General features: G+C 38.3%; 3 protein-coding genes and 1 long non-coding RNA gene across 4 annotated transcripts; all 4 read right to left on the bottom strand.

Moving 5' to 3' along the window:
• Nucleotides 1-18,340: 18,340 nt before the first annotated feature.
• LOC114701458 lies at nucleotides 18,341-24,728 on the bottom strand. The gene is made up of 3 exons (XR_005091167.1): nucleotides 24,213-24,728; nucleotides 20,239-20,453; nucleotides 18,341-19,294 (listed from the first exon to the last, which is right to left on the bottom strand). It is a non-coding gene; the product is annotated as an uncharacterized LOC114701458 (long non-coding RNA).
• Nucleotides 24,729-32,457: 7,729 nt separating this feature from the next.
• LOC114701457 lies at nucleotides 32,458-94,282 on the bottom strand. Its single transcript, XM_037204323.1, has 14 exons — nucleotides 93,908-94,282; nucleotides 93,486-93,587; nucleotides 92,052-92,102; nucleotides 91,387-91,556; nucleotides 89,464-89,564; nucleotides 89,050-89,165; nucleotides 64,903-65,004; nucleotides 46,593-46,769; nucleotides 46,157-46,258; nucleotides 44,451-44,501; nucleotides 43,807-43,958; nucleotides 41,889-41,989; nucleotides 41,459-41,598; nucleotides 32,458-34,149 (listed from the first exon to the last, which is right to left on the bottom strand). The coding sequence occupies exons 1-13, from the start codon at nucleotides 94,092-94,094 to the stop codon at nucleotides 41,484-41,486; spliced, it is 1,527 nt and encodes a 508-aa protein (XP_037060218.1). The 5' UTR covers nucleotides 94,095-94,282; the 3' UTR covers nucleotides 32,458-34,149; nucleotides 41,459-41,483.
• Nucleotides 58,134-66,483, bottom strand: LOC119087657 (NKG2-A/NKG2-B type II integral membrane protein-like). Its single transcript, XM_037204076.1, has 7 exons — nucleotides 66,068-66,483; nucleotides 65,342-65,559; nucleotides 64,903-65,004; nucleotides 62,595-62,746; nucleotides 60,679-60,779; nucleotides 60,237-60,379; nucleotides 58,134-58,236 (listed from the first exon to the last, which is right to left on the bottom strand). Exons 2-6 carry the CDS (start codon nucleotides 65,514-65,516, stop codon nucleotides 60,262-60,264), a joined length of 648 nt encoding a protein of 215 aa, XP_037059971.1. The 5' UTR covers nucleotides 65,517-65,559; nucleotides 66,068-66,483; the 3' UTR covers nucleotides 58,134-58,236; nucleotides 60,237-60,261.
• A 25,640-nt stretch (nucleotides 94,283-119,922) lies between the features above and the next one.
• Nucleotides 119,923-143,282, bottom strand: LOC114701456 (killer cell lectin-like receptor subfamily I member 2). The gene is made up of 6 exons (XM_037203462.1): nucleotides 143,273-143,282; nucleotides 142,183-142,403; nucleotides 137,788-137,880; nucleotides 137,578-137,646; nucleotides 120,656-120,807; nucleotides 119,923-120,107 (listed from the first exon to the last, which is right to left on the bottom strand). Exons 2-6 carry the CDS (start codon nucleotides 142,394-142,396, stop codon nucleotides 120,027-120,029), a joined length of 609 nt encoding a protein of 202 aa, XP_037059357.1. The 5' UTR covers nucleotides 142,397-142,403; nucleotides 143,273-143,282; the 3' UTR covers nucleotides 119,923-120,026.
• Between the last annotated feature and the right edge of the window lie 897 nt (nucleotides 143,283-144,179).

Genomic DNA, 144,179 nt, shown 5'->3' with positions numbered 1-144,179 from the left:
TTTGATAATTTAAGAAAATCTGGCTAGGAATAATTCAAGCTAAGACTGGATATTCCCTAAGTCATAATAAGCCTCTATGTGTTTATTTAGAAGCTGGATGGCAGGTCCTCAAACAGTAAAGAGTAACTCCTCTTTGCCCCCCCCCCAAATACAGCAGTCTGTGGTGGCACACCATGACATTTTGCTCTTCCATGTCAGCATTGTTTGTAAATGTTGTACTTGTTCAGGTCCTGTGTAGGCAGCCGCATTCCTGAGATGTCATGATTACATCTGTCATTTCCAGGAGATACAATCTCATAGCAGCTTTGCTGAGTCTTTGGCCCTAACAATCTTCCTGCCCCCTCTGACTCAATGTTCCTTGAACCTATGAATGACCAGGATGGCAAGATATCCCTAGGGGTGCAACAATGGCACTCATCTTGGCAGTAAATAACAGCTGTATCATTGAGCATCAAGACTACTCAAGAGGAGGTAAGTCATGCCTGGTACTGGAAGCTTAGCCAGCTACCCAAGGCTACTGAGTTCATGGTTCTTAGAGGAGATCTTACTATTGCCACTTCCCCTACCAGCATAATTCCTCACTTCATTCTAAACACCTATCCCTACACCCACAGGTGAGTGGAGCTCTCACCTCTCATCAAAGAACCTTCTCTTTCTAACAATAAAGCTATCTTATACAAGAGAAATGGATATGAGAGCAGAGATTGGCCCGATAAAAGAGGAAAGTATAAAGACAAGAGGAAGTTTTATGAGTAGATGAAAAATAGGAGGTGATTTTGCACACAAAGTGAGAAATGAGAGAAAGTTGCTTCAACAAGGGCAGTAGGATCAGATCTGCCATTTTGGTGGATGTCAGTGTTCAGCGTTATTGGGTGCCAAGTCCTCATTCTCATTGCTTGGAACTAGCAGAAACTCCCACAGGAGGCAAGCCCTGAAACCATGTCTGCTAATTTAAAAAACCTTTCCTTTAGTATTCTGTTTCTTCAGACCATCCATCAGGTGGTTCTAACCCCTTGTTTCTCTAGGACTTCAGACAAGAACAGGATTTATCTACAGCAGGGATTATTGCTGGGCTGTAGACAGTAACAGCCTGAGTTTTATGAGTTTGACTAGACAGTTTGCTGTGTACAGGCTCCAAATCCAGGGCCACACCATGAGATTCTAAACAGAACTCTGGCAGTTCTGAATCTTGCTGTCTCATCAAGCACCCTGTTCAGAAGAGCTCACTCCATGTGACACAATCAAATCTAGATGCATCGCATATCAGCTGGTGTTCCTAACTAAAGTGTTTTTGTGCCTATGCTTAGGTAAAACTAGATGTGCCCTATGGCTTGCCCTAGTGATTCTGATGGCTGTGCTGCTTTTGTTCCTGTGGCTGTTGGTTTCCCAGAGTACCACTCTAAGGAGTATCAGCTGGCTTTCATCTTCAGGTCTGAAGGTAGTTTCAGCACACGTCTTTTTGAGAACCATGTGTTTACTTCAAACAGTAATGTACAGCCTGGGAAGTCAGTAAAATAAACTTACTTATAAATAGAAATTCTTCGAAATGAATACCTTGGTGAAGCTGATCACAGAGCTGATGGTGTTATATTATACACATCCTAAACACAACTACGGAAAAGAATTTTTTCAACATTTTTTTTTAGAGATGTTATTTACATGTGTAAGGATTGAGTATATACACAGGTTTGCAAATGTGTGCAGAGGGTAAAAGTGGTCATTAGATTCCTTAAAGTTGGAGTATATTTTCCAGGACACTGAAATTGTAAATGTAGATACTAGTATTTGAACTCCAATCCTCAGATCCAATACGCAGGGAGTGGTTAACTACTGAGCCAGCTCTTCAGCCCTGGAAAGGAATCTTAAAGAGGAGCACAAAGAGATGAGTATGGTGGTAGGTTAAAAATATTAGTTAAAGAAACATGTTAAAGGAAATTCCCATTTGATTTTCAGTACTTACTACCAGGTCTACTACAGTCTATAATCATCATGTGGGAACCACCACTGAACATTATTCTTGGTTTGTAGAATTGCAAAAGTATGTAGCATAGCCTTCTGGAGACATCCTTTCATATGAATTGAAAAACCAAAAAGAATTCATGCATAAGTAGTAACTTTACTGTCTAAGTTCATGAAGGGGCATTGTATGGACATAATTATCTGATCAACATGCTGTGCTTTGTGAAAGCCTGGGTACAAGTCACTTGAGAAAACCACCAACACAACAAACTATAAAGCTCTCCTATTAGTTGAGAGTGACCACCAAGATGTAAATAATGGTTTCCTTGATCACTAACCTCCTGGCAACCAAGTTCTTCCTGTGAACACCACTGAAGCTAATGTGCCCTTTAGGGTGAGAAAGAGAGAGGGCGGGCAGGATGCTCACCTCAAACTGTGAATCTAAAACTGACTTATCAGATGTAGTCACTGGACACTTGCTCAGAAATGAAACTAACAGATATGTGGTTATGGCTAAGTGGAAATTCTCAACCGTTCCAGAAATATGTTTGAATTGATGAAAGACAAGAAAAATTGACAGACTGAAAAATACTTGAGCAAATGAAGTACATAAAAAATGAACGGGAAAATCAGAGCCAAATCTTTGGATATGTGTGGCATATCGCACTAGAAGTAAAATAGCTCATGACAGTTAAAAGAGAAAGATTTCAAAAAGTATGTAGTAATTTGTCTCTCTCTGGCTAAGACTCTAAGCTCTATGATGAATAACACTTGAAAGAACAATATTGTCTCACTCCAAATTTTTGATGTATTGCTTTTGGGTTTTCGTCATTTATCATAATGTTGGCTTTAGCTCTCTTCAGGGCTATTATCATTAAGGAATGTTGAACTATTGTGCATCTATTGAGACAGTCATGAGATTTCTGTTTTTAAGCCCCTTTTCATACTCGGTCACATTTATTGGTCTGTACATACTTAATCATCCTTGCATCACTGAAATGAAACAACATGATCATGTTGTATAATTCTTTTAATGTGTCATTGAATTCAGTTTGCAAATGTTTTGTTGAGATTTTTCATTATGTTTATTAGAAAATTTGGTGTATAGTTTTATTTATCTATCTATCTATCATCTATTTATTTATTTATTTATTTATTTATTTATTTATTTATTTTTGTGGGTGTCCTTATCTGGTTTTGGTATCAGGGTTCTGGTTTCATTCATGAAATTTTTGGTAGGTTTAATTTTGGTGGTTTTTTTCTTATTTTTAGCATTTTAATTTTTGAGAGTTTTCTGTAAGAATACTTTATTTACACCATTTCCACCTAACATTTTCCCTATTCCTTCTTCTCCCTGCTCCCCAACTCTCTCTTAATTCATGAACACTAATTATTATTGTTACACATCTATATAAATGCACATATTCATATGTTTTTACAAATATATCCTAGTGAATCCAGTTAGTGTTGCTCACATGAGTATGTGTTTAGGGAAGACCACTTGTGAATAGATTAGATTAGATTAGATTAGATTAGGGGACTCATCCTGTAAGACTGATTCTCTCTCCTTTAGCAACCATTAGTTACCTGTAGCTCTTCATCTAAAAGTGAGGCCTTCTGAGATTTCTCACATATACTTTAGGAACAATATTGTTGAGAATTCATAGGTGTAACTCTAAGTTATATACAGATGACACTATCTCACAACAGATGTTCTGGTCCTGTAGTTTATGCAATCTATAAGACGCTAACATGTTATTATCTTAATTTCTTTTCTTGTTATTATACTAATATAACCTGACAAAAGAAAACCAGGGGTAAGAGGTTATTCTGGCTCACAGGTCAGAGGGAAGTCAAGACAGCAGGAACTTGAAGCAGATGGTCACACTGCATCCACAGTCAGGAAGCAGATATCAATGAATGTATATTGCTATTCAGTTCCCTTTCTCCATACATATAGTCCAGGATCCCTGTATGGGGTCACCCATAGTCATTCAATTTCAATTAATGCAATCAAAGTAAGAAGTATGCCCAGAGGCTGACCTCTTGGGTTATTCTAGATTCTGTAAAATTAACAATTAACAATTAACACTCACCATAACAACCCTACCTACCTTCACTTACAAATGATATACTTCACTTACAAATGATACCCAATGTGCCAGACTTGCAGTCTCCTGTCTCTCTATTTAAGTTGTTCAAAGTGTAACCTAGGTCCGGGACCTAAAGAGATTTGAGAATGTCAACCTTAGTTCTATAAAGGCAGGTAATTTTTTTTTTTTTGTTCAAGGCAGGTTCCCTTTTGTGCATTAGTCAGAAGCAGTCCTGCACTGCTATTAAATAATGTAGATGCAACTAACCGTCTTATTAAATAAGAGACACAGAAACAATGTAAAAGAGAAAGCCAAGAGGTCAGAGCTCAGAGCTAAAATCTCACCCTTCCGCCTGCGGTGTCCCAGCTTCCCGAAAGAGAGCTACTTCCTGTCTGTACGCCTTTTTTATAGTATTATTGTTCTGCCTTCTCATTGGTTGTAAACCCAAACACGTGACTGCCTCGTCACTGTCTGAAGGTACAGCCCCATAGATCCTAAAGGCATATGTCTCCAATGCTGGCTGTATCCCTGAACACACAGAGATCTATGGGATTAAAGGCGTGTGCCACCACCGCCACACTCTTGCTATGGCTCTAATAGCTCTGACCCCTGGGCAACTTTATTTATTAACATACAATCAAAATCACATTTCAGTACATTTAGATTACCACCACATTTCCCCTTTTCTATTTTAATAAAAAGAAAAAAAAGCAAAAGGTTATAACTAACAAAAGAAAAACTATATACAAAAGTACAATAACTATATACAATATATACAAGTAATAAATACCTAACCAGGTATTTGACAAATCAGAGAAAATAATTCCATTATCTATCCTATTTTGGTAAATCCAAGATGTATCTAATGCACTTTCTATCCTAATTAATTTTCAACTATAACTAACTAATCTTCAACCATAACTAACTAATCTTCAACTCCTCAGAGACCCAAGAAGGGAATAATATTAGCTAACAAAAATAAAAACAGGAAGTGCATGCAAGCAACTTCCAAAAAATTTGTGAGTTGACAGAAACAGCCAGCTGCCTGGGCAGTCACCTGAGGTTTCTCCGCAGTGTTGGGGCATCATCTTCAGCCTATAGGCTTAGTGTATCTGACAGACTCATTTGTGATGTAGGATGTACACAAGGTCAACAGTTCAACCTCACATTGGGTGAGAGCAGTCCACGTACCAGACACACCTGAATTCCACTAGTGTCCTGTCATGATTCAGGATTTTAAATTCTGGAAATTGTTGACAGTTTTTTAATTCAGCTGTTCATTCTTCTTGGCTGTGTATATATGGCTTCATCTCAGCATCCCCTTCTTCTCCACATCCCTCTATTAAATGCCAGTCTACTATCGAGAGGTGTGAGCTTTCAGCTGCTGTTCCATTGCACAACAGAAGCCATCGGCCCTCTTCCTGTCAAGCTGCCTTCGAAGAAAAGGGCACTGTACCTTTTCCGGATTGTGAAAGCCACTTCAGGGATGGGGCCATATTGTCCTGGCCTCAGAAGATGCCTTTTGATAAAGCCATAACCACACTTGTTTTGGCAAGAATCAGTAGTCCTTTGTTTCGTGTCCTGTCTGTCCATTTTGTCCTGTTGATTCGAGGATAATTTGTTGTCCAGTGGCTAACTTTTGCCACAATGAAAGTTGACTCCATATGCAGTTTCTTCAATGCCAATATTTTCTCTGAAGTAGATTGGTACTGCCAGGAGTCGACATGTCTCAAAAAAGAAAAATTTTCTAAGTTATTAAAACATTTTAAATGCCATATTCTGTAGATCTCTGAAGGGTTTGAAGATGACCTGTCTAAAACATCTCTGCTCAATTTTTAAAACATATTTAATATGACTACAAGTTCTATTGTAATGTCTAACTACTAACTTTCATTTCTTTATATCCTAATAGTTGATAATAATAACATTCAAGGATCAGAAATTTGCATTACATTGTTAAATGAATGGTATAAATACAATTAGAAATACACATATAGCATTTTCTAACAATATCAGTTTCAAATTTGTATACAATATGAAACAATTCAATCCAATGTAAAGTATTAGTAATTGTCTTTCTTTCTTTCTTTCTTTTTTTTAAACAAGAACCTTAAATCTAATCTCCTTTGCTTAGCCTTTTTCCTAACCCTTGACAATAACTTGTAACCAACCCCCCTAAATACTGAAAATTATCCCAGACCCCAAACCCATTAAAAAGACCAAAAAACCACCCGCCCCACACCACCTCTTTGGGAATGTGGGCGTCGCAGTCTTAAAATTGCTTCCTGCTGGGTATGGGCAAAGTTTTCTTTATCCTGAAAGAAAAATTTTAGGTTAATTGTCAAATTCTAGGAGAGTTAACTATATCCTTCATTATCCAGTCTGTGTATAATGCCAAAGTTCAGGGTTTATCTCAAGTCCTTATTCAAGTAGTCTTTGAGACTGGATCATCTCAGCTAGTCATCTCAAAATTGCTCTGAGCACCTTGTAGTTCAAAGCTGATCTGTGGATGATGTTTGTCAGCTTAATGATATTATTATTGTCCATGTGGAATTGTTGTTGTTGTGGGGCCCCATCTTCTTTCTGGAGACTTCAGTTGATGTTAGGCCTGGCCGTGATTTCCTGCAGAAAACTGATAAGAGACTCGAACACAAAAACATATATATGCAGCTAGCCTTTTTTCTAGAATTAGTTAGTACTCTATATGACCATTCATATCTTAACAAAGTTTAAAATGTATATATATCTATATATGTTAATCTTGTAAATTTTGATATAAGATTCATACTTTAAGAAAAGTTTAAAGAATCAGAATAGAATCAAAGAGTTGAGATTAGTAATAGAATAGTCCCTTAATTAATTTTGCTTTTGTCCTGTACCATAGCAGAAGATGGCTCTTTTATTCTGGCATGATACAGGGAGTTTGCATTTTCCTTTTAACAATATGCTTGATTTTAAAGAAGGAGAGAGCCATTCTCCAACTCCAAAGTCAGCTTTAAATTTTAATTGAACTGGGACTATTAGAAGACCAATAGTGTTAAATCTTTAGAGAAAAGCAGAAACAAACATTTAGGAAGACATAAAATTTTTTAGATAATATATACCCATACACCGTTTCATTCTGTTTCTTGGGATAGATGATTTGTCCCTTTTCTTCAGTTGTCTCATTTGTCCAGTGTTCTTCAGATTGCTTAACCTTCATTCTCCTAAAAGACAAAAACAAAAACCTTTCCCAAGACTAATTTTGGGGATGTACCTTTTTGGCAAGTTATTATCTGATTAAATGAAAAGGCATGTGTTACTGGTACAAGTTAGTTTAAATTGGATGTTCATGCTGGTTGATGAACTATCACCTCCTCAATTAAGAGGTCTCTCTTGTTCAAATCGAACCTTTATCAATTTTGATGGTACCCACAGCTTATCTTCTCCTGTAGAAACAAAAGCAAAACCTCGTCCCCAATGTAATACATACCCTGGTTTCCATTCTGAGGTCAGCACATCCTTAAAGTATATAGGCTGATTTAATTCTGTAGTTTTTTCTATTATCCAATGTCTCTCTGCAGCTGTTGTTCCTTTCTCATTGGCATTCAGAAAATTCAAAGTTAGAAGAGCATTATGCAGTCTATTTCTGGGGGTTTTTGTTACCCATTTCTGTTTATTTAGCATATCCTTTAGAGTTCTGCTTGATCTTTCTATAACTGCTTGACCTGTAGGATTATGTGGTATGCCTGTAATATGCTTTATATTGTAATAAGCAAAAAACTGTTTCATTTTAACAGAGACATATGATGGAGCATTATCAGTTTTGATTTGTGCAGGTATATCCATGATGACCATAACTTCTAGCAAATGACTGATTACAGAATCAGCTTTTTCAGAACTCAAAGCAGTTGCCCATTGAAATCCTGAATAAGTATCGATAGTGTGGTGTACATATTTCAATTTTCCAAATTCTGCAAAGTGAAACACGTCCATCTGCCAGATTTCATTTCTCTGAGTACCCTTTGGGTTACATCCTGCTGGTAATGGCATTTGATTGTAGAAGGAACAAGCAGGACATTTCTTTACTATTTCTTTGGCTTGTTGCCAGGTTATGGAAAAATCCTTTTTTAAACCTTTACTATTGACGTGATGTTTTTTATGAAATTCTGAGGCTTCCAGCACATTTCCTATCAATAATTTATCAATCTCATCATTACCTTGTGCTAGAGGCCTGGCAGACCAGTATGGGATCGAATGTGAGTTATATATAAAGGATGATTCCTTTTCCTGATTGTATCTTGTAATTGAATAAATAGTGAAGTTAATTCTGAAGCATCAGGGATAAATTCTGCAGTCTCAATATGTAACACCACTCTTTCAGCATACTGAGAGTCAGTTACTATGTTGAGAGGTTCTGAAAAATCCATTAATACCAACAGAATAGCATACAATTCTGATTTTTGAACTGAATTATATGGACTTTGAACCACTTTACTTAAATTTTCTGATTTGTAACCTGCCTTTCCTTCTTTGTTGGCATCTGTATAAAATGTACAAACTCCAGATATGGGTTTTTGCCGTACAATTCGAGGCAAGATCCAATCAGCTCTCTTTATATGATCAATTCTATTGCTTTTGAGATATTTGCTGTTAATTTCTCCCAAAAAATTACTGCAAGCTCTTTGCCAAGGTTCACTTTCTGTCCATAATTTTTCAATGTCCTCCTTAGTTAATGGTACAACAATTTCTGCTGGGTCTATGCCTGCTAATTGACGAAGTCTCAATTTTCCTTTCCAAATCAAGTCAGAGATTTTTTCCACATAAGTTTTTAATTTTTTATTTGGTTTATTTGGTAAAAATATCCTTTCCAATATAATATCTTCCCTCTGCATTAATATTCCAGTAGGAGAATGCCTAGAAGGTAAAATAACCAAAATGCAATCCAGCTTTGGATCAATACGATCCAAGTGTCCTTCATGCACTTTCTTTTCTACCAAGGCCAATTCTTTCTCAGCTTCAGGTGATAATTCTCTTGGACTATTTAAGTCCTTGTCACCTTCTAAGGTTTTGAAAAAATTAGTCAGTTCATCATTTTTTACCCCAACAATAGTTCGTAGATGAGAAATATCTCCAAATAATCTTTGAAAGTCATTAAGTGTCTGTAGTCTATCTCTCCGAATTTGCACCTTTTGGGGTCTAATTTTTTGTAGCTCTATTTTATATCCTAAATAATTAATAGAATCTCCTCTTTGTATCTTTTCAGGAGCAATTTGTAATCCCCAGCAAGGCAAAATTTTCTTTACTTCTTCAAACATTATTTCTAAAGTATCTGCATTTGAGTCAGCTAGTAAAATAAAAAAAAATGATAAATTATAGATTTAGGAAATTTTTTACGTATCACTTCCAATGGCTGTTGTACAAAATATTGGCACAGAGTTGGGCTATTCAACATTCCCTGAGGGAGGACCCTCCATTGAAATCTTTTAACCGGTTGAGAATTATTATAAGTAGGCACTGTAAAAGCAAATCTTTCTCTGTCTTTTTCTTGTAAGGGTATTGAAAAGAAACAGTCTTTTAAATCAATAACTATTAGAGGCCATCCTTTTGGTAACAGAGTAGGCAAAGGCATCCCAGATTGTAGAGAGCCCATTGGCTGAATTACTTTGTTAATTGCTCTAAGGTCTGTTACCATTCTCCATTTACCAGATTTCTTTTTAATAACAAATACAGGAGAATTCCAAGGGCTGGTTGATTCTTAATATGCTGAGCATTTAACTGTTCTTCTACCAGCTCTTCTAAAGCCTGGAGTTTCTCTGTTGTTAAAGGCCATTGTTGGACCCATACAGGCTTGTCTGTTAACCATTTTAAAGGTAGAGCTGTTGGTGTCTTTGGAAGATCATCAGTTTATTGTGCCCTGTTCTTGTATAATATGGATGGCTGGTGACCACTCATTAGAACAATATCTTCTAATATTTCTCTCAGTAACATGTGTTAGTTTATGATTTGTTTCTGAGATTGGAGGGATGTTAATCTGAATATTCCATTGTTGCAACAAGTCTCGACCCCACAGGTTCATAGTTATGTTAGCCACATATGGTTTTAATTTTCCTCTCTGTCCTTCTGGACCTATACATTCGAGCCATCTTGCACTCTGTTTCACCTGAGATAATGTCCCAATTCCTAACAGTTGAACGTTTACCTCCTGAAGAGGCCAAGTTGGATGCCAAAATTCTGGTGCAATTATGGTAACGTCCGCACCTGTGTCTACCAGACCAGACAACAAAACACCATTTATTTTTATCATTAATTTTGGTCTTTGTTCATTAATAGAAGTTTGCCAAAAAATTTTCTTTATGTTTTCTCCTGAATTTGCTATTCTCTCTGTTTCATCATCCTGACCAGCATGATTTATTCCAATAGGCATTTGGTTATTTAATCGCTCAGAGCAGGGATTTCCTCTATGGCTGCAGGAAAGGTTTGAATTGGATTTGCAACCGGGGCCTGCGTGAGGCCCCTCTGGGAGTTTCCCAAAGACTGAGGCAAAGGATTACCCTGTCTGTCCTTTGTTGATCTACATTCGTTGGTCAAGTGTTTTCCCTTACCACACCTTCTGCATACTCCAGAAGGAAGGGGCGTTCTGTTGCCATTGTTCCTTGAAGAAACATTTTTTCTAGGAATGACCTGTCTACAGTCCCTTTTCAAATGTCCTTGCTTTCCACATCCAAAACATCTAACACTCCTCAAACCTTTTGAAATTACTTCTCCTACCCACGTATCATCATGCTCATCAACCTCAACATAATTGTTTCTCTAATCCAATCTTCCATAGGTGCAGATCTTGCCCTTAATGGCTTGATTATTCTTTTGCATGCTGCATTTGCATTCTCAAAGGCCAAAGATTCAATTATTGCCTTACCAGCTTCTGAATCCGAGACCATTCTCTTTACTGCTGAAGCCAGTCTTTGTAAAAAATCTGTAAAAGACTCTTTTGGGCCTTGCATCACCTTTGTAAATGACTCAGATTTTTTTCCTGGTTCCTCAACTCTGTCCCATGCATTCAAGGCTGCCATTCGACATAAAATTAGGGTTTGGACATCATATAAACATTGTGTTTGTACTGAAGCATATTGGCCTTCTCCAATAAGCTGATCCTGGCAAACTTGTATTCCTTTATCCCTCCATTGTTTTTCTATGTTTTTAGCCTCCTCCTTAAACCAGGTCAGAAATTGAAGTCTCTGGCTGGGTTCCAGAACACCTTGTGCAAGGTCCTGCCAGTCCTGTGGTACTATCCTATTATATATTGACCAAGAGTTTAACATTTGCTTTACATATGGGGAATGCATGCCATAAGATACTATTGCCTCCTTAAACCTTTTTAAATCCAACATTTCAATTGGAGCCCAAGTATTTTGTGTAGCCATTTGATCAGGCATCTGCTGTACGGTTACAGGATAAATTAAGGGTGACTGTGTGAAAACAGGCTTTCTTTCTGTAACCTTATGATCCAGACTTGAAACAACTTCACTGTTAGTTTCTTCTGTCTGAATTTTTGCAGGTTTAACAAGTTCTTCTAAAGCTGTTATCCTGGCACTTAAATTGACTATCTTTTTAAATATTAAAATGAGGATTAGCATAGTGATAAGGTGCATAATTCCACCAATACTAATATTATATAGTTGTTTCATTGTCAGACTGCCTAAAATTTCGAACAAAAACCAATTTTCTTCCAATGTACACATAAAACCCATTTTTTTTTAATGTGGAAAAAAATTCTCTTTTAGATAGTTTCCTTTAAAATATCTGATATGTTATGACTTACCAGATCTGCGTAGAACATTAGAAATCCGAGGGGATTTTGAAAACACCCACCTAGTGTCCCAGGTGTAAATCCAAAGAGAAAGAGAGAGAGAGAGAGAGAGAGAGAGAGAGAGAGAGAGAGAGAACAAGAAAGTGTAGCTGGCTAAAGTTTAAATGCAGCCACATGTTCCCTCTTGTGCTGAGTCAAGGCTTGGGTCTGGCTTCCTTAAGCTCTGACCACATGCGTTGGCTTTACAGGCAGGGCCCTGTTCGGCAGGGCAGGTCTGAGTTGTTTGTAGCACCGGCTTTAAGCAAGCAGGATTTAAGCAAGCAGCTCACCGATAGTCCAGCCTGAGGTCAAGCAGACCTAGACCCAGGCTAAGAAGCCGAGCGCTGCCTGCCGCCCCCTGCCCCGCCGGCCGCCGGCCGCCCTTGCGGGGAAAGCGGACCTGCCGCCAAGCCAAGTGGTTTTTAATGGATTCTTGTCACGTTGGGCACCAGATGTAGATGCAACTAACCGTCTTATTAAATAAGAGACACAGAAACAATGTAAAAGAGAAAGCCGAGAGGTCAGAGCTCATAGCTAAAATCTCACCCTTCTGCCTGCGGTGTCCCAGCTTCCTGAAAGAGAGCTACTTCCTGTCTGTATGCCTTTTTTATAGTATTATTGTTCTGCCTTCTCATTGGTTGTAAACCCAAACACGTGACTGCCTCATCACTGTCTGAAGGTACAGCCCCATAGGTCTTAAAGGCATATGTCTCCAATGCTGGCTGTATCCCTGAACACACAGAGATCTATGGGATTAAAGGCGTGTGCCACCACCGCCACACTCTTGCTATGGCTCTAATAGCTCTGACCCCCGGGCAACTTTATTTATTAACATACAATCAAAATCACATTTCGGTACAATTAGATTACCACCACAAAATAACTTTTCCTTTTATGATCTCTGAGAGGTTTGGGGAGCCAGACCAGAGCCATGACAGGTTTCTAAAAGCCCTGCCAGCGACCAGGTCTTAATTTTGGTTTAGGTTCACTAGGACTGGCTGAAGGTGAGCAAGCAGTTCTTGGGAAGACCACAACTCAGGGGCAACCAACCAGCCAGTGCTCCTCAGTCTTCTACTGGCTCAGCAGGAGCCCCTAAGGCTACAGCTAGCTAAAGATAGCTCCCCCAACCTGCAGCTGGAAGGTCCCTAACCACTAGAGCCTCCCACCAGTCAGCCCCCGGACTAATCTTTCCTTCACCAATCGGCACCACATTTAACAAGGACTATGTGGGGTCTAGCCCCTCTATAATTTCCTTCCAGGGTCCAGGAAGAATCTACAACATTCTGATAATTTAATATTTGACAATAAGAAATGAATTTGTACACAAAACTCTTCAGTCCATACACTTTATTCTTTTGAGCCAGTTCTCTCTCTACACAGCTTCCCTTCTGCTCTCATGTGTAGCTCCTTTCTTGCCCAGTTTCTCTCTACATTCATCTGCTGACCCCTCTGTGTCCTGTCTTAGTTCCTTCATCTTACTTCTGCCCCATTTAGTTCTTTCCCATCTTAGCTCTTCTCCCATCTCCTTCTTCCTCATCTTGTTCTTCCTCATCTGGCTCTTCCTCATTTTCCATCTCATTCCTCTAGCTCTCTCTTCTAGCCCTTCAATCTAGTTCCCCCCCATTTCAGTTTGTTCCTCTCCAGTTCTTAACCATCTAGTTCTTCCACTCTTTTCTTTTCTCCGTCTAGTAGTCCTTCTTCGAAAATAAAACTGCCTTTTTATTCCTTTGACCCTTATCTCTCAAAGCTATCTCTGCTTTTGTCATTTCTGGCAAGTGTGCTTGGTTGCTAGGCAACTTGACTAGGCAACTTCTGCCACAGCTAGATGTACCTGTAAGTTGGAACCCTTTAGTTAATTGTTAAGGGTGGATCTAAAACTATAGATAAGACTTTGGAAAGGAGAGTATCGCTATTATTAATGAGGCAATTCCTCATAGTTTATCTGGTAATCAAGAGAGGTTTATTTCTGGGGTAACTTACAGCCAATAAAGGGTCTGTTACAGGATCTGGGAGAGATGAAGTGCAGTCCAGCCTCCAGGACCACGAGGGATCAAGAGAGAGACAAGCACGTATGCACCTCAGGTCTTAAGGGGTCTCCTCTTGGCCACGCCCTAGGGGCAGGTCATAGGCAGGTATGGTAGTTACTTGCTGCTACACTAGGGGTAGTGTTTCAAAGTCAAGGCTGGAACAGCTGCTCACTACAGGAGAAAGTTAAAGCTTAATTAGCACATCCACCAGGCATTCTCAAACAGTCTGGATGTTTAAGTCTGATCTTAGAGAGTACAGAGGTATCTCTGATAAGATACTTTTGTCCATCCGGGGATGGTCCTGGCCGGATGCTGCTAATGACAATAATTACAGAAAGGCCTGAAATTAAGGGTCCCAGCTATGTTACTGCACAGAAGGTTATCTAAACATTCATTTAGTAGAGGGGAAATGGTGCCCAAATGAATGATGGAAAAGCACATGAGAAATTCACAGTAGGAAATAGTTAATAATCAAAAGCCAATATCACCAAGACTCCTTGAGTCTCAGCTTGACCTCTGGAAGTCCCTTGGCTTCTTCCAGGTATTATCTTGCCATAGTCAGCTGAAATCATACTTCATATATTTTTGTGGCTTGCAGCACAGATTAATCCCTCCTCCCTAGAATTCCCCTAACTCCACTTAAAGGGAGATTTTGACCTCCTTTTAGGGTTGCTATTTGCCACCCCAACATGTTGGAAATAATAAATGCTCATGTTGATATCATACATGACTGATGTCTTTCTTGGGGGCTTGTCTTAAACCCTTACATATGGTGCATTAGGTACTGTCTGATAGGCAACAGTGTTGCCCCAGGTTTCAGCTGTGTGCTGCTAGCCCAGATCCTCCAGTTTCTGCCCAGGCCTGGGGAATTTCTTGGAGCCAATTCTGAAATTGGTCTCTATTGTCTTCTTGCTTGGGGACACACAAACAATTTATATTCATCCATGAGCAACATGATGAACATGTATAATGCCTCTCCCTTCTGATCAGTCATTGGTATCTCAGTCTGGTCAATATGGATGTGGACCCCCATCTTAGTTAGTAAGTCTCTTCCCAATAGTGGGTATGGGAATTCAGGGATGACCATAAAAGAGTGGGTTACCTGGCTCCTTCCTATGTCTACTTGTCTACTGATCTTTGAGTAGTCCATGAGTACCAGTTCATTCCTGTAGCCCCTTGTGCCCAGGGTGTTTTTTGAGACATTTTTGCCTAGGGGTTGTTTTAGAATGGAGTGTTGTGCTCCTGTATCCTCTAGAAAATCTATGGGTTTCCCCTCTACCCAAGGGTTACACAAGGCTCAGGGAGGGGCTCCAAGCCCTATCCCCTTCAATCATTAATTTCTTCCAGTTCTAAACCTTCACTTTTGAGCCTTGTCATCCAGGGCATTCATTCTTCCATTGACCCAACTACTTACAGTAGGCACATTGGTCTTTCTGAAAATGAGGCCTATTGCACATTCACTGCTTCAGGCCTTTCTTTCTACATAGTGAGCCTCCAGTGGCCAATGCCTGTCTTCTAACCTCTGGGCCTCTTGATGCAGATAGAAGGGCTTTGGTGAGGCCCTGCATCTGTCTTTCTAAAGCCTTTGTGAGCCCCTTAGTCTGTCTGCCTTTTGAGGTCTCTCTATTATTGAATACTTTCTCAGCAATCACAATGAATTCAGCCAACCTCTTACTTTCAAAACCTTCTAGTCTTGCAACCTGTGGTGGGTATCTAGCTCTGACTGGTTGACAAAAGCCAGACTGATTTCAGACCAATTCTCCAGTGCGTCTGGATCCAAGGGTATATAGGTCTTATAAGCTTCTGTCAGCCTCCCTAGGAATGCTCCTGGTGTCTCTTCAGACCCCTGATATACTTGACTAACTTTGGACAAATTTGTGGGCCACCTCACAGCAGCCCAGAGACGACCTCCCCCATTAGAGTCTGGTGGTAGATTTTCAGCTTTTCCTTACCTTCCTCCTTGTTGAAATCTCAGTGGGGTTATGACATAGGAAGACCAACATTTATGAGGTCTGCATTGGTGGTTTAATCTTCCATCTGGGCCCAGAACCAATTTATGGGCCTCCACTATGATCTGCTCCCTCTCCTCAATAGTAAAGAGGTCCTAGAGCAGTTAGAAACAAACCATGTGAAAAGGACAGAATCCAACAGGTCAATGAGTCTTGCAGGCTTCTCAGAAAACTTAGGATTTTGTAATTGCCAATTATAAAGGTCGCTCTTGGCAAAGGGCTAATGGACCAGATGCTTCCTGATCTCAGCATCAGGTGGGCCCACAGCATGCAACTGAAGGACCATGGTGTCAGTCCCTGCTGGTGGCTCCTGCCTCTGAGAACAAGTGTGCGTGCATGTGGTGTGTGTGTGTGTGTGTGTGTGTGTGTGTGTGTGTGTGTGTGTAGGGGGTGGTCTCGTCCATCCCTTCCCCAGTACCTTCCCAGCTCTTTCATTCTAGGGTGCCTGGGGGTAAGGTGGTGGGGGAGAAAAGAACTCATCCTCCAAATCACCTGGAGAAGGAAGGACAGGGCACAGGATGTGGCCTGCCCTCCTCCTTTAGTTTTCCCAAGAGCACAACCCCATTTCCAATACAAACTTTTTTTTTAAGTGAAGGATCATCAGCTTTTTTTTAAATGAAGAAAACTAACCAGAATTAACATAGCATGGCCAAATCTTATACCCCCTCTGACTTTCTACAACTTACTATACACCCTCAGGTTCCTATCTCTGCTCGTCTGGTTCAGCCAGACATTCTTACTTTAGACAACTTCTGCTTTCCTTTTTATTTTCTTCATTTTCCAGTTTCCTGCCTTCTCTCTTATTTCCCAGACAATGTGAAAACTTTTATCAAAGTCCTTCTTATGGTTTCCTTCAGTAGTCTATAATATTGTATGGCTATAATTTAAACAAGAGCAGATACATACATATACCATAACAAAAATAACTCTAACTTTACATCAACACATAGAATCCTGTACCAACATGAAATATATAAGACTAGCAGTAGTTTTTTTTGTTACCCTAACCAATGATAATTTGTAACCAACCTCTCTAACTGATAACAAATATTTATAATTCACTGGATCCAAATGAACAAAAACGATATATTTTTCTGTGTAGACAAAAGCACAATTTTTCTTAGGCAGTGTCAGGACAGAAAGAGGTTAAGGGGAAGTAACCAACACAAAGAGCTTTGGTCCACAGTGAAGAATTTCATTCAGGAAGGAAGGGAGGGGGGACTGCAGCAGCTACATGGACAGCCTGTGGGCACAGAGTGCCTACTTGGCAGTCAGTATCCTGCAAAAACGATCGCCAGCTTCCCCAGCTGCTGCAACAATCAACCCCAGTTTCTTTATCCGATGTCTGAAGTCCTGCCCCAGTATGCTGCTGCTTGCCAGCTGTCATGACATACATGGCCACTGCAGCTTAGCAAACACAGGAAGTGACTCAAGTGCTATATAGTAAGCAGTCAAAAAACATAAGGAGGCAACGGAGACCACAATACCACAATCTACCGGTACAGTGCACCAAACAAAAAAAAAAAAAAAGAAAAAAGAAAGAAAGAAAGAAAGAAAGAAAGAAAGAAAGAAAGAAAGAAAGGAAGAAAGAAAAGAAACCAGAAATGGGCATGTCTCCCTGGGGAGTTCCATTTTGTAATAGAAGCAACCTGTGTTCTAGTTCAACCAAAGGGACCCTCTGTCCCTGTTCAAAGGCACCCAGTCGTCCCTCTCAAGTGAGTCCAGGAGGTCTCCCAGCCCACATGGCAGAGGTGCCTCTAGGGCGACCACCAGGCAAACTTCAGCCTCCAGACTCAGTTACCTCAAGCTTCCTAGAGAAAGAAACACAGAACAAGGAACAGAAACACAGAACAGTCAGACAATCAGAACAATGACAGACCAAGACAAAAAGTACTCACATTTACACTTACCAGCTGGCCAGGTTTTCAACACTCAAGGTGTCAGGGATCTTGGAGGGGGTTCCTGGCCAATGCACCATATGTTAGGGTCTGAGAGAAGCCACCAAGAATAAGCATCAGTCACATATGCAATCAGCAAGAACATTTATTATTTCCAACATGTTGGGGTGGCAAATAGTGACCCCGAAGGGAGGTCGAAATGACCTTAAAGAATCAAGTGGCAGCAGGAAGGCCAGGGTTCTCTGATAACAATGCAGCAAATAGTCCTGAACTGTCACTTCTGGCAGATGAAGTAATCACCGTGTTCAGTGTTGTTGTTGAAATGGATTCAGACTGGCTAATGTGGAAGAGAGGAATCAGAAAGGCAAGGTGCCAACTACCTACTTAGAACTTCTCAATGAAATAAGGAGACTATGAAAGATTGGCTATCATGCCACCATATTTATAGACAGTAACTCTAAAGCATGTTTAAATATCTAATGTCATAAGGGACTGAAAAAAAATTGCAAGCCATCAGAAACTGGCGATGCAGACAATAACATTTTTTGGTTAATACTTCATTACAGAATTTCTGTTAGAGATTTCATGACAAGAATGTTTTCTTACACAATTCTCTTTCTACTGAGGGTTCACTAACAAGCAACTTCTATTTTTGAGCCCTAATTTATAAACAAAAGGATTTTTTTCTACTGAATTTTTCATTTATGGCAAGCTTTTTCTTTTATGCAAAATAAATTTACTGTGCATGAAAAAATATGTTAGCATCCAAGAGAAGCCCCCAAGAAAGACCATCAGTCATGTACACAATCAGCAAGAACATTTAGTATATCCAACATGATGGGGTGGCAAATAGTGACCCCAAAGGAAGGTTGAAAGCTCTTTTTAAGCAGAGGTAGGGGGATTCCAGGGAGGAGGGATTAATCTGGTGCTGATTGGTGGAGGAAAGATTAGTCAGGGGACTGATTGGTTGGAGGCTGTAGTGGTTAGGAACCTTCCAGCTGCAGGGTAGGGAAAGCTATCTTTAGCTAGCAGAAGGCTGGGGCGCGGGGATTCCTGCTGAGCCGGCAGAAGGCTGTGGAACACTGGCTGGTTGGTTGCCCCTGAGTTGTGGTCTTCCCAGGAACTGCTTGCTCAGCTTCAGCCAGTTCCAGTAAACCTAAACCAAAATTAAGTCCTGGTCCTTGGCAGGGCTTTTAGAAACCTGTTAGGGCTCTGGTCTGGCTCCCCAGTCCTCTCAGTCTCTATGTGTGCAGAGTGATTTCTTACTGGGAAGGCACTTTAATTCTACAACACTGCTGCCTTTCTCATGGAAGTGGGTTCTCACTGCTTCTTTGGGGAGCACATGCTTTGCTCTTCTCTTTGTCATGACCAGCGCAGTTTGATACTCTCATCCAAAGTTGATGCCATTGCCTTGTCTCTGGGCTCTCATAATACAGAATCGTGAATGAATATTATCCTCTTCTCTTATAGATTACCCAGTCTAAGGGGAGAGAGAGAGAGAGAGAGAGAGAGAGAGAGAGAGAGAGAGAGAGAGAGAGAGAGAGACAGAGACAGACAGAGACAGAGACAGAGAGACAGAGAGAATGAGTTAGAAACTTTGGAAGGAAAAGTCTTTCAGTCTTTTCATCTTCCACAAGAATGGACATTTTTTTTGTGGCCCCAAATCAGAAGGGGCTAAAAATTATACTGCTATAACATGGCCTTTGCAATCCAATTTTCTTTAATTCCATATATGATTGCTTTTATGTATGTGTGCATGAAAGAATACATGAGGGGGGATATTGAAGGTTTTGAGTGCTAAAAATAAAAATTTTAATGTTAATCTTACAAATAGAATTCAGTAGCTAAAACATTTACTGTCCATGTATGAAAGATACTAAATTTTAAAAGTTACTTCTTCAGAATTCTCATTTATTTGATATAGGATGAATTATTGATGTCTGAATTTTTTGAAATAATAAATATCTGACAGGTTAAAAGGAGAAACTGTTTTTTAGGACTTGAGTCTTCTTAGAAATTAAATTGGTTGAATATTTGGTGAGTCTTATGCAAAGATCACAAATAGAAAAAGTTCCATGGTGATGTGTTAAGTACTGAAGATTTAGTGAATATGCATGGGCCAATACATGTCTCCATTGCTCACTCTTCTGTCTTAGTTCCTTCTCCTGCTACTGTGATAAAACATTCTGACAAAATCAACTTAATGGAGAAAAGGTTTATTTTTAACACATATTTCAGGTATAGTTCATTCTGTGGGGAAGTCAAGACAGCAGTAGTGTGAGGCAGTTGGTCATATAACACCCACTATCAAGGAGCAGAGAGTGACAAATGCAAGAAGGTCTTCCCCGCCCTCATTCTACTTACACAGTCCAAGATCTCAAACAGGAAATAGATATCACTCACCCAGTGGCTGAGTCTACCTACCTCAATTAACCTTTACATTCTCCAAGCGTATGTTGCTTAACAACCCTGGTAAACATGTAGTAGGGCTTTTGAAATACATGGTAGGTGACCCACTCAAAAATACTTTTATCTCTGAGATAAAGATTATGTGCCAGGTTCTGAAGATAGATATACATATGATTTCAGCTGAATTTGTAGACTGGAGCCAAATGCATTCAAGATCAAGCTTGATTCGTCTGAAATCAAAGAGGCCACAAAGATTGAATGAGAAATAAATCTTTATATTTTAAAGGTTACTACAATCTTGTGATTTTTATTATAGAACTTAATGATTGGGTTTAGACATAATTTATATAATTTGTGAAATTAATTTTGAATATATAGTTCCTATTTGGATGTCAAAATAAAAAGAGACATTTTAAGATATTTCATTTAAAAGAATATGAAACCTTAAATTATCCATATTTTAAATAAACTATAATCCCTTAATCATCATTAAATTACTAAAACACATGCCCATCTTCTGAATAACAAGATGCTTGACCCAGGCAAATCATTTTTATCATTCATTTAAATTCTTATTTATTATTTAAAATATTTTTCCAATCAAACTATTTTTCTAAGCACTATAGTCATAACAGAAAGGAAGAGACATAGAGTTCATTTAAACAATTCAACTTTTAAAGTATTCTAAATACACTGGTGGTAAGCACGGAATTGTAAAATAGACCTAACCACATTAATTATTAATGAAAATATCTGAGGCTTAAGAGATGGCTCAGTGCTTAAGAACACTTTTTTCTTTTTTTGCAAAGGACCTAGGTTCAGTTTTCAGTACCCATGTCAGGCTCCTAGCAATAAGTAGCCTATAACTCTAATTCCAGGGTATCTAACATCCTCATCTGGCTTCTTTGAGATGTTTCTTTGGTCTCTTCATGTGAACTCTGAAATTAATAGACACATATATGTGTCTCTGGAAGAAAATTAATGCAACAAATTGGTGCCCAAACAGAGACCCAACAGAACCTGAATGAGTGGTAGAATACCCCACTGTGTGGATAATAAAACAAAGCTGAGGTTGAACTGTCCAAGAGTAGGGTGTCTGTGAAGACAATTCCAAAATGGTCATCTTTCCCTTTGAGGAATGGAATGATATGATTCCTTGCTGTAGTGGCCGTTAGACAGGGAAAAGGATCTGCAGGAGACACCTCCATATTTGCTTCTGATTTGGCAAGGAAAATGGATGAGAAGATGAGGGTCACAGTGGATATGAGAGAAAAGAATATTTCCGGATCACTTAAAAGCTGATGTAACAAGGTTTTGGTTGAGCTTGAGTTCCTATGGATAAACTCAACAGAAAGCCAAATGTTATTTATGCTTGTGGGCCTAACAGACTTCAAAGCCTGAACAACTATTTCTTAAAGGACAATGAGTGCATATAGCCCCCACTACAGCTATTGCTGTGAAGGAAGATTTTGTTGGCTGGGAAGCATCTTAGCCATTTCTTTAATGGCATGCCCAAGGTTGCCTACAGGTAAGGACTGTGTAGATACCCACAGGTCCAGTTTTGACTTTATTGGTCTTCTATAATGATCAGATCATTGTTTCAGGGTGGATACCAGGTCCAGGTGTGCCTTGGATTCTTATGTCAGTAGAATTAGAGACAATGGACAGCAGTGTATAACTATGGTATAGAGTGGTTCAGATGGAAAGGTAGTTGTTCCCTGCACTCCCAGTACACTTTATTCCTTTTTCTCAAGCAGGAAAATATGTTGGGGATGAAGATGTTGTCAAGAAGCATCCTGCATATCACTTTTGGTAAATTTTACCTGAGTGTGAAAAATGAAGCCAGATGACTCAAGGACAATGACACTGCATTACTGAGAACTAAATGCCATAACACTTCCACCCATGTTGCTATACCCAACATTACTCCATTTTTAAATGCAAAATTGCTCTAAGAGGTAGTATATTTTCATGCTAAGTTTGAATTTTAGAAAGTTCTGTTTTGTCTTTGTTTCTCCATCAATTCTGGATCCCAAGCCCATTTGGTTCTGCTTTGGAATGGAGATCAGTGGTTGAGTATTTTAAAGATTTAGAAAAACGTCTTTATGAAACTATCCACACATGTAGAGGATCAAGGACAGAAAATTAATCTTTACAAGAACAAGGCCCAGACAGTAGAAATTCTTGGGAGTCTCATGGTTGGGTCAAATTCAAATGATGCTTGACAAGACAGTTGAGAAAAATACTACAACAACCTATACCTATGAAAATAAAAACATCAGTTAATAAGTTTAAACTGGAGAGATGGTGCACAGGGCTGCTTAGAAACATAGGGTTCTGGAATGGCAATTCCAGTGAAGCAGAATTACCTCCCTTAGCATTATTGGCCAGGGATCCCTGTGAGGATTGATACATTATATAGGTTATTGTGACAGAAATTGGCTACATATAAGAACTAGATGATAATCTCATATTTCTGCAGACCCCACATGCTTTAGTGGTGGGGCAAATTAAAAACAAGATGGTATGCCCTTTGATTCAATAGTGGCATGTGTGATATAGATGTTACAAACTGTGTTTAAAATTGGTTTTAAGGCACTCCTCAGGAGACAATCCATGTTGTGTACTGGAAGAAAGTATAAAAATGATGGCTGGGGAATAATTAATCCCAATGAAGTAGCTGTAACATAAATCCTAAGAGGTCTTGTTAATAAAAAACAAACCCAGGAGCCAGGTATTGGGGTGAACACAGAAAGATCAGAGAAGCAGAACAAGCCAGAGCTAATCTCACCTCTCACCAACTTCTCAGCTGATCCTGTTTCCTCAAACTGGAAGCCTGAGAGTCCTCATCTGAATGGATCTCAGCTGAACCGCTGCTAAAAAGCCTAAAAGCTTAAAAGCCTCTAGTTCCTGGTCCTCATGCCTTATATACCCTTCTGCTTCCTGCCATCACTTCCTGGGATTAAAGGCGTGTGTCTTTCCCAAGCAAGACATGAGATCTCAAGTGCTGGGATTAAAGGTGTGTGTCACCACGCCTGTTTCCAATGTGGCCTTGAACTCACAGAGATCCGGATGGATCTCTGTCTCCAGAATCCTAGGATTAAGGGTATGTGCCATCACTGTCTGGCCTCTATGTCTAATCTAGTGGCTGCTCTGTTCTGGACCTCAGATAAGTTTTATTAGGCTACACATTATATTGGGGGACACAATATATCATACCATAGGTAGCTACTTGTATGGTTTGCCAAATGGGTGTGGTTTGCTTATAAAACTGTTTTTAAATACTTTTGCTTATGACCATTGATTACTTCTTTGGCTACAGTGATAGGAAAATTATCTGTATAGTTATCGACAGAGACTCAACTAGTTACACTGCTGGGAATAAGTATCCATTGTTGTCATATATATTGTGGCTGAACTACAGTGGCAGAGGATCCAAAAAGTAATCAAAATTCCATATTGTCCTCCAGGCAAAACAGATGCCACCTTTGTGAGATTAGCTGTGTCTACTTTCAGGTGTCTAAGAACCTGACACAACTGGGCTTATGATAATATTTCCTCATGGAAAGGGATGGGTTGGAGAGGGTTATTGTTCCTCACCTGAGTTTCCTGTCATTTGTATGCAATTATGTCCTAATTACCTATGGCCTTCAGTTTCAGAAGGTGATACAATATGTAGGCTGTGGAAAGTGAGTTGTGGGGTGCTGTATCCATGTAGTTGTGGAGAAGCCATCACCCACCATGGCTGAAGACTTTGCAATGTGACTGCTTGGGAGTTGCTCACACTCTAACTCCTCACCCTTGCATTATAAGTAAGTCTAAAAAACTCATGGGTTTCCCAGGGAGGAACTGAGGTAGAACTGCAATTATTTTGTGTATACTATACTTTGGTAATTGCTTCTGAAAGGAATTAATAACTACAACAGATAATTCACTTTAAGATGTACACAACCATAAATCTACTTCCAGGTTATTAAATGCTACATTACCTGGCAGACTCCAAGTGTAGGTGTTTTAGTTGGTGAGTTTACCCTTACAAAGGTATGTATGTAAAGCTGTGCAGTCATCTGTTGTGAGGCCAGAAACTGACAGCATGACACAGTTATGTTCAACATGCTCTGTTATCCTGCAATGGTGGAAACACAAAATTCAGATATGCTCTATGTGAATAATCTACTAAATGAACGAATCCCATAAGTAAGTGCAAAAGAAGGATCCCATGCAAGGTGGCACTGGCATTTTCACTAGCAGTGTGGTAAGCACTGATTATTATGAAAGCCAAGTAGCCCTTTCTTCAGTATCACATGAGCAGGTCACAAAGGTCAGCATCATTCTGCCTGTTCATAATTCAACTTCATTTACTAATAACACTCTTCTGAGAGCTTGTTTGTATGTTTTTTCTTGTTTATTACATCATTCATGAAAACTTACTTTGGTTTGAAAGTTGAGTCTTTTTTCCAAACCCAGAGTTGAACTCTGCTCTTCCTAAATACTCTAGTCCATGAGACCAGTGAGAGCAATTGCAGAAAGACTTACCAGAGAAACACAGAATTTTCATCAGTATGAAGACTCTCATGATTTTTTAAATATGTTGGTGTATTATGTCATGGTACATTTGTTGTCTAATACAAATCACAGTATTAAAGTTGAGAATACTTCTTACATTGCCAAAACATTCACATATGTGTTTAATTTTGATCTAGAGTTAACTTTGGAATGTTTATAGTTAGAAGTTTCATTCTTCCCTTAATGGGGGAATTTGACAATTGATTTATGTAATTTAATAGTCATTCATTCTAACAACATAAAAGATACTTACTATGCAAGAAATCTCTGGATGCTGTGCCTAAATTAATCTATTTTTCTACCATTCCTTAGAATTTGGTTATAGAAGAAAATTAATGGGTTGTGATTGAAGAAATGTTACAAAGCACATAAACATTTTGTTTTCTGGTATTGCATTATTCTTTAGCTAAGTCCATGCTGTTGTCTGTCAGCATTCTGATGAGTTACAATGAGATAGTATTAATGTTTCTCTTGGTTACTGTGGTAAACAAGGATAAACTTGGAAAATAATAATGGAAGGCACAGCAATAAATAGTGAAGGCTAGAAAGAAAAAGTTGAAAGAGTTTGGACCTGAAGATGAGGGATGATAGAGAGGCAGGGCATTCCCTGTCCCTCATATGACAGAAGAAAATGACCTTACATGCTTTTTCTGAGCACCCAGTCTACAATAGATGCATACCTCCTTTGTGTGGAAGGGAGTCTCAACAGCAACAATGGGCAAGACTAAAAGTGCTAGACTATGCTATCTGTTATCACAGGCGAGTGACTTCTTAGAAGAACTGGTAAGCATGGTTAGCCACAGGGAGTGGGATTTTTCTCAATAAAGGACACCAGGGCAGGGCTTTGCATTGGAGTCTCATGAGTACATATAAATGTTCTGTGTAGGAAAACTCTGTACCTGAGAGCATGAATGTCACTGCTTCCACCCAGGGACACAGTTTTCACAATGCATTCACGTAATAATGCAGTGATAGAAAGCTGCAGATATCAGTGCAGTAACATGGGCTCAAATACTACTATAGAAGCAAAGGTAGCAACCTAAAAGTGCATGCAGGCTGATTCCACTCATATGTTGCTCATTGGCAAAAATAATTTATGAAAGCAAAAGTCAGGAAAATTGATTTGGGCAGGAAGACCTGATGAGAGTGTGCAGAGGGGAGGGAAATTGAAGAAATGAAAACATCTTCCTAGTGATCTAACTATAAAGACCTCCTCCTAGTCACTTTCTGATCAATCTGAACCATTAGTAAATGTATGCATTTGTTTGTTTACAGTAATTCTAACTGGCAAAGTTTATTTCAGACTAAAAGCACTTGTATTTGAATGATTTTCAAAACAAAAAATGCAAAAATAACCAGAAATAATTACTTACTACACATATACAATGCAAATAAAATATTGTAAAATAAAACAACAAAATATTATGCAGCTATAATAAAACAAAACATGAGAATACAAGTATGTAAGTATATTCTTATATAAGATTATAAATAAAAGAAGAGGATGGAGCAGGTGGCCATGCCTTTAATCTCAGTACTCAGGAGTCAGAGGAAGGCTAATCTCTATGAGTTTGAGGCCAGCCTGGTCTATAGATGAATTCTAGGGCAGCCAAAGCTGCACAGAGAAACCCTGTCTCCAAAATCAGAAAACAAGCAATTGAAACAAGAATATAAATGATGTCTACAAATATCACGTTGACACAAAGAAAGGTCAAGCAATGATTGACACATGTTTGTTCTTACCTATTCCTCTTCACTATCTATGTAAAGTAGAGTAGAGTTTTTGGAAGTGCAAAACACTAGACTGTCATTCCAAGTTTTTTCTCTACACTAGTGTAATAACAATTGTGGCAATATGATATCTACTCCTTTTGACAATGACCACAAGGGTGTGCTGAAGAAAGATTATTATCTGAAAGCAGTATAAAAATTAATTTACATGTTTGCATAGTTTTGAACATCCATGTATAAAATATAGCTATGCACCCCAGATGCTAGTCTATAGAAAACAAAATACATGCTCAAACCCACTCAAGCACAGTATCTACCTCTGACCCACAGTTTGTGTCCACATAAAGCACATGAACCAAAATCAAATTCTCTCCCCACAAATTTCTTCAAAAACACTGAACATAACCTTTATTCTAGAAGACAAAATTCATTTCTGATGCATCATAGTTTGCCAACAAGAAACAAGCCAATTATCAAAACTGTTGAATAATTATTTTACATGATTATTTCTTAATTCATGACAAAAGGGATTATCATCCTTTAATGTATATTTATGAGAATTTAGTGTTCATGTGTCTCGATTATTCTGTCCTAGAAATATATTACTATCTTTACATGGCTTAGTTAGGCACAAAATATAATGCGTACAAGCATCAGAACTTTGACAAGCGAGGTATACCTTTCAGACTTGTAATCAGGAAGGAGTGGACCTGCTCCTTTGCTTCAATATTTGGAGAGTTAAAGTGATTCTTAATAAACTTGACATCTAAAATAATCATAACAATTTTAGTCCCTTGGTTTAAAATTTATGTACTATTTAAATTAGAATAATACAGAATGTAATTGCAATTTCTTCTTTTTTTTCTCTTTATTTATTTATTTATTTTTTATTTTTTTATTTTACAACACCATTCAGTTCAACATAATAGGCACAGATTCCCCTGTTCTCCCCCTCTCGCCCCCCTCCCCCTCCCCCAGCCCACCCCCCATTCCCACCTCCTCCAGATCAAGGTCTCCCCCGAGGACCGGGATCGACCTGGTAGACTCAGTCCAGGCAGGTCCATTCCCCCCTCCCAGACCGAGCCAAGTGTCCCTGCATAAGTCCCAGGATTCAAACAGCCAACTCATGCAACGAGCCCAGGACCCGGCACCAACGCACAGCTGCCTCCCAAACAGATCAAGCCAAATGACTGTCTCACTCATTCAGGGATCCACCAGACACCCTGATAGTTGTGCCATAAACCCCATCCAAGGACTGAGGAATCTGGATGCAGACATCCACGGCTGGGCCCCTGGTGGAGCACTGGGAGTCTAATTAGTGAGAAAGAAGAGGGTTTATATGAGCGAGAATTGTTGAAGCCAAGGTTGGATAAAGCACAGGGACAAATAACCAAATGAATGGAAGCACAGGATCTATGAACCAAAGGCTGAGGGGCCCCCAACTGGAGCAATTGCAATTTCTATATTATGAAAATATGGTGAAAACTTTGGAGAAAATTAATTCAACAAAATCCTAAAGTTCAGCATCTTCACAGTACAACCCACTGGGGGGGGGACTTTCAAAACTTAATTTGTTTTTCTCAGTAAAGTATTCTAAAGTGCGCTGTTGAAACATAAAGCCACAATCAGTATACTTAAAAGCAAACATATTATAATACCCTGTTATTTAAAACTTTGACAAAATTAGAACAACCATTCCACATTTAATCCACATATGTACTTGAAAGTAAAAGCTATTTTCTTTACTAGGAAGGAGCATTGAAAGATGCTTTGTTATTAAAGAGGAAAGCTCCCTTATAATCTCTCAAAATCATGCTTACATGGAGAGACAACTCTGGTTGTTATCACCAAGGCGACCAATAAGGCAAAACAGGTGATGTCCAGGATCCCAGAGATGAGCTTCTCTGGAGGTGATGAAAAATTTACAGAGATAAATGGAAGTGATGAGAGAGAAAATGGACACAGATGTTCACAGGGCTTACACAGAAGGGAACTCAGAGAATCAGAAGAACACAGCCCCCAGGCCCTCCTCTATGCTGTAATTGGTCTGTAGACAATATCATTGCATTTTCAGTGAACACAATGGTCATACATTCTTACAACAATATCTGAATGAAAACTGTGCTCACATCTTAAATTATAACACCATGGGCCAAGTTAAGGTTTCCTTTCCTCCCAGGAAGAAGCCCATTCCCGACTGCATGCCAGCCGGCACCCCAGAGCAGTTACACTGAAAGGTCCATCCAGTGCCTTACTTTTGCAGTGGCAGTGCCTGCTGATCTCGACATGCTTCTGGGAAGCATTTTGAAGGCTGAACTCCATCAGCTGATTTCCTGATGGGTTACTGAAATGGAGCTGTGAGTGGCCTTGGGTTTCCCTTGCTGCTTCCCTGGGTCCTGAGGCATTTTCAGTTCTGAGCAGATGACTCACAACTCTCTCTGCAGCCCAGTGACATGTGCTATAGTGATTCAACTTAAGAAGCTACACATCCTGATGCAGTCATGAAAGGAGGAGCCTGGAGAACTGGAGCTTTTGCACAGTTGAAATATCTGATTTTACCTTGGACTTTGAGCTCATGTGTTATAGTTAAAAAAAAATAAAATAAAATCTAGAATTCATTCTGGCTTTGAGCCTTGTAACACATGACTGTTAAATAGTTATTAGTATTAGGAATCTAATAGCTTTGGTGATTCTTCTAAAACCTAAGTTCAGGTATATATAATATAAAGCATGTAAGGCAGTTAACACCCAGCATGGCATGTCAAGCTCTCAATTTGTGCTCTCTGGGATCAATCAATATGTTGTTATCTAAAGATACACAGAGCACAAATTGGAACACTTAGAATCCCCACATCATCATCAGGTCTCTGGAGGCTGTAGGTTTAATTATATTGATAAAGAAATACAAACACAAGTGGGTGACTGACTCTCCACAGACACCAAGGACAGAACCTTGAGACAATCCTCCAGTGTGTCCCACGCACTTGGATTTATCCAAGGTGTTTAGAGGATCCACATCCCAGTTTGATTCCCTGCAGCAGAGCTGTGCCTCAGTTGTTCCACATGAGCATGTGCAGGGTCCCCTCGACTGACTGGGCTGGTGGAGACAAGGGAGCAGTGACAAGCTCCCTCTGCTGCCAGAAAGCCAGGTCTCCTGCATGAGGGTGGAGTTCACAGGAGGCCTGTGGGAGCTGAGCACCAAAAGGTGAAAGTCAGTCACAGAAATCCAGGACAAGGATGACAGTGAACTGAGCAGGCTGCGCAGTGAGGCTCAGAGTGAGTCAGGAGTGGAAAAGGAGATTTCTCACTAAGGTGTCGCTGACGGTTGAACAGGAAATTCTCATACTTGAATGATTTTGAAATCAGTTTTTCTCATCACACCTTAACAATGTAGGTCACTTTGGGTTCTTGTTGAAAGGACATAGTGGTCAACTAAGTGTGTTGTGTGGTGTGTCATTTTCTGAGTATCTCACAAGAATGCTATGTGTTCTAGAAAGGTGAGAAAATTAATCACCAAGCTTCCACTTACAGGAGTTTCTTAGAGGGTTTTTCTTTTCTACTGAAAGAGACTTTTTCATATAATATATTCTGATTACAGCTTCCCCTCCCTCTACACCTTCCAATTCCTCCACATCTCCCCTCCCATCTGAATACAAGTGGCATAGCATGTGCCCAGTATGTGGGAGAATTTCTAGCAAAACAACAAACAAAACAAACCAACAGCAATGAAGATATTCCCATCAATGATGAATCATGTATAACTTTCATCCCACTGATGACACTACAGATGATACATTTTGCCTATTTTCTCTAATCTGTTTACACAAACATGAGAACGTGCAATGACACATTCCTAAGAATGTCATTGTTATTCATTGAGTAACTAATTGTGGAGTTCTCTGCAATCACCACAGCCAGCAGGTTAATGGTCTGAGGGAAACAAGAAGGAAATTCAGCTCAACATGGCTCAACATGACTCAGTAGCCAATGTTGGTTCAAACTTCTAGAGTTTGATCTTGAGTAGTTTTAGGCATATTCAATAGCAACACAACTTTGAAAAAAATACTTCCTGATGGTAATTAACTCAATCCCAAGTGCACAGCAAATCTTAAGACATCTTCCCACTGGGTTGTCTTGTCAAACCTCGATATGAGAGCTTTTGCTTTTTATTATATATTGTTTTGTCCTGTTTGTCTGTTGTCTCTTGGATGCCTGCTCTTTTCTGAAGAGAAAATAGATGGGTAGCGGATCTGTGGGAGAGAGGAGGTTGGGGCCAGAGCTAAGAGAAGTGGAGGGAAGGGAAACTGTGGTTAGGATGTACTATATAAGAGAAGAATCCATTTTCAATTAAAAAAAAAAGAGAGACATGACTATATCTAAATTCTTTGTAAAGTACAAGTGACATCTTTCAATAAAAATAGGTTCTATAGATTAATTTAGAAAAGAGGTTCAAGATAAAAATCAAGGAGGATCCAGTGTAGCTTTGGCCACACAGACACTGAGAAAGTCTATTAGCCACCTCTGATCCCAGCCTTCTGGATGGAAAACAGTTTATCACTTTGAAGAAAATACTTTGTGAGTTTAAAGTTCCTGGTTCTCCTAGTGCTTATCTGTGATCACAAGGATCTACATGCTTCCTACAATAAATCTATCTAAATTTCTATTAATTATACTTTATTTTTATAAATGGAATCTTATTTTAAGTGTTCCATATGCGTACTCTATATATGTTTAATTAATTTCTCTTACATATTAGTACACTTAAGATTTAAAGCTGTCAAATAATGTAAACCATGACATATTCATTAATGTTCCTTTTCCTTGTTTGATATAGTTATATCTATTACCAGTATAGACATTGACTTGAAGTTTTAAATCATATAATCATATATATATATATTATATATATATTATAGAGATTGCATTTTTATTATATACCATAATATGAGTTTTCACTTTTCTGGCATGTAGCTCTATGAAATCTATGTTCAGACAATGATATAACAAAAATATAAAAACCAAGCAAATGATTTAGTATAGCAAGAATAGTTAGATTTTATCTTTTTAAATATATAGAAAATTATTTTTTAAATTGTATTAAAATGATAGTTGCATTTTTTTCAAATTGTCCATCTTTCAGGATAGTCCTGTTAAAATAACTCTCCTTTGGCTCTTATTAGGGGGATGCTGACACTTAAAGATGAATAATTTAGAAGTAACAAAGACTTAAATGCATGTTTCACTATGATGGCAAAATTAGTTCATTTTTCAGGAACTAGCAAAAATACAGTCCCCACTTGACTACGACTAATGGAAACATTTGAAATTCTTCTAAAGATAAATGCTTCTTCCTGTGAGTGACAGTCTTTGAAATACAAAAAGGAAGAGTAGAAGAGATTATTGAGTATCCTTAAATAGACAGTAAAGGGGTGCAATATTGATTGCAAAATATTGAATTTAAAGGCTTGTTAGCATCAGGTGTTATATCATAGTATTTCAGAAAGAAAATGTAGAATAAACAGTAAAAGTAGAAGGTTGTTGGAACTTTTGATTGTTTGAAAAAGAGCAAATTATTGGATTTTAATGAGTAAAGAATTATACTGTAAAAAGTGAGACATAAATTAAAGAATATTTAAAGTTAAATTAACAAATTTGAGCAAAATTAGCAAATTCATGTAATGGCAAATGATCAATGAAAATATTGTGAAAAGACAATGAAACAGAAAAAGTAGAATTCATGAGATGGGAGTGTTCAAAACTGAATGAAAACTAGAATTAATTATATATACAAGCAAATGATAAATATCATAGTAATCTAATAACACATTAAATATAAGCTAAATGATATTCAAGTTAAATTAATATGGGTTTATATTTCAACTTTCTTATATTAATAAACTCTCATCATAAGCAAAAGAAAAGATGAAAGTAAAAAAATGAAAAATGAACCAATAGTGTACTATCATAAGATGACAATAACCATTATTGGAGATGAAGAAGAGTATTTTATAATGACAAAATTGCCATGCCAGCCATTAATAATATTTCATCAGATATTGTGCAAATAAAAATAAGTGAATAAATAATAAAACATAGACCCGGAAGACAGAAGTTTAATACAGAATAGAATAGGACCTAGATCCTTCTGCACCATACCTCAGCAACCATATTAATCTGTGAGATTATGGAAATACTTAATCTGGATAGTAAACCCAGGAATTTATTTACATATTCACCTTGTGAACCTAGATGGTTTAGGTTCTTAGATCCATGTGGAAAATTTCCTCAGATCTATACTAATATTTCCAAGTGTATAATTAGAAAGTATTTACAGCTGAGCTCTCTACACAGTAGCCATTGTAGGCACCACCCATGCTTGAATAAGACATTCAAACTGAAGCTATTTCAGTTAAAATTAATTTAAAAATAAATATAACATAAAGTAAGTTCTTCAGTCATACTAGTCGTATTCACTGTCATGTGACAACATCATTGAAAATTCCTTTCATTTTATTGAAAAAAATCAGTAAATGATCAAAATTTTGAAGTAGGTAGTTTCTACATCTGAAGGATAGTTCTAAATAATGATGGGACAAATAGGTTAATATTGGATTTTCACAATTATAAATTATAAAAAATATAGCAAAATTTCTCTTACAAAAAACTGATTTATTCAAAGGCAATATTACAAAAGAGAGATTTTAATATGAACATGAATCCATAAAAAAATCACAATCAGAAAAGCAAAACAAGATGAAATTCTTAGCAAATGAAACAGAAAGTAGACAACAATAAACAGTATAAAATCATGACCAAGAATAAAATTGCAACAAAAACTGCCAATAAGGACCAAACTTATTTTCATTGAAGAGACAGAAGGCCAAGCTTGGTGACACACACCTGTAAGATCTGCTCTCAAGAGACAGAATGATTGGTGACAGTTTGATGTAAGTCTGTGCTACACAGGGAGACACTGTGTCCAAAACAAAACAAAGGGTTGTGAGATGGTTCAGCAGTTAAACGTGTTTGCCACCAAATATTTTGACCTGAGTTTGAACCCTGACTCCTACATGGCAGCGAGAGAACCAACTCCTCTACACTCTCCGTCCGCTGACTTCCGTACATGTGCAATGGCATGGGCATGTGTGTGAACATGTGTGTGTGCACACTTACACAGGCATACACACACATACAACATAAATAAATGTGGAAGAGAATTTAAAAACAAAAGGAAGAAACAAAAGACACATGAAACTGATTAAAGTCCCCTGAAAAAGTATTAAGAAAGTGTAAATATTTTATGTCTGTATTTAAATTTTTTTCATTATATGTTTTACAGACCTAAGATATTGAAATTATATTAAGAAATCATTTCAGGAACATTACCAAATTCATTTCGTGCGACAACAGTCACCCTGCTACCCAAAGCACTAAAGACTCAAGAAAGAAAGAGAATTACAAACCAATTTCCCTCATGTACATGGAAGCAATAACGTATTCAATAAAATACTTGCAAACTGAATCCAAGAACACATAAAAAGATCATCCACCAGGACCAAGTAGGCTTCTTCCAAGAGATGAAGGAATGTTCAACACACCAAAAATCTGTCAATCCACCATATAAACAAACTGAAAGAAAAAAAAAAAGCACGTGATCATGTCATTAGACGCAAAAAAAAAATCTTTGACAAAATCAACACTTCTTCATGACAAAAGTCTAGAGAGATCAGGGATACACAGAATATAGGTAAATATAATAAAGGCAATTTTCAGCAAGCTTGTATCCAATAACAAACTGGAGAGAAACTCAAATTCTAGCAAAATCAGGAAAAAAACAAGGCTGCCCACTCTCTCCATATCTATTCAATAGAGTACTTGAAGTTCTAGCTAAAGCAGTTAGAAAACAAAAGGAGATCAAAGGGATACAAATTGGAAGGGAAGAAGTCAAGCTTTAGCTATTTGCGGATGATATGATCATATACATCAGTGACCCCAAAAATTATACAAGGGAACTCCTACAGCTGATAAACACCTTCAGTGAAGTGGCTGGATACAAGATTAACTATAAAAAATCAGTAGCCCTCCTAGATACAAATGATAGATGGGCTGCAAGAGAAATCAGGGAACAACAGCCATCACAATAGCTTTAGGTAATATGAAATACCTTGGGGAACTCTAACGAAGCAATTGAAAGATCTGTTTAACAAGAATTTCAAGTCTTTCAAGAAGATACCAGGAGACAGAAAGTTCTCCCATGCTCTTTTTTTTATTTTTTTAAATATATATAATTTTATATATATAATAATTAATATATAATATATATAATTTTACAATACCATTCAGTTCTACATATCAGCCATGGGTTCCCCTATTCTCCCCCCTCCCACCCCCTCCCCTTACCCCAGCCCACCCTCCATTCCCACCTCCTCCAGGACAAGTCCTCCCCCGAGGACTGCGATCAACCTGGTAGACTCAGTCCAGGGAGGTCCAGTCCCTTCCTCCCAGACTGAGCCAAGTGTCCCTGCATAAGTTCCAGGTTTCAAACAGCCAACTCATGCAATGAGTACAGGACTTGGTCCCACTGCCTAGTTGCCTCCCAAACTGATCAAGCCAATCAACTGTCTCACCTATTCAGAGGACCTGATCCAGCTGGGGGCCCCTCAGCCTTTGGTTCATAGTTCATGTGTTTCCATTCATTTGGTTATTTTTTTTCAATAATTGAGTAAAACTGAAATTTATTATATGCCACAGTCGTCCTAGGGACCTCCATGCTATATATATAGCCTCTTTGGTTCTATGGGTTGTGGTCTGATTGTTCTTTATTTTATATCTAGAATCCACCTATGAGTGAGTACATACCATAACTGTCTTTCTGGGTTTGGGTTACCTCACTCAGGATGATTTTTTCTAGTTCCACCCATTTGCCTGCAAATTTCATGCTTTCATTGTTTTTCTCTGCTGAGTAGTACTCCATTGTGTATATGTACCACATTTTTTTCATCCATTCTTCCATTGATGGGCATCTAGGTTGTTTCCAGGTTCTGGCTATTACAAATAGTGCTGCTATGAACATAGCTGAGCATGTATCTTTATGGTATGAATCAGCATTCCTTGGGTATATGCCCAAGAGTGGGATGGCTGGGTCTTGAGGTAGTTCGATTCCTAATTTTCTGAGAAACCGCCATACTGATTTCCACAGTGGTTGTACAAGTTTACATTCCCACCAACAGTGGAGGAGTATTCCCTTTGCTCCACATCCTCTCCAACATTGGTTGTCATTGGTGTTTTTGATCGTAGCCATTCTAACAGGTGTAAGGTGGTATCTCAGAGTCGTTTTGATTTGCATTTCTCTGATGATTAAGGATGTTGAGCATTTCTTTAAATATCTTTCAGCCATTTGTAGTTCTTGTTTTGTGAATTCTCTGTTTAGCTCTTTAGCCCATTTTTTATTGGACTGTTCAGTACTTTGATGTCTAGTTTCTTGAGTTCTTTATATATTGTGGAGATCAATCCTCTGTCAGATGTGGGGTTGGTGAAGATCTTTTCCCAATCTGTTGACTGTCTTTTTGTCTTATTGACTGTGTCTTTTGCCCTGCAAAAGCTTCTCAGTTTCGAGAGGTCCCATTTATTAATTGTTGTGCTCAGGGTCTGTGCTGTTGGTGTTTTATTTAGGAAATGGTCTCTGGTGCCAATGCATTCAAGAGTGCTTCCTATTTTCTTTTCTATTAAGTTTAGTGTAACTGGATTTATGTTCAGGTCTTTGATCCACTTGGACTTGAGTTTTGTGCATGGTGACAGATATGGATCTATTTGTAATCTTTTACATATTGACATTCAGTTATGCCAGCACCATTTGTTGAAGATATTTTCTTTGTTCCATTGTATAGTTTTGGCTCCTTTGTCAAAAACCAGGTGTTCATATGTGCACGGATTAATGTCAGGGTCTTCAATTCGATTCCATTGGTCCGTATGTCAGTTTTTATACCAGTACCAAGCTGTTTTTATTACTATAGCTCTATAGTAGAGTTTGAGGTCAGGGATGGTGATGCCTCCAAGGGTTGCTTTATCGTATAGGATTCTTTTAACTATCCTGGGTCTTTTGTTTTTCCATATAAAGTTGAGTATTTTTCTTTCCAAGTCTGTGAAGAATTGTGTTGGGATTTTGATGGGGATTGCATTGAATCTGTAGATTGCTTTTGGTAAGATTCTCCCATGCTCTTTTATCAGTAAGATTAACATAGTAAAAAACGACCATCTTATCAAAAGCAATCTACAGATTCAATGCAATCCCCATCAAAATTCCAACACAATTTATTCCAGAACTTGAAAGAACTATACTCAACTTCATATGAAACAAGAACAACAAAAAATCCAGGAAAACTAAAATATAACCAAACATGACTGGCAAAAAAGTCAATGAAATGATTCTTAATACTATTCTGCTATACTAATAGACAGGAGCCTGACGTAATCATCATCAGAGAACCTTCATCACAGCCAAACATTAGTCTGAACTCAGTGAATAATTCTGGAGTAGGAGCCAGAAGGGTCAAGGACTGGTGCCAAAATTTTTCTCCAGTCCTGTGGAATCTCTCCCACTCGCATCTCATATCCTCTTGGTCCCAAATAAACCCACACAGACTTATATTATTTTTAAACTATGGCCATGGCAGGCTTCTTGCTAGCTAGCTCTTATATCTTAAATTAACCCATTTCTATAAATCTATACTTTGCCATGTGGCTTGTGGTTTCCCAATAACTTTATATCTTGCTTCTCCTGGTGGTGGCTAGCAGCATTTGCCTTGCCTCTCCATTCTCTTCTGGTCTATCTGTTTGGATTTCCTGCCTGCCTCTAAGCTGCCTTGCCATAGGCCAAACAGCTTTATTTATCAACCAATCAGAGCAACACATATTCACAGCATACAGAAAGACATCCATAGCACTTCCTCTGTTCTTTTCTTTTTTTTTCAAAAAGGAGAGTCTTAACTTTAACATAATAAAATTACATATAACAGAACAGTTATCAAGCAAGAATCACAGTTATAGTATCCAGTCCAATTACATTTGGCAAATTCAAAGAAAATATTTTATTTATCCTATATTGGAAAATATTTATCCAAGGTTTCATAACTAACTTATCTCTTATCATAACCAGGGAAAATCATAATTATAATTATCTAGTCTTCAACTACATCAAAGACCGCAGAAGGATGCAATATTACCTAAGTAAACAGGAAGAGCATTGTAAGCAACTTCCAAAATCTAGAATGACAGAGATATCTGTCTGCCTAGACAGTCATCCAAAATTTCACTGTAACCTTGGGGCATCCATATTCAGCTCACAGGTCTAGAGACTCTCAGTCACTTTTCTCTGTGTCCTGTAGAATGTCTGGCAGTTTCTTCTGTGAAGCAGGAACCTGAATGTCCATTTTGCCTTGCAAAGTTCAGTGGCTGTCTTCCTATAAGTCCTGCATATCCAATTGATACAACATTTTGTCAAGCAGTTCAGGCAAGAACAGTTTCTTGCCCAAAAGGCTATTTTTGCTAAGAAGAAGATAAACTCCATATGGAGTGTCTTCAATGCCCATCTTCTTCTTTGAAGTAAATTGGTGCTGCCAGGATCAAACATGTATCACTGTCCAGAAAGTCTTAAGTTTTTTTTTTTTTTTTCCGAGACAGTGTTTCTCTGCGTAGCTTTGCGCCTTTCCTGGAGCTCACTTGGTAGCCCAGGCTGGCCTCGAACTCACAGAAATCCGCCTGGCTCTGCCTCCCGAGTGCTGGGATTAAAGGCGTGTGCCACCACCGCCCGGCTAAGAAAGTCTTAAGTTTTAAAAACATTTTAAATGTCATATTCCATAGGTCTTTGGAGTGTTTGAAGATTACCTATCTAACTGAAATACATCTATGTATACCTAGAAAACTTAACTAGCATTACTATGTTTGACTGTCATGGAAGACTAATTAATTAATCTGTATGTCTTAATTATCCATTACAACTTAAATGAGTTACATAAACATAATACTTTAAACAAGAATATATATACATATATATGTATATTATAACAAAATCAGCTCTAAATTTGTATCAACAAACTAAAATTCATAGCAATGTAAAACATTTTAAGCAAGTTGTTGTTCTATAAAAGTAGGTTCATTAATTCACTCTTTCATCCTATCATATCTATGTCATATCTCCCTTTTTTCTTTAGAAAAATATTGACTATGACCAAAAACAATTTGTAACCAACAACCTAAAGAATGACAAACATTAATAATCTATTTTTGGGGAATGTGGGCTTAGTGTTCTAAGCTACTTCCTGTTGATAGGGGGCACTGGTATTCTTATGGGGACCCTGAGAAAAATCAAGATAATGGTCAAGTCCTGGGAAGAGCAGCTATAACCTTTTTTGATAGGTACCATCTGTTAAGGTTCCGGAGGTCTCAATTGATCAAATCTGATCCATCTTAACCTCAAACAAATCCATAGCCTCCTGCTTCCTGTGGAAACAAAAGCAGAGCCTCCTTTCCAAAGCAATATATGCTTAGATCCAAATTTTGAAGTCAGAATACCTTTAAAATATGCATATTGGTTTAACTGAGCAGTCTTTATAATTAAATGTTTTTCTGCAATTAAAAAATCCAACCCTGTCTTGAAAACAAAAAACAAACAAACAAACAAACAAAAATCCAAAGGTAACATAACCCAGACTGCATGATTTCCATCTTTACATGGCTCTTTTTTATATTACTATCACTTTCTCTATAAAGACATGATTGCTTAAAAGCTTTTTATTTCTTTATATAACTGTCTTATTCCTTTTCCCCTCCCTTACATGCCTACATACATTTTTACATACATTGTAAACTGTTTAGGGTTTATTCCATCTGAATCTGTCTTATTATGAATCTATTGCTTTAAACTGCAGTATTACTAGGATTGAAATGACAGTTTTGGCTGCTGACTCTGCCCACCTCAGCTTTCCAATATGGCAGAACTAAGTTTATAGCAAGCTCATTGCTTACTCTGTGAAGCAGTGGGTCTATGCTTTCATCCAGCAGAGTGTAGCCTGAAAACCTTTTCTTTCTTTCCTTTTTTTGTCTGTGCTAGCAATGGATAAACTCACCACACACCACATTGTGTAGTTTTGAGATGCCTCTGTGTACTGTAGCAGGAATCTTCAGGATACCACTTAGTTTATGACGGCTGGCAGCCAGCTCCACCTCACAGGCAGCTATCAGGAGATGAGTTTGCTCTGCTGCTGGCACAAGACTGTGAGACTAGGAAGTCCACTGTGCCTCTATTTCTGTGCATTCAGAATATTTAAGCTTTCTTAGATATATATGGCTCAATGCCCTATGGTGAGCGCCAAATGTAGCTGGAACTTTTCCAGTGTCACTGCCGGCCAGCTGTTGGGACAAAACTCTCCCACTGGGTCCCCCAAGTCAACACACAGAGGCTTATATTAATTATAAATGCTTGGCTATTAGCTCAGGCTCATTACTGACTAGCTCTTACAGTTAAATTAACCCATAATTTTTATCTATGTTTAGCATTGTGGCTGGTATCTTTTCTCAGTTCTGCCTTGTCATCTTGCTTTCTCTGTGTCTGGCTGGTGACTCCTCACTCAGTCCTTCCTCTTCCCAGAATTCTCCTCATCTCTTGCCCCTGTCTGGCTACTGGCCAATCAGCATTTTATTAAGTCAGTGTACAGGGGCATTATCTCAAAGCAAAGGACACCACAAGACAAACCATAGAATCAACTAACTTGTACTCAAGGGATCACTGAGACTGAACCAACAATCAGGAAGCCTGCATGGGACTGACCTAGGTCCTTTGCATATATGTTACAGGGGTGTAGCTTGGTCTTCTTATGGGACTCTGACACTTTTGCCTACTTTTGGGACCGTTTTCTTATAATAGTTGCCTCATTCGTCCTTAATATGAGGGAAGGTGCCTAGTTTTATTTCAACTTGATATACCATGATTGGTTGATATCCCAGCAAGACCTGCCTTTTCTGAACAGAAAGAGGAGGAGTGAATGGGGGCGGTGCTGAGAAGGGAGGAAGAAGGCTATGTACACATATATGGAAATGTAGTTGTGGTGATATTTTATTTGTGCTCTAACAAAGTTTATCTGAGGATCAGAGGGAAAAGCCAGCCTGACATAGAGGTCAGGCAATGGTAGCACACAACTTTAATCCTAGCATTCAGGAGGCAGAGAGTCATCCAGATCTCTCTGAGTTCAAGGCCACACTGGGAACAGAGCCAGGCATGGTGGCACATGCCTTAAATTCCAACACTAGTTAACCATAAAGGTCTGGAGGTCTGTACAGACAGATAGGAAGTGACAGAGCTGGTCAGAAAGAGGAAGTGATGTAACTGGGCAGAGACAGAAAATGAGATGGAAGAACAGAAAGGCATATAGGCGTTGGTATATAGGAAGTAGGTTCCTTTGGATGCTGAGGTGTTAGTGAGTTAAGGCTGGCTGTGGCTTGTCCTTTTCTTCTGATCTCTCAGTTTTTTACCCCAATATCTGGCTCCAGGTTTTTTGTTAATAAAACCATTTAGCAATTTGTCTTACATGTAGTGAATAAATGAGTAACCTAATTGTACCACGAAACTCAATGAGTAATCTGCAGCTTCCATCAAAGCAGTTCAACAAAGTCCTATGACAGCACATGGAATGGTAAATTCGATGTGTAACAGTGCTTCTGCACGAACTCTCCTAGGATATGTGTAATATGTTATAAAATTTAATATTATAAAGAGTATTTTGAGCAAAAAGATTCAGATACCAAAGCAATATTTGTACTTTTGTGTGTTTTTTATGCTTCAATAATTGTTTCTGAAAAATCCATTATTAGAGCAGATAATAAAATTCACTTTAAGATGTACACAACCATAAATTTATTTTCAAGTTATGAAATGTAACAATACCTGGCAGACTCCATGTGCGGGTGTTTTAGTTGTTGAAATTGCTCTCACAAAGATATGTATGTAAAGCTGTGCAATCATCTGTTGTAAGGCCAAAAGCTGACAGCATGACACAGTTATTATGTTCAATATGCTCTATTATCCTGCAATGGCGGAAACAAAAAATTCAGATATACTTTATGTGAATAATCTACTATATGAGTTCATCTCATAAGCAATTGCAAAAGAAGGATCTCATGCAAGTTGTCAAAGTGCGGTAAGGACTGATTATTACAAAAGCCAAGTAACCCATTCTTCAGATTCATATGAGCAGTTCACAAAGGTCAGCATCATTCTGCCTGCTCATAATTCAACTCAATTTACTGACACCATTCTTCTGAGGTCTGTTTATATGTTTTTTTTCTTGTCTATTGCATCAATCATGAAAACTTACTCTGGTTTGAAAGTTGAGTCTTTTTTCCAAACCCAGAGTTGATCTCTGCTCTTCCTAAAGACTCCAGTCCATGAGACCAGTGAGAGAAACTGCAGAAAAACCTACCAGAGAAACAAGGAATTTCTATCAGTATGAAGGTTATTATTTTTTTAAACAAAGTGTATTCTGTTGTAGTATAGTTATTGTCCAATACAAATCAACTTATTAAAGTTGAAAACACTTCTTACAATACCAAAATACTCACATATGTGTTTAATTTTGATCTAAAAATTTTAATTAACTTTTAAGTGTTTATAGTTAGAAGTTTTATTCTTCCATTAGTGGGAAATTTGGCAATTGATTTATGTAACTTAACAGATACTCATTGTAACAACACAAACATAACAGTGATTTAAACAAATTTCCAGAAACTGTGCATAAAATTCTCTAGGTGCTGTGCTCAAATCAATTCTTCTACTGTTTCTCCCTGTTCAGTTTTAGAAGGAAGGTTATGGTTTGCTATTGAAGAAATGACTGATGTAGTGGACAAAATTTCTGTATTCTGGGTTCCATATTATCATTAAGTAGCTGAGGCTCTACTTTTGTCTATCACCATAGGGGTAGATTACTGAAAAGGTTGCATTGATGCTTCTCTTGGATGCTGTTATAAATACAAGGGGAAACTTGGAGGGTAATATTAAAAGACACAAGCAAAGAATTCTGAAGACCTGAAACAAAAAGCTGAAAGAGCTTGACACCTGAAGATGAGGGACTGCAGAATGGCAGGACATCCTGTCTTCCTTGTCCAATGGAAGGAAATGACCTTACTTGTTCTCTCCCAGAACCCAAGCAACAGCAGGTGGATTATGTGAGCTTACTCCTTCCTGTGTAAGAGAGACTGGTCAACAGCATTGGGAAAGGCTGAAAGAACCTAATGGGGTGATTGTTCATAGGAAGTGCTTCTCCTACTTGCTGAAGGACACCAGAGTGGAGCTGGTATAGGGGGTCCTGTGAGTACAGATGGCCATGTAAATGCCTCTGTCTTTAAGGGTGTGACACTCACTTCTTCCCTCCAGGAACACCAGATAGAGTGGGCCTTAGAATGTTATGCTTATATAACAGGGCAGTGAAACTGAGCAAACTGCAGATCAATGCAGTAAAATGGATCAATGATTTGCTCTGAGACCACAAAAGAGTAATAGTGGTGGTTCTTAACCTTCCAAATGCTGCAACACTTTAATATAGTCCCTCATGTTGTAGTGACCTAAAAACATACAATTATTTCTGTGTTGACTTCATAACTGTAATGTTACTATTATGAATCATAATGTAAATATCTGATATTTCCTATGGTCCTAAGTGACCCCTGTTGAGAGGGTCATTCCACTGTCAACGGAATGCAACCCATGGTTTGAGAACCACTGAGTTACAGAATGTCTTTGTAACAGTGCATATATATGTCTGATCCCTGTCTTATAAAATTCAAAGGCATGTGTGGCCAACTATAGCAAAAGTCAGAAAAATTTTTTTGTACAGGAAGTCCTGATAAGAATAATCATAGGGAAGGGACATAAAGGAAATGGAAATGCATTCTTAGTTATCTGACTATAATCACCTCTACCTAGTCACTTTCTGATCACTATTAACTATCATACATGTATAGATTTTTAGTGTGTGTATGGTAAAAATAAATGGCAAAGTAAATTTCAGACTAAATGCACTTGTACAAGAATGGCTTTCATAAAATAAACAAATAAATCTTGAAATAAATGTTCACCACCAGTACACAAATATAAATAAAACATTGTAAAATAAAACAATGAAATATTATACAGAGTTATAAATACATGAAATATGTATTGGAATGTGAATGAGGTCTACACACATCCCATTGACAGAAAGAAAGGTCAAGCAATGATTGACACATGACCACTCTTACCTGCTCCTCTTCACTATCTATGTAAAGCAGAGTAGAGTTTTTAGAAGTGCAGGACACTAAACTGTCATTCCAAGTTTTTTTCTCCATACCAATGTAATAGCAGTTGTGGGAATATGATATCCACTCCTTTGAACAATGACCACAAGAGTGTACTGAAGAAAGATGAATTTAATAGTGAAAATTAATGTTTTCCTAGTTTTGAACATTCATGTAAAATATGTATCTACACAGCCTAGAGGCTGATAAATATATATAAAATGTACACTCAAACACACAAAGAAAAGATTATGCCCTATGGTCCTGTGTTTATTTGTTTATCTAAACTAAATAAACAAGTCCTTACCCTACACATTTTTCAGAGTCACTGAACATAAGCTCTATTCTAGAACAGTGAGTTCATTTCTGTCTTATCATAGTCCACCAGTAGGAACATTAAGCCAATTATTAAAAATTTTTCTGGTCATTTTATTTGAATATTTCTTATTGGACAAAAAAGGTATCATCATTAATATTTACTGATGAACATGTAGTGCTCACGTTTCTAGATTTTTTTCCCCTAGAAATCTATTATCACCTTTGCATAGCTTTAGTCAGACACAGAATATAATGAGACAAGCATCAGAACTTTGACAAGAGAGGTGTACCTTTCTGGTTTCTAGTCAGGGAGGAGTTGATCTGGTCCTTTGCTTCAGGATCTGGAGAGTTAAAATAATTCTTATGAAAATAAATATTTAAAATATTGTAACAATTTTGGTTTCTTAGTTTGAAGCTGATGTACTATTTTAATTGGGGTACAGTGGAATACAATTGAAATTGTCAAAAAAAAATATGGTGAAAACTACTTTAATGAAAGACCAAATTTCAACATTTTTTATCATATAACCTATGTAAAAATCACTTTCAAAACAGTATCTAAGGAAATAGTTTCCAAGGTTCTAAACTATGTTGAGTTATGAAATCATTGATAAAGTCAAAATTAAACATTTCATATAATTGCTCTGATATTCATGATATTGACAAAAACATAATAACCATTCCACATTTAATCCAAATATAAACTTTAAAATTTAAATTAAAAGCTGCTGTTCTTTCTGCTTGTTCTTTTTTTCTGCTAAACATTTTTTAATTTATTTACAAAAGTTTTTTTTTTTCATTTTACATAGCTATCCTAGTTCCCCCTCCCTTTCCATTCCCAACCCTTCTCCAGCCCATCCCCATTCACTCCTCAGAGAGGTTATGGCCTCCCTTGGAGAGTCAACAATGTCTGGCATACTAAGTTGAGGCAGGACCAAGACCCTCCCCCTCATAGAAGCAATATGAACTTAATAATGAAAATCAGTTTACATGTTTGCATAGGTTTGAACATCCATGTATAAAATACAGCTATGCACCCCAGAATCTGGTTCGTAAAACACAAAATGCACATTCAAATACACTCAAGCAGTTCATCAAGCTCAGGTCCATAGTTTATATGTGCATATAAAGAATATAAACCCAAACCAAATTCTCTCTCCAAATTTTTCTTCAAAATCACTGAATACAACCTCTATTCTAAAAGACAGAATTCATTTCTGAGGCATCATAGTTTGTCAATAGAAAACTTAAGCCAATTATCAAAACTGTTGCATAGTTATCTTACATGATTATTTATTTCATGACAAAAGGGATTATCATCCATTAATGTTTATTATGAGAATTTACTGTTCATGTCTCTAGATTATTCTCTTCCCAGAACTATATTACTGTCATCACATGGCTTAAGTTAGGCACAGCATATAATGTGTACAAGCATCAGAACTTGTACAATCGAGGTGTTCCTTTTTGACTTGTAATCAGGAAGAAGTGTATCTTCTCCTTTTCTTCAATAGCTGGAGAGTTAAAGTAATTCTTAGTAAATTTGACATCTAAATAATCATAACAATTTAATCTCTTAGTTTGAAATTTATGTACTATTTGAATTAGAGTAATATAGAATAAAATTGCAATTACTGTATTATGAATAATATAGTGAAAACTTTGGAGAAAATTAGTTCAATGAAAACCTAAAGTTCAGCATTTTCACAGTACAACCAATTGGAAGGGAACACTTTCAAAGCTTAATTTGTTTTTCATAGTAAAGTATTCTAAATTGTGTTGTTGAATTATAAAGTCATAACCGCTATACTTAAAAGCAAACATATTATAATACCCTGTTATTTATAACTTTGAAAAAATTAGAACAACCATCCCACATTTATCCACATATGTACTTGAAAGTAAAAGAAATTTTTTCTTACTAGGAAGGAGCATTGAAAGATGCTTTGTTATTAAAGAGGAAAGCTCCTTTATAATCTCTCAAAATCATGCTTACATGGAAAGACAACTCTGGTTGTTATCACCAAGGCGACTAATAAGGCAAACCAGATGATGCCCAGGATCCCAGAGATGAGCTTCTCTGGAGGTGATAAAAAATCTGCAAAGAGAAGTGGAAGTGATGAGAGAGAAAACAGACACAGATATTCTCAGGGTTTACACAGAAGAGAACTCAGAGAATCAGAAGAAACACAGCCCCCAGGCCCTCCTCTATGTTGTAATTGGTCTGTAGACAATATCATTGCATTTTCAGTGAACACAATGGTCATACATTCTTACAACAATATCTGAATGAAAACTGTGCTCACATCTTAAATTATAACACCATGGGCCAAGTTAAGGTTTCCTTTCCTCCCAGGAAGAAGCCCATTCCCGACTGCATGCCAGCCGGCACCCCAGAGCAGTTACACTGAAAGGTCCATCCAGTGCCTTACTTTTGCAGTGGCAGTGCCTGCTGATCTCGACATGCTTCTGGGAAGCATTTTGAAGGCTGAACTCCATCAGCTGATTTCCTGATGGGTTACTGAAATGGAGCTGTGAGTGGCCTTGGGTTTCCCTTGCTGCTTCCCTGGATCCTGAGGCATTTTCAGTTCTGAGCAAATGACTCATGACTGACAGTACAGCCCAGTGACATGTGCTATGGTGATTCTACTTAAGAAGCTACACATCCTGATGCAATCACGAAAGGAGGAGCCTGGAGAACTGGAGCTTTTGTACAGTTGAAATACCTAATTTTACCTTGGGCATTGAACTCATGTGTTATTGTTAAAAAAATAAATCTAGAATTAATTCTGGCTTTGAGCCTTATAACATGTGACTATTAAAATGTTATTATTGTTTGGAATCTAATACCTCTATTTATTCTTCTAAAATCTAAGTTCAAGTATATATAACATAAAGCATGTAAAGCAGTTAATATGCAGATTGGCATTCCAAGCTCTCAATCTGTGCCCTCTGGGATAAATCAATACAGTTTTCACCAAAGATACACAGAGCACAATTGGAACACTTAGAATCCCCACATCATCATCAGTTCTCTGGTGGCTGTAGGTTTAATTATATTGATAAAGAAATACAAACACAAGTGGGTGACTGACTCTCCACAGACACCAAGGACAGAACCTTGAGACAGTCCTCCAGTGTGTCCCACGCACTTGGATTTATCCAAGGTGTTTAGAGGATCCACATCCCAGTTTGATTCCCTGCAGCAGAGCTGTGCCTCAGTTGTTCCACATGAGCATGTGCAGGGTCCCCTCGACTGACTGGGCTGGTGGAGACAAGGGAGCAGTGACAAGCTCCCTCTGCTGCCAGAAAGCCAGGTCTCCTGCATGAGTGTGGAGTTCACAGGAGGCCTGTAGTAGCTGAGCACCAAAAGGTAAAAGTCAGTCACAGAAATCCAGGACAACAGTGACAGTGAACTGAGCAGGCTGCGCAGTGAGGCTCAGAGTGAGTCAGGAGTGGAAAAGGAGATTTCTCACTAAGGTGTCGCTGACGGTTGAACAGGAAATTCTCATACTTGAATGATTTTGAAATCAGTTTTTCTCATCACACCTTAACAATGTAGGTCACTTTGGGTTCTTGTTGAAAGGACATAGTGGTCAACTAAGTGTGTTGTGTGGTGTGTCATTTTCTGAGTATCTCACAAGAATGCTATGTGTTCTAGAAAGGTGAGAAAATTAATCACCAAGCTTCCACTTACAGGAGTTTCTTAGAGGGTTTTTCTTTTCTACTGAAAGAGACTTTTTCATATAATATATTCTGATTACAGCTTCCCCTCCCTCTACACCTTCCAATTCTTCCACATCTACCCTCCCCTCTGAATCCACAGTCTAGTTGTCTCTCCTTAGAAAACAAACAGGCATCTAAGGGGTAATTAATATAATATGATATGATATGATATGATATGATATATAATGTAATATAATATAGTATAATGTAATGTAATATAATATAATGTAATAATATAATACAATATAATATAAATCAAAATCAAATTAATCACTAGAGAAATAAAAGACCAAAGAAGAAAAAGAGCCAAAGAAAATGCACAATAAGTGCATATAGACGCAGAGATACACACATTATTGCACACAGGAATTCCATAAAAACCCCAAACTGTAAACCATAATATATATGCAAAAGGACCTATAAATTAAAAAAAAAAAACAAGAAAACGAAACCTGACTTAATATTATGAGACAAATACCCTCCAAAGTGCTGTGGAGTTTGTTTTATGTTAGCCCTCAACAGCTAGGCATGGGCCCTACTTAAGAGTGGTTTGTTTCCTCAGTGTGACTCCCTGGGAGAAAATTAAATTTTCATTTGCAAGGTAATTTCTAATCACCAATTAGAGGTAGCCTTCGGGTTGGGGAGGGGGTCATGTGTCCACTTCTCCGTTCAGTTCTAGGATTCTATCTGGTGTAGCCCCATGCAGGCCCTGCGCATACTGCCACACAGTCTCTGTGAGTGCATATGTGAGCAAGCCCTGTTGAGTCCAGAAGGCCTTGATTCTTTGTTGTCCTCCATCTACTCTGGCTCTTACACTCTTTTTGTCTTCTCTTTTGTAGAATTCCCTGAGGCCTGACTGGAGAGATCTGATGGAAATATCCAGTTTAGGACTGAGTGTTCCAAGGTCTCTCACACTCTGCACATTGTCCAGATGTGGGTCTCTGTATTTGTTCTCATCTGATACAAAGAGATTACCTCATGATGGCTGAGCAAAACGCTCATCTATGAGTATAGCAGAATGTCATTTATGAGTCATTTTACTGTTCTGTCTTTTAGCACAACACTAGTGTTTGGTTTCCCCCTAGGTCTCTGGCCTAGCTAGTCTCATGTTCTTGGTCATCAAGCAGCATTGTGTATGAGTTCCATCTCATGGAGTGAACCTTAATCAGATATTGGTTGGTTATTTGCACAGCTTTGTGTCACTATTTGCACCAGAATATCTTGCAAACAGGTCACCTTTTTTGCTGGGTTGTTGTTTACTTTTCTTCTGTAGTAGCAAGCAGTATCTTCTAGTATCATAAACAGTAGTTAGTAGACATGAAGTCTCTACATAGGAACCAGCCCAACTTCTTCACATTCAGTGAGTGTGTATGTGTTGTTTTCAGCAATAAAGCCTCACTGTCCATGTGTAGAAAGCCATCAGTAGCTTTAGCAATAGCTAGAGTTGTTTGGGTGTTTCCTTGGGCATATTTTTAAATCTCTCTCTCTCTTTCTCTGCTGGAGGCTGCTACACCCAGTATAAATTATATCATATATATTTTCCTCCTCATAGCCATATTGTATCACACATATCATGGAAAAGTCATGAAAACATTTTAAAACTCATAGTAACATTATCAACTGAGATTAAGTTGACGTTAGTGTAATCAATACATTTTTCAAGTTCTAATGACTTATGCAAAACCCACAAAAATGTCATGTAACATTTTTTTTAAAAGTCTTGAAGTGGCTACATTTTGTTTCATTTTTAAAAACAAACTTTTGTTTAGAATTCCTTTAATGACAATAATTATGTTTAGTGGGTAAAATACTATTGAATATTATCAATGTTGCACTGTGTCAGTATGACAGAATATTAGATAAGTACTTATATTATTCAACCATTTACTCTTAATGTAACTGTCTATATTTTAAAAGGAAAATTTAGTTTTTTTTTTTAATTAGGAGATTTTCTATTCATTTTACATATCAACCATGGATTCCCCTGTCCTCCCTCCTCCAACCCCCCAGCCTTCCACCCCCACCCCCCATTCCCACCTCCAAGGCAAGTTCTCCCCTGGGAAGTCAACAGAGCCTGGTACCTTCAGTTGGGGCAGGTCCAATCCCCTCCTCCCTGCACCAAGGCTGAGCAAAGTGTCCCTGCATAGGCCCCAGGTTCCAAAAAAGCTGGCTCATGCACTAAGGACAGGTTCAGGTCTCACTGCCTGGGGGCCCCCCAAACTGTTCAAGCTCATCAACTGTCTCACTTATCCAGAGGGCCTAGTCCAGTTCCATGGTATTGGTTCTCAGTTCATGTGTTTCCATTAGTTTGGCTACTTGTCTCTGAACTTTTTCCAATCATGGTCTCTATATCTCTTGCTCATATGATCCCTCCTCTCTCTCTTGTTGACTGGAGTCCTGGAACTCTGCCTGGGGCTTGGCCATGGATTTTTACATCTGCTACCATCAGTCACTGGATGAGAGTTGTATCATGACTGTTAGGGTGTTCAGTCATCTGATCACCAGAGTAGGTCAGCTCAGGCTTCCTCTTGACCATTGCCAGTAGTCTATAGTGGAGTCATCTTTGTAGATTCCTGGGGACCTCTCCAGCACTCTGATTCTTCCTATACCCATGGTATCTTCATTTATAGTGGTATCTCCTTCTCTGTTTTCCCAATCTGTTCCTGATGCAGCTGGGACCTCCTGCTCCCCTAAGCTCTCTTCTCCCTGATCCTTGCCCTCTATTACCCCCCTCACCTCCAGTTTGCTTATGTAGATCTCATCCATTTCTCTGTTTTGGGGTGATCCCTGTGTCTTTCCTAGGGTCCTCTTTACTTGCTAGCCTCCCTGGAGCTGTGAGTTGCAGTCGGGTTATCCTTTGCTTTACATCTAGTATCCAGTTATGAGTGAGTACATACCATGTTTGTCTTTCTGAGTCTGGATTACCTCACTCAGGATGATATTTTCTAGTTCCATGCATTTGCCTACAAACCTCATGATGCCATTATTTTTCTCTGCTGAGTAGTACAGCATTGTGTATATGTACCACATTTTCTTTATCCATTCTTCAGTTGAAGGGCATCTATGTTGTTTCCAGGTACTGGCTATTACAAATAATGCTGCTATGAACATAGTTAAGCATGTGTCCTTGTGGTATGATTGAGCATTCCTTTGGTATATACCCAAAAATGTTATAGCTGGGTCTTGAGGGAGATTGATTCCCAATTTTCTGAGAAAGCACCATACTGATTTCCAAAGTGGCTGTACAAGTTTGCATTCCCACCAACAGTGGAGGAGTGTTCCCCTTGTTCCACATCCTCTCCAACTGTCTCCAAGCTGTCTTCAGGGTTTTTGATTTTAGCCATTTTGACAGGTGTAAGATGGTATCTCGGAGTCATTTTAATTTGCATTTCCCTGATGACTAAGGATGTTGAGCAATTTCTTAAATGTCTTTCAGCCATCTTAGCTTCTTATGTTGAGAATTCTCTGTTTATCTCTATAGCCCATTTTTTAATGGGACTGTTTGGTATTTTGATGTCTAGTTTCTTAGGTTCTTTGTATATTCTGGGTATCAGCCCTCTGTTAGTCGTGGGGTTGGCGAAGATCTTTTCCCATTCTGTAGGCTGTCATTTTGTCTTATTGACAGTGTCCTTTGTCCTGCAAAAGCTTCTCAGTTTCAAAAGGTCCCATTTATTAATTGTTGCTCTCAGTGTCTGTGCTACTGGTGTTTTATTTAGGAAGTGATCTCTGGTGTCAATGCATTCAAAACTACTTCCTATTTTCTCTTCTATCAGGTTCAGAGTAACTGGATTTATGTTGAGATCTTTGATCCACTTGGATTTAAGTTTTGTGCCCAGTGACAGATATGGATCTATTTGCAATCGTCTACATGTTGATATGCAGCTATGCCAGCCCAATTTGTTGAAGATGTTTTCTTTTTTCCGTAGTCCAGTTTGGGCTTCTTTTTCAAAAATTAGGTGTTTATACATATGTGGATTAATGTAAGGGTCATCAGTTCGGTCCCATTGGTCTACATGTCAGTTTTTATGCTAGTACCAAGCTGTTTTTATTACTGTAGCTCTATAGTAGAGCTTGAAGTCAGGGATGGTGGTGCCTCCAGAGGTTGTTTCATTTTACAGGATTCTTTTGGCTATCATGGGTTTTTTGTTTTTTTCATATAAATTTAAGTATTGTTCTTTGCAGGTCTGTGAAGAATTGTGTTGGGATTTTGATGGGGATTGCATTGAACCTGTAGATTTCTTTTGGTAAGATTGCCATTTTTACTATGTTAATCCTACCTATCCATGAACATGGGAGATCTTTCCATTTTCTGATATCTTCTTCAATTTTTTTCTTCAGGGACTTAAAGTTCTTGTCATACAGGTCCTTTGCTTGCTTAGTTAGAGTTACTCCAAGTTATTTTATATTATTTGTGGCTATTATAAAGGGTGATGTTTCTTTGATTTCTTTCTGAGCCCGCTTGTCTTTGGATATAGGAGGGCTACTGATTTTTTTTTTTAGTTAATCTTGCATTCTGACACATTACTGAAGGTGTTTATCAGCTGTAAGAATTCGTTGGTCAAATTTTTACAGTCACTTATGTATACTATCATGTCATCTGCAAATAGTGAAAATTTGACTTCTTCCTATCCAATTTGTATCCCCTTTATCTCCTTTTGTTGTCTTATTGCTCTAGCTAGAACTTCAAGTACTGTATTGAGTAAATATGGGAAGAGCAGACAGCCTTGTCTTGTTCCTGATTTTAGTGGAATCACTTTGGGTTTCTATTTACTTTGATGTTGGCTATAGACTTGCTATAAATTGCCTTTATTATGTTTAGGTATGTTCCCTGTATTCCTGATCTCTCAAAGACCTTTATCATGAAGGGGTGTTAGTATTTATCAAAGGCTTTTTCAGCATCCAATGAGATGATTATGTGTTTTTTCCTTTCAGTTTGTTTATATGGTATATTACATTGATGAACTTTTGTATGTTGAACCAACTATAGTTAGAGTTTTCCTGCCTGGCCCACAATCAGGATAAATCTCTGTCACCCGCCAGTCCCACAGCCGCTCAGACCCAACCAAGTACACTGAGACTTATATTGCTTACAAACTGTATGGTCGTGGCAGTCTTCTTGCTAACTGTTCTTATACCTTCAATTAATCCATTTCTGTATATCTATACCTTGCCATGTCCTCGTGACTTACCGGCATCTTCACATGCTGCTTGTCATGGCAGTGGCTGGCAGTGTCTCCCTCACCCAGCCTTCCACTTCCCAGAATTCTCCTCTCTCCTTGTCCCGCCTATACTTTTTGCCTGGCCACTGGCCACTGGCCAATCAGACTTTTATTTATACAGAACTATATCCACAACTTTGCATCTCTGGGATGAAGCCTACTTGATCATGGTGGATAATTGTTTTGATGTGTTCTTGGAGTCTGTTTGTCAATATTTTATTGAGTATTTTTGCATCAATGTTCATGAGGGAGATTGGTCTGTAAGAAGATTCTCTTTCTTTGTTGCATCTTTGGCTTGGGAAGCAAAGTAACTGTAGTCTCATAGAAGGAGTTTGGTATTGTTCCTTCTGTTTCTATTGTGTGGAACAATTTAAAGAGTATTGGTATAAACTCTTCTTTGAAGATCTGGTAGAATTCTGAATTGAAACCATCTGGTCCTGGGCTTTTTTTGGTTGGGAGACTTTTAATGGCTGTTTCTATTTCCTTAGGGGTTATTGGTCTATTTTAATAGTTCATATAGTCTTCATTTAACTTAGGTATGTGGTACCTATCCAGAAAATTATCCACTTTTTTTGACTTTTCCACTTTTGTGAAGTACAGATTTCTGAAGTATGACCTGATGATTCTCTGAATTTCCTCATTGTCAGTTGTTATGTCTCCCTTTTCATTTCTGATATTGCTAATTTGGATGCTCTCTTTCTACCTTTTTGTTAGTCTGGATAAGTCTGGATTGTCTATCTTGTTGATTTTCTCAAAGAAGCAACTCTTTGTTTCATTGATTCTTTGTATTGTTCTCTTTGTTTCTATTTTATTGATTTCATCTCTCAATTTGATCATTTCCTGATGTCTATTCCTCCTGGGAGACTTTGCTTCTTTTTGTTCTAGAGCTTTCAGGTATGCTGTTAAGTCACTAGTGTGAGATTTCTCCAACTTCTTTATGTGGGCATTTAGTGCTATGAATTTTCCTCTTTGCATTGCTTTCATAGTGTCCCATAAGTTTGGGTATGTATTATATTCATTTTCATTGATCTCTAGGAAGTCTTTAATTTCTTTCTTTATTTCTTCCATGACCCATTGGTTATTCAGCTAAGCTATTTAATTTCCATGGAATTGTAGGCTTTCTGTATTTTTTGTTGTTGAAATATAACTTTAAACCATGGTGGTCTGATAGAATATAGGAGGCTATTCCCATTTTTTTTGTATCTTTTGAGGTTTGCTTTGTGACTGAGTATGTCATCAATTTTAAAGAAGGTTCCATGGGGTGCTGAGAAGAAGGTATATTCTTTTTTGTTAGGATGGAATGTCCTGTAGATATCTATTAAGTCCATTTGAGTCATAACATCAGTTAAGCCCCCTATTTCTCTGTTAAGTTTCAATTTGGTAGATCTGTCCAGTGGTGAGAGTGGAGTGTTGAAGTCTTCCACTATTAATGTGTGGGGTTTTATGTGTGATTAAAGCTTTCATAATCTTTCTTTTATATATGTGGGTGCCCTTGTGTTTGGGGCATAAACATTCAGAATTGAAATTTCATCTTGGTGGATCTTTCCTGTGATGAGTATGTAATGTTCTTCTTGATCTCTTTTGATTGACTTTAGTTTGAAGTCTATTTTGTTGGATATTAGGATAGCTACACCAGCTTGCTTTTTAAGACCATTTGATTGGTAAGAGTTTTCTCAGCCTTTTATTCTGAAATAGTGTCTGTCTTGAAACTGAGGTGTGTTTCTTGTATGCAGCAGAAAGATGGGTCCTGTATTTGCATCCATTCTGTCAGCCTGTGAATTAAGTCTATTGATATTAAGGGATATTAATGACCAGTGATTGTTAGTTCCTGTTATCTTTTGGTGGTAGTGTGTGTGTATTTCTCTCCTTTGGGATTTACTGCTATGGGGTTGTTTATTGCCTGTGTTTTTCTGGGTATATCTGACTTTCTTAGGTTGGAATTTTCCTTCTAGTGCTTTCTACTGGGCTGGATTTGTGGATAGGTATTGTTTAAATCTGGTTTTGTCTTGGAATGTCTTGTTCACTCCATCTATGGTGATTGAAAGTTTTGCTGGCTATATTAGTCTAGGCTGACATCCATGGTCTCTTAGTGTTTGCACTATATCTATCCAAGTCCTTTTGGCTTTTAAAGTCTCCATTGAGAAATCAGGTATTATTCTGATGGGTCTGCCTTTTTAAGTCACTTGGCCTTTTTCCTTTGCTGCTCTTAATATTCTTTCTTTATTCTGGATGTTTATTTGTTTAATTTTTATGTGGCCAGGGGAATTTTTGGGGAGATCTAGTCTGTTTGGTGTTCTATAGGCTTCTTGTAGCTTCATAGGTATTTCCTTCTTTAAGTTGGGAAGTTTTCTTTTATGATCTTGTTGAATATATTTTCTGTGCCTTTGAGTTGGTATTCTTCTCCTTTTTCTTTCTTTCTTTCTTTTTCTTTCTTTTTTTTTTTTTTTTTGGTTTTTTGGAGACAGGGTTTCTCTGTGTAGTTTTGCGCCTTTTCTGGATCTCGCTCTGTAAAAAACAGGCTGGCCTTGAACTCACAAATATCAGCCTGCCTCTGCCTCCCAAGTGCTGGGATTAAAGGTGTGTGCCACCACCGCCCAGGTTCTTCTCCTTTTTTTATCCCTATTATTCTTAGATTTGGCCTTTTCATGGTGTCGCAGATTTCCTGGATGTTTTGTGTTATGACTTTTTTGGCTTTGGTATTTTCTTTGATTGATGAATCTATTTCCTCTATTGTATCCTCTACACCAGAGATTCCCTCTTCCATCTCTTGTATTCTCTTGGGTATACTTGCATCTATTTTTCCTGTTCATTTACTCAGACTTTTCTATTACCAGCATTCCCTCTGTTTGTGTCTTCTTCATTGTTTCTATTTCCCCTTTCAGGTCTTGAACTGTTTCCCTCACATGTTTAATTGCTTTTTCATGGTTTTCTTGGCTTTCTTGAAGGGATTTATTGATTTCTTCCAATTTTTAGTTTGTCTTTTCCTCAATTTCATTTTTTATTGAAAGGCCTCTAGCATCTTTATGATGCTATTCTTAAGGCCACTTTCTTCTGATTTTTCTACATTGTGATGTTCAGGTCTTACTGTTGGAGGAGGGCTAGGTTCTGGTGATGCTGTATTGTTCTTTATGTTGTTGTATGTAATTTTGCCTTATGTCTGCCCATCTCATCCTCTAATAGGTATAAGAGGTGCCTGTGTCTGAGCGAGTTGCTATTGGTCCACTTTGTACTTGTTGTGTCTGTGTCTTAGGGAGCTGCTCTTGGGTCAACCCAATCTTGTTGATTCTGTGACTCACAGAGTCACTCTTGGTCTTATCAGGGCTTTTGGTCCAGTCATAGCTGACAGATTCTGTGTTTCAGGAAGCCTCTCTTGGTCCAATAAGAAGTGGCAGATTCTACATCTCAGAAAGGCACTCTTGGTCTAATGAGGGATGGTAGATTCCCTGTCTCAGGAGGTTACTCTTGTTCCAGTGAGAGCTAGCGGTTTGTTTTCTGTGCCTCAGGAAGTGGCTGGTTTCTCAGATGGATGGATATGGGGACAGGGCATGTAGATTGCAGGGTCTAGTGGGGGGTCGTGGGGGGTGGGGCTGTCCCAGGTGCCCTGCCTGCTGGCCGACAACTGGGACAGAGTTTGGAATATTTAGTTTTAAATGATAGAAATTCAAATATAACTATGTAGCAAATAAACTAAATCAAAAATTCTCACCTATGTGACACAGAAGAATTATCTCAATATTTTCAGGTTTGTTTTGTGTCCTTTATTATGATCCTATTTGAAGGATCATAATAAATGTGATCACCTATGCAAATATTGTAACTTTGGAAATTATTGTGTACTTTGCTGAGGTTAGTTGAAGGGTCAATGTTCTGTTCTTAATTGCAATAGCTGGAAAATATAGAGGGTGTGTGAAATAATTAATATTTCTACAAATCTGAATTTTAATTTCTTCATTTAAATCTTTTTATGTTAAAATATAAGAATATGTAATAAAATTAATTTATGTGGAAAATTATTATAGAAATGAACCTTTGGGGAAAAATTATTATAAATATCTAAATATTTCTAAAAGTTCAAAACTGATCAAATTGCAATAGTTACTGTAGCCACTTACAAATGTTAATTAGCATATTTATAAGGATTTTAAGAAGCATGTCTTTGAGTTACAAAATAACACATAGACATAAAATCACTTTGCAATATTTATATTATTGTACTTTTTTTGAATTTCTTTTTTTTCACTTCTTTTTATTTTTTTATTTTACAATACAATTCAGTTCTACTTATCAGCCATGAATTCCCTTGTTCTCCCCTCTCCCGCCCCACTGCCTACCCTCCATTTCCACCTTCTCCAGGTCAAAGCCTTCCCCAAGGACTGAGATCAACCTGGTAGACTCAGTCCAGGCAGGTCCAGTCCCCTCCTCCCAGGCCGAGCCTATTGACCCTGCATAAGCCCCAGGTTTCAAACAGCCAACTCATGCAATGAGCACAGTACCCTGTCCCATTGCCTAGATGCCTCCCAAACAGATCAAGCCAATCACTGTCTCACCCATTCAGAGGGCCTGATCCAGTTGGGGGCCCCTCAGCCATTGGTTCATAGTTCATGTGTTTCCATTCGTTTGGCTATTTGTCCCTGTGCTTTATCCAACCTTGGTTTCAACAATTCTCGCTCATATAAACCCTCCTCTTTCTAGCTAATTAGACTCCCGGAGTTCCACCCGGGGCCTAGCCTTGGATCTCTGCATCCACATCCCTCAGTCATTGGATGGGGTTTCAAGCACGACAATTAGAGTGTTTGGGCATCCCATCACCAGAGTAGGCCAGTTTGGGCTGTCTCTGGACCATTGTCAGCCGTCCCAATATTTACATCATTGTACTTTTAGTAAATTCAGAATAAACATTTGACAAATTTTAAAATTACATAAATACAAAAATAAATGTGTCCTCTGATGACTATGTACAGAGAAATATATACAGAAACTTTCATCTGTTATAATGAAAACATCCCCTATAATCATCCAAAAACATTCTTACAAGTAATAACTATATTTGTTACCACCTAGTAGAACATTTAGAGAGAGCAGATGATTCTTTGGATTCCAGCCACAAGTTCATCTGAAGGGAACAGGAACTCTGCAGGGGAAATGGAAACAATGAGAAAGATGGAGGGAGACAGCTCCACAGGGTGTTACATGCACGTGGAATAGAAAACATAACCTTGGACCAAAATGCCACATCCACAAATTAATTTCTTTTTGGAATAGACATTTGCATTTTAAATAAATGTGTTACTCCATGAGTGCTTTGTAAAAAGCTAGATAATTTAGTAGCATATCAGTATATATATATATATTTACTATACCGAATTTTAAGGCTGGATTATCACACGTGAATGAGTCTGAACTTGAGCTCACCATTCAAGTGCATATCCTCACACAGAAAGGTAAATGCATATTTTATTTGAGCCATGGATATTATTGTCATTTCCTTCAAGGTTCTATGGAGCACTTTGAGGACACAGTTCTAGACAGGCTACTTCCTGTGCAGTCACTGGATTGTAGCTGCAACTGCCCTTCATTTCTTGTGCTTATCCTTGGATTCCTTAGTCTTATTCAGTTCATAGTAATCTCTTCATCTCTGTGGCAGGAGGTGTCAGGAATTATGCTTTAGGTAAATGTACTTTAGAGGTTAATATCATATATTTTTCATAAGCTTATATAATATGGGAAGCTTAGATGCATCTAATTGGCTGAGATGTGGAGTGAACACTTCTTATCCTGAAGCTAGATGCAAAAATCTAGTTCAAATATCCACACCTTTGAACTGTAGCTCACTGTAAAAATAAGTTTCAACAGATGTCTGGGTTCAACAAAAATTCATACTTGGGACCATGAAACACAATAGATTTGTAAAAATTAAAGAGAGGAGTGAAAGCCTGGCATTCTGGTTGGTTTTTCTGTTGTTGTGATAAAACATTTGACCAAAAGTAGCTAAGTAAGGAAAGGATTTGTTTCATTATATTCTTCCAGGTCACATCAATCACTGAAGGAAGCCAGGGCAGGAACTGAGGCAGAAGCAGGGAGGAACACTGCTTCCAACACAATTCTTTCCAGACCTGGAAAGAAGAACATTCAACTTCATGTAGAAAAACAATAACAAAAAAATAAGATATCTAAAATAGAACCAAACATGACTGGCAAAAAATGTCAATGAAATGATTCTTAATAATATTCTGCTGTACTCATCAACATCAGAGAGCCCCCATCCAGCAACTGATGGAAAGAGTTGCAGAGACTCACAACCAAATATTAGGTGGAACTTGGTGAATCATTCTGGAGAAGGGGAAGAAGGATTATAGGAGCCAGAATGGTCAAGGACATCACACACACACACACACACACACACACACACACACACACACACACACACACCAAAAAAACCCATAGAATCAATTAACCTGGACTCATAAGGGATCACTGAGACTGAATCGACAATCAGATAGCCTGCATGGGACTGACCTAGGTCCTTTGCATATATGTTACAGGGGTGTAGTTTGGTCTTCTTGTGGGACTCTGACACTTTTGTCTACTTTTGGGACCCTTTTTTCATACTGCTTGCCTCATTCATCCTTAATATGAGGGAAGGTGCCTAGTGTTATTTCAACCTGATATGCCATGTTTGGTTGATATCCCAGGGAGATCTGCCTTTTCTGAATAGAAATGGAGGAGGAATGGATGTGAGGAAGAAGGGTCTGGGAGGGGAGGAAGAAGGGTATGTACATCTCTACAGAAATGTAGTTAATAAATGAGTAACCTAATTGAACTAAGAAAACTCAATTTGTAATCTGCAGCTTCCAGCAAAGCAATTCTACAAAGTCCTGTGACAGCACATTGAAGGGTAAATTCAAAATTTGACAATGCTTCTGCAGAAATACAGCAATCTGTTGTAAAATATAATATTATAAAGAATATCTTGAGCAAAAAGATTCAGATACAAAAGCAATATTCGTACTGTTTTGTGTTTACTAGACTTCAATGATTTTTAAAAAATTCATTATTAATGCAAATAATAAAATTCACTTTAAGATGTACACAACTGTAATTCTATTTTCAGGTTATGAAATATAACATTACCTGGCAGACTCCAAGTACAGGTGTTTTAGTTGTTGAAATTACGCTTACAAAGATATGTATGTAAAGCTGTACAGTCATCTGTTGTGAGGCCAGAAGCTGACAGCATGACACAGTTATGTTCAACACGGGAAAACTCTGTTTTCCTGCAATGGGGCAAACACAAAATTCAGATATACTTTATGTGGATAATCTACTAAATGAGTTCATCTCATAAACAAGTGTAAAAGAAGGATCTCATGCAAGTTGGCAAAGTATGGTAAGGACTGATTGTTATGAAAGCCAAGTAGCCCATTCTTCAGATTCACATGAGCAGTTAATGAAGGTCAGGATCATTCTGCCTGTACATAATTCAACTCAGTTTACTGACACCACTCTTCTGAGTTCTCCTTTGTATGATTTTCTTTGTATGTGTGTATCTATTGTATTGTTCATGATAACTTACTTTGATTTCAAAGTTGGGTCTTTATTCCAAACTTCTAGTTGATTTCTGCTCTTCCTAAAGTCTCCAGTCCATGAGATCAGTGAGAACAATTGCAGAAAGTCCTACCAGAGAAACAAGGATTTTTCATCAGTATGAAGGCTCTTATTATTTTTTAAACAATGTGTATTCTGTTGTAGCATAGTTATTGTCCAACACAAATCAACATATTAAAGTTGAGAACACTTCTTACACTGCCAACACACTCACATATGTGTTTAATTTTGATCTAGACTTTTTAATTAACTTTTAAATGTTTATAGTTAGAAATTTTGTCCTTCTATTAGTGGGAAATTTCACAACTGATTTATGTACCTTAATAGACATTTATTCTAACAACAAAAACAAACCAGAGATTCAAACAAATTTACAGAAACACTGCATGAAATTCTCTAGGTGCTGTTCTCAAATCAATTTTTCTGCTCTTTCTCCCAGTTCAGTTTTAGAAGGAAGGTTATGGTTTACTATGAAGAAATGACTGATGCAGTGGACAAAATTTCTTGTTTTCTGGGTACCACATTATCATTAAGTAGCTGAGCCTCCACTCTTGTATATCACCTTAGGGGTGGATTACTGAAGGTAGCATTAATGCTTCTCTTGGCTACTATCATAAATACAAGGACAAACTTGGGGAGTAATAATAAAAGACACAAGCAAATAATTCTGAAGACTTGAAACAAAAAGCTGAAAGAGCATGACACCTGCAGATAAGGAACTATAGAATGGCAGGACATCCTGTCTCCCTTGTCCAATGGAAGGAAATGTCCTTACATGTTCTCTTCCAGAACCCAAGCAACAGCAGGTGGATTATGTGAGCTCCCTCCTCCATGTGTAAGAGAGACTGGTCAGCAGCACTGGGAGAGGCTGAAAGCACCTAATGGGCTGATTGTTCATATGAAGAGGTTCTCCTACTTGCTGAAAGACACCAGAGTGGAGCTGGTGTAGTGGATCCCGTGAGTACAGATGGCCATGTAAATGCCTCTGTCTTTAAGGGTGTGACACTCACTTCTTCCCTCCAGAAACACCAGATAGAGTGGGTTTTAGAATGTTATGCTCACATAACAGGGCAGTGAAACTGAGCAAACTGCAGATCAATGCAGTAAAATGGATCAATGATTTGCTCTGAGACCATGAAAGAGTAATAGTGGTGGTTCTCAACCTTCCAAATGCTGCATCACTTTAATACAGTCCTCATGTTGTAGTGATTGAAAACCATACAATTATTTCTGTGTTGACTTCATAACTCTAATGTTGTTACTTAGGAATCATAATGTGAATATCTGATATTTCCTATGGTCCTAGGTGACCCCTGTTGAGAGGGTCATTCCACTGTCAATGGAATTGCAACCCATGGTTTGAGAACCACTGTGTTACAGGATGACTCTGTAAAAGTGTATATATATGTCTGATCCCTGTCTTATAAAATTCAAAGGAGTGTGTGGCCAACTATAGCAAAAGTCAGTAAAATGTTTTTGTACAGGAAGTCCTGATAAGAATAATCATAGGGAAGGGACATGAAGGAAATGGAAATGCATGCTTAGTTATCTGACTATAATCACCTCTACCTAGTCACTTTCTGATCACTATTAACTATCATACATGTATAGACTTTTTTGTGTATGGTAAAAAAAAATGGCAAAGTTTATTTCAGACTAAATGTACTTGTACAAGAATGGCTTTCACAAAATAAACAAATGAATCTTGAAATAAATATTCACCACCAGTACACAAATATAAATAAAACATTGTAAAATAAAACAATGAAACATTATACAGAGTTGTAAATACATGAAACATGTATAGGAATGTGGATGAGGTCTACACACATCCCACTGACAGAAAGTAATGTCAAGCAATGATTGACACATGACCACTCTTACCTGCTCCTCTTCACTATCTATGTAAAGCAGAGTAGAGTTTTTAGAAGTGCAGGACACTAAACTGTCATTCCAAGTTTTTTTCTCCATACCAATATAATAACAATTGTGGGAATATGATATCCACTCCTTTGAACAATGACCACAAGAGTGTACTGAAGAAAGATGAATTTAATAGTGAAAATTAATATTTTCCTAGTTTTAAACATTCATGTAAAATATGTATCTACACAGCCTAGAGCCTGATAAATATATACAAAATGTACACTCAAGCACACAAAGAAAAGATTCTGCCCTATGGTCCTGTGTTTATTTGTCTATCTAAACTAAACAAACAAGTCTTTACCCTACACATTTTTCAGAGTCACTGAACATAAGCTCTATTCTAGGACAGTGAGTTCATTTCTGTCTTACCATAGTTTACCAGTAGGAGCATTAAGCCAATTATAAAAAAATTTTCTGGTCATTTTATTTGAATATTTCTTATTGGACAAAAAAGGTATCATCATTAATATTTACTGATGAACATGTAGTGCTCACGTTTCTAGATTTTTTCCCTAGAAATCTATTGTCACCTTTGCATAGCTTTAGTCAGACACAGAATATAATGAGACAAGCATCAGAACTTTGACAAGAGAGGTGTATCTTTCTGGTTTCTAGTCAGGGAGGAGTTGATCTGGTCCTTTGCTTCAGGATCTGGAGAGTTAAAATAATTCTTATGAAAATAAACTTTTAAAATATTGTAACAATTTTATTTTCTTAGTCTGAAGCTGATGTGCTATTTTAATTGGGGTACAGTGGAATACAATTGAAATTGTCAAAAAAAATATGGTGAAAACTACTTTAATGAAAGACCAAATTTCAACATTTTTTATCATATAACCTATGTAAAAAATCTCTTTTAAAACAGTATCTAAATAAAGAGTTTCCAAGGTTCTAAACTATGTTGAGTTATGAAATCATTAATAAAGTCAAAATTAAACATTTCATATAATTGCTCTGATATTCATGATATTGACAAAAACCATTCCACATTTAATCCAAATATAAACTTTAAAATTTAAATTAAAAGCTGCTGTTCTTTCTGCTTGTTCTTTTTTCTGCTAAACATTTTTTAATTTATTTATTTACAAAAAGTTTTTTTTTCATTTTGCATACCTTTCCCAGTTCACCCTCCCTTTCCATTTCCAGCCCCTACCCAACCCCATCCCCATTCACTCCTCAGAGAGGTTATGGCCTCCCTTGGAGAGTCAACAATGTCTGGCATACTAAGTTGAGGCAGGACTAAGCCCCTGCCCCTCATAGAAGCAATATGAACTCAATAATGAAAATCAGTTTACATGTTTGCATAGGTTTGAACATCCATGTATAAAATACAGCTATGCACCCCAGAATCTGGTTCATAAAACACAAAATGCACATTCAAACACACTCAAGCAGTTCTTCAAGCTCTGGTCCATAGTTTATATGTCCATATAAAGAATATAAACCAAAACCAAATTCTCTCCCCAAAGTTTTCTTCAAAATCACTGAATACAACCCCTATTCTAAAGGACAGAATTCATTTCTGAGGCATCATAGTTTGTCAATAGAAAACTTAAGACAATTATCAAAACGGTTGCATGGTTATTTTACATGATTATTAATTTCATGACAAAATGGATTATCATGCGTTAATGTTTATTATGAGAATTTACTGTTCATGTCTCTAGATTATTCTCTTCCCAGAAATATATTACTGTCATTGCATGGCTTAAGTTAGGTACAGCATATAATGTGTACAAGCATCAGAACTTGTACAATGGATCTTCTCCTTTGCATCAATAGGTGGAGAGTTAAAGTAATTCTTAGTAAATTTGACATCTAAATAATCATAACAATTTTAATCCCTTAGTTTGAAATTTATGTACTATATGAGTTAGAGTAATATAGAATATAATTTCAATTACTGTATTATGAATAATATGGTGAAAACTTTGGAGAAAATTAGTTCAATGAAATCCTAAAGTTCAGCATCTTCACAGTACAACCAATTGGAAGAGGGTACTTTCAAAACTTAATTTGTTTTTCTCAGTAAAGTATTCTAAATTGTGTGGTCGAATTATGAAGTCATAATCGCTATACTTATAAGCAAACATATTATAGTATCCTGTTATTTATAACTTTGAAAAAATTAGAACAACCATTCCACATTTAATCCACATATGTACTTGAAAATAAAAGCTATTTTTCCTTACTAGGAAGGAGCATTGAAAGATGCTTTGTTATTAAAGAAAAAAGATCCTTTATAATCTCTCAAAATCATGCTTACATGGAGAGACAACTCTGGTTGTTATCACCAAGGCGACCAGTAAGCCAAACCAGATGATGCCCAGGATCCCAGAGATGAGCTTCTCTGGAGGTGATAAAAAATCTGCAAAGATAAATGGAAGTGATGAGAGAGAAAACAGACATAGATGTTCACAAGGTTTACACAGAAGAGAACTTGGAGGATCAGAAGAAGAAATACAGCCCCCAGGCCCTCCTCAATGCTGTAATTGGTCTGTAGGAAATATCATTGCATTTTCCTTGAACACAATGATCATATATTCTTGCAACAATGTCTGAATGAAAACTGTGCTCACATCTTAAATCATAACACCATCGGCCAAGTTAAGATTTCCTTTCCTCCCAGGAAGAAGCCCATTCCCGACTGCATGCCAGCCGGCACCCCAGAGCAGTTACACTGAAAGGTCCATCCAGTGCCTTACTTTTGCAGTGGCAGTGCCTGCTGATCTCGACATGCTTCTGGGAAGCATTTTGAAGGCTGAACTCCATCAGCTGATTTCCTGATGGGTTACTGAGATGGAGCTGCAAGTGCCCCTTGGTTTCTTCTGCTGCTTCCCTGGGTCCTGAGGCATGTTCAGTTCTAAGCAGATGATTCATGACTCCTTCTGCAGCCCAGTGACATGTGCTTTGGTGATTCTACCTAAGAAGGTACACATCCTAATGTAGTCATGAAAGGAGGAGCCTGAGACCTGGAGCTTTCGCACAGTTGAAATATCTAATTTTACCTTGGGCTTTGAACTCATGTGTTATAGTTACAAAAAAAAAAAAAAAATCTAGAATTAAATCTGGCTTGAACCTTGTAACATGTGACTGTTAAAATATTATTATTATTTGGAATCTAATAGCTCTATTTATTCTTCTAAAATCAAAGTTCAAATATATATAACATAAAGCATTTAAAGCAGTTAATACGAAGATTGGCATGTCAAGCTCTCAATTGTGCCCTCTGGGATAAATCAATACGGTTTTTTGCCAAAGATACACAGAGCACAAATTGCAACACTTAGAATCCCCACATCATCATTAGGTCTCTGGAGGTTGTAGGTTTAATTATATTGGTAAGCAAATACAAACACAAGTGGGTGACTGACTCTCCACAGACACCAAGGACAGAACCTTGAGACAATCCTCCAGTGTGTCCCACGCACTTGGATTTATCCGAGGTGTTTAGAGGATCCACATCCCAGTTTGATTCCCTGCAGCAGAGCTGTGCCTCAGTTGTTCCACATGAGCATGTGCAGGGTCCCCTCGACTGACTGGGCTGGTGGAGACAAGGGAGCAGTGACAAGCTCCCTCTGCTGCCAGAAAGCCAGGTCTCCTGCATGAGTGTGGAGTTCGCAGGAGGCCTGTAGTAGCTGAGCACCAAAAGGTAAAAGTCAGTCACAGAAATCCAGGACAACAGTGACAGTGAACTGAGCAGGCTGCGCAGTGAGGCTCAGAGTGAGTCAGGAGTGGAAAAGGAGATTTCTCACCAAGGTGTCGCTGACGGTTGAACAGGAAATTCTCATACTTGAATGATTTTGAAATCAGTTTTTCTCATCACACCTTTACAATGTAGGTCACTTTGTGTTCTTGTTGAAAAGACACAGTGGTCAACTAAGTGGGCTGTGTAGTGTGTCATTTTCTGAGTATCTCACAAGAACTGCTATGTGTTCTAGAAAGGTGAGAAAATTAACCACCAAGCTTCCACTTACAAGAGTTTCTTAGAGGGTTTTTCTTTTTTACTGAAAGATACTTTTTCATATAATATATTCTGATTACAGCTTCCCCTCCCTCTACTTCTTCCAATTCGTCCACATCTATCCTCCCCTCTGAATCCACAGTCTAGTTGTCTCTCCTTAGAAAACAAACAGGCATCTAAGGGGTAATTAATATAATAAATATAATTATTATAATGTAATATAATATAATACAATATAATATAATTCAAAAGCAAATAAATAATAACAAAAATAAAAGACCAAAGAAGAAAAAGAGCCAAAGAAAAAGCACAGTAAGTGCATATAGACGCAGAAATACAGGCATTATTACACTCAGGAATTCCATAAAAGCCAAAACTGGAAACCATAATATATATGCAAAAGTACCTATAAATTAAAAAAAAAACAACAACAAGAAAAACGAAACCTGACTTAATATTATGAGACAAATACCCTCCAAAGGTGTTGTGGAGTTTGTTTTATGTTAGCCCTCAACAGCTAGGCATGGGCCCTACTTAAGAGTGGTTTGTTTCCTCAGTGTGACTCCCTTGGAGAAAATTAAATTTTCATTTACAAGGTAATTTCTAATCACCAATTAGAGGTAGCCTTCAGGTTGGGGAGGAGGTCATGTGTCCACTTCTCCGTTCAGTTCTAGATTCTATCTGGTGTAGCCCCATGCAGGCCCTGCGCATGCTGCCACACAGTCTCTGTGAGTGCATATGTGAGCAAGCCCTGTTGAGTCCAGAAGGCCTTGATTCTTTGTTGTCCTCCATCTACTCTGGCTCTTACACTCTTTTTGTCTTCTCTTTTGTAGAATTCCCTGAGGCCTGACTGGAGAGATTTGATGGAAATATCCAGTTTAGGACTGAGTGTTCCAAGGTCCCTCACACTCTGCACATTGTTCAGTTGTGGGTCTCTGTATTTGTTCTCATCTGATGCAAAGATTTACCTCATGATGGCTGAGCAAAACGCTCATCTATGAATATAGCAGAATATCATTTATGAGTCATTTTACTGTTCTGTCTTTTAGCACAACACTAGTATTTGGTTTTCCCCTAGGTCTCTGGCCTAGCTAGTCTCATGTTCTTGGTCATCAAGCAGCATTGTGTATGAGTTCCATCTCATGGAGTGAACCTTAATCAGATATTGGTTGGTTATTCACACAGCTTTGTGTCACTATTTGTACCAGAATATCTTGCAAACAGGTCACCTTTTTTGCTGGGTTGTTGTTTACTTTTCTTCTGTAGTAGCAAGCAGTATCTTCTAGTATCATAAACAGTAGTTAGTAGACATGAAGTCTCTACATAGGAACCAGCCCAACTTCTTCACATTCAATGAGTGTGTATGTGTTGTTTTCAGCAATAAAGCCTCACTGTCCATGTGTAGAAAGCCATCAGTAGCTTTGGCAATAGCTAGGGTTGTTTGGGTGTTTCCTTGGGCATATTTTTAAATCTCTCTCTCTCTTTCTCTGCTGGAGGCTGCTACACCCAGTATAAATTATATCATATGTATTTTCCTCCTCATAGCCATATTGTATCACACATATCGTGGAAAAGTCATGAAAACATTATAAAACTCATAGTAACATTATCAACTGAGATTAAGTTGACGTTAGTGTAATCAATACATTTTTCAAGTTCTAATGACTTATGCAAAACCCACAAAAATGTCATGTAACATTTTTGTTAAAAGTCTTGAAGTGGCTACATTTTGTTTCATTTTTAAAAACAAACTTTTGTTTAGAATTCCTTTAATGACAATAATTATGTTTAGTGGGTAAAATACTATTGAATATCATCAATGTTGCACTGTGTCAGTATGACAGAATATTAGATAAGTACTTATATTATTCAACCATTTACTCTTAATGTAACTGTCTATATTTTAATAGGAAAATTTAGTTTTTTTTTAATTAGGAGATTTTCTATTCATTTTACATATCAACCATGGATTCCCCTGTCCTCCCTCCTCCAACCCCCAGTCTTCCACCCCCACCCCCCATTCCCACCTCCAAGGCAAGGTCTCCCCTGGGAAGTCAGCAGAGCCTGGTACCTTCAGTTGGGGCAGGTCCAATACCCTCCTCCCTGCACCAAGGCTGAGCAAAGTGTCCCTGCATAGGCCCCAGGTTCCAAAAAAGCTGGCTCATACACTAAGGACAGGTTCAGGTCTCACTGCCTGGCGGCCCCCCAAACTGTTCAAGCTCATCAACTGTCTCACTTATCCAGAGGGCCTAGTCCAGTTCCATGGGGGTTCCTCAGGTATTGGTTCTCAGTTCATGTGTTTCCATTAGTTTGACTACTTGTCTCAGAACTTTTTCCAATCATGGTCTCGATATCTCTTGCTCATATGATCCGTCCTCTCTCTCTTGTTGACTGGAGTACTGGAACTCTGCCTGGGGCTTGGCCATGGATTTTTACATCTGCTACCATCAGTCACTGGATGAGAGTTGTATCATGACTGTTAGGGTGTTCAGTCATCTGATCACCAGAGTAGGTCAGCTCAGGCTTCCTCTTGACCATTGCCAGTAGTCTATAGTGGAGTCATCTTTGTAGATTCCTGGGGACCTCTCCAGCACTCTGATTCTTCCTATACCCATGGTATCTTCATTTATAGTGGTATCTCCTTCCCTGTTTTCCCAATCTGTTCCTGATGCAGCTGGGACCTCCTGCTCCCCTAAGTTCTCTTCTCCCTGATCCTTGCCCTCTATTACCCCCCTCACCTCCAGTTTGCTTATGTAGATCTCATCCATTTCTCTGTTGTTGGATGATCCCTGGGTCTTTCCTAGGGTCCTCTTTACTTGCTAGCCTCCCTGGAGCTGTGAGTTGCAGTCTGGTTATCCTTTGCATTACATCTAGTATCCAGTTATGAGTGAGTACATACCATGTTTGTCTTTCTGAGTCTGGATTACCTCACTCAGGATGGTATTTTCTAGTTCCATCCATTTGCCTACAAACCTCATGATGTCACTGTTTTTCTCTGCAGAGTAGTACGCCATTGTGTATATGTACCACATTTTCTTTATCCATTCTTTAGTTGAAGGGCATCTAGGTTGTTTCCAGGTTCTGGCTATTATAAATAATGCTGCTATGAACATAGTTAAGCATGTGTCCTTGTGGTATGATTGAGCATTCCTTTGGTATATACCCAAAAATGTTATAGCTGGGTCTTGAGGGAGATTGATTCCCAATTTTCTGAGAAAGCACCATACTGATTTCCAAAGTGGCTGTACAAGTTTGCATTCCCACCAACAGTGGAGGAGTGTTCCCCTTGTTCCACATCCTCTCCAACATAAGCTGTCTTCAGGGTTTTTGATTTTAGCCATTTTGACAGGTGCAAGATGGTATCTCAGAGTCATTTTAATTTGCATTTCCCTAATGACTAAGGATGTTGAGCAATTTCTTAAATGTCTTACAGCCATCTTAGCTTCTTCTGTTGAGAATTCTCTGTTTATCTCTATAGCCCATTTTTTAATGGGACTGTTTGGTATTTTGATGTCTAGTTTCTTAGGTTCTTTGTATATTCTGGGTATCAGCCCTCTGTTAGACGTGGGGTTGGCGAAGATCTTTTCCCATTCTGTAGGCTGTCATTTTGTATTATTGACAGTGTCCTTTGTCCTGCAAAAGCTTCTCAGTTTCAAAAGGTCCCATTTATTAATTGTTGCTCTCAGTGTCTGTGCTACTGGTGTTTTATTTAGGAAGTGATCTCTGGTGTCAATGCATTCAAAACTACTTCCTATTTTCTCTTCTATCAGGTTCAGAGTAACTGGATTTATGTTGAGATCTTTGATCCACTTGGACTTAAGTTTTGTGCCCAGTGACAGATATGGATCTATTTGCAATTGTCTACATGTTGATTTGAAGCTATGCCAGCACAATTTGGTGAAGATGCTCTTTTTTCTGTAGTCCAGTTTGGGCTTCTTTTTCAAAAATTAGGTGTTTATACATATGTGGATTAATGTAAGGGTCATCAGTTCGGTCCCATTGGTCTACATGTCAGTTTTTATGCTGTTTTTATTACTGTAGCTCTATAGTAGAGCTTGAAGTCAGGGATGGTGATGCCTCCAGAGGTTGTTTCATTGTACAGGATTCTTTTGGCTATCATGGGTTTTTTGTTTTTTTCATATAAATTTAAGTATTGTTCTTTGCAGGTCTGTGAAGAATTGTGTTGGGATTTTGATGGGGATTGCATTGAATCTGTAGATTTCTTTTGGTAAGATTGCCATTTTTACTATGTTAATCCTACCTATCCATGAACATGGGAGATCTTTCCATTTCTGATATCTTCTTCAATTTTTTTCTTCAGGGACTTAAAGTTCTTGTCATACAGGTCCTTTGCTTGCTTAGTTAGAGTTACTCCAAGTTATTTTATATTATTTGTGGCTATTATAAAGGGTGATGTTTCTTTGATTTCTTTCTGAGCCTGCTTGTCTTTGGATATAGGAGGGCTACTGATATTTTTTTAGTTAGTCTTGCATTCTGACACATTACTGAAGGTGTTTATCAGCCGTAAGAATTCGTTGGACAATTTTTTATGGTCACTTATGTATACTATCATGTCATCTGCAAATAGTGAAAATTTGACTTCTTCCTATCCAATTTGTATCCCCTTTATCTCCTTTTGTTGTCTTATTGCTCTAGCTAGAACTTCAAGTACTGTATTGAATAAATATGGGAAGAGCAGACAGCCTTGTCTTGTTCCTGATTTTAGTGGAATCACTTTGAGTTTCTATTTACTTTGATGTTGGCTGTAGACTTGCTATAAATTGCCTTTATTATGTTTAGGTATGTTCCCTGTATTCCTGATCTCTCAAAGACCTTTATCATAAAGGGGTGTTAGTATTTATTAAAGGCCTTTTCAGCATCCAATGAGATGATCATGTGTTTTTTCCTTTCAGTTTGTTTATATGGTGTATTACATTGATGGACTTTCATATGTTGAACCAACTATAGCTAGAGTTTTCCTGCCTGGCCCACAATCAGGATAAATCTCTGTCATCCGCCAGTCCCACAGCCGCTCAGACCCAACCAAGTACACTGTGACTTATATTGCTTACAAACTGTATGGTCGTGGCAGGCTTCTTGCTAACTGTTCTTATATCTTCAATTAATCCATTTCTATAAATCTATACCTTGCCACGTTCTCGTGGCTTACGGGCATCTTCACATGCTGCTTGTCATGGCAGTGGCTGGCAGTGTCTCCCTCACCTAGCCTTCCACTTCCCAGAATTCTCCTCTCTCCTTGTCCCGCCTATACTTTTTGCCTGGCCACTGGCCACTGGCCAATCAGACTTTTATTTATACAGAACTATATCCACAACTTTGCATCTCTGGGATGAAGCCTACTTGATCATGGTGGATAATTGTTTTGATGTGTTCTTGGTGTCTGTTTGTCAATATTTTATTGAGTATTTTTGCATCAATGTTCATGAGGGAGATTGGTCTGTAAGAAGATTCTCTTTCTTTGTTGCATCTTTGTTAGGCTTGGGAAGCAAAGTAACTGTAGTCTCATAGGAGGAGTTTGGTATTGTTCCTTCTGTTTCTATTGTGTGGAACAATTTAAAGAGTATTGGTATAAACTCTTCTTTGAAGATCTGGTAGAATTCTGAGTTGAAACCATCTGGTCCTGGGCTTTTTTTGGTTGGAAGACTTTTAATGGCTGTTTCTATTTCCTTAGGGGTTATTGGTCTATTTTAATAGTTCATCTAGTCTTCATTTAACTTAGGTATGTGGTACCTATCCAGAAATTATCCACTTTTTTTTGATTTTTCCACTTTTGTGAAGTACAGATTTCTGAAGTATGACCTGATGATTCTCTGAATTTCCTCATTGTCAGTTGTTATGTCTCCCTTTTCATTTCTGATATTGCTAATTTGGATTTCTCTTTCTACATTTTGGTTAGTCTGGATAAGTCTGGATTGTCTATCTTGTTGATTTTCTCAAAGAAGCAACTCTTTGTTTCATTGATTCTTTGTATTGTTCTCTTTGTTTCTATTTTATTGATTTCATCTCTCAATTTGATCATTTCCTGGTGTCTACTCCTCCTCAGAGACTTTGCTTCTTCTTGTTCTAGAGCTTTCAGGTATGCTGTTAAGTCACTAGTGTGAGATTTCTCCAACTTCTTTATGTGGGCATTTAGTGCTATGAATTTTCCTCTTAGCATTGCTTTCATAGTGTCCCATAAGTTTGTGTATGTAGTATATTCATTTTCATTGATCTCTAGGAAGTCTTTAATTTCTTTCTTTATTTCTTCCATGACCCATTGGTTATTCAGCTAAGCACTATTTAGTTTCCATGGAATTGTAGGCTTTTGTATTTTTTGTTGTTGAAATATAACTTTAAACCATGGTGGTCTGATAGAATATAGGAGGCTATTCCAATTTTTTTTTGTATCTGTTGAGGTTTGCTTTGTGACTGAGTATGTCATCAATTTTAAAGAAGGTTCCATGGGGTGCTGAGAAGAAGGTATATTCTTTTTTGTTAGGATGGAATGTCCTGTAGATATCTATTAAGTCCATTTGAGTCATAACATCAGTTAAGCCCCCTATTTCTCTGTTAAGTTTCAATTTGGTAGATCTGTCCAGTGGTGAGAGTGGAGTGTTGAAGTCTTCCACTATTAATGTGTGGGGTTTTATGTGTGATTAAAGCTTTCATAATCTTTCTTTTATATATGTGGGTGCCCTTGTGTTTGGGGCATAAACATTCAGAATTGAAATTTCATCTTGGTGGATCTTTCCTGTGATGAGTATGTAATGTTCTTCTTGATCTCTTTTGATTGACTTTAGTTTGAAGTCTATTTTGTTGGATATTAGGATAGCTACACCAGCTTGCTTTTTAAGACCATTTGATTGGTAAGAGTTTTCTCAGCCTTTTATTCTGAAATAGTGTCTGTCTTGAAACTGAGGTGTGTTTCTTGTATGCAGCAGAAAGATGGGTCCTGTATTTGCATCCATTCTGTCAGCCTGTGAATTAAGTCTATTGATATTAAGGGATATTAATGACCAGTGATTGTTAGTTCCTGTTATCTTTTGGTGGTAGTGTGTGTGTATTTCTCTCCTTTGGGATTTACTGCTATGGGGTTGTTTATTGCCTGTGTTTTTCTGGGTATATCTGACTTTTCTTAGGTTGGAATTTTCCTTCTAGTGCTTTCTACTGGGCTGGATTTGTGGATAGGTATTGTTTAAATCTGGTTTTGTCTTGGAATGTCTTGTTCACTCCATCTATGGTGATTGAAAGTTTTGCTGGCTATATTAGTCTAGGCTGACATCCATGGTCTCTTAGTGTTTGCACTATATCTATCCAAGTCCTTTTGGCTTTTAAAGTCTCCATTGAGAAATCAGGTATTATTCTGATGGGTCTGCCTTTTTAAGTCACTTGGCCTTTTTCCTTTGCTGCTCTTAATGTTCTTTCTTTATTCTGGATGTTTAGTTGTTTAATTTTTATGTGGCCAGGGGAATTTTTTGTGGGATCTAGTCTGTTTGGTGTTCTATAGGCTTCTTGTATTTTTATAGGTATTTCCTTCTTTAAGTTGGGAAAGTTTTCTTTTATGATCTTGTTGAATATATTTTCTGTGCCTTTGAGTTAGTATTCTCCTTTTTCTCTCTTTCTTTCTTTATTCTTTTTCTTTCTTTCTTTTTTTTTTTTTTTTGGTTTTTTGGAGACAGGGTTTCTCTGTGTAGTTTTGTGCCTTTTCTGGATCTCGCTCTGTAAAAAACAGGCTGGCCTTGAACTCACAAATATCAGCCTGCCTCTGCCTCCCAAGTGCTGGGATTAAAGGTGTGTGCCACCACCGCCCAGGTTCTTCTCTTTTTTCTAGCCCTATTATTCTTAGATTTGGCCTTTTCATGGTGTCACAGATTTCCTGGATGTTTTCTGTTATGACTTTTTTGGCTTTGGTATTTTCTTTGATTGATGAATCTATTTCCTCTATTGTATCCTCTACACCAGAGATTCCCTCTTCCCTCTCTTGTATTCTCTTGGTTATGCGTGTATCTGTTTTTCCTGTTCATTTACTCATACTTTTCTATTACAAGCATTCCCTCTATTTGTGTCTTCTTCATTGTTTCTATTTCCCTTTCAGGTCTTGAACTGTTTCCCTTACATGTTTAATTGCCTTTTCATGGTTTTCTTGGCTTTCTTGAAGGGATTTATTGATTTCTTCCAATTTTTAGTTTGTCTTTTCCTCAATTTCATTTTTTATTGAAAGGCCTCTAGCATCTTTATGATGCTATTCTTAAGGTCACTTTCTTCTGCTTTTTCTACATTGTGATGTTCAGGTCTAACTGTTGGAGGAGGGCTAGGTTCTGGTGATGCTGTATGGATCTTTATGTTGTTGTATGTAATTTTGCCTTGATGTCTGCCCATCTCATCCTCTAATAGGTATAAGAGGTGCCTGTGTCTGAGCAAGTTGCTATTGGTCCACTTTGTGCTTGTTGTGTCTGTGTCTTAGGGAGCTGCTCTTGGGTCAACCCAATCTTGTTGATTCTGTGACTCACAGAGTTACTCTTGGTCTTATCAGGGCTTTTGGTCCAGTCATAGCTGACAGATTCTGTGTTTCAGGAAGCCTCTCTTGGTCCAATGAGAAGTGGCAGATTCTACATCTCAGAAAGGCACTCTTGGTCTAATGAGGGATGGTAGATTCCCTGTCTCAGGAGGTTACTCTTGTTCCAGTGAGAGCTGGTGGTTTGTTTCCTGTGCCTCAGGAAGTGGCTGGTTTCTCAGATGGATGGATATGGGGACAGAGCATGTAGATTGCAGGGTCTAGTGGGGGGTCGTGAGGGGTGGGGCTGTCCCAGGTGCCCTGCCTGCTGGCTGACAACTGGGACAGAGTTTGGAATATTTAGTTTTAAATGATACAAATTCAAATATAACTATGTAGCAAATAAACTAAATCAAAAATTCTCACCTATGTGACACAGAAGAATTATCTCAATATTTTCAGGTTTGTTTTGTGGCCTTTATTGTGATCCTATTTGAAGGATCATAATAAATATGATCACCTATGCAAATATTGTAACTTTGGAAATCATTGTGTACTTTGCTGAGGTTAATTGAAGGGTCAATGTTCTGTTCTTAATTACAATAGCTGGAAAAAATAGAGGGTGTGTGAAATAATTAATATTTCTACAAATCTGAATTTTAATTTCTTCATTTAAATCTTTTTATATTAAAATATAAGAGTATATAATAAAATTAATTTATGTGGAAAATTATTATAGAAATGAACCTTTGGGGAGAAATTATTATAAATATCTAAATATTTCTAAAAGTTCAAAACTGAGCAAACTTTGCAATAGTTACTGTAGCCACTTACAAACATTAATTAGCATATTTATAAGGGTTTTAAGAAGCATGTCTTTGAGTTACAAAATAACACATAGACATAAAAATCACTTTGCAATATTTATATTATTGCACTTTTTTTGAGTTTCTTTTTTTCACTTCTTTTTATTTATTTTTTTTATTTTACAATACAATTCAGTTCTACATATAAGCCACGGATTCCCTTGTTCTTCCCCCTCCCGCCCCCCTCCCCTTCCCCGCAGCCTACCCCCCATTCCCACCTCCTCCAGGGCAAAACCTTCCCTGAGGACTGAGATCAACCTGGTAGACTCAATCCAGGCAAGTCCAGTTCCCTCCTCCCAGGCCGAGCCTATTGACCCTGCATAAGCCCCAGGTTTCAAACAGCCAACTCATGCAATGAGCACAGGACCCTGTCCAACTGCCTGGATGCCTCCCAAACAGATCAAGGCAATCAATTGTCTCACCCATTCAGAGAGCCTGATCCAGTTGGGGGCCCCTCAGCCATTGGTTCATAGTTCATGTGTTTCCATTCCTTTGGCTATTTTTCCCTGTGCTTTATCCAATCTTGGTTTCAACAATTCTCGTTCATATAAACCCTCCTCTTTCTAGCTAATTAGACTCCTGGAGTTCCACCCGGGGCCTAGCCTTGGATCTCTGCATCCAGATCCCTCAGTTATTGGATGGGGTTTCAAGCACGACAATTAGAGTGTTTGGCCATCCCATCACCAGAGTAGGTCAGTCCGGGCTGTCTCTCGACCATTGCCAGCCATCCCAATATTTACATTATTGTACTTTTAGTAAATTCAAAATAAACATTTGACAAAATTTAAAATTACATAAATACAAAAATATATTAAATGTGTCCTCTGATGACTATGTACAGAGAAATATATACAGAGACTTTCATCTGTTATAATGAAAACATCCCCTATAATCATCCAAAAACATTCTTACAAGTAATAACTGTGTTTGTTACCACCTGGTAGAACATTTAGAGAGAGCAGATGATTCTTTGGATTCCAGCCACAAGTTCATCTGAAGGGAACAGGAACTCTGCAGGGGAAATGGAAACAATGAGAAAGATGGAGGGAGACAGCTCCACAGGGTGTTACATGCACGTGGAATAGAAAACATAACCTTGGACCAAAATGCCACATCCACAAATTAATTTTCTTTTTGGAATAGACATTTGCATTTTAAACAAATGTGTTACTCCATGAGTGCTTTGTAAAAAGCTCGATAATTTAGCAGCATATCAGTATATGTATATATACCTTTATATTTACTATACTGAATTTTAAGGCTGGATTATCACACGTGAATGAGTCTGAACTTGAGCTCGCCATTCAAGTGCATATCCTCACACAGAAAGGTAAATGCATATTTTATTTGAGCCATAGATATTATTGTCATTTCCTTCAAGGTTCTGTGGAGCACTTTGAGGACACAGTTCCAGACAGGCTACTTCCTGTGCAGTCACTGGATTGTAGCTGCAACTGCCCTTCATTTCTTGTGCTTATCCTTGGATTCCTTAGTCTTATTCAGTTCATAGTAATCTCTTCATCTCTGTGGCAGGAGGTGTCAGGAATTATGCTTTAGGTAAATGTACTTTAGAGGTTAATATCATTTATTTTTCATAAGCTTATATAATATGGGAAGCTTAGATGCATCTAATTGGCTGAGATGTGGAGTGAACACTCCTTATTCTGAAGCTAGATGCAAAAATCTAGTTCAAATATCCACACCTTTGAACTGTAGCTCACTGTAAAAATAAGTTTCAACAGATGTCTGGGTTCAACAAAAATTCATACTTGGGACCATGAAACACAATAGATTTGTAATAATTAAAGAGAGGAGTGAAAGCCTGGCATTCTGGTTGGTTTTTCTGTTGTTGTGATAAAACATTTGACCAAAAGTAGCTAAGTAAGGAAAGGATTTGTTTCATTATAAACTTCCAGGTCACATCAATCACTGAAAGAAGCCAGGGCAGGAACTGAGGCAGAAGCAGGGAGGAACACTGCTTGCTGCTTTCATCTCTAGCTTTCTAATACAGTCCAGCACTATGTGGTTAGGAATGATGCCATAGACAGGGGGCTGGGGCTGCCCACATCAGCAATCATTCAGGACAACCTCTCACCGTAGTGATCACAAGCCTAATCTGATCAAGACAAATCCTCAACTGAGACTCCCTCTCGCCAGACTGTGTCAAGTTTACAATGAAAAAGTAATCAGGACACCTGGTTTAGTGGCTTAGAGCTACAATCCAAGCTACTTGGGAAGGGGAGGCCAAGGTGTCTTAATCTCAATGACAGCCTGGTCTATAGAAATTCATGCTTGTTCTAGGAATAAAACTATGTAAGACCTGTCCCCAAAACAAAAATCTGAAGGATTAATCTGGAGTAAATCCGTTGCCTGGCATATGATTTTCAGTATTAGAAGAAAGCTCATATGTTAAAATATCACTAAACTGAAGCAAGACCATATAAATGTCTTAATTAGAATGTCTAGAATATTATTGAGCCTAATGATTAGAATAGGTGTATTAATTTTTCATTTTTTTATACATCATGATCAGGTTTTTATGACAATTTTGATATGTGATAATGGTTGATGACTGGATGCTTCATGGGGACTGAATAATATTGTTGTCATATGTAAAGTGTCACTATAATGCTTTTATTTCGTTACTACCATTAGTCGTTAAAATGAGATGCTATTCTTTATTTTGAATGGTTCAATAGTGCTGAGAAGTCCTTAAATTTTAAATCAAGACCCGATAAACAATTTCAATGGACCAATAACCTCTAAGGAAATAGAAACAGTCATTAAAAATCTCCCAACCGCCAGGCAGTAGTGGCGCACGCCTTTAATCCCAGCACTTGGGAGGCAGAGCCAGGCGGATCTCTGTGAGTTTGAGGCCAGCCTGGGCTATCAAGTGAGTCCCAGGAAAGGCACAAAGCTACACAGAGAAACACTGTCTCGGAAAACCAAAAAAAAAAAAAAAAAAAAAAAAAAAAAAAAGCCTAGGACCAGATGGTTCCAACAAAGAATTCTACCAGATTTTCAAAGAATTAATACCAATACTCTTCAAATCATTCCACACAATAGAAACAGAAGGACCATTACCAAACTCCTTTTATGATGTTAGAGTTATTCTGATAACAAAGACACAACAAAGAAAGAGAATTACAGACCAATCTCCCTCATGAACACTGATGCAATACTCAATAAAATATTAGCAAACTAACTCCAAGAACACATCAAAAACATTATCCACCATGATCAAGCAGGCTTTATCCAAGAGATGCAAGGATTGTTCAACATACAAAAGTCTGTCAACATAATACACCATATAAACAAACTGAAAGAAAAAAAACACATGATTGTTTCATTAGATGCTGAAAAGGCCTTTGACAAAAGCCAACACCCCTTCATGAAAAAGGTCTTGGAGAGATCAGAAATACAGGGAACATACCTAAACATAATAAAGGCAATTTACAGCAAGCCAACAGCCAACATCAAATTACATGGAGACAAACTAAAAGTGATTCCACTGAAATCAGAAAAAGACAAGGCTGTTCACTCTCCACATATCTATTCAATATAGTACTAGAAGTTCTAGCTAGAGCAATAAGACAGCAAAAGCAGATCAAGGGGATACAAATTGGAAAGAAGAAGTCAAACTTTCACTATTTGCAGATGATATGATAGTATACATAATTGACCTCAAAAATTCTACCAGAGAACTCCTACAGCTGATAAACATCTTCAGTAATGTGGCAAGATATAAAATTAACTAAAAAAAAAATCAGTAGCCCTCCTATATACAAATGATAAATGGACTGAGAAAGAAGTCAGAAAAAGATCACCCTTTACAATAGCCACAAATAATGTAGAATACTTTGGGGTAACTCTAACTAAGCAAGTGAAAGACCTGTATGATAAGAACTTTAAGTCTCTGAAGAACAGAAATTAAAGAAGATATCAGAAAATGAAAAGATCTCCAATACTCATGGATAGGAAGGAATAACATAGTAAAAATGGCAATCTCCCAAAAGAAATATACAGATTCAATGAAATCCCCATCAAAATCCCAACCCAATTCTTCACAGACCTGAAAAGAACAATACACAACTTCACTTGGCAAAACTAAAAAACCAGGATAGCTGAAAGAATCCTGTACAACAAAACCACCTCTGGAGGCATCACCATTCCTGACATCAAGAGCTACTATAGAGCTATAGTAATAAAAACAGCATAGTATTGGCATAAAAACCTGACATATGGACATAGAATAGAATTAAAGATCCTGACATTAACCCACACACCTACAAATACCTGATTTTTGACAAAGAAGCCAAAACTGTGAAATGGAAAAAAAGAAAGCATCTTCAACAAATGGTGCTGGCATGACTGGATATCAACACGTAGAAGATTGCAAATAGATCCATCTCTATTGCCATGAACAAGCCTAAAGTCCAAGCAGATCAAAGACCTCAATATAAAACCAGTTATACTGTACCTGATAGAAGATAAAGTAGGAAATAGTCTTGAACGCATTGGCACAGGAGACCACTTCCTAAATATTACACCAGTAGCACAGACACTGAGAACAACAATTAATAAATGGGACCTTGTGAAACTGAGAAGTTTCTGTAAGGCAAAGTACACAGTAAATAAGACAAAAAGACAGCATACAGAATGGGAAAAGATTTTTACCAACCCTACATCTGACAGAGGGCTGATATTCAAAATATGTAAAGAACTCAAGAAACTAGACATCAAAATAAGAAACAATCCAATTTAAAAATGGGCTATAGTGCTAAACAGAAGAAGAGAATTGATGGAGAAGAACAAAGATGAGGACAACTGAGATGGGAAGAACTAGGTAGAATGATGAGAGAACAACACAAGGGACTGAGAGCAGGAGGGAATGAAAGCAGGAGGGATCAAGAGGAGCTAAGTAAGAGCAGAAAAAAAAAACTGTACAGATAGAATCTCCATAGAAGAATAAAGCGAACGGACTAAAGAACTCATTGAATATCCCTCAGAGTAGAATCCTCAGCTGGTTGGTAGACTCTTCTGCGGACCCTGGGAGCAAGCAATATAGGCTGGACCTAATATTGTTTGCATTGTCAATCTACCTGAAGACCCAGCTATACCACTCTTAGGCACATACCAAGGAATACTCAATCATACCACAAGGACACATGCTCAACTATGTTCATAGCAGCATTATTCATAATAGCCACAACCTGGAAACAACCTAGATGGCCCTCAACTGAAGAATGGATCAAGAAAATGTGTTCCATATACACAATGGAGTACTATTCAGCAGAGAAAAACAATGGCATCATGAAATTTGAAGACAAATGGATAGAACTAGAAAATATCATCCTGAGTGAGATAAACCAGACTCAGAAGGACAAACATGGTATATACCCACTCATAAGTGAATACTAGATATAAAGCAAAGGGTAATCAGGCAACACCTTACAACTCCAGAGAAGCTAACAAATGGAAGAACCAAAGAGGGATGCATGGACCATCCTGAGAAGGAGAAATAGAAAAGATTTCCATGAGTAAAATGTGGATAAGGGGTGGGCAAGGGAGGGAAGGCTATAGGGGATGAGAGCATAAGGGAATGGGATGGTTGAACTGGAACAGGGAGGGAGGGGGATTGCAATGAAAGAGATAACATGATGGAGGGAAGTATCATGGGGATAGAGAAAAACTCAGTGCTAGGGAAGTAGCCAGGAATCTCCAAGAATGACCCCAGCCTGGGCTACTAGTAATAGTGGAGGGGGTGCCTGAACTGAACTGGATTGCCCCCCCACCCCTGAGATCACACCAGTAAATACCCTAACTTTCATCACAGATCTTTTCTCCAATGACTGATGGAAGAAGATGCAGACATCCACAGTCAATCACTAAACAGAGCTCCAAGAGTCCAGTCAAAGAGAGGGAAGAGGGATGAACAAGTGCATCAGGATCATGACGGGGAAACATGCAGGGATGACCAAACCACACTAGAGGGAACTCATGAAATTTGGATCAATAGCTCTGGAGCCTACATGGGAATGGACTAGGTAGCCCCTTTGCATGGTGAGACAGCTGTGTAGCTTGATCTGCTTGGGAGGCCCCCTGGTGGTAGGATTAGAATCTATCTCTCACACACCTATGATGGAACACCTCCTGCAGCCTTTAGGCAGGGGGAAGGGCTTGGACTTGCCTCTACTGAAAGTGCCTCCACATGAGAGTCCTTACCTTTTTTTTGGGGGGGGGGAGTGGGAAAGGGGTTGGGAGGGGAGGCTGGGTGGGAGGCAGGAAGAGGGAAGAGGGGTATGTTGGTATTGTGCTCCCAAAATATTGTGTACCCTAATAAACTTATCTGGGGTCAGAGACAGAACAGCTACTAGATACAACGGCTAGAAAATGGTGGCACTCACACTTTTAATCCTAGCATTCCAGAGGTAGAAATCCCTCTGGACCTCTCTGAGTTCAAGGCCACACTGGAAACAGCCAGGCATGGTGACACATGTCTTTAATCCCAGAAAGTGGGCCTTTAATTCCAGGGAGTGAGGCAGAAAGCAGAAAGGTATATAAAGCATGAAGATCAGGAACTAGAAGCATTTGGCTGGTTAAGCTTTTAGCTGGTTTAACTTCAGGCTTTTGAGCAGCAGTTCAGCTGAGAGCCATTGGGATGAGGACTCAGAAGCTTCTAGTCTGAGGAAACAAGATCAGCTGAGAAGTTGGCCAGGTGATGTGACTGTGGCTTGCTCTGACCTTCCAGCATTCACCCCAATACCTTACTATGGGTTTTATTAAATAAGAACATTTAAGATTCGTGCTACAGAGGGGGATCTTTGATTGGTGTGTAAAATGAATGAAATTTTTTTCTTAATAAAAAGAAGAAAAAGACATAAAAAATTTTTAAAGAAACAAATATTTGTGCTTGAAAATGTTAATTGACATTAGATTCAGCCATGAAATAGATAATATCAATAGACAATATCAATAGACAATCAAGCAAAGAGGAGTCTGTTATCTGTCATGTCAGGGTTGTTTATTGCCATGAAACATCTGGAAGACTGAGCTCAAACAAATCTAAGTTTTTGTTTCCTAAAGTGCACAAAAATAAAGTTTATTATGTCTTGTATAGTCACTGACCACATAAGACATTCTGTGGCTGACGCCGTGTCTCAGTGGCATAGCACTTGCCTACTATGTGGGAGGATTTCCAGCAAAACAACAAACAAAACAAAACAACAGCAACGAGGAGATTCTGGTCAATGATGAATCAAACATAACTATCATCCCACAATATTTCTTAGCTGAAGACAGTGTAACTGCTACAGTTTACCTATTTTCTCTAGGCTGTTTATACAAACATGAGAATGTGCAATGACACATTCCTAAGAATGTCATTGTTATTCATTGAGTAATTATTTGTGGAGTTCTCTGCAATCACCACAGCTAGCAGGTTAATAGTCTGAGGGAAACAAGAAGGAAATTCAACTCAACATGGCTCAACATGACTCAGTTTGACCTTGAGTAGTTCATTTTAGGCATATTCAATTACAGTACAATTTGGAAAAAATGTTTCCTGATGAGAATTGATTCTACCCCTCATGCACAACAAAGCTTAAGACATCCTCTAACTGGGTTGCCTAGTCCAGCATTGATATAAGAGCTTTTGCCTTATATTGCATGTTGTTTTCTACTGTTTGGCTGTCATCTCTTGGATGTCTGTTATTTCTGAAGAGAAAATGGAGGGAGTAGTGGTTCTCTGGGAGATGGTTAGGGTAGAGGGAGCTAGGAGGAGTGGAGAGAAGGGAAACTGCGGCCAGGATGTACTATATAAGAGAAGAATCTACTTTCAATAAAAAAAAGAGACATGCCTATATCTAAATGCTTTGTAAAGGACAAGAGACATCTTTCAATAAAAATAGGTTCTATGGATTAACTAAGAAAACAAGCTCAAGAAAGGATCAGGAGGAGGATCCAGTGTGGCTTTGGCTACACAGACATTGAAAAAGTCACCAGCCTTCTGTGTGGAAAACAGGTTATCACTTTGAAGAGAACACTTTCAAGTTTAACATTCCTGGTTCTCCAAGTACTTATCTGTGACCACAAGGACCTACATGCCCCCTATATTTCTATTAATTACACTTTATTTTTATAAATTGAATCTTATTTTTAAGTACTCCATATATGTACTCTATACATGCTGAATTCATTTTGCTTACATATTAGTACACTTAAGATTTAAAGATGTCAAATAATGTAAACCATGTCATATTCATTAATGATCCTTTTTCTTGTTTGGTATAGTTATATATATTACTAGTATAGACACTGACTTGAAGTTTTACATTATAAAATCATATATATATATATATATATATATAGAGAGAGAGAGAGCAAGAGCATACTTTTATTATATGCAATTATATGAGTTTTCACTTTTTGCCATGTAATTCTGTGAAATCTATGTTTAGAAAATGATATAAAAAATATAAGAAGCAAATAAGTTATTTAATATAGTAAGAATAGTTACAATTTATCCTTTTAACTATATGGAACTTTTAAAAAATAATATTAAAAGGATGGTTGAATTTTTTCAAATTACTTATCTCTCAGGATAGTACTGTTAAAATAATTCTTCCTTGGCTTTTATTAAAGTAAGGTTGGCACTTAAAGATGAATAACTTGGAAGTAAAATATAAGTAAATGAATGTTTCACTATGATTGCAAAATGAATGAATTAGCAAAAATAGAGTCAGCACTTGTCTGCGACGAAAGGAAACATTTGAAATTCTTCTAAAGAAAATTGCTTCCTGTGAATAACAGACTTGGACATACAAAAGGAAGAGTAGAAGGTATTATTAGGGTGTCCTTAGGTAGATAGATAGTAAATGAATGCAATATTGATGGCAAAATATCAAATTCAAAATTTGTTATCATCAAGAAGTATATCTAGCATTTCAGAAAGAAAATACAGACTAAAAAGTGAGCAAAAGTAGAAAGTTGTTGGAACTTTTGGTTGTTTGAAAAAGAGCAAAATTACTAATTTATTAGATTTTAATGAATAAAGAATTATACTGTAAAATGTGAGACATAAATTAAAAAATATTTAAAGTTAAATTAACAAATTTAAGTGAAATTAACAAATCCATGTAATAGCATATGATCAATGAAAATGTTATGAAAAGAAAAAAAATGGAAAAAGTAGAGTTCATGAGATGGTAGTGTTCAAAATTAAATGAAAATTAAAATTAATTGTATATGCAAGCAACTTATAAATATCAAAGTAATCTAATAATACATTAAAAATAAGCTAAATAATATTCTACTTAAATTAATATGGGTTTGTATTTCAACTTTCTCCTATTAATAGGGAACTCAATATAAGCAAAATAAAATATGAAAGGAAAAAAATGAAAACTGAACCAAAACCAATAGTGTACTATCATAAGATGACAATAACCATTATTGGAGATGAAGAAGAGTGTTTAATAATGCCAAAATTGCTATGCCAACCACTAATAATATTTCAGTAACTACAGTGTACCTAAAAATAAATGAAAAAATAGTAAAACATAGACTGGGAAGATAGGGGGTTAATCCAAAATGGGACTTAGATACTTCTGCACCATACCTCATCAAAGAGATGAATCTGTGAGGTTATGAAAATACTTAAGCTGGAGAGTCAACACAGGCATTCACTCACATACTCACCTTTGTGAGCCCACAAAGCTTAGTTTCTTAGATCCACATGGGAAATTTCCTCAGAACTATATTAATATTTCCAACTGTATAATTAGAAAGTATTTAAAGCTGAGCTGTCTACATAGTAGCTGTAGTAGCCTAGCTATGCTTGCATAGGACATTCAAACTAAAGCTATTTAAGTTAAAATTAATTTAAAAATAAATATAACATAGAGTAAGTTCTTCAGTCATACTAGTCATGTGTCAACATCATTGCAAATTCCTTTCACTTTTTTGAAAAAAATCAGTAAGTGACCAAAATTTTGAAGCAGGTAGTTTCTAAATCTGAAACATATTTCTAAATAATGACGGGACAAATAGATTATAATAATGCCCTTTCAGGATTATGAATTATAAAAAATACAGCAAAATTTCTCTTACAAAAAACTGATTTATTCAAAAGCAGTATTACAGAAGAGAGATTTTAATATGAACATTATTTCATAAGAAAATTACAATCAGAAAAGCAAAACAAGTTGAAATTCTCAAGAAATGAAACAGAAAGTAGACAACGATAAACTTTACAATATCATGACCAAGTACAATATTCCCACAAAAATGGTCAATAAGGACCAAAGTCACTTTCATTGAAGAGACAGAAAGCCAGGCTTGGTGACACATGCCTGTAAACCTCTGCTCTCAAGAGACAGAATGATTGGTGACAGTTTGATGTCAGTCTGTGCTACACAGGGAGACACTGTCTCCAAAACAAAACAAAGGGTTGTGGGATGGTTCAGCAAGTAAACGTGTTTGCCACCAAACGTTTTGACCTGAGCTTGATCTCTGACTCCCACATGATAGAAAAAGAGAACCAATGCCTGGAAACTCTCCTCTGACTTCTTCTGTACATGTGCAATGGCATGGCATGGGTGTGCATGCTTGCACACACACACACACACACACACACACACACACACACACACCATAAATAAATGGGAAAGAGAATTTAAAAACAAAATTAAGAAAAGACACATGAAACTGATTGAAGGCCCCTGAATAAGTATTAAGTAGGTGTAAATATTTTATGTCTATATTTAATTTTTTTCATTAAAAATTTCGCAGACCAAAGATATTGAAACCATATTAAGAAATCATTTTAAGGAACATTGCCAAATTCATTTTATGAGACCACAGTCACCCTGATACCCAAAGCACAAAAAGACTCAATAAAAAAGAGAATTACAAACCAATTTGCCTCACAAACATGGAAGCAATAATACTCAATAAAATACTTGCAAACTAAATCCAAGAACACTTCAAAAAGATCATCCACTATGATCAATTAGGCTTCATCCCAGAGATGCAGGGATAGTTCAACATACAAAAATCTGTCAATGTAATCTACTATATAAACAAACTGAAAAAAAAAAAAAAAACCCTACATGATCATCTAATCAGATGCCAAAAGAATCTCTGACAAACTCTCACACTCCTTCATGATAAAAATCTTGGAGAGGTCAGGAACACACGGGTCATATGTAAATATAATAAAGACAATTTTTAGCAAGCTGATAACCAACAACAAATTGAATAGAGAGAAATTCAAAGCAATTCCGTTTAAATCAGGAAAAGATAAGGCTGTCCACTCCATATCTATTCAATGTAGTAGTTGAAATTCTAGCTAGAGCAGTAAGACAACTGAAGGAGATCAAGGAGATACAAGTGGAAACGAAGAAGTCAAAGTACTACTATTTGCAATGGTATAATTGTACACATAAGTGACCCCAGAAATTCTACCATGGAACTCCTACAACTGATAAACACTTTCAGAGAAGTGACTCTGGATACATGATTAACTTTAAAAAATCAGTAGCTCTCCTATACACAAATGACAGATGGGCCCTGAAGGAAATCAAGAAAACAATACCCTTCCAAGAGCTTCAAATAATATAAAATACCTTGTGGTAACTTTAACCAAGTAATTGAAAGAACTGTATGACCAGAATTTCAAGTCTTTGAAGAAAGAAATTGAAGATATCAGAAAATGAAAAGATCTCCCATGCTTTGGATCAATAGGATTAACATAAGAAAAATGACCATCTTACCAAAAGCAATCTACAGATTCAATGTAATCCTCATCAAAATTCCAACACAATTCTTTCCAGACCTTGAAAGAAGAACATTCAACTTCATATAGAAAAACAATAACAAAAAAAAATAAGATATCTAAAATAGAACCAAACATGACTGGCAAAAAATATCAATGAAATGATTCTTAATAATATTCTGCTGTACTCATAGACTGTCATAATCAACATCAGAGAGCCCCCATCCAGCAACTGATGGAAAGAGTTGCAGAGACTCACAGCCAAGGTGAAACTTGGTGAATCATTCTGGTGAAGGGGAAGAAGGATTATAGGAGCCAGAATGGTCAAGGACATCACACACACCCACACACACCAAAAAACCCCCATAAATCAAGGACATCACACACACACACACACACACACACACACACACACACCAAAAAAAAAAAAACCCCATAGAATCAATTAATTTGGACTCATAAGGGATCACTGAGACTGAACCGACAATCAGAGAGCCTGCATGGGACTGACCTAGGACCTTCCCATATATGTTACAATTGTGTAGCTTGGTCTTATTGTGGAACTCTGACACTTTTGTCTACTTTTGTGACCCTTTTTTCATACTGCTTGCCTCATTCATCCTTAATATGAGGGAAGGTGCCTAGTGTTATTTCAACCTGATATGCCATGTTTGGTTGATATCCCAGGGAGATCTGCCTTTTCTGAATAGAAATGGAGGAGGAATGGATGTGAGAAGGGTCTGGGAGGGGAGGAAGAAGGGTATGTACATCTATACAGAGATGTAGTTAATAAATGAGTAACCTAATTGAACTAAGAAAACTCAATTTGTAATCTGCAGCTTCCAGCAAAGCAATTTTACAAAGTCCTATGACAGCACATTGAAGGGTAAATTCAAAATTTAACAATGCTTCTGCAGAAATATAGCAATCTGTTGTAAAATATAATATTATAAAGAGTATCTTTTTTTTTTCCAAGACAGGGTTTCTCTGTGTAACTTTGCGCCTTTCCTGGAACTCACTTGGTAGCCCAGGCTAGCCTCGAACTCACAGAGATCCGCCTGCCTCTGCCTCCTGAGTGCTGGGATTAAAGGCGTGCACCACCACCGCCCGGCCATAAAGAGTATCTTGAGCAAAAAGATTCAGATACAAAAGCAATATTCGTACTGTTTTGTGTTTACTATACTTCAATGATTTCTTAAAAATTCATTATTAATGCAAATAATAAAATTCACTTTAAGATGTACACAACCGTAATTCTATTTTCAGGTTATGAAATATAACATTACCTGGTAGACTCCAAGTACAGGTATTTTAGTTGTTGAAATTACGCTCACAAAGATATGAATGTAAAGCTGTACAGTCATCTGTTATGGGGCCAGAAGCTGACAGCATGACACAGTTATGTTCAACACGGGAAAACTCTGTTTTCCTGCAATGGGGCAAACACAAAATTCAGATATACTTTATGTGGATAATCTACTAAATGAGTTCATCTCATAAACAAGTGTAAAAGAAGGATCTCATGCAAGTTGGCAAAGTATGGTAAGGACTGATTGTTATGAAAGCCAAGTAGCCCATTCTTCAGATTCACATGAGCAGTTAATGAAGGTCAGAATCATTCTGCCTGTACATAATTCAACTTCATTTACTGACACCACTCTTCTGAGTTCTCCTTTGTATGATTTTTCTCTATGTGTGTATCTATTGTATTGTTCATGAAAACTTACTTTGATTTCAAAGTTGGGTCTTTATTCCCAACCCCTAGTTGATTTCTGCTCTTCCTAAAGTCTCCAGTCCATGAGACCAGTGAGAGCAATTGCAGAAAGTCCTACCAGAGAAACAAGGAATTTTCATCAGTATGAAGGCTCGTATTATTTTTTAAACAATGTGTATTCTGTTGTAGCATAGTTATTGTCCAACACAAATCAACATATTAAAGTTGAGAACACTTCTTACACTGCCAACACACTCACATATGTGTTTAATTTTGATCTAGACTTTTTAATTAACTTTTAAATGTTTATAGTTAGAAATTTTGTCCTTCTATTAGTGGGAAATTTCACAACTGATTTATGTACCTTAATAGATATTTATTCTAACAACAAAAACAAACCAGAGATTCAAACAAATTTCCAGAAACTATGCATGAAATTCCCTAGGTGCTGTTCTCAGATCAATTTTTCTGCTCTTTCTCCCAGTTCAGTTTTAGAAGGAAGGTTATGGTTTACTATGAAGAAATGACTGATGCAGTGGACAAAATTTCTGTGTTCTGGGTACCACATTATCATTAAGTACCTGAGCCTCCACTCTTGTCTATCACCTTAGGGGTAGATTACTGAAGGTAGCATTAATGCTTCTCTTGGCTACTATCATAAATACAAGGACAAACTTGGGGAATAATAATAAAAGACACAAGCAAATAATTCTGAAGACTTGAAACAAAAAGCTGAAAGAGCATGACAACTGCAGATAAGGGACTATAGAATGGCAGGACATCCTGTCTCCCTTGTCCAATGGAAGGAAATGTCCTTACATGTTCTCTTCCAGAACCCAAGCAACAGCAGGTGGATTATGTGAGCTCCCTCCTCCATGTGTAAGAGAGACTGGTCAGCAGCACTGGGAGAGGCTGAAAGCACCTAATGGGCTGATTGTTCATATGAAGAGGTTCTCCTACTTGCTGACGGACACCAGAGTGGAGCTGGTGTAGTGGATCTCGTGAGTACAGATGGCCATGTAAATGCCTCTGTCTTTAAGGGTGTGACACTCACTTCTTCCCTCCAGGAACACCAGATAGAGTGGGTTTTAGACTGTTATGCTCACATAACAGGGCAGTGAAACTGAGCAAACTGCAGATCAATGCAGTAAAATGGATCGATGATTTGCTCTGAGACCATGAATGAGTAATAGTGGTGGTTCTCAACCTTCCAAATGCTGGATCACTTTAATACAGTCCTCATGTTGTAATGACCGAAAAACATACAATTATTTCTGTGTTGACTTCATAACTGTAATGTTGTTACTTAGGAATCATAATGTGAATATCTGATATTTCCTATGGTCCTAGGTGACCCCTATTGAGAGAGGGTCATTCCACTCTCAAAGGAATTGCAGCCCATGGTTTGAGAACTGCTGACTTACACGATGTCTATGTAACAGTGCATACATATGTTGGATCCCTGTCTTACAAAAGTGAAAGGCGTGTGTGGCTAACTATAGCAAAAGTCAGAAAAATAGTTTTGTGCAGGAAGACCTGATGAGAGTATGCATAGGGAAGGGACATGAAGGAAATGGAAATGCCTGCATAGTTATCTGATTATAATTACCTCCACCTAGTCACTTTATGATCAATATTAACTATCATACATGTATAGATTTTTTTGTGTATAGTAAAATTAAATGGTAAGTTTTGTTAGTTTCAGAATAAATGTACTTGTACAAGAATGGCTTTCATAAAATAAAAAAAAATCTGGAAATAAATATTCACTACCAATACATAAATATAAACAAAATATTGTAAAATAAAACAATGACATATTATACAGAGTTGTGAATGCATGAAACATGTACAAGAATATGAATGGACTCAACACACATCACATTGAGAGGAAGAAACATCAAGCAATGATTGACACACAGCAGCTCTTTCTTACCTGCTCCTCTTCACTATCTATGTAAAGCAGAGTAGAGTTTCTAGAAGTACAGGACACTGAACTGTCATTCCAAGTTTTTTTCTCTTTACCAATGTAATAGCACTTGTGAGAATAGGATAGCCACTCCTTTGGACAATAACCACAAGGGTGTGATGAAGAAAGATTATTATCTAGAAGCAACATGAATTTAATAATGAAAATTAATATGTTTTCTTAGGTTTCAACATCTATGTAAAATGTGTACCTACACAGCCTAGAAGCTGATAAATATAAACAAAATGTACACTCAAGCACACAAAGAGTCTGCCCTATGGTCCTGTGTTTATTTGTCTATCTAAGCTAAATAAACAAGTCTTTACCCTACACATTTTTCAGAGTCACTGAACATAAGCTCTATTCTAGAATAGTGAGTTCATTTCTGTCTTATCATAGTTCACCAGCAGGAACATTAAGCCAATTATTAAAAATTTTGTATGGTTATTTTATTTGAATATTTCTTATTGTAGGACAAAACGTTATCATCCTTAATATTTACTGATGAACATGTAGTGTTCATGTTTCTAGATTATTTTCTTCCTAGAAATCTACTATCACCTTTGCATAGCTTTAGTCAGACACAGAATATAATGAGTACAAGCATCAGAACTTTGACAAGAGAGGTGTACCTTTCTGGTTTCTAGTCAGGGAGGAGCTGATATGGGTCTTTGCTTCAGAATCTGGAGGGTTAAAATAATTCTTATGAAAATAAATATACAAAATATTGTAACAATTTTAGTTTCTTAGTCTGAAGCTGATGTACTATTTTAATTGGGGTACAGTGGAATACAATTGAAATTGTAAAAAAAAATTAATATGGTGAAAACTATTTTAATGAAAGACCAAATTTCAACATCTTTTACCATATAACCTATAAAAAATCATTTTCAAAACAGTTTCCACAGCCAGGTGGTGGTGGCACACACCTTTAATCCCAGCACTCAGAAGGCAGAAGCAGGAGGATCTCTGTGAGTTTGAGGCCAGCCTGGTCTACAGAGTGAGTACCAGGACAGTCACCAAAACTACACAGAGAAACCCTGTCTCAAAAAAAACCAAAACAAACCAAACCAAAACAACAACAACAAAACCCCCCAAACCCCCAAAAAACAAAACAAACAAAAAAACAACAACAATAAAAAGCACACAAAAAACAAAAAACAATTTCCACTTCTCAGTAAAGAGTTTCCAAGGTTCTAAACTATGTTGTTATGAAATCACTGATAAAGTCAAAAGTAAACATTTTATACAACTACTCTGATATTCATATTGATAAAAGTCATAATAACCACTCCACATTTAATCTAAATGTATATTTTAAAATTTAAATTAAGTGACCTTTTTGTTTTTTCAGCTAAACATTTTTAAAAATTCATTTATTTAAAAAAAGGGTTTTTTTGAGATCAACTTGGTAGACTCAGTCTAGGCAGGTCCAGTCCCCTCCTCCCAGGCTGAGCCAAGCATCCCTGCATAAGTCCCAGGTTTCAATGGAGGAGATGGGAATGGGGGGTGGGTTGGAGGGAAGGGGAGGGGGGTGGGAGGGGGGAGAACAAGGGAATCCGTGGTTGATATGTAGAATTAAATTATATTATACAATAAAATAAAAAAGAAATTATTTTAAAAAAAGGTTTTTTTTTTTTTTCATTTTACATACCAATGCCAGTTCCCCCTCCCCCCGCCCCCCTCCCCGCCTCTGTCCACTCCTCAGAGAGGGTAAGGCCTCCCCTGGGAGTCAACAAAGTCTGGCATACTAAGTTGTGGCAGGACCAAGTGTTTCTCCTCCCTCCCCGCCCCCCCCCCCCCCCCCCGCGTCAAAACTGAGCAAGTTATCGCACCCTAGGAAATGTGCTCCAAAAAGCCAGTTCACGCACCCTGGAAAAGTCCTGGTCCCATTGCCAGGGGCTCCCCTAACAGATGTAAGCCACATAACTGTCACCCACATTCAGAGGGCCTAGTTCGGTTCCATGCATGTTTCCTAGCTGACTGTTCTTGATAAGAAGTTTTGAAAGGCACTTCCAGTCATTAACGTGGAAAGTTCCTTTGTAATCTTTAAAAAACATGCTTACATGGTGTGGTAACTGTAGTAATTATAACCACAGCGACCATTAAGGCAAAGCCGATGATGCCCAGGATCCCAGTGACGAGTTTTTCTGGGGGAGATGGAAAACCTGCAGAAAGAAATGCAAGGGATGAAAGGGTGGCTGTTCACAAGGTTTGCACACACAGAAGAACCACATACACAGCGAGTCAAACAGACAAACTCTGACCCCCGGTCCTCTGCGCCGTTATCGTCTGTAGGCAGTAACTCACAACAGAATGATCCCTAAATTCTTGCAACCGAGTGAAATCCACGCTCACAAATTATAAAAGCATGGGTCAAGCTGCATCTCCAGTCCTCACAGGGAGGCCATTGCCACCTCTGCGCCCATCTTTTCATGTGCCCCTGCCATCCTAGCGTAGTTACAGTGAGGTTCATTCAGTGTCTCACCTTTGCAGCAGCAGGCCCTGCAGGTTGGGGAACGCTCTTGAGGAGCATTTTGAAAGCTGAATTCCGCATAGGTGATTTCCTGCTCAGTTACTGAAATGGGGCTGCGAGTGCCCCTCGGTTTCCTTTTCTGGTTCCTTGAGTTCTTCACCACATTCAGTTCTGCATAGGTGATTCCTTCGTTACTCATCTCAGCAGCTGAATGATGCCAGGGCCTGTACTACGGTGGCTCATCACAAAAAGGTGCACGTCCTGATGCAGCCAAAATGGGTGGAGTTTGGAACATCAGAGCTCATTTTGCGGTTGAAAAAAAATTTTTTTTCGAGACAGGGTTTTACTGTGTAGTTTTGGTGCCTGCCCTGGATCTTGCTCTGTAGACCAGGCTGACCTGAACTTACAGAGATCCGCCTGGCTCTGCTTCCCGAGTGCTGGGACTAAAGGTGTGCGCCGCCGCTGCCCGGTGCGGTTAAAAGTTTTAGGGTAAGTTTTTTTCTTCTTGAACAATGAACTCATGTGCTGTTGTAAAAATAAACAAATAAATAAATAAGTAAAATGTTTTGAAAGATAATCCATTTTTGACAAAATATTTTTGATAGGATAATAACTTGGTGAGGAATAAGAATGTCTACAAACAAATGTTTTACAAACTAAATTTAGCTTTCTTTGGACTAACACCATAAAATGTTTAATGCTTTCATCAAAGATCCTTACAATGTAACAGAAAAGAGTGTTTTCTGTAACATAAATTTTTTATTGCATTGAGAATTTCACAAGTGAGTACCATACTTACATCATTTCCATCCCTCTCTCTTCCCCTCCAGCCTGTCCCATTCACTCCACTCTCTGTTGAATTCATGACCTCCTCTTTAATTATCATTTTACATATACATATGTGCTTGTATACACAACAATTTGCTGAACTTTTATAATAAATTGAAATACTGAGGTAAAAACTGAGTGCTTTAAATGGGTTGTCCAGGAAGTTTGAAACATATATATGTACATATAACTGGCAATTACTTTTAATAGCTAATTTATTTACAAAAATAAATTGTATCTTATTAAATTTATTTTATTTGGAGTAAATGATGAATTCAGAGAATTGACTAAATAAAGATATTATAAATGCTAGAAAATGCTATGTCAGAAAAATCTTGCATAAAATAAGTGGTACTAGAAATACTTCAAAAGTGATTTTAATGTCCCTTTTATTTAGAAAAATAATTATCTAACATGTGAAACTATAACATGATAAAAATGATTCAAACTAGAATGCTGTTGGTTCAAAATTCCCCCAAGTGTTTGAAGCTGTCAAAATCAGTGTCATTTTAGTCACATACAATACCATTGTAATAACTCAACATAACTGATAATTCATTAAATTAGTCCTGAAATCAATGAGATCTAGAATTAATTCTGAGTTTAAAATATACATGAGCCTTTTGTAAAGTTACTAATAGCCCAGTGCATTCATCTAAAATATGAAAAAAAATATATAAGACAATTAATACTCACCTCTGGAATGCAGAGCTCTCAATAAATGCTAGCTATTTAAATTACTATTTTAGTCTCAATTTCTACTATGATTGTTCTTCACCACTCAGTGAGAGTCCTTTTAAGAACCTGTGACATCTGGATAAATCCATATGCTGCCATCCAAAGATTCACAGAGCACAATTGGAACACTCAAAATCCACATTTTATCATCAGTTCTCTGGTGGCTGTAGGTTTAATTATATTGATAAAGAAATACAAACACAAGTGGGTGACTGACTCTCCACAGACACCAAGGACAGAACCTTGAGACAATCCTCCAGTGTGTCCCACGCACTTGGATTTATCCGAGGTGTTTAGAGGATCCACATCCCAGTTTGATTCCCTGCAGCAGAGCTGTGCCTCAGTTGTTCCACATGAGCATGTGCAGGGTCCCCTCGACTGACTGGGCTGGTGGAGACAAGGGAGCAGTGACAAGCTCCCTCTGTTGCCAGAAAGCCAGGTCTCCTGCATGAGGGTGGAGTTCACAGGAGGCCTGTGGGAGCTGAGCACCAAAAGGTGAAAGTCAGTCACAGAAATCCAGGACAACAGTGACAGTGAACTGAGCAGGCTGCGCAGTGAGGCTCAGAGTGAGTCAGGAGTGGAAAAGGAGATTTCTCACCAAGGTGTCACTGAAGGTTGAACAGGAAATTCTCACACTGACTGAAATCAGTTTTTCTCATCACACACCTTTACAACATAGGACACTTTGTCAAAGGGACAAAGTGGTCCTTTAAGTGCCCTGTGTAGTGCGGTCTTTTCAAGCTCTTTCCCTAAAACTGTTTGAAGTGTTTGCATATATACAAGGTAAAGAGGTCAGGCAGGGAGACTGGCTGTGCATGGAGTTCATTGCCTTCTACAGAAATAATTATTCCAAAGAAGAGAAATTTAGATTTGTAAGCCTGGATACTACACCAGGATACTGTTTTTCCCCCTTTCCCTTCCTTTTCGTCCTCCTTCCTTCCCTCCCTTCTCTCTCTCTCTTCCTAATTTTACCAGAGTTACACCCTTATGAGGTTGCTCAAGCCAAGTATAGACAACATTATAACACACACACACACACACACACACACACACACACACACACACACACAAACACTCTCTGTCTCTATGTGTGTGTGTATACAGAGAGACACATTATATTTCAAATATTAATTATATCATGATAGGAAAATTAAAATTCATAGGAATATTATCAATAATATCCAATGCTGTCTATTACCAATTTTTCTGAGTAGTGATCCAATTTTCATCTTCTTATGGCTGACACACAAAAAAATATCATGGCACACTCACCTTCTCCAACTCATGTGTTTGCTTGTTATCTTTTGATTCCGAATTTATTTCATTTCATTTGTATAGGTGTTTTCACTTCATGTGTGTCTGTGTACAGTGGGTATGCCTAGTGTCCTTGGTGGCCAGAAAAGAACATTGGATCTCCTTAGACTGGAGTTACAAAGATTGTATACCACCATGTGGGTTCTGGGAATTGAACCTAGATCTTCTAGAAGACCATCCAGTGTACTTAATCTCTGAGCCATGCTCTCAACACTCCTATATTTTATTTCATATTTTAAAAATAATAATTTCTAGGGTTCTCTTAACAAAAAATTGAACTTTTTTCTTTCTTTCTTTTTTTTTTTTTCATTTATGAGACAGAGTTTCTCTGTGGCTCCCTGGCTGTCCTGGAATTTGCTCTGTAGAGCAGGCTGGTCTCAAACTCAGAGATCTGCCTGTCTGCCTCCCAAGTACTGGGATTAAAGGCATGCATCCCCACAGCCTGGCTACATTTTTGATTTTTAAGCTGTGTCAATTTACCATAGGTTAGAATTATAAATAGCTGTTCATTATTTATTCATTCATCTTCTATCATAACTGTTTATATTTTAATAGGAATATATTGTTTTAAATAACAAAATCCAAGTCAAACCATGTAGGGAAATAGACTGCATTTAAAATTCTCACCTGTGAGATATGAACAGGTTGTGGGGGGTATTTCAAGAAGGTCTCCCACTCATATTCCCTGATATCAACAGTAATTTTGCAGCCATCCACAGGTAAAGGGCATTTGTAGGAGATTTGAGATTCAGAGAAGACTTTGCAACTTTCCTGTGGAACTTGATGTCACAGACAGATCCTTTGAAAGGGGATTCTCACTTAGGTGGCAGTTTTGCTGAATGCCGTCTCAGTTCCAGAATCAGAAACGGCCTTCTTCCCCATCAGCCTCACTAGGACTCTTGCTGGGCACTGCTAGTTACCCAAACCACCCGCTTTGAGATTTCAGCTTCTGCTTGACACCAATCTTACACCCAAGGGATCACTTGCTAGACATGCCCACATGCATCTCCAGAGCAGGTTTAATGACCTCAGCCCCACAAAAAGATACTTAAGTGGCCAGGCATTGGGTACATACCTGTAATCCTGGCAGAGCCTGGAGGCTAAACTCGAGTTTAAATGATCCTGCTAGTTTGCATGAGGTTTGTGTTTGCTATGACTTGTGTTGGAACATAGTGGCCAGTATAGGGTAAAAAGGGCCAAGGATAAACACTCTAACCCCGACTTGACCCCAAGACCAGGGCCAAGAAAAAAACATCCTGACCTGACTTGACCTGACTTGACCCCAGGACCAGGGCTTGAAATCCCACCAATACCTGATACCACTAAGCACAAAATCCCACCAATCCCCGAGTTTGTCCCATAATTGGCTACAGAAACACATCAATCCCAAGCCACTCTGTAAAGCTCTGCACCACCCCTCAAGGAACCCTATATAAGCTCTATATTCTGGTCAGTTTGCTGCTGCTTCTCATCCTGGATTTTTCCTTCCCAATAAATCTCTTGAGTGAGGTTTGTATGTGGCGTGACACTTTTACAGGACCTGAGCCCAGCTGTGACACTTTCACTGGAGCAGAGTCCAGTTGTAGCATCCTTCACAAGAGTAGAGTACAACTTTAATACTTTGCCTGGGGTAACTTTCCCCTAGTAGAGCAAAGCTGTAACATTTTTTTCCTGTGGAAACTCTTCCTCACCAGAGCAGAATTGTCACATTTGCATTGAGGAAACCTTTTGCTAGAGCAGAGGAATACACTTACAGTAACTTTATGGTATTCCTTGGCTCCTGCCTGCCAGGAAAACTTTCCATCTGAGCTCTAACTCTTACAGCCAGTATAAAAACATAGGGGAATCTTGGGAAGGCAATTGTGTCATGGGCTCTGTTTTCATGATGGAATTATTGTAGTTCCTATGAGACTAGATAAGTTTCCTTCTGAACAAGCTATCACGATGTGAATGTGGCATCCTTGTCTTGCTCTCTTGCTTCTGCTCTTATGATGAGACCAGTCATTTCTATACACCAACTGGTATAGCATGTGGCTCAGAGCAGAAGACAAGCAATTGGTGACACCTTCCCAGCAACCAGAACCACAAGAGGGAAATAAGGCAAAACAAATTCTTCTACCTTTATGAATTAACCAGCCAAAGGTATTATCTACAGTGACAGAGAAGAGATTAAAAAGATTAATCTCAGCTCAGCCCCTCACAACTGCAGCTTGGAAGCATCCCTGCACACCTAGAAACCCAGAAGACATACTCAGTATATGTATGACCTGTTGAATGTAGTCCCATTATGGGTCATGAAATGTCCCTATGATGCAGCTCCTGCCTCCCTGGATTATTATCTGAGAGCTAGTCTGCAAAGCCAGGAACCTACCAAAGGGCACAACTGTCCATGACCCCAAAGATAGTTGTAAAGAAAATGACTCTTACTGTAGATAATGGAAAACAACCCAATGACTCACTTCAGTGACCCATAAACAGGGTCAGGCTATCTGCTAGGAACTCAGCACTTGACACAATGAAAGCCCCAAAACACCAAAATAATTACATCTGCTCACACAACTAGTAAAAGACTTACCACATGCACACCCAAGGTATATGATCTCAACATTAGCGAACTGGCACATCAAGATGGTCATGAATTATATATTTCTTTGATACAAATGTCATCCAGTTTTAAATTTTTAAATACTATTAACTATATTAACATAATGAAGAATAAAAAGCAAAAGATAATATTACCAATAGGTGCTGAATAAAGCCTTAATGAATTCAAGTATTTTCTTTTTTTAACAAATGTGCTAATTTATTTATTATTATTGGTGCATTGGTGTATTGCTTATATGTATGTCTGTGCGAGGCTGTCAGATCCCCTGGAACAGGAGCTATAGACAGTTGTGAACTGCCATGTGTGTACTGGGAATTGAACTTTGGTCCTCTGGAAGAACAGCCAGTGCTGTTAACCACTGAGCCATCTCTCTAGCCCTTTCAAGTATTTTTATGATAAAATTTCCAACAAATTATATACAGGAAGACTATAACTTGGTATAACCAATCCACAATAAGCCAACTACTTGACAAGCCATGTTAGCATCATATTCAACAGAGAAGTGTCATAGAATATTAAAGATCTGTTACACTTATTTATGCTGTGGAACATTTCTTTAGTGACGTGAAGCTGTGTTGTAGTTCTTTTATGTTGCATTTGTTTAACTCTGTGAAGCTGTGTTACTGTGCCTGTCTAAAACACCTGACTGGTCTAATAAAGAGCTGAATGGCCAATAGCAAGGAAGGAGAAAGGACAGGTGGGTCTTTTAGACAGAGAGATAAATAGAAGGAGAAAAAGAGAGAAGAGAGGAACAAAAGGAGAAGAGAATGAGGGAGAAAGAGTCGGACATACCTTGGGCATGAAGCCAGGCAGCTGCCAGCCAGCCAAACATGAGAAGCAGTGAAAGTAAGATATACAGAAGGAAAGAAGAGTAAAACATCCTGAGGAAAAATGTAGATGAAGCAAAACAGGTTAATTTAAGTTAGCAGAGCTAGCTAGAAAGGAGCCTAAGCTAGACCGAACATTTGTAACTAATAAGAAGTCTCTGTGTCATGATTTGGGAACTGGTTGGTGTCCTAAAAGAAAAAGCCTGGTACACCAAAGCCCTCTGTTTCTATCTAGACATGTGATCACACAGAATAAAACCCCATTCCCCAGCCTTCACTGTAGCTGAATCTGGCTGTTTGGCCAATAAAGAATTTAACAAGTGCAACATGGCCAGGGGCTGCCTCTGCTGCTTGGAGTACATGAGGTTCTCTTCAATTTGATATTCTGCCTCTGTGACTGGGGACTGCTTAGAGGAGGCATCTGGCTGTCTGTGTCCCAAGGCAACTTTGCCACTTTCTCCCCCCAGTTTCCCCTTGCTGTCTGCAACCAACCACAGAGAAGTTAGTTTTCTCTCTGATTTCAACAACAGGCAAAGGCATTCACTCTTTTCATCTCCACTTAGCAAAGTAGTATAAGTACTAGATGAAGATTTAGACAAGAGAAAGAAATGAGAGTTGTCACCATCCAGAGTATTTAAATTGAATCAGTTGTCTTTTCATGTTACATGATCTGGGCTTGGAAGACTAAATACACCACCACCACCACCACCACCACCACCACCAACAACAACAACAAACAGCTTAGGAGGAAATAAGTAAATTAAGTAAAAAGTGTAGTGATGGAATAAAAATTCAGTAGTATTTTAATTTTGAAATGAAAACTGAAAAAGTAGTACTATTTACAACAAGATGAAAAAGAAAAAATATTAACACTGTTATGAGTTATGAATGCTAGGGTTAAAATGGAGAGGTTGGGAATAGAGGAAATTAGTAAGAGATGGTTTGTGGCTGCATATGAGATCGCTGTAGTGACAAGACAAGAGGAAGGACAGGGCTATAAAAACAAACACACAACAAAGCTGGTCTCCACAGGCTTTATGAAACACCCCACTCCAAACCGAGGAACACACCCACAACATTACTGAGGGCTAGAGAGATGGCTCAGTGGTTAAGAGAATTGACTGCTCTTCCTGAGGATATGGGTTTGATTTCCAACACCAATGTGTCAGGTCATAACCATCTGTAACTCCAGTTCAGGGAAGATCTGATACCATCTTCTAGCCTCCAAAGACACTGCACACATGCAGTTTACAGACAAAATATGCAGACAAAACACCTATACACACAAATTAAACAATAATGAATAAATAAAAATTAAAAAAACAATATTACTACCCTTTTTCTTGGTAAACATTTCAAGTTAGTAGTGTGAAGCTTTGCACTGTCAACTTGACACAGTGTAGAATCCCCTGGAAGGGACTCTCAGTGAGGAACTTTAGAGTTGCCTATGGGATCAGCAGAGAGGGATTCTCTTAATTGGGCTAATTGATGTAGAAAGTGAGTGTGAGGGCCTAGGCTCTGGACTGAATGAAAAGGGGAAAGCCACTGAGGACCATTATGCGTGCATTAATTCATTGCTCTCTGATCTAGAGTGTGATGTAGTGCAATTAACTGCTTCAAGTTCCTTCCACATTCAATTTGCAATGATGGACTGTAACCTGACATCTACCTTGAGTTGATTTTCTCCGAGTATTTTATCATAAAAACAGAAAATTAACAGAGATAGGTAGTTATATCATTATTCATAGTCTTGCATCTAGTTCATCTAACTAAAAATGGAATTGTGGATAAAATAGCTTCTAGGTCAGCCTCTGCTTATTCTGTGAAAGACAGCACCCCAGACTGCCCCAGGAGTGGACAAAGGAAAGAGAAGTGGTAGACTAAGGCTTATAGTTCCAATTACTAGAGGCTGCCCCTTGTCACTGCTTGACTTGGTCTGCCCTCTAAGTTTGGTACTGTACTGACTTCCTGCCTTTACCTTCTCACCTACTGGAATAAACCTTAACAACTTTCTCTACCTCTCCTTCTGCCTGAATTCTACTACTGCAGCATAAAAATCTAGATGACTGCCGCAGTCAGGATGTGAGGGAATGTAAGAGGAGGCCTGCTTGTTTTTTCTTGTCTACAACTCTTGGGAATGGATTTAACTGAAGACATGATATTTTTGTCAGTGTTTTCCAAATTCCATATATACTGAGGATGACCTTGAACTTCATATTCTGTACTCCTACCTCCACCTCCCAAGTGCTGGGACTAAAGGCATGGCATGACGTTTTAATTAGGATTTCCTTTGCTGTGATGAAATACCATTACCAAAAGCAACTTGTGGAGAAAAAGGGTTTATTTGGATTTCACATCTACATCGTGGTCCAGAATAGGAACTCAAACAGGCCAGGAATTCCAACAGGGCAGGACCTCCAACAGTACAGGAACCTGGAGGCAGGAGCTGATGCAAAGGCCATAGAGGGTGCTGCATACTACTGGCTTGCTCAGCCTGCTTTCTTATATAACCCAGGACCTACAGCCTAGGGATGGCACCACCCATGATGGGCTGGGCTCTCTGCCATGAATCACTAATTAAGAAAATGCCCTAGAGGTTTGCCTACAGAAAAATCTTATGGAGACATTTTCTCAATTGAGGCTCCTTTCTCTCTGATGATTCTAGCTTGTGTCAAGTCGACATAAAACTACCAGCACCCATGGATTACCACATGCAGTTCCTAGTGCTTGGGACTGAAGAAGGCTTCATGTGTGCTCAGTAAGGTTTCTAGCAACTAACTTATTTCCAAAGCCCTACTTCTACATATTTTGTCCTTTACTCTCAGAAGCCATTCCTATTTCTTATAGATAATTTTAATTTTTCTTTTGCATAATAAAAATTCCATAAGTTCCTTCTTCATGCAAACCAAATAAATCATATATAAAAATATCCCAATCTTAAAGAAAATATTCTTTGAATTTTAAATGCAGAGAACACACTACAAAACATTTAATTGAAGAAACATCTCATAAAAAACACAGGCTACTAATTCAGAAGTGTTTTCCTCTCTTCTTCATGACGTAGTGATGTTGCGAGGGAAGCTCTGGCCACACCTTGATGTCTGGATATCTCAGCTTCTATACTTTGGAATGAAACAGACTTTATTTGTTTAACTAATACACACTCTCAGATATTTTGTTATAGTAACACAAAATAAAATATTACTTTAGATAGATGAGATTTCAAGAAGGAAGAAAAATATAATAAAAGAAGAGCTGTATCTAAACCCAGACTTTCCTTTAAGTGATGCTGATAGGTCTCCACATGGCATTACTCCAGAACTAAAAAAGATCTATATCTGAGGAAACCATTCAATAATTCTGGATCTCTAATGTGATAATTATAGGGTGCTGGGAAGAGCAGCTAGGGCCTTGTTCAAGGGACACAAATGCTCTACCATTGAGATACATCCCCATCCCAGTCACTGATGTTTTTGATATTATTTGTCCATAATTTTGTCTAGTTTTAGCAATGTCTTTAACTAGTGAATCAGTTTACATTACTAATGTCCACATTAAAGATAAATTTTGTGCCGAGCGTTGGTGGCGCACGCCTTTAATCCCAGCACTCGGGAGGCAGAGCCAGGCGGATCTGTGTGAGTTCGAGGCCAGCCTGGGCTACCAAGTGAGCTCCAGGAAAGGCGCAAAGCTACGCAGAGAAACCCTGTCTCGAAAAAAAAAAAAAAAATTTGTTCAAAAAATAGTTCCAGGAAATGACTCAAATTTGTGTGTGTGTGTGTGTGTGTGTGTGTGTGTGTGTGTGTGTGTATGTGTACAGACATAAGTACTTTGAGGATGTTATGAGGACAATAAGCTATGTAACTTAAGCCGGGTGGTGGTGGTGCATGCCTTTAATCCCAGCACTTGGGAGGGAGAGCCAGGCGGATCTCTGTGAGTTTGAGGCCAGCCTAGGCTACCAAGTGAGTTCCAGGAAAGGCGCAAAGCTACACAGAGAACCCCTGTCTCAATAAACCAAAAAAAAAAAAAAGCTATGTAACTTAGTGTATGTTCAGTTCTTACTTTGAGCCATGTATGAGGCTATGTACTGAAGTTATAACTAATAATAATTAGATGGTGAAGGCAACAAGGCAAATTAGCTAAGGAGGTAATACAGTGCCCATATTAAACAAGCAGCCCCTTTCTCACAGCAGAACCTGGGAATACAGGTTTTTGTGATTCCACTCTTTTAAACATGAAATGTAAGGGCAATAATGTTTGTACTGTAACTTGAAGGGGTGACTCATGAGCTATGTGAGCTTGGGTATTGGAACAGAGTCTAGAAGGAAGCAAAACAGCTAGAGTCAAACCCTGGTGTGAGAAGAGTGGTATTGAATGACAACGGCCACCATGAGCTCCTATATTTGAATTCTTAGTCTTCAGTTGGTGGACCTGTTTGGGAAGGATTAGGAGGTATAATCTTACTGGAGGAGATCTGTCACTGGAGGTGGGCTTAGAGGTTTCAAAAAACCAAGTCACTCCTAGCTAGCTGTCTGCCTAATGATTTTTTTTATCAGATGTAAGATCTCCATTGCTACTCCAGCACCATGCTTGCCTGCCTGCTGCCATGGTCCCTGTCAAGATGGTCATGAAGTCTAACCCTCTAGAACTGAGGGCCCCAGATTAAAGGCCATCCTTTATAAGTTGCCTTGGTTATGGTGCTTTGTCACAGCAATTCAAAATTCTGTTGAAAGAACAACCAAGGATGCTGTAGTGAAGTGAATCAATCAGATGGTGATGCAGAACCAGACCAGAGAGGAGACTGAGAGACAGTGACTTTTTTTTATTAATAAAACATTGCAGAATATTTAGCAGGGAGGTTTTCAAAGATAGTTTCTTGTTTTAAGTAGTCACTTTGAATATTCTGTTGACATTAGAATGTTTAGGCTGGGGTACAGGGAGTTTACTCAGGAAGTTCTTGGAGTCATCCAAGGAACACACAATCATGGTTTCATCATGATTAGACAGATTGTGGTAGTGATATGGAACCAGAATCTGGACATAGTTTGAAAATGTGAAGGAGAAGTCAAACAGTTTTAATCATTTTTATCCAGCAGCTGGAAAGCTGTTGCTACCAGTGACTCTGATCAGGAATATCATTCTCAGATATGAACTCAATGAGTTTATTGTGTGTTCTGATATCTATGGTTACATCACATAGGCAATGTGATATACAATTAGGAAGTTCTGATGAGGTGATATATAAATTTAGTGTGCCCCAACGTTTTAGTGACACAGACACTATCAGGTGATAATACTATGAAGGGTGTGACCATTGGGTTATCTTACGTCTGACCCTTTGGACACCTAACTGTGCAAGATATTACAATGGGGAGTTTAACCCGAAATGATTCTGAGAAAGATAAAGTGATAGGAGATGAACCACATGAGTGTAGCTTACCATGATAGGATATGTCACATTGAATGTTTCAAAGGGGCAAAATAATTAGCCTAAGGCTGGTAACCTCAGTGATAATCATTTTTGTTAGTTGATTTTCTTAATTATTTCTATGACTTTATGTACACTGAAAAGCAAATAAGAATTTTTGTGCATTTCCTTCTTTCTGTTGCATTATTTATTATATGTTATATGTTTTATACTTGGCCTATCATGCAATATTCACGGTCTCTGTTATTACTGCTCAGCTTTATAAAATATTAACTCTTTGTTTCATGTGTAAGATTTTAGATTCAGATGGGAAAAAGTAATTCATGCTAGAAACACCAATAGCCTTCTACACTGGAAATGAGACCAGCAGTGCAGCCTTGTGCCCTTGCATGTTGGTCTGAGTCATAGGAAACTGGTGATATTTTTATGTCTTGGTTCAATGTGTCATAACATAGATTTGCTGCATTTAGTCATTTCCCAGAAATGTCATAAATTTTAAAAGAATTTTTGTGAAATGTTCCTTAAATCACAATCTATGACCCTTGGTCTTCAAAGACTCATGTTAATGTCATACTGCAAAATGTATTCAGTTCATCTGCAATATTCATCACACTCCTAACTACCCCAAAACTCCTTGAAAGCACAAATATAAACCCAGTTTTGTAAAGTAATATAAAGTTAAGTACAAGACCTGTGAAATCAACTTATGTAAGTTCAAGATATAGTTATTTAGAGTAAACAATCCCAGGGAGAAGAAATAGAAGGAAAATAAGGAAGGAACAGACTAAAGCAAGATCGAAATTCAGCGGGGAAAAAATTAAATATTTCCATATTCATCATCTGGGCTATGATCTTATGATGTGGAACTCACTTGATTTGGCAGGCCCAGCTATTGATGGCCTCACTCTTGGGCTGGTTCTTCTTGCTCAGAAAAAAACAAAAAAAAAGAACATTTACTCAGCAAATGTTGCACATTCTTGGCATCTCTAACTTCTTGGAATCTCCATTGTGTGTTCACCTTCACCCTCACATCTTCATTTTTTACTCTCTTATGGAATGCCTGTATTGATCTTGACCTTGTGGTACTCTGACTGCCCTTTGAAACCTAGTTGGAAGTCTCTATGGCCCCATAATTGTTTCATTCTGTATGACTGTAAAACCAGCACCACACACATGATAACATGCTCCAGTGACAATCCAAATCATAGACTGTCCTCCTTCGACCACAGGTGCACTGGTACCTGAGTACCTGAATTGCTGTATTTAGGCAAATCTTTGCCTAACACCAGGCAGACAAGCTGGAACTCTCCTCTCAAAGGATTCTATCTAATGGGCCACAACCTTTACCTTGAGCCTATGAGTAGGATCCGACCACCCAGATGCACTCAAAGAACATATTCTACTGCTTACATGCAAAATACTTGCTTTCATTTAATGGAACTAGTCCTTCCTTCTAGAAACCATGCCTCACTCCCTGATTTGCACAGACTTTTGTGAATTTTTTTAAAATTGTTTATCCATTCTGTTCTCAATGCCTTTTAGTTTACCTCTTCTCCTAAGGATATTGTTTCTGTTTCTGTTCTTCCTTAATTTTTAGGGGTTGCTTAGAGTCTACAGAAATACTTTATTTTTCCATAAGCTTCAATAGTCAGCAATCAAGTAGAGTGTTGCATCCACTTATTTAACCACATAACATCTATTAGGTTAAATAAGGAATCTAACAGGCCTCCATATATAAAGTCAGCATCGGATCTCTAATACCTTCCCCCTGAAGAATGCTATTTCATGTATCTTATAAGATGGATCTAACTGGAAATATTTTTCCTTATATGGTTTTCTGAGAAAGGCTTTCTTTTCACATTTGTATGATAATTCAGTTGAATACAGAGTGTTTGCTCTTTGCAATTTTTTTCCTTTCAAAACTTTAAATGTTTTTTTAAACATTTGTTTTTAACAGAAGCAGGTTATCCTTTAATGGTCAGGTGCAGGAGGCTTAGGATTTTGTAGGGAAGAAAGAGAACTTTGGCATGGAAGACTGCATACTTGCATTCTTTTTAAGGAGAACTTTGTGCACTATTGGGCTGGTGAGATGGCTCAGTGGTTAAGAGCACTTGCTGCTCTTACAGAGGACCTGGGTTCAGTTCTCAGACCCCACTTAGGAATTCACAACCATTAATAATTCCAGTTCCAAGGGATCAGACCTCATCTTCTGGCTTCTGTGAATACCAGGAACTCATGTAGTATGTTGTGAGCATGGGCTCACCTGTTGGCACACACACACACACACACACACACACACACACACACACACACACACAAACAAACAGACACATAAAATAATAATGAATATACTTTTAAAAAGAGACAAGACTATTGCTCCTCTACAATTAAGGGTGGTGTCTTTATTAACATTTCCTCTGTCTCTAAGACTTTGAAGCTTTACATGATACACCAAGATGCTTGATAAACCAGTTTCAGGATGGATGCCCAACTCACACAGCATATCTAGGAAGTTGTTAACCGAGGCTCCATTTCTGAACACGTGGACACTCAGAACAGTTCCTGGTACTCACTGCTTGAGCTGCCAGCAGCCTCTGGATTCATGAATATGATTTTGATTTTTCAGGCATGACCTGAATGCTGTAGAGTCATGGGGATTTCCACCTAAATTTCAAAAGAAAGCTTTTGAGTCCTGTCACTATGTAACCATAAGATAACAGATAAGATCCCTGTAGACAGCCTATTCAAGAACAACACCTGAGGCATAATTCAGTCCACAGTGATGGAAGAAATATTGTTTTCAGTGTAATGACATTGTGTGTGTGTGTGTGTGTGTGTGTGTGTGTGTGTGTGTGTGTGTAGAAGTTATGGCAAGTTTATTGTTTTCTGGAGATGAATATGTTGGAAATTGATTTTTCTTTTTCTGTGTGCTTATTTTGTCTGTTTTGGGTTTTGATTTCTCACAAAGCATTCCAATATATATCTGGAGATGTGCAGGAACCCTGGCATATGCAGGTGTGGTGTGACACTACTCCTGGAATGGTGTGAACAAACATGTTCTCACTCCAAATAGGGAACTGATGGCAGACCATAGTATGGAGACCACCAAAGTTCAACTTGGTGAACCAATGGGTTTTACTGGGGTTACTTGTAGTCCTTTCCAGGAGGCACAGTTGGTCTGAGAATGATTCCCAGCAGTCTTTACTGTTTATGTACTCTAGCAGGAGCAGCGTGTATTCATTAGAGAATCTGCTCAGTCTTGCGGACTTCTGAAGCTATTTTGAATTGTATTCTTCCTGTCTTAATGAGATTCTCTGCAGGATGGAATGTTTCAATCTCAGAGGAAATTGTTACATAAAAGCAGGTTAGATGATAGAGAGGAAAGGAAAAAGAGAGAGTAAGTAGAGGAGAAAGGGAGAATGAATGAATTAAAGAAGGAAGAAAAAGAGAGGAAGAGAGAGAAGAGAGTAAAGAAAGGAAAGAGTTGAGAAAATGGGAGGAGGAATCTCAAGGTGGCAAACTTTCTGTTCTAGAAGAATAACGGAATTTATTTTCTAGATTTCACAGTAGAACCTGTGAAAGTGAGGCATCCATTAAGACAGAGCTCCCTTGAGCTTTCACTCTCAGTCTGATTTGTGTCAGATGTATATCAAGCTTTAGTTATTGTTTGTTTTGCTAGTCAGCATTTTACCCTGCTTGACATAATAGAGCACCATAGCCTGGATTATTTGTAAAGACAATGAAATATGTTTAATTATGGTGATATTTTGCTTGTGATCTAACAAATAAAGCTTGCCTGAAGATCAGAGTGTGGATCTAAGCCACTGGTTAGTCATAGAGGCCAGGCAGTGATGGCTCACACCTTTAATCACAGCTCTCAGGAGGGAGAGGCAGATTGATCTCTGTGAGTTCAAGGCCACACTGGACTCCATCAGATTAATTCAGTCTAAAAGAGAAACAGAGCCAGGCAGTCATGGCTCACACCTTTAATCCCAGTACTTGGCAGTCACACACTTTTAATCCCAGCACCAGGAAGATTGAGACAGGAAGTGATATAGCTGGGTGGAGAAAGGAATGTAAGGTAGGAGGAGAAGGAGTTTGACTCTCTTTTCAGCTGAGGACTCAGGGGCATTTAGTTTGGAGTTTGTGGAGACAGGGTCTTCCCCTTTCAGTCGAGTTGGCGAGGTGACAAGTGGCCATGGCTTGTTTCCTCTGATCTTTCAGCATTTAACCCAATATCTGGCTCCGGGTTTTTATTATGAGACCAATTAGGATTCATGCTACATTTAATTTTCACAGTACAAAATGCTATATTAACCCTGACAGTAGATGGAAGCTCTGGTTGGCACTGGTGAGAGCATTCCTTGGTATTGTCATCATAAATGGATGAGGTGTTCATGAGGCGGCACTTTTACTGCACGACTGTGGGAAGTAAATGGGTACTGGAGTAAGATGTATCATTTTCTTCAGTGGTGTGGTCACTGGGAAGTTGCCCATACTCCAGTAAATAACTCCACTCAGGCTCATGTCAACAGTCAAAATCAGATTCATTGTGTGGCACATACATACAAACACATCAAAGCAAGAGGGAGCCCTGCTATCCACAGCAGAAATGAGTTCATGAGTTCAGCCACCATGTTAAAGGGGAACCCTGCACAGTGGGGGCTTCTTCCTGGGCCCTGGATTAGGCACAAATCACACCCAAATACTTGTTTTTTACAGAGAGATCCTTTATTAATGGGGAAGAAAAGTTAAAGTGGCTGCTTTCTGACTGAAAGCAGCAGCAAATGACCTTGCAGGTGTAATTTTTAAGAGGAGAAGGGGAGGTCTATGTTAGAATGGGCTAGGATAAGTGGTAAAAGAGATAGGGAAAGAGATAGAAGGGGAATGAGGCAGGGGAAAGGGGGAAGAGGTTTTTGTCTGGGAGGAACAAAGAACTGTCTCTGGATAGAGCAAGGACAGACATGGCACATAGGCAAATGGCTGTTTATAAAGGTGAAAGGGGGAAATCCTGTGTTAGGATAAGGTGTTTAATTTTAATTGGGCATGTTAATTTGGTCAGCCAAGGGCTGGACTTTGGTAGTGAGCCATAGGAAGAGAGATTGGCCACATAAGGGAAAAGACCATGGTGGCTAGCTTTAGGAATACAATCTAATGGTTTTTAGCAAGGCAGAGAGAATGGGTGAGAAGGGCAAGACCTACCAGAGCTATATGCTTGAGTGGGCTAGTGTCCCTTCATTCCCACCTTTTTGTTTTATTATTGAGTGACTGGGTATTGGGTAAGTTGACTTTGTTCTCTTTGGCTGCTTCCTGCTGACATTGGGGCATTATTATTATGGGACCAAGGGAGGTGGGTTGTTGGTCAAGGCAGAGAATAGCAGGCTGTGTCAGTTAATGTCCAGGGTCTGCAGGACCATCTGAGGCTAAGGAAGTGTAGTTTGTATGGCTGGACCAGGTTGTAGATTCTGAGGAAACAGCTGGTACTGGAGTTGCTGGAGTACTCTGCAGGTGATTTGAAAAATGTTGGAATAGATAGACTATGGACAGAAGTGAAGCTGAGTTTAGAAAAAAAATTCTCTTGAATGTATACTTGAAACTGATAGGCTCATGGTCATGGGAGTTGAGAAGAGGAGTTCCTAGAATCCAAGGAAAGTGGGAGAGATCCCAACCTTAGGAATAGCCAATAGGCCAGAAAACTTAGGCTGTTGTACAAATAAGAGTACTTATCTGGAGTCTGTTTGAGAGTTTTGAAAGGAACCAAGACAATTTAGCTTGGCTATATAAGGTTAATTGGGGAACAACAGTTATCTGAAAATTGGGTTGTGTAGGGGAGAATACAATTTGAGTGGCTTTTGTCAAACAGAGGGATGGTCTGTGGCAGATTTTGGGGATTGGGTAGAGAACTTGAGAGAATCTGTCTTTGGCTGTCAAAGGGGAGCTCAGATGTCTGGGCACTAGTGATCACTAGTGGGTGGTTGGGCAATGAACTGGAGCAGTCCTTATGAGAGGAACTTGTATGGTGGGGAGGCACTAAAGGGAGGCACCAAGAAAGCAGTGGGAGACACTGAAGGATGTATCAGTGAAGTTTAGGAAAGAATTTGTTTGATGACCTTGACTCAAGTGAGGGTTTGTTTATGAGAGGGGAGTGTGTGTGTGTGTGTGTGTGTGTGTGTGTGTGTGTGTGTGTGACAGAGACAGAGACAGAGACAGAGAGACAGAGAGAGACAGAGACAGGGAGAGGGAGAGGGAGAGAAAGAGAGAGAGAAGAGATGTTTGGGGTTAAACTATGTTTTGTAATTGGGAGAGTAAGATTTGTTTAAAGTGTGTGATGTCTGCAGATGTCTGGATAGTTAATTAACTTAAGGGAGTCAGTTGGTGGTGGGTTTTGGCAATCATTTGGGCAGAAGAAAAGTAGGACTGTGAGAAGAGAGATGGGATTTATGGGGCACAAGTGATCTTGAGGAAGCAGGAACTGGAGCATGAAGATGAATCTTGATAATGGAGGTGATAGTCTAATGTGGCCACGTGACAGGAAGGAGCTATCATTCATATAAAAAGTATAGTCAGAAACAGTGAAAGGACTCTCTTGTGTATGACAGAGATGGGGTAGGAGGTCTGTGAGAGTTTGGGACAGGACTGTAGAGGACATGGGGAATGTTGAGACAAAGGATAAGTATGGTGGGATTAAGGGAAGGACAGGTAAAAAATGTGAGCGATGAATTCTTGATAGCAGAAGTTTGGAGGGATGGAATCTGAGATGGTGGAAGATATTGGAGTTGAGGGAGATATTCGTAGGAATAGATTGTGTGAGGGAATCAATAGATTGTGAGAAGGGACCCCAGAATTAATTTGTTAGCTATAGAGATGAGAATAAGGGGTTTGGGGACTTTGGAGGGTGAGAGATTCCATGAACTGAAGCTGAGGAAAGGAGGAGGAGGAGGGATGCAGGAGTGTGCTGGGAGCTGTGGTCAGGGTAAAAGGCAAAATTTATGTCACTTCTGGAGAGGACATCATTTTGTAGTAGGGGAATAGGACATGAGGGAATGAGGAGAAAAAACTTTGAAAGGAGCAAGTTAAGGGAGGAGTCTGGAGGACTGGTTGTGTATTCTGAGTGCGGCTGAGGGAGAGTTGTTAAGATAGAGAGAAGGAAAGAAACACGAAACAACTTTTTATGTACCTTAAATCCCTTTTTCAGACCCATAAATGACTTTTGTTCAAGCTTCTGTATCTTTAGGCATTAACAAATTTTTGGACTGTCAGTAATTTTAGACCCATCTTAGACCCTGTATCATTTATTTTCCCTGATCTATATAACTTACTTGTCTGTTTCTTATAATCTTCAGAAACTTTAAATCTTTATTAGTGTGAAGCCTGTCAGCAAGGCAAACTGTACATATGAAATGGACTGACCAGGCATCTGGGTGTTTGCTGTTGTTAAAGCTACAGTTAGTCATCAATGTCCTAAGAGACCTGTGAACAATAAATCCAAGTATTAAGTATAATTTAAATGGTTGTTATATCAATTAAAATGGCCTGAGACCTATTGGCTACCTGGACAGTCACCCTAGGCTCCTCTGTGGTTGTTGGGAGTAGAGATTCCAGGACAGCATCTGTCTTTGGCAACAGGCTCAGAAGATCTGACAGACTTTCCTTTGGAGTAGGGACTAGTTGTGAGGAATCCTCCTACCTTATCTAGGCCAGGGGGACAGTCAACTCCCCAGTGTCTTGTGTATCCACAATTTGGACAGGTTCATGGTGGCATTTGAGATGAAGGGCCATTTTACACCCAGTGGCTGGCTTTGCCACATTTAAAGCAAGCTCCAGGTGGAGTTCTTTTGTGGCAATCATCTTCTTTGGAGGAATTAAGGGTACTGCTAGGAGCTGGCATGTCTTTCTATTAAAAGAAGATTTTTTAAATTAAACATTTTAAATGCTATATTTAGCAATTCTTTGAAGGGTTTGAGGACCATTATCTACTAAAACCTGGAGTATACAAACTTTGTTTGTACTTACTTGTTTTCAAAGCTTAACTTTGAAAGGATATGTATATGAATCTAAATGAAATTTATTTCTGTAATTAATCATGACTGTAAATATAGTTATGAACATTTTAAAGAATAGGATTATTTATGAGGTGATTGATAATTAACTGGTATGTTTTAATTATCTGTAACTATTTATACAGAAGGTAGTGTCAGGGCAGAAAAGGATTAAGGCAGGAAAGTCACATGGAGCTGTTATCATCAGGCTGTAAATTGTACAGTAGTTGATTTGGTTATTAACAGTAAAGAATTTGGCTTTAGGAAAGGAGGGGGAGTGGGAGCGGGCTGAAAGGAGGGGGCTTTGTGGGGTGAGGAGTGAGGAGGGGCTGTTGGAGCAGCATAACTGGAACAAGTGGTGGAGGAAGCAGAGGAGGAGGTGTGGGGAATTTGTGTACAGTAGCCCTGTAAGGGGCTGACAATGTTGTAGAGCTTCAAGGAGAGAAGGCGTGACTGGTTGTTAAGAAGTGTTGGAAAGGCTGATGTGCTCTGTGCATTTGCACTGATGAGCTCAGGCTGGCTGGGAGGAAGGGAGGGAGGGACTTTGGCACCTGTGGGCAGAGGGAATGGTAACAGCCACTCAAGTTTGGGCCTGAGAGGCAAGACCTGTGAAGCTCTGGGCTTGGGCCCATCTCTGCAGCACTATGGACTCGGCTAGAGGAAGCGGTGGAGGGTGAAGTGGGATCTAAGGATATAAGGGCTGATCTGTCCAGCATGGTAAAATTCAGGTGGATGGAGGAGTGGGAAGGGTGGCAGATGAAGGAGATTATTGGGAAGGGAACTGACAGAGAAGGAGGGGGAGGCTGGCAGCATGGACAGTGCAGCAAGTGGTGGGCCCAGAGTGCCTGGCAGTCAGTATTCCTGTGGTTCACAGAGGATTCCATGGGACATGAGATAGCACAAAGGCTTACAACAGAGTTTAGAAAAGTTCAGAGAGTGTGGGAGTCACAGACAGAAGAGAAAGCAGAGCCAGAAAAGATCTCTTTATATTTTCCTTTATATTTTGTGCTCACAAATGTGGTGATATTGTATTCCCTAAAATACTTATATAATAAACTTATCTAGGGTCAGAGAACAGAACAGCCACAATATTAAACATAAAGGTTAGGCAGTGGTAGCACACATCTTTAATCCTAGCATTCCAGAGGCAGAGATCTGCCTGGATCTCTGTGAGTCTAAAGCCACACTGGAAACAGCCAGGCATGGTGACACAAGCCTTTAATCCCAGGAAGTGATGGCAGGGAGCAGAAAGGTATATAAGGTGTGAGGACCAGGAACTAGAGCCTGGTTAAGCTTTTAAGCTTTTTAGCACAGTTCAACTAAGATCTATTCAAGGGAGGACACAGAGGCTTCCAGTCTGAGGAAACAGGATCAGCTGAGGAAGTGGCAAGGTGAGGTGGCTGTGGCTTGTTCTGCTTCTCTGATCTTCCAGCTTTAACCCAATACCTGGCTCCGGGTTTGTTTTTAGTAATAAGATCATTTAAGATTCATGCTACACATAAAAGTTGTAAAGATCATAGATACTGTTAAGATCCAGAGAGCTCTTGTGGCAGGAGGGGTCACTTATATTGGTTATCTAGTGGATACAGGGGTCAAGCCTGTGCATTACAGGAAATGAGCTTAGGAGATTTGATGTCTGAGTGTTATAGCCATTTGAAATTCTGGAGGAGACATCCCAAAGTCGAGTTAGTCAGAATGGAGGAGGTGAAACCCATCACCCTTGGTGCTAGTTGGCCAAAGGTTGAGATACTAGTTGTCCCAATGTATCTTGAGAGGCTGAGGAATGGTCTCTTGGAGGAAAAGGATCATCACCCAGGATCTAATCACCAAGAGAGGGACCCCAGTGGATCTTAAAAGAAATCTGGGACCTGTGGATAGAATTTTTCAGAGAGGAAAAGGGCCCTGGATTCTGGAAATAGGACCATCAAGAGTGAAAGAGAAAAGCCCTCTACCAATCCAGATTGGATAGAATGTGTGTGGCTGGACAGAACGAGTATGACTGGCAGCCAGTCCTTGGGAGTACAACATCACCAGTGGAGGTTGTGGTGGGGCATAATCTACTCAATCCCATAGGACAGAGCAGTGACATTGGACACTCAAATCCTGTCACATCATAATCAGGGGATGGTTGAGGATGGCCAGGGTGGTTTACTTACCAATTAGCCCCTGTTAGATGAGGGAATCTGGTGCCAGGAGGACTGGGTCATGTGAAAAAGGGTTGGGGAGGTGTTACTGGCCTATGCAAGTCATGGCACCAATGAAGACCACCCTTCCACCCACACAGTGGGGGCTTCCTCCTAGATCCTGAATTATGCACAAACTGCACCCAAACACCTGTTTTCACAGAGAGATCCTTTATTAAGTGGGGAAGTTCTGACTCAGGCAGAAAACAGCAGCAATGACCTTGCAGGAGTACTTTTTAAGAGAAGAAGGTAAGGTCTGTGTTAGAATGGGCTAGGATAGAGTGGTAAAGGAGATAGATGGAGAAGGAGAAGGGGAATGGGACAGGAGAAATGAGGAAGGGGTATTTATTCTGGAGGACAAAAACTGCTTCTACTTAGATGGGAGACAGACATGGAACACAGGCAAATGGCAGTTTATAAAGGTGAAGGGGGAAACCCCATGTTAGGATTAGGAGTTTAATTTTAATTGGGCATCTTAATTAGGTTAAAAAAAAGGGGGGGAGTCTGTTGATTGGTGGACTTTGAAAATTAGCCTCAGGAAGAGGAAGTAGCCAAATAAAGCAACAGACCAAGGTGGCTGGCTTTAGGAATGTAATCCAATGGTTTTTCAGCAAGGCAGAGGGAATGAGGGAGAAGGATAAGGCCTGCCTGAGACAATGCTTGAGCGGACTAGTGTCCTTTCACATGCAATATCCAAAAGACAGTTTTACAACAGTTCTCCCTTAAAGCCATGGGCTCTGTGTACTTCTGTAATATTTCTTTGCTTCAAAGTATTCAGTGTCTTGTATCACAAACCAGAATGTGGTGATATTTTGTTTGTACTCTTAAGAAATAAAATTTGAGCCGGGCGGTGGTGGCGCACGCCTTTAATCCCAGCACCCGGGAGGCAGAGCCAGGTGGATCTCTGTGAGTTCAAGGCCAGCCTGGCCTCCAAAGCGAGTTCCAGGAAAGGCGCAAAGCTACACAGAGAAACCCTGTCTCGAAAAACCAAAAAAAAAAAAAAAGAAAGAAAAAAAGAAAAAGTGATATGGCTGGACAGAGAAAAGAATATAAGGCAGGAGGAGACAGGACACTGGCTCTTTCAGGCTGAGGAGTTTGTGAGGTAAGAGGTGGTGGCTGTGGCTTGCTCTGCTTTTCTAGTCTTTCAGCTTTCACCCTGATATCTGGCTCTGGGTTTTTATTAAAACCAATTAGGATTTATGCAACACCAGAAATCTGAGTAGGTTTTAAAATTTACTAGCTTTTGATAGAAAAAAATATCTATATTGTTGTTCTATTAACTATGGCAATTGTCTTTGTTTATATTCCATATACAGCCATGGTGTTTATCATCATCATCATCATCATTTTTTTTTTTTAATTTTTGAGACAGGGTTTCTCTGTGTAGCTCTGCACCTTTCCTGGAACTCACTTGGTAGCCCCGGCTGGCCTTGAACTCACAGAGGTATGCCTGGCTCTGCCTCCCGAGTGCTGGGATTAAAGGCGTGCACCACCATCACCCAGCTTCATCATCATTATTTTATGTGCATGGGCTTTTTTATTTTGTCTGTACCACTCGTGTTTCTGAGATCCTCTGAAATCAGAAAGAGTGTCGGGTCCTCTGGACCTGTACTTAAGACCGTTGTGAGCAGTCATGTGGGTGCTGATAACTGAAACCTAGTCATCTGGTAGAGCAGCCACTGCACCCAGGTATTGAGCCATTTATTTCTCCAGATCCACATTCATCATCTCTAAGTGTCAGTAGTAGGACAATGGTGCTCATAGCTGTGGCTTTTCCTTCTAAAATTTTTCTTCCTGTTTTCACAACTTACTGAATATTAATGCAAACAATATTTTTTAGAACTCCATTTGGAGAACTGCTAACCATTGTTTCTTCAAAGATTTAAAAATTAGAATTTAAATTTTTAGTTATAGGCCTTTTAGCACAAGAACTTTCTTTCGTTTTCCCTTCGTGGTTTTCCTTCCTCTGCCTGGCTCTCTCATCTCTTCTCTCATCATCACCTGGTCACCTTTTAATGACTGAAAGTGCAGTATTTGCTGCTCTCTAGAGAAGGTAATGTCCTACAACTGTGGCCAGACGCTGAGATTCCTTTTTAAAAACTGATTCATCACTGTATATTATAATAACTGATACAAGAAAGATACAGAAAATCATGCTGATTAAGCCAAGTAAAAATATATGAGTCCTTTATTAGCTGACAACAAAGATCAGGCTCGTGCCTGAACATCTCTGATGCTGAAGCTCAGGGGTACAACATTTTTAAAGGTAAAAAATCAAAGACCATGAATTACACTAATGTTAGATGAGAGTCAGAGTAACTTTGAAACATTCATTTCTGGCAGAGCATAGTAATTATGTTAGACTCGGCATGATGGTTACTTTTGCATCATACCTACTTCAGTTATTTTAAGTTTGAATAAACATTAATTATTTTGGCTAATACATCTAGACCATGGAAATCTCAATTGTTTTTCCAAAATAGATGTTGTGGGTGAGTAGCAAGATAAGAACTGTCTAAGCAAACATAACATGGAGTCAGAACAAGATGGTGTTGCATTAGCCCCTGCAATATATCTGTGAGTGCATATGTGAGTTTCTATGTGTATCATGCTCATGCAGGAGCCCAGGGAGATGAGAAGTGGTTGTCTGATCCAGTGGAACTAGTTACAGACTACTATGAGAGGACATGTGGGTACAGAGAATTGAACCTGTGGCCTCTGAAGGAACAGTAAGGACTCTAGTCCAAGACTGCAAGTTTCTTAACTTTTTCAACCTAAGTTGCATTTGCTATTCATTGTTTTTCCATTAAACCCATTCTTGCTGTCTCAAGCAGAATCATCAACACATTTCTTGAACAGTCAAACAATATCTCCAGGTTAGAAATCTTACACTGGGTGAGGCTGGCTGCATCTCTGGTCTATCTACTAGATACACTGCAACTCAAAGATGTTTGAGCCCTGGGAATACAGACCAGGCCGTACAACATAGTGTAAGCAGATTCCCAAAAAAACCCAAAAATCCAACCAAGCAACATGGCTCACTGGGCAGCAGCACTTGTCATGCAATCTGACTTGACTGAGTTTGATCCTGGAATCCACATAAAAGTGGAAAGAGAGAACCAGCTTCACCAAGTTGTCCTCTGACCTTCACATGCCCTTCACATGTGCACCTCCTGCTCCTTATGTAGAAATAATACACAAATAACTTTTCAAAAGCCACTCAACTAATATGGGGTCCTTTTATCATTTTAAGTCTATTGGATTTTGCCAAGTAACGGAACAAAAATGGTATTTGTTATTTAACTAATTTACAAGAACATAAATTGTATTAGAGAGGTGATCACCCTCAAGATAAATTATACACACTCTCAATACAATACATAAATTAAAAAACATTAATCTATATCTTCTCAATTCAGTAAAAAAATGTTCAAAATTTAAAAGATTATTCCTTATCAGCCTTCTAGCTAAACTCAAGTGTAAAAATTATAGAACCAACAAATAACAGACATACTATTTTATTTATAGTTTAATAACAATCGTGCTAGTGAAACAGGTGTCAGAGTGTGTTAAACTCACAGGTATATGGCTTCTTAGATGAACAGTCCTCAAGATAAATGTCCTTTCCTCTCAGATAAGGACAACTACGATTCTTTTCTGAATCATTAATTCTGTGTAAAAACAACAAAAAGAAAATCAGAAATCAAGAGGTGATCACTGCAGATACCATTTTTTGTTTCAAAGTTAGAATTAGCTAAAACAAAAACAAGTCAAAAAGAAGGAAAAAATATTGTTACAGAAAAAAAAACCCAAAGTGCTCTGAGGGGAGTGGGGAGATGGTTTTTAATTACAAAACACTAAACATCAGACACAAGCTAATTCTACACTGTCTGAGAAAGTGGGATTGTGAGTCAAATAAAAAGGAAATGGTACAAGGCTTTAAAGTTACAAACTTCCTAAAATGATGTATAAATATCTCCAGGGCAAATATTCCAAAGGTGAGTTTACTTAGGGCTGACATGTTTTCTCTCCTATGGTTCACAGACTGCTCCTTCCAAAGCAGAGCTCTGTCCTTTCTTCTGAATGCTCCTTCTGTGCCACACATAGACAGGATGCACATGTACAGCAATCCCACTACCCTCAGCAAAGCCCACTTTATCCAAACATTGCACTTACCGAGTTTGCTCTATTTTAGTGGCATTTTCCCTTTTGAGGAGAATCCACCCATGAAATTGAAACAATATCATGTTTTCCTGTTGAGTACAGAAAAATCACAACCCATAACTGAGTATATAATCCTAATCCCCTTTTCTTTTCTTTTTGCCTTTTAAAAATATTTACTTGTTTAAATTTAAACATCTTTTTAAAATTTGAGACAGAATATTATCCCATAGTCCAAGCTGACCTGGAAACTCAATGTCTAAACCAAAATGTCCCCAAACTCACCGTGGTCCTCCTGTCTCAGCCTCTCAAGTGCTGGGGTGTTGGGAATGAGTCTCTAAGCTGGTTGATCTGCTCCTTCTTTACTAAATAGCAGCTTTGGGTCTCCCAAGGGCTTACACAGCCTGCTGCATAGAACCTGCCAGTGGGAGCTCATTTACTACTTTGGTTTGCTTGCAGCATTAAACATTGTAATGCAGCAGAGTCCTCCCTATTTTCTCAGTAAAGACAATAGTAAGTCATCATAAGCAGCTGTCACAGGCCCTCCAGAACATTCTGTTTGCTAAATTGTGGTCTTCATGACCAGTGTTCCAATGCAAATAGTTACAAAGAAACAGAAAAACAGGAATGTTTGACCTACCAGCTCTGCTTTGGAGTCAATCTCCAGAAGATGAGAATTCAGCTCCTCACATGCAGACTGACTGTGTACCCAGCTTTTGATTCCATAAAAACGACAATAGAAACTGTTTCCGAAAGCAATCCAGTCATGTGAACAATGATCACAGGAGCCATCTAGTAAACACACGTGTGAAATGGGTGCTCAGTAATAGAATAACCATTATTAAAGCAACTATTAGTTGCACTTTTTTTTTTTTTTTTTTTGGTTTTTCAAGACAAGGTTTCTCTGCGTAGCTTTGCGCCTTTCCTGGAGCTCACTTGGTAGCCCAGGCTGGCCTCGAACTCACAGAGATCCACCTGGCTCTGCCTCCCGAGTGCTGGGATTAAAGGCGTGCGCCACCACTGCCCGGCTGGATTTTTTTTTTTTTTTTTTTTTTTTTGGTTAGTTGCATGCATATTTAACACATGGGAATATTAGACTTTTTTTTTTCCTAGCAAATTTCAGGGATTTTTTTTTTCCTGGGGTCGCAACTTGTGAAATCTTGGCAAGCATTCCACTAATGAAGTATACATCCTTAGGTGGTTTCCTAACAATTCTATGGAATTCTTACACAATCTATATGTGACAAATATTGTTAGTCTGATATTCATAATATAATTTTCAATATAAAAATCAATAAAAAGTGGCACTCATAAGGAATATATTTGAAATAGTGTTACAAGGATTTTGACAGTATTAAATAAGATATATATATATATATATATATATATATATATATGTAAATGGATAAACAACATGTAGCATGTAAATAAGAAAAGCTATTACTGAATAGTAATTCAATTAGAGCCATCATTAACAATGACCTATGTATGTGGGATCAATGTGACTGATGTCTAAGGCATGTGCTCTAACCTTTCAATAATACTGTACCATCTGCCCAAGGTCTCACAATTTTGCAAAAAAAGACTTGAAATCACATTGTTCTTAACATGACTATATTCCTCTTTCTCTTTTGTGAAGAGAGATATGGGCTTCTATTCATCTCCAAAGGTTGTTTAATATATTCAGTGAGATATAAAATGTGTTATTTTATATTTTATTAAGTCATTAACACACAATATTTTTAGCCATTGTTTTGCAAATAATATCCATGTTAAGAAAAGTAGACTAATACTAAAAGCCTAGTATTTTATGGAATATTGGACATAAATCTGAAATAACTGTTTATTTTATTTTTTCCTAAGTTTTAGGTCACTGTAATGAGTGCTGCATCAAACACCTTGTCATATTTTTTTTTTTTTAAATCTGTCTCTGTAAGCATTTGGGGAGGCTGGAAAAGCTTATCCTGCCTGCAGACAGCAAAGCTATTTTTAGCCAGTAGAGGCTCTTGGTGTGCAAAGCAGGAAGACAACTAAAGTGAAGACATCTCTGGTGGACACCTGTCCATTTCATGCTAGGGACCAGTGTAAATCAGAGAGAAGTCAAGAGTTTCCAATTCAAATGACCTCTCAGCATCCAAATGGCAGAGCTCAATTTAGATGATAAGATGCCACTCCAACATATCATGGTTTTTCCCCTTTTTCTTTTTACTACACTTTTAATATTACTTTGTCTTTATCTTTTATTTCAAAAAATTACAAGTAAAATAAAATGAAAGCCCCTAAACTTCATTATTTTCCTAATTACATTTATTCCACTTTGTCTATGGACCTTTTTCCTAATTGGGAAATCTTTTTAAATCTATTGCTATTTTATTGTACTCCTTATGATGTTAATTTCCATTCTGTTGTTGGTTGTTTTTCTTTTTTTACTCTTTTTTTGGGGGGGGCATGGCACCCAGCTCCCAGATAAATCACATGGAGAATTATTCTTTCTTATAAATGCCAGGCCTTAGCTTGGCTTATTTTTAGCTAGCTTTTCTTAACTTAAATTATTCCATCTACCTTTTACCTCTGGGCTTTTATCTTTCTCTATTCTATATACCTTTCTTTACTTTTGACTCTATGGCTGACTGTGTAGCTGGAGGGCTGAACACTGATGTTCTCTCCTTTTTCATGATCCTCTTCCCTTCTTCCCAGATTTCTCCTCCTATTTATTCTCTCTGCCTGCCAGCCCCACCTATTCTTTCTCCTGCTTGGCTATTGACTGTCCAGTGCTTTATTAGACCAATCTGGAGTATCAGATAGGCAAATTAATTTAGCTTCACAGAGTTAAACAAATGCAACATAAAAGAATGCAACACCAAAAAAAAAAAAAAAAAAAAAGCCGGGCGGTGGTGGCGCATGCCTTTAATCCCAGCACTCGGGAGGCAGAGGCAGGCGGATCTTTGTGAGTTCAAGGCCAGCCTGGGCTACCAAGTGAGTTCCAAGAAAGGCGCAAAGCTATACAGAGAAACCCTGTCTCGAAAAACCAAAAAAAAAAAAAAAAAAGAATGCAACACATCTTTGCATCATGAAATAAATGTTCCACAGCATAAATGAACGTAACAAATCTTCAACTAATATTCTACAATACCATTCTTCTTCTTTTTGTAATTCTTATATTTAGTCTTGCTTTTCCAATAATTTCCCCTTTTCATGTACTTCTAAACAACTTATTAATTCATTATTTTTATATTTGCCCCAAATAATTTTAAAATTTATAGCACACTCTGCATTAACTTAGCCATTTTCCCATTTCTGGTCACTGATGACATATTAGTGGTCTTGGATGTGTTTTTTATATATATATATAATAGCAGTTTTTTTCTCTTCTCTTAGTTGTGCTAGGTTTTATGTCTTCAGTAATGGACTACTCACTAAGAAGAACCCAAAACGAGGTGGGAAGACATCCAAACCAAAGACGCACAATCACAACACAGAAGCACAAGAAAGATTAAAAAAAAATGGAAGATATCTTCTCCAAAGAAAACTCCTTAATTAATGAACTCAAAGGTAGGAACATGGTGTCACAGGAGAATTTATTTCTTCTTGGCCTTCATGGAACAGAGGTCACCATAGAATGCATTGGTTCTGCAGTTATGGCAGCTAAAAAAGCAAGAACAAACAGTGATGCAGGGACCCATGTTGATGATAACAGATTTGGTAATGCTTCCTGATGAGGGGGTGGTGGCACACGCCTTTAATCCCAGCACTCGGGAGGCAGGGCCTTGAGATTTCTTTCCTCACTGCCCCCTCCTGGTGTACAAGGTTTTGTATGAGAAGGAGTTATGTTAATATGTCAGCTGAGGGTCAGATTCCAGTGTGGCCAGTGAGCTGTTGCCAATGCTAGGGTGGACATTTCCAATGAGGCAGTTGTTTTTACTTACCATGTTCCTAACATAACCTCAATAAACACATTTGTTAACCTAACTGTAGATGTATTTCTAAATGGTCTTATTAATAAAAAACAAACAAACAAACAAACAAACAAACAAACAAACAAACAAAAACCCAGAGCCAGGTATTGGGGTGAATGCTGAAAGGTCAGACAAACAGAACCAGCCACAGCTAACTTTACTTTGCCAACTTCTCAGTTGATCCTGTTTCCTCAAACTGGAAGCCTTTGTGTCCTCATCTGGAATGAATCTCAGCTGAACTGTGCTGCTCAAAAGCCTGAAAGCTTAACCAGTTCTAGTTCCTGGTTTTCACACCTTATATACCTTTCTGCTTTCTGCCATCACTTCCTGGGATTAAAGGCACGAGTCACCGTGCCTAGCTGTTTCCAGTGTGGCTTTGAACTCACGGAGATCCAGATGGATCTCTGCCTCCCAAGTGATAAGATTAAAGGTGTGTGTGCCACCATTTTCTGGCCTCTATGTCTATCTAGTGGCTGTTCTGTCCTCTGACCCCAGATAAGTTTATTAGGATGCACAATATATTGGGGGACACAATATATCCTCACACCTAATGGGCTTCATTGAAATTAGTTCTTTAATCTGTTCATGTCCTGTGTGAAGTGTATAGATATTTCTTTATATTTTTGATGAGATAACAGTGCTCTCAAATAAGCAAAATGCGAGAAAAACTGTTCAATAGTCTACTTGTAAAATGATCAATAACTTTAAAGAAATTAGTAATGAATGATGTAAGAAAATCAATTCATGGCCTGGAAAAAACAATCACCAACATAAATGAAAAAGTAACATAGAAGAAAAATCAGCAAATAAATTTAAATTTTCATCAAATGACCACAAATAAGTGAATAAGGGGAAAAGCCCCATACACACATGCACATACACTACCACCAACAACAACAACATAACAGGAATAAGCAATCAGTGACCATTAATATCTCTCAATATCAATGAACTTAAATTAAAAAAAAATACAGGCTAGCCAGGTGGTGGTGGCACACTCCTTTAATCCCAGCACTTGGGAGGCAGAGCCAGGCAGATCTCTGTGAGTTCAAGGCCAGCTGGGGTTACCAAGTGAGTCCCAGGAAAGGCACAAAACTACAGTAGAGAAACCTTGTCTTGAAAAACAAACAAACAAAAAACAAACAAACAAACAAAACAAAACAAAACAAAAAGATACAGGCTAATAGAATGGCTACAAAAACAGAATCTATCCTTCTGTGGCATACAAGAAACACATCTCAATATCAAAGATAGACATTACCTCAGATTAAATGATTGGAAAAAGATTTTTGAATCAAATGGACCTTTTTAGTGGGTGTGGCTATCCCAATATCTAACAAAATAGACTTCACACCAAAATTAACCAAAAGAAAGGAAAAGGAGGTTTCATATACATTAAAGAAAAACATCCACAATGTGATGTTTCAATTCTGAACTTCTATGCCCCAAATGCAAGGGCACTACATTTGTAAAAGAAGCATTACTAAAGCTGTAATCACACATCCACATCAAATCCTAATTTAATAGTGTGGGGTTTCAACACCCCACTCTCACCAAGGGGAACATCATCCAGAGAGAAACTACACAGAGAAATAAAAGGACTAACAGATGTTATGACTCAAATGGACCTAACAGATAGCTACAGAACATTTTATCTAAATACAAAAGAATATACTTTCTTCAAAACATACTCAATCACAAAGCAAGTCTCATCAGATACAAGAAAATTTAAATAAGCCCCTGTAGATCAATGCACCATGGGTTAAAGTTGGATTTCAACACAGAAAGCCTACTAATGAAAGCTATTAGGGTCTTGCCCCAAAAGCTTTCTACCAGAGTCCAAGGAAGAATGTATAACCAGCTAGGAAATCTACTTCCTGAGGGTAAGAATAAATCTATGCACACTGTGCCCTTTCAGTCCATCACTTTATTGTTTTAAGTAAGCCTCCTGATCTCTCTGCTCTTCTCTCTTTGTTCTGCTGCTTCTCTAAATCTACAGCTTCTTTTCAGCTCTCATTCTTTTTTTTGCTTTGTCTGTGTATTTTTTATTTTATTTTATAATTTAATTTAATTTTACATATCAGCCACGGATTCCCCTGTCCTCCTTCCTCCCGTTCCCCCTCTCTCCTCCTCCCCCCATTGCACCCCCCCTAATCCTATCATCTCCTATTCTTAGCTCCTCTCTTGCCTGAGCCATACATTTCTCACAGGAGATGACTTACAATCCTGAGAAAAGTTTCAAAATCCTCAACATCATAGCACATTCCTAGAGCAGACCATAAGGAGTAGAGCCATTACCATGGTAACACAAGGTTCCAAGGTCTCAGGACCAGGGGGAGGGGGCGCAATGCCCAATGCAACAAACTCTGAAACATAGCTTTTTATCGGCAGAGTTGGCAAATGAAAAATTTACAGGCTTTTCTTAGGATGTTTTATGTTAATAACCTTGATAGACATCTGCAACTCTGACCTTGTCTATAATTGCAAAGTTTTAAACTTATGATCTATTTACAGAGACCTTTAATCTAGTTTGACCTTGCTCTGAGATAAAAAAAAATGAGCTAAATGTATGCTATTTTGTAGCTAGAGTTTTCCTGCCTGGCCCATGGTCAGAACAAATCTCTCTCACCTGCCAATCCCACAGCTGCTCAGACCCAACCAAGTAAACACAGAGACTTATATTGCTCACAAATTGTATGGCTGTGACAGGCTTCTTGCTAACTTCTTACATCTTAACCCATTTCTATTAATCTGTAAGTTGACATGTGGTTCATGGCTTACCAGCATCTTAACATCTTCTCATGGTGGCGGCTGACAGTGTCTCTCTGCCTCAGCCTTCCACTTCCCAGAATTCTCCTCTCTCCTTGTCCTGCCTATACTTCCTGCCTGGCTACTGGCCAATCAGTTAGTCTGAGCAAAAGGAACAAAGCAGGCTTTAAATGTTTACAGTCTCATGGGATTATGGATCTGGCTATGAAGCATATCCTAATATATTTTCTATATAACAAAATTATACAGCTAAATGAGAATTCATCTTTTTTTGATTACCCACAGATATATATGCCCATAAGACTGAGTGGTAATCATGACATGACATATACACATTTTATGAAAATGCGTGGTAATGGGGAGATAGCACAGCTTCTAATAGCATCAGAAGTTCACCCTCCAAAAAACAGCCAATTCCTCCAAAAGGCAATAACTCCAACATGCCCTGCCTGATGGCTTAGTTCTTGATCAGAATACTTGGCTCTGATAGATTGATCTTTTGAACATTATTTGTCATCTGCTGTATACTCCCATGGCCTTTTGCTACCAGCAACTCTCAATAGCTTACAAACTCATGGAAAGTGAACACCTCTCTACTGAATTACCACTTGGTCAAAGAAGAAAGAAAGAAGGAAAGAAAGGAAAGACTTTCTAGAATGCAATGAAAATGAATGCACAACTTGAAATGAAAATGAATACCCAAACTTATGGGGCCCAATGAAAGTGGTGCTAATAGGAAACTTCATAGCACTAAGTGCCTGCAAAAATAAATTAGAAATTTCTCATACCAGTGACTCAACAGCCCACCTGAAAGATCTAGAACAAAAAGAAGACATAACCAAGAGCAGGGAATAATCAAACTCAGGACTGAAATTAGTAAAATAGAAACAATGAGAACAATGCAAAGAATCAATGAAACAATGAGGTTTTTTTTCTTTGAGAACCTCAACAAGATAGACAAGCCCTTATCCAAACTAACTAAAAGGCAGGGAGAGAGAATATCCAAATTAGCAAAATCTGAAACCAAAAGGGTAACATAACAGTACATAATTAGGTTTAAAAAAATTCAAAAAATCATTAGGTTATGCTTCAAAAAGCCTGTACTAAACAAAATTGGAAAAATCTACAAGAAATTGACAGTTTTGTCAATATATACCATTTAGCAAAGTTAAATCAAGATCAGATAAACAATTTAAATAGACTTTATCCCCTAAGTAAACAGAAGTATTCATTAAAACTCTTCTAAACAAAACAGAAAAAGCCCAGGGCTAGATGATTTCACTAAAAAATTGTGTCAGATCTTCAAACAAGAGCTAATACCAATGCTCCTCAAATTATTCCATAGAATAGAAACAGGTGAAACATTGTCAAATTCATTTTATAAGGTCACAATCACCCTGATACCTAAAAAACAGAAAGACTCAATGAGAGAGAGAGAGAGAGAGAGAGAGAGAGAGAGAGAGAGAGAGAGAGAGAGAGAGAGAGAACTGGAGACCAATCTGTCTCTGTAACATAGATACAAAAAATATTCAATAAAATACTAGCAATGCAAATTCAAGAACACATCAAAAAATCATCCACAATGATCAAGTAGACTTCATTCCAGACATGCAGGGAAGGTTAAACATATAAAAATCTGTCAATGTAATCCACAATATAAAGAAACTGAACGAAAAAAATTGATTATTTCATTAGATGCTGAAAAAAACCTTTGACAAAACCCAACACTCCTTCATGAAAATAGTCTTTGAGAGATCAGGGATGAAAGGGAAAATTTAAACATAAAAAGCAATATACAACAAGTTGATGGCCAAAATCAAAATAAATAGAAACTTAATTTTTTGTTTTGTTTTGTTTAAAGCAATTTCACTAAAATTAGGTTAAAGCCTAGGCTGTCCACCTTGTCTGTATCTATTCAATATAATACTTGCAGTTCTAGCTAGATGAAAAAGACAGCTGTAGAAGATCAAGGGGATACAAGTTGAAAAGGGAGAAGTCCAAATGTAGCTATTTGTAGGTGATATGAGACTATATATAAGTGACCCCAAAAATTCAACCTGGGAACTCCTACAGCTGATCATCACTTTCAAAGTGGCTGGACACAAGATTAAGTAAAAAAAAAAAAAAGAAAATCAGTAGCGCCCCTGAACAGAAATGATAAATGGGCTGAGAAAGAAATCCAGGAAACAACACTATAATGATCAATCCACATGAGTCTATTAAAAAGGTAACAGAATTTATTAAGATAAAAATTGAGGAAATACACTCCTGAATACTGAACAGAGTAGACAATTGAAGTTGTCCTCTAATCTGACCAGGAGAGAATCCACCTTGCAGGCAGGAGCAGGGAGAAAGGGCATGTGATCCTTCTCCAACTCCTTATAAGAGGCAGGAAACACCACCTCCTTTGGGCCGTAGACGCAAAGGTCATGGGCAGAGCAAATACCACTACACAACACCTTTCACAATAGCTACAAATACTATTAAATATCTTGGTGTAACTCTAACCAAGCAAGTCAAAGGCATGTCTGACAAGAACTCCAAATTTCTGAAGAAAGAAAATGGAGAAGATATCACAAGATGGAAAGATTTCCTATCTGCATGGATTGGTAAGATTAACATAGTAATAATGACAATCTTATCAAATGCAAGCTGCAGATTCAATGACATCCCAATTAGAATCCCAACAAAATACAAATATTGAAAGAAAAATTCTCACCTTTGTATGGAAAAAAAAAATCCTGGGATAGCTAAAACAGTCCTGTACAATAAAAGAACTTCCATAGTTATCCCCAATTTCAAGCTCTCCTACAGGGCTATAGTAATCAAAACCACATGGCATTACCCCCAAACAAATAAGAGGATGATTGGAATCAAACCAAAGACCCATATGTAACTCCACAGACATCTACAGACACCTGAGTTTTGACAAAGAGGGCAAAATTATACAACAGAAGAAAGAAACTATCTGCAACAAATGGTGCTGGTCTAACTGGATGTCTACATGTAGAAGAATGCAAGTAGATCTGTATCTATAACCCTGTACAAAACTCAAGTTTGTTGTGGAATAACCTTTTTATACACTATGAAGATGTGTCTTTGCCAAGATGCCTTCTGGTTGGTTTAATAAAGAGCTGAATGTCAAATAGGTAGGGACAGATAGGACTTCCAGGTACTGGGAGGACTTAAGGAAGAACAGAAGAGGAGAAGCTAGCCATACCTGGAATGATTTAGACACACAGAATAGGATAGTAAAACCCACATGGAAGAACTTCAAATCATAAAAAAAAAAATGGATTAATTTGTTATAAGAGCTAGTTAGGAACAAGCCTAAGCTATAGGCTGAGATTTCATAATGAATATGATGTCTCTATGTCATTATTTGGGAGTTGGCTGGTAAGACAGAAAAAGACTCATTATAAATAGTGTCCATTGTGGGGCACATACACAGAGCCCACTGCTTGCAGCATATGGAGGCCTGGCTCCTTTAAGAGGCATGGCTCATTTAAGGAACCCTACAGTTTATTTAAGAGACCCTGCTATGAGCAGCTGATGTGAAACTCTGCAGGGGGAGACTAGATAGAAATACCTGCCACAGTGTGGACACAGCAGCTTCCAAGAGATGAAACAGTTAGGTGCAGTTGGGAACCAAAGTGGGTAGAGATAGTCACTAGAGCCATAAAGCCACATTGTGGGGCCCCTCTAAACAGTTTAAGATTTGTATCACACAGTCAGAGAATGCTGCAGGCATTTAGTAAAGTAAGGTCCAGACTAAAAAAAAAAAATCTCAATATGTTTGAATAGGCTAAGGTGCTAAGGGAAAAAAAAGAAAATGGGTATAGATAGACATTTAAAAATAAATAGTTTAAGAATAATAAAGTTTTTAAATAAAAGATAAAGTTATATAAAAATAATAGGCCACATAAAGATGTGAACTACATGTCTGGTTCATATATGGTGCTGTGTTGACCTTGAAATTTTTAAATGCTAATGAAAAAAATTGCTGCTGAGATATATTGGAGTATGGAAACTGATAAATTCAACCAACCTGTATATTTTAAGAATGCCTTAAATTCAAAATGGAAGTCAGAAAATATGTTGGGGGAGAGATTATGCCTTTGCTTCCACAGGAAACAAAAAGTTACAGTTCTCTTCAAAATTAACAAAGATCAGATTTGATAGGCTGAGATTTCTTAAGGATCTTGGCTGAACATGAGGGACAAGCCAAAGAAGACTATAGGACAGGTGATGTATATAATGATCCCTCTACTATGGGAACAGCTCTGAGACTAGATGAGACATGATAGATCTTGGTAGCTACAGAGTTCTGACTTATTATTACATGCCATCATTTCATATAACATGGATGTAGATTTATATTACAGTTTGGTGATATAGTAAAACTGACTTATAAAGATGACAGATGCCTTTTACTTGCTCAAACATAAAACAAAAATCATGTTTAGCTAATTTGCACACAGCACACATTCTATAGATGTAATAATGCAGATATGTTTATTGTCTTTAAAAGTTTGTGTTTTCAGAACATAAGGACCAGACACCAATAAAGGGCAGTAATCCTGGATATCCAGACTCTCAGAATGCCTCTGTTACAGTTTCCTCAAAGTTCTGCACTCAAAACGTCAAAGCAGCTAGTTGAGATGGTTCAGCCTCACAGATTATCCAGCTAAGACGTCAAGTAATCTCTATACTTTCCTGCCATACAGAGACTAAACAAAAAAATAATACAGCTAGCTCTCCCAGGACTTGACCATTATCTCAATTTTCTCAGGGTCCCTGAAAGATGCCATTACCACCGAACAACAGGAAGTACTCTAGAGAACAAAATGCCCACATTCCTAAGAGATAGAGTGAGTGGCTTTTGGTCATTTGGTGGGGAATAAATGTTTGTCATTATTTAGCGGTGTTGGTTTTAAGTTGTTATTGGTCATGGTCAGGAAAATAAGGTGAACAAAGATTAGACTCAAAGATGTCTTTCTGAAGGGAAAATGGGGATATAGTATAGAAATGTTGAGATGAAAGCATGGATTGTTGAGTATACTTTTGAATAACCACTAGTCTCAAATATTTTACATTGATATGGATTTTCATATATTGATACAAATATAAGACTATTTTTGTTTTACTATAGATATGTTTCTACTCTTGTTTAAGGTATACCTATGCAACTCATTTAAAAAATGTAAAGTTTTAGTTCTTAAAAGTCATTTAGGATAATAAAAAATGGTTAATAATTAGTCATCTGTAACAATCAACATAGTCATGTTGGGTATGTTTTCAAGGTCAAGCAGATATATTTTATACAGATAGATTGTCTTCAAATACTTCAAACACCTACAGAATATGTCATTTACAGTATTTGAATAACACAAGGATTTTCATTACAGTGAGACATATCTCTCCTTACAGTACCAATTTACTTCAAAAAAGGGTTATAGGCATCCAAGAATCTCCATATGGAATTTGATTTCAATGTCCCAAAGCTAGTCATTAGGGCAAGAAAACTGCCCTTGCCTTGATTACTGACAGTATGCTGCCCAAATTGGACAAGCAGGACACAAAGGAAAGTGACTGCTGAACTTTTCCAAGCAAGGTAAGACAGTCTTCAAGATTACTGCTTCACAGAAAAGTCTGTCAGACATCTGGGCCTGTACATCAAAGATGGATGCCCAAAATTCCAGAGAAATTTTGTGGTGACTGTCCAGACAGATAGCTGTCTCTGTCATTTCTATAGTTTTTGAATTTGTTTGCTCTACACTTCCTGTTTACTCTAGTAATATTATATCCTTGTGTCTCTGATGGAGTTGAAGATGAGATAAGATAATTATAGTTTTCCTAGTTAGCAAATGCAGAAAATAAACTCACAAAAGAGATATAAAATGTATAAAGTTGAGAAACATAGAAACTTAAACCTAAAAAATATTTTGAGGTCTGAAAAGGTAGTTTTAGGATGACAATACAAGTTATGATAAAAATGGGTTAAGTATAAAACCTGAAATTCACCATGATAGGATAGATAATGAAGTATGTTCTTTAAATTTGCCAAATACTACTGGACTAAACATTGGGAATGTATTTCTTACTTGATAATTGTTCTTACTATATATAATTTTACTATATTAGAGTTAAAACCTTTCTTTTTTATTTAGACAAAAAGAGGGAAATGTTGTGGAATGATCTTTTTGTACAATGTGAAGATGTGTCTTTGCCAAGATACCATCTGATTGGTTTAATGAAGAACTAAATGGCCAATACCTATGCAGGAGGTATATAGGCAGGACTTCCAGGCATAGGATGGACTCAGGGAAGAAGAGAGGCAGACTGGCCAGACAGACCCAGAACTAGTTGGCCACACAGAATGGGATAGAGATAAAAGCCACATGGTAGAACATAGATTAATAATAATGTGTTAATTTAAGTTATAAAAACTAGTTAGGAACAAGCCTAAGCTGTAGTCTGAGCTTTCTTAATAATTAAGAAGCCTCCATGTCATTATTTGGGAGCTGACTGGTGGAACAGAAAAAAGATTCATTGTAGAAGTCCAAATGGATCAAAGACCTTAGCATAAATCTAGATACATTGAACCTGATAGTAGAGAATGTGGGGAATAGCCTTGAGTGCATTGGAAGAGGAGACAACTTCTAGAATAGAGCATTAATACTGCAGACATGAAAAATGATAAATAATAAATGGGACCTCATGAAACTGAAAAACTTCTTTAAGGCAAAGGACACTGTCAATAGGACAAAACAGAGCCTGCAGAATGGGAAAAGATCTTCACCAACCCTGCATATGACAGAGGGCAGATTGTGGTGATATTTTATTTGTGCTGAAATATGGTGGTATTTTATTTGTATGTTAATAAATAAAGTTTGCCTGGAGATCAGAGGGAATAACAAGCCATTTGAAGCAAACACAAAAGTGCAGTAGTAGCACATGCTCTTAATCTGATCACTTGGAAGGCAGTGTCTCTGTGTGTTCAAGGTCACACTAGGGAACAGAGCCAAGCATGGTGACACATGCCTTTAATCTCAGTACCAGCCATAGAGATCTGTAGGTCAGTATAGAAAGGCAGTAACAAGGAAGTGAGGTAGCTGGGCTAAGAGCCAATGAGAAGGCTGAACAGCAAGGCAATAAAAGCCTGTGTAGACAGGAAGTCATAGCATTTTGGAAGCTACAGAGCTGGTGAGGTAAGGTGGTTGGTGGCTCTATTTCCCTGATCTCCAGACTTTCACCCCTATATTGTGCTCCATGTTCTTTATTTAATAAGACTGCTTAGAAATTCATCTACAGCTGATTTTAAAAATATATAAAGAACTCAAGAAACTAAACATCAACAAACCAAATAATTTAATTTAAAAAAGGAGTACAGATCTAAACAGAGAATTCTCAACAGAAGAATCTCAGATGGATGAGAAACACTTAAAGAACTGTTCAATACCCTTATCCATTAAGGAAATGAAAATCAAAAGGACTCAGATTCCACATTTTGTAGGTGGAAGTTTCTGTCTTGTTAGCCACTACCAAGTAACCACACTGAAGCTAAGTATCAATTGTCAATCCTTTGTCAATAGCTCAGGCTTGTTACTAGCTAATGCTTACATGTAGATGTAACCAACTGTCTTATTAAATAAGAAACACAGAACCAATGTAAAAGAGAAAGCCAAGAGGTCAGAGGTCAAAGCTAAAATCTTACCCTTCCTCCTGCGGTGCTCTTAGCTTCCTGAAAGAGACCTACTTCCTGTGTATATGTCTTTAAAAAGTCTTTCTGTTCTGCCTTCTCATTGGTTGTAAACCCAAACACGTGACTGCCTCGTCACTGCTTGTAAGTACAGCTCTCTAGGTCTTAAAGGCATATGTCTCCAATGCTGGCTGTATCCCTGAACACACAGAGATCTATGGGATTAAAGACATGTGCCACCACCGCCACATTCTTTCTATGGCTCTAATAGCTCTGACCCCTGGGCAACTTTATTTATTAACATACAATTAAAATCACATTTCTGTACAAATAGAATACCACCATACTTACATTTGAAATTAACCAATATTTCTTATTTACATTTTGCCACATGGCTGGGTACCTTTTCTCCATATGGCATGCCAATTTTGCTTCTCTCTGAATCTGTAAGCCACTCCCAGAGTTCACCATTTTTGCCAGCATTCTCTTTGTCGGGTTCTCCTGCCCAATCTCTTCCTGACAAGCTCTAGGCCAGTCAGTTTCTTTATTAAACCCATTACAGTGAAATATATTCACACAGTATAAAGGAATATTCCAAAACATCATACCTGTCCAAATAGCTAAGATAAAAAAAACACTGATGACAGCTCATGCTAAGGAGGATGAAGAACAAAGGAAATACTCCTCTACTGCTGATAGGAGTGAAAATGTACTTCACTTTGGAAATCAATATGACTGTTTCTCAGAATATTGTTAACCACTCTACCTCCACCCACCTATACCATTCTTGGGCACATGACCAAAGGATGCTTAATCATTCCACAAAGTCACTTGCTTAACTACATTCATAGCAGCATTATTCATAAAGACAGAACCTGGAAAATAACCTAGATGTCCTCCAACTGAAAAACGGATAAAGAAAATATGGCACATTTATACAATGGAATATTATTCAGCTGTTGAAAACAATGACATCATGAATTTCAAAGGCAAATGGATGGAACTAGAAGAAAATCGTCCTGAAAGAGGTAACCCAGACCCAGAAAGACAAACATGGTATGTAGTCATTTATAAGTTGATATTAGCTGTAAAGTAAAGGATATTACAGTCCATAGACCCAAAGAGGGTAAGTAACAAGGAGGGCTGAAGTGGGACAGTCAGATCTCCCTGGGAGGAGATAGAAGAGATTTCATTGGTGGCTGGGGTCGGGTGAGGATGAGGATATGAGGTATTAGGTGGTGGTGTGTTGGTTGGGAGAGTACTGAAAAAGACAACTGGAAGGTGGGGGGCACTTCAGGGTCAGGTAGAAACCTGGTATAAGGGAAACTCCAAGGAATCTACAAGGATGACCTCAGCTAAGAATCCTAGCAAAAAAGGATATGTAGCCTGAACTAGCTACTTCCTATGACCTTGCAAGATTACCAGTGGAGGGTTTGGGATACCAACCCAGTCACATAACCTTTGACCTGCAGTCTATCCAGCCCATGGGATATGATGGGATTGGTGCCTAGTCCAATAGTCATCGGAGAGACTCCATCCAACCATTGGTAGAAACAGATGCAGAGATCCAAATAAAACATTAGGCTGGAATTTGTGAATCCTGCTGAAGAGACAAGGGAAGGATTGTAGGAACCAGAGAGGTCAAGGACATCACAAGAAAACACACAGAATCAACTAACCTGGTTGCGTAGGAGCTCCTAGAGACTGAACTACCAGCCAACCAGGGAGCTTGCATGGGAGTGACCTAGGCCCTCTGCAAATATGGAACAGTTGTGTAGCCTGGTCTTCTTGTGGACTCCTAACAATGGGAGCAGGGGCTGTTTCTTACTCTTCTGCTGGCATTTGGAACCCTATTCTTCATACTGGGTTGCTTTGCTCAGCCATAATACAAAGCAAGGTGCTTAGTTTTACTACAACTTGGTATGTGTGGTGATACTTTATTTATGCTGAAATGTGATATTTTATTTGTATGTTAATAAATAAAGTTTGTGAGCCATAATAGAAGTCAGGTGGTGGTAGTCCATGCCCTTAATCTGATCACATGGCAGGCAGAGTCTCTATGTGATCAAGGACACAGACAAGCGTGGTGACATGAGCCTTTAATCCCAGTACCAACCATAGAGACCTGGAGGTCTGTATAGACAGGCAGTGACAAGGAAGTCATGTGGCTGGGCTTAGAGCCAATGAGAAAACAGAGCAGGAAGGCAATAAAAACACAGTTTAGACCAGAAGAAGCTCTCTCTAGGGAAGCAATGGCAGCAAGGTTGTAAGATAAGCCTAATCATGGCTCTTCTCTGATCTCCTTGGCTATTACCTCTGTATATGGCTCTGTGTTTCTTATTTAATAAGACAATTTAGAAATTCGACTATAGATATGCCCTGTTATGTTGGTATCCATAAAAGGCCTATCCTTTTCTGAATATATACTGAGGAGGAGTGGATGGTGGTGGTGGTGATGGAACAGAGATTTGCTTGTTGCCCTTGACACAAGGTCTCTCACTGACCTAGAACTCACCAAGTAAACAGTGAACTCTAGAGATCCACCCTTTTCTACTTCCCAGGGTTGAGATTACAAGATCTACCTTGCCCGGCTTCTTTCCCTGGGTTCTGGGAATCGGATCCAGGTCCTCATGCTTGCACAGTGAGCACTTTACTGACCCAGCTGTCTCCAAGGACATTGTTTTCCCATTTCCCTTATTTAATGTCTAATAATGTCCTTCTCTACCATCCTGGCCATATTCTGACCTGTCAATCTTTTCACATTAAAACACATTTACAGTATGAAATCTTAACTCTTGGTATTTTAATTTACATTTGTCTATGGTTAATTAATTAATGCCAATTAATTTGATTTTATTTTCAAGCTATATAAACAAGGGAAAAAAGAATGTGAATGGCTCATAGTTGTACTCACTATATGTACATGTAAAAAAAATTTTAAAAATAACAGTACTCACGTTTACATTATTTTTTTTCACATTCTACATTGTCATTTTCTTTCCTTTTCTGAGAAGGAATTGAATATAGAACACTGCATTTGTTTATTGTTTTCAGTGTGATATGTGGATCTGAGGAAGAGACTTTGCCCCAATATTTAGAAGTGCTAGAAATAAATTGTACAAAGTTAACACTCACCATCATTCTTAGGACATAGAAGAGCAAGAAAGGAGGACTCTCTGCATTGCTTTTCTCCTCTAGAAAACACTGTGACAAAAGTTACATCAGTAGTAAGTAGTACTTAGCATACATTTGCAAGCGCATTTTTAAATTCAGTATTCATAGTGAGTTATTATAGGAATAATATGCTGATAATAATAATAACAAATTCTTTTTATAATTACTTACAGTTTGGAATCAAGAAGCCCACTTTTGTTACCAAAATAATGCATGAAGTTCCTAGGATGAAAGTTAGCATTCTCCATGTTGTCAACAAAGGGTCTAGACACAAAAGAAAGAAAACAAGAGTGAGTTTCTCACTTCTTGGAGTTGAAGACCATTGTTTCCCCATCTCCCAGGTCTGCCTTACATAGTTTAATCTTTCAGGGGTCAGTCCTGAAGTTCACAGTTTCTTGGTGTGCTTGACAGTGCAGGTATTTGTGCTTCATCATCCTCCCTGTCAATTCTCTGTTGTTTTTCTTCTCCATGTTGAAGTGAAGGATTAATCACCTCATTTGCTTGACCTCTCTTCCTATTTTAATCTATTTTATTGTCTTCTTCTCCTCCATCATACAATCATGTCTCTTTGTCCTGAATCTTTCCGTGTCCAAATCTTTTAAGTTGCTTCCCTGAGGAAATGTTTTACTCCAGTAGTTTCTACTTCCAGTCCCCTCTCCTCACATTAGTCCTTTCCACCTGGCTCAGCCTTCACATGGTGATATCAGCTTAAACTCAATGTCTTTATAAATATCTTCCTCTTAGTTAACAAGAGACATTTGTACATCTTCTGACTTTCACTGAGTAAACCATTAGTAATAATTCTTGTACTCATGGTGGATGAGGTTACTAAACTACCCAAAATTTAAACTAACTCTCTCACTAAACTATTTTATAACAGTATTCAACCTCTCAGCCTTAATTCCATTATCTCTTTAAATATGAAATCTCATAAATTTTACTTCTGAAATGTTCTTACATTTTTTTCCATAATGTGCATTGTGTTTATACGGCTGAATTAGGTTGAACAGAATTTTTTTTTAAACACAACATCAGTAATTACTCTTAAAACAATGTGGGATAAATAGAAAGTTCACAACTTCCATACAATTATGTGGACATTTCCAACAGGTAATACAAGTCTAGTTTAAGGGACACTAGTCCATTTGAACTTGTGGCTGTTGAAGACCTTGCCTTTCTCCCCAATTCCTTCTGCCTTGCTAAAAACCATTATATTTAATTCCTTCAGCTAATCCCCAAGGTCTATTTCTTTATTTGGCCAATCTCTCCTCCTGAGGCTGACTACTAATGTCCAGCTATCAAAGTATTGAAATCCAACAATCAAAAGACCCTCTTAGCTCACCTAACTAAGATGCCCAATTAAAATTAAACACCTCATATTAACACAGGATTTGTCCCTCTTTCTTTATAAACTGCCATTTTCATATGGGCCACATCAGTCTCCTCTCTATTTAGAGGCAGTCCTTTGTCCCTCCATGCCAACCCATAGACATCTCAATAAACCACTTTGCCCACCTCCACTCCTTATCTCTGCACTCATGGACAATCGGCTCATGAGACACTGGATATTTAATCCTAGAACTTCCTTTATACCAAGCCACTTATAGACTTCCTCCTTCCTCCTATGTACAAACAATTCCTTAAGCTTCAGCCATTCTACCCCAGTCCTCCACCTCCTAGATCTATGGAAACTTTTCATCCTTACACTTCCAAAACACATAAACACTTCTTAAAACTGACCTTTGCCTCTGTTGCCTACATCCCCAAAACACTATATAACACTAATTCACAGCTGACCTGCCTTGTAAATTTAACAAAATAACTCTGTGATCCCCTCTCATAATCTATTAATTCCCTCTCACAATCTATCCCTTCCAATATCTCCCTCAACCCTTAAAGCTCTTCCATCATTTAAGATTCCATCCCTCCAAATCTTGGTTGAGACTTGAGTCTGTGGGGGTATTGTGTTCCCCAAAATATTGAGTATTCTAATAAATTTATCTGGGGGTCAGAGAACAGACAGCCACTAGATACAAAGGCTAGAAAATGGTGGCACTCACACCTTTAATCCTAGCATTCCAGAGATAGAAATCCCTCTGGATCTCTGTGAGTTCAAGGCCACATTGGAAATAGTCAAGCATGGTGACACGCCTTTAATCCCAGAAAGCCAGCCTTTAATCCCAGGGAGTGGTGGTAGACAGCAGAAAGATATATAAGGCGTGAGGACCAGATACTAGAAGCATTTGGCTGGTTAGAGATTTTGGCTGGTTAAGCATTCAGGCTTTTGAGCAGTAATTCAGCTGAGACCTATTCCGGATGAGGACTCAGAGGACTCCAGTCTGAGGAGACAAGACCAGCTGAGGATCCGGCGAGGTGAGATAGCTGTGGCTTGTCCTGTCTCTCTGATCTACCAGCATGGACCCCAATAACTCGCCTCAGGTTTGATTTTATTAATAACAACTTTTAAGATTCATGCTACATCTGGCGCCCAACGTTCGTGTTACGAATTCATGAAAAAGCTGTTTGCCTGTGGCCTTGTGAGCCCCAGCTCAGGCCCAAGCTACACTCAGCCGGTGGTGGTGGCACACGCCGGTAGGATTTGCTGAAGGAGACAGAGGCAGGAAGATCCCGAGTTTGAGGCCGGCCTAGGAGGCTTGGGAGAAGCTTTAGCCCGGACTGAACCACAAACAGTGGTGGGACCATGGTAGCAGTGGCTACTGCTCCACGTTGCCAGCTCCTTCTCATCATGTTGGTGACTGCGGTGATGCTGCTACCTGGGACGAAGGATTTACTGCTGCTGGTTCAGAGAATTGCCAGGACTATCATGTTACAAGAAAGCATCGGCAAAGGTCAGTTTGGAAAAGTTTGGCAAGACAAATGGTGGGGAGAAATTGCTGTGAAGATTTTCTGTTCTAGGGAAGAATGTTCATGGTTCCGAGAGACAGACATTTATCAGACTGTGATTGCTCCAGACCACAGAGGAGGCACAAAAAAAAAAAAAAAAAAAAAAAAAAAAAAAAAAAAAAAAAAAAAAGTCTGCAGGAAACCATGACCATGCCTAACAGTGACTTTGACTTTGAAATCTTCAAAAAGATGACAGGATTCTACAACGATGATTCCACATGGACTATGATAAAGCCATTAAGCCGATTAACACCATGGAAAAATCGACTTTGGACTACAAACTGGTCAGGACAATTTCGAGAGGACTAGTTGAGATGATCCAGCCTGACAAACTACTCGAACAAGGACTTGAAACAAGCCCTGAACTTTCCTATTATGCAGAGACTGGACAAATGATACAGGACTTGATGATTAACCCAAAAATTTTCTTTTCAAGATTCCCTAAAGATATCTTCACCCCTAGAAAGCAAAAAGAAAAAGAGAATATAGATATGAGATAGATCATCGAATCTACTCTGAGAAAAAAAAAGATAAAGAAATAATAGGATAAATAGGTAGATCATTGAATCTACACTGAAGAAAAAGGGGAAGATATAAAAATGACAAAAGGTAGACTACTGAATCTATTATGAAAAGAAAAAAAAGAATATGGATATGATAAGATAAAAAGGGAGATTATGGAATCTACTTTTAAAAAGGAACTACTTGTTTTAAATAAGATAAGTAATGAAAATTTTTTTGGTCTGAGTTTATCAGATGTTACTGGACCGGACATTGTTAATATATATAATGGAGTTTTTTTTGTCTGGATCTGTCAGATGTTAATGGACTAGACATTGTTAATGTAATCTTGAATGTATATTGCATATACTTATTGAAGATAGTTTTTCTTGTATTAGTTATAAGCTTTTTTAATTTTAGACAAAAAGAGAGGAGATGTGGGGGTATTGTGTTCCCCAAAATATTGAGTATTCTAATAAATTTATCTGGGGGTCAGAGAACAGACAGCCACTAGATACAAAGGCTAGAAAATGGTGGCACTCACACCTTTAATCCTAGCATTCCAGAGATAGAAATCCCTCTGGATCTCTGTGAGTTCAAGGCCACATTGGAAATAGCCAAGCATGGTGACACGCCTTTAATCCCAGAAAGCCAGCCTTTAATCCCAGGGAGTGGTGGTAGACAGCAGAAAGATATATAAGGCGTGAGGACCAGATACTAGAAGCATTTGGCTGGTTAGAGATTTTGGCTGGTTAAGCATTCAGGCTTTTGAGCAGTAATTCAGCTGAGACCTATTCCGGATGAGGACTCAGAGGACTCCAGTCTGAGGAGACAAGACCAGCTGAGGATCCGGCGAGGTGAGATAGCTGTGGCTTGTCCTGTCTCTCTGATCTACCAGCATGGACCCCAATAACTCGCCTCAGGTTTGATTTTATTAATAACAACTTTTAAGATTCATGCTACATGAGTCAGTGATATTTCAGTGGTTATAAACAGAGACTATTGAAGCACTAATCTATTTCATGGTAATATCCTGAAATAGTTAAAATGCTAAAAATATAGACAATTAGGATAGTGAGACAAATTAACGATTATGAGAAGATAAGCACTGACTTGAAGGAGTTAAGATCTATCCTTGACAAAATACTTATATTACCATACCTGTTCTGTGGCCCTGAAAAGACCCTCTTCTGTGCTGTGGGTATGGTGCTCTGTGAACTTTCAGTTCCTGTTTTGTCTGTTGTTCTCTCCACATTGCAGATATTTGCAGTGTCTTGGAGAGTCTCTGCTTCTCTTGCAATGTGGACGAGTCTGTTCCTATGTAAGTAGTCTCTTGCTTGTTTATTCCATGTTCACTTTGCTTTTTCTTGGGCATTTTTCTTCTGAAAAGATTAGAACAGATTTCTCTCAGTCTTGGTAATTTGCTTCTAATTCTCTATAACCTCTTCTGTGCAGTAAAATGCAGAGAAGAGTCCAGTGCTCACTGCATCCTGCACCAATGAGCACTGCTGTAGTTCTAATGTAGTCTATCCAGAGGGAATAATGACAGTCCATCCACAACATTAAAAATAAATACAAACTGTGGTGGTTTCAATGTAGTGACCCCACAAGCTCATAAGGAGTGTATTATTAGGAAGTGTGGCCTTGTTGAAGGAAGTATGTAACTGTGAATTTTGAGGTCTCCTATGATCAAGCTATGCCTAGTTCTGTTCAATTTCTATTGCCTATGGATCAAGATGTATTAACTCTCAGCTTCTCCAGTACCATGTCTCTCTGCATGCCTCCATGTTCTACCATAATGATAATGAACTAAACCTCTGAAACTGTAAGACACTCAATTAAATGTTTTCCTTTATAAGAGTTTCTATGGTTATGGTGTCTCTTCACAGCATTTGAAAATGTCACAAAGACACAAAACAATGAAACACTTACTATGAGCGTAATGTGCTATTCTGTCAATGTGTTACTATATGGTGAGAATTACCTAGCTCCCACCAACTGGAAAAATGTCTGGTTTTAGTACGATTATTAGTCAGTATGTACACCACATCTTTTTATACCTAGCATGATCAGATTTATTTAACACATACATATACAAACATAGATACACACATATGACCATCTACACATAGAATAGTGAAGATGAATTTCTAAATTGTCTTCTTAAATAAAAAACATGGAGCCAATTATAGGGGTGAAAGTCTTGGAGAGATCAGGGAAATAGGGAAATCCACCAGCCAGCCTTACTTACCTCACCAACTCTGCAGCTTCCAAAGAGCTTCTTCCTGTATGCTCACCTTTATATGCCTTTTCTGTTCTGTTCTCTCATTGGCTTTCTTAGCCCAGCCACATCAGTTCCTCTTCCTATACATTCCTGTCACTTTCTGTCTGTATAGACCTCCAGACCTCTGTGGTTAACTAGTGTTGGAATTAAGGCATGTGTCATCACACTTGGCTCTGTTCCCTAGTGTTCTTGAACACACAGAGATCCTGCCTGCTAAGTGATAGGATTAAGGACATGTGTTACCGTTACCACTGCCTGACTTCTTTGTTTACTTATAATGGCTATTCCCTCTGATCTCTAGGCAAGCTTTATTTATTAAAGCACAAATAAAATATCACTGCATTTCAGCACAAATAAAATATCACCATAGAATAGCAATGATTACCCAAATCAAAGGAAATATATGAACAGATTTTGGCAAGTTCCAATGCATACATACAGTGTTCATTTAAAAATATATAAATTCAGATTAAGATAATGCAATGCATGAAATATCTTATATAATTATTAAGTTTTATATTAGCAAATGCTATCACCTTGCCTAGTAAATATATTGCAAAAACAAAATCATGGATGACAAAAGAAATTGTGAAGAAGAATGAACTACTGAATGCATTACATCCATCTGTGTGCCAGACAGCATTGACTGTTAGGACAATAAACATTCTCATGTATTAAAATAACTAAGCTGTGTTTTTAGGAATATATGTTGATGAGTTTTGAAAGGCTCATATTACTTTCCATTTATCGAAAATTACAGCATACATTGCAGGTGAAAGTTTGAATTTAAAATTTTTATTGTGTTTGTGTATATTATGCATGTGTATAGTTGTAGTCATGCACCACAACATGTGACAGAAGTCAGAGGACGACT

Source organism: Peromyscus leucopus, chromosome 3 (genome assembly GCF_004664715.2).
Source record: "Peromyscus leucopus breed LL Stock chromosome 3, UCI_PerLeu_2.1, whole genome shotgun sequence".
In the NCBI taxonomy this organism is placed as follows: domain Eukaryota; kingdom Metazoa; phylum Chordata; class Mammalia; order Rodentia; family Cricetidae; genus Peromyscus; species Peromyscus leucopus.
Note: the sequence above shows the minus strand (reverse complement) of the source record. Positions and strands in the feature narration are given on the sequence as shown.

Bases quoted from the DNA above. Each gene is read 5' to 3' on its own strand.
- LOC114701456 (XM_037203462.1), bottom strand. From the start codon at position 142,396: ATGCCCAAGAAAAAGCAAAGTGAACATGGAATAAACAAGCAAGAGACT. The intron at 137,881-142,182 runs GTATGGTAATAT...TTTTGTGTCTAG, and splicing joins TTTTCAGGGCCACAGAACAG to ACCCTTTGTTGACAACATGG. The intron at 137,647-137,787 runs GTAAGTAATTAT...CTTTTGTCACAG, and splicing joins GGGCTTCTTGATTCCAAACT to TGTTTTCTAGAGGAGAAAAG.
- LOC114701457 (XM_037204323.1), bottom strand. From the start codon at position 94,094: ATGAGTAACGAAGGAATCACCTATGCAGAACTGAATGTGGTGAAGAAC. The intron at 93,588-93,907 runs GTGAGACACTGA...TTCTTTCTGCAG, and splicing joins CAGGGCCTGCTGCTGCAAAG to GTTTTCCATCTCCCCCAGAA. The intron at 44,502-46,156 runs GTAAGCATGATT...TTAACTCTCCAG, and splicing joins AACCAGAGTTGTCTTTCCAT to ATCCTGAAGCAAAGGACCAG.
- LOC119087657 (XM_037204076.1), bottom strand. From the start codon at position 65,516: ATGAATCATCTGCTTAGAACTGAACATGCCTCAGGACCCAGGGAAGCA. The intron at 60,780-62,594 runs GTAAGAGTGGTC...TTTCTCTGGTAG, and splicing joins TAGATAGTGAAGAGGAGCAG to GACTTTCTGCAATTGTTCTC. The intron at 60,380-60,678 runs GTAAGTTATCAT...GCCCCATTGCAG, and splicing joins GACCCAACTTTGAAATCAAA to GAAAACAGAGTTTTCCCGTG.